At 42.6% G+C, this 144179-nt stretch overlaps 1 protein-coding gene across 2 annotated transcripts; it reads right to left on the bottom strand.

Annotated features, from left to right (window-relative positions):
- Positions 1-57182: 57182 nt before the first annotated feature.
- Positions 57183-127423, bottom strand: FER1L6 (fer-1 like family member 6). Of its 2 annotated transcripts, none has more exons than XM_009989592.2 (40): positions 127345-127423; positions 124055-124181; positions 123399-123453; positions 123172-123303; positions 122990-123052; positions 118469-118547; positions 116235-116391; positions 114996-115182; positions 113212-113404; positions 111844-112193; positions 108534-108642; positions 106571-106751; positions 102533-102653; positions 101128-101228; positions 100382-100472; positions 99491-99610; positions 97983-98135; positions 96584-96770; positions 95902-96026; positions 93874-94008; positions 93170-93319; positions 89280-89390; positions 86934-87095; positions 85614-85797; positions 85227-85411; positions 83808-83930; positions 83644-83683; positions 81638-81753; positions 79821-79952; positions 78659-78784; positions 77499-77626; positions 75487-75657; positions 74138-74298; positions 71148-71290; positions 70498-70586; positions 68409-68507; positions 64899-65140; positions 64400-64563; positions 61621-61721; positions 57183-57363 (listed from the first exon to the last, which is right to left on the bottom strand). In XM_009989592.2, the coding sequence occupies exons 1-40, from the start codon at positions 127406-127408 to the stop codon at positions 57183-57185; spliced, it is 5538 nt and encodes a 1845-aa protein (XP_009987894.2). In that variant the 5' UTR covers positions 127409-127423. The 2 variants fall into 2 exon arrangements, with proteins under 2 accessions (XP_009987894.2, XP_086465683.1); XM_086609557.1 differs by having other exon boundaries at positions 85227-85423; positions 127345-127420.
- Positions 127424-144179: the final 16756 nt, after the last annotated feature.

Raw genomic sequence — 144179 nt, 5'->3', positions numbered from 1 at the left:
TGGCCAGCAAAGATGCTTGGATGTGTACTGGCTGGCAACAGCCTGTGAGGGCTTTATCCAGCTCAGGACTGACATACAGCTCTTGGCCACTGCCTCCAACTCACTGTACCTCCACGCGAGGGCTCCAGTGTGTGCTGGGATGTGGGTCACTTAAGCATCAGTAGTACACCAGTACAACCCAGCACACGCTCCCTTGTGCACAGGGTTGTTCACTCCCCCTACTTTATAATCCTAGTCAGATTGAAACTGCATTTGCAGGAAAGTGATGAAAAATGACACCTTGAAAGCAGTCTAAGACACCAGTCTTCGTTTTCAAAAATTGTTACAAGGAGAAAAAATGGTAGCATATCAATATAAACCTGTTGCTGACAATCACAGTGCTTTTGAGGATCCACGTTTGCAAAATGCCAGGATGAGATTAAGAGGGACATAGTTTCAAGTGTGTGCATGAATGTGTGCATGTGTGTGCACGCTTGTGTTCGTATTTCTGAAACAGCAGAAAATAAGAAAAACAGGGAAATAGTTGATGTGTTTTCAGATTGATAACATGACAAATGCAAATACATTTCTCCAATTCACATTTATGCTTCTCTTGTAACTCTAAAAAGACTTTTATTCATTTAAGCCATAGTAAAAGCCTACAATCCTACCAGCTAGATGAACCAGTGAGGAAAGCACATTTGCTGCCATTCCTCATCAAATCCCAGAGGCAGAATATGAAAGTAGATTGTGTTTCTTGCACCATAACAGTCCTTTCAAACAAACTCTTGCAGAAGGAAAGTATGACAGTATGTTACATTAAATTACTTCCAAGGTAGGAATAACAAGATGACAAACCGAAGTGAACAGCTAGACATAATAATGAATTTGGTGCTGTTGGATCACCTGACATCAACCATTATAATAACATACTGGCTCATCACCACTCCTCTTACTGGCCAGCCTGCAATTTAGACTTAGCTCTATCGTCCATAACATGCTTATACAAAAATAGATCACTTTAATTGCATTTTAATGTGTCTAAAATAATCAAGAGCTGAGCTGCAGAAGGGAGGCTCCAGTTCCCTTTCTCTGTGCTGGAGGTGATCAGATTTCTGTCTCTCTGTAGGTTTGCTTCCCACTATGGCCCTTCCTGATTTATGACAGCCTTCCCCAGTGCTGTAGTATTTCCCTGTCTGAAGCTTCACAAAAATTTTTTATTTTCAGCTGGTGTTTGGTTATCCTGACACTCACACAAGAAAGCAGCTGGAGAGGTGAGAAAAGCCCGAGATCTTTTGGGACTGAATTGTGACATGACAGATTTTGGTCACTTACACACAACTGCAGCATCTTGGTGTGGGTCTCAGCTTGATATGGCATGGAAAACAGGTTTCTCCTGGGGCTGCAGCATGGAAATAAAAGAAGAGATGGTTTCCATGTTGAGTTAGTGCTGAGCCAATATCCCTGCACTCAGCTGGAGAAAGCAGGTTCAATGAGTTTTCTCCAAAACTCAGTTTCCACTTGGAAAAGCAATGAACAGAAAAACTTCAGCCAGCCCTAAAGAGAAAATGCATCTTAATAATGCTACCAGCTGCTCCCTGTCCTCCCAGAGAGCCCACAGTGAAAAGTAACAGGCCTTTGTAACCATCACGTGTTGTGGTACAAGGAGCCCTGGCTGGCCTTGAGTCACCTCATTTTGGAGTTTTGAACTTTCCTGTGATCTGATTGACCAGATTAAACACAAGTGGGGACACATCAACTCCTGGTCTTGCTCTACTTACTCAACAAGCCCTGGCTGATGATCACAGAATCATACAACAATCCAGGTTGGAAGGAATTTTGAAGGGTCATCTGGTCCAACCTTTCATGGAAAAGCGAGCCTAGATGAGATTATCTAGCACCTTGCCTAATCACATGTTGAAAACCTCCAGTGATGGAGACTCCACTACGTCCCTTGGGAGGTTGTTCCAGTATATGATCATTCTCACTGTAAAAAAATGTTTTTCTTATATTGAGATGAAGCATCTCCTGGTGCAACTTGCTCCCTCTGGCCCTTGTCCTCTCCATGCAGCTCCTTTGGGAAGACAGAGTCCTCTTTGTAGCTTTCCTTTAAGTTCTGGAATAATGTGATGAGGTCCCCTAATGAGCCTTCTTTTCTCCAGGGTGAAAAGACTTAACTCCGAATTCATAGGGCAGGTTCTCCAGTTATTTGATCATCTTTGTGGCCCTCCTTTGGACCCTATCCAGTCTGTCCATGTCTTTTTTGAATTATGGGGACCAGAACTGGACACAGTAAATGATCACCAAGCACAGGTTCATCTTTAATTATTGTTCTTAATTTCATTGTTATCCCTGACATTATAATCCATATCCAGCTTTTCATACAAGGATCAGATAAGAACTACAAATGGAGGTGAGAATTTGAAAAGAGGTTCATTTGAAGGAGTTTGGAAAGTTTGCAGAGTCCAGGAAATTTCAGCAAGTAGTACATAATCCCTCAGAAAGTTTTGATGAACAATTATTATTCATAGTTGTGAAATGACACTTTAGAATTCTAGCTGTAATGGCCATAATTTTAATATTAATGTGTGGTATTAAAAGATGCACATAGACATTTGTTTATAATCAGCCTCATATAACTTCTGAAGTAGCTTCAAGGTGCTCTTGATAATGCTTGAAAATACACTTGTCTCCACTGTGAAGCAAGAAGGGTGAGTTAACTTGTGACAGAGCAGGAGAAAGCACACAAATGCATTTTGACCATTTCATATGGCTGAATTATAAACCTCTAGTCCATAAGAAATTAGGATTTGAAATATTCCTGAGAAACTGTTTTTAACTTGCATGTCTTGAATGTAATGACAAAGATCCTGTTTACTATAAAGGGGAAGAATCCTGTACTTTATGAAAATACACCAATTTGGAAAGCATAACTTCTCTGGTCTGTTGGTTCTGTATTTTTGCTGCTGCAGCATCTTAAAACACTTCAGTAAGGTTAAATAGCAGGTTTTCTGCTTGTCTTTTTCTCCAACACAGAATTTGGCGTTTCAGAGCTGAGACTTTCCCTAATTAAAAGTTATTTATGTGACATACAAACCTTGTTAACCAGATTTTATTTTCTAATAGATAAACAAATTCAGTCACTTGTAACTTCAGCATTCAGTTGTCACTCGAGATGATTCCTCAGACTTCAAATTCAACATTTTGCCTTCCAACTCTTCTGTGACTTTCCCTAGCTCATTTAATCTAACATCAGATGACACAGACAAGCTTTTTGTGCCTCTATCTCTTTCTTATTTCAGACCTTGAGTCTTTTTTACTCAGTATTCTCTTGAAATCCAATTTCAAAGTGCCATGGTGCTGCCAGAGTTATCAATGCAGCAAATAAATACTGAGTGAGGTTTTCTCCAAAAGGACAGACTGGTTAATGGTGCTTATCTTTAATACACCAGTATGTGGAATAGTGTATGTGGGTGAGGTCACTCTGTCTCCAGAAGGATACGGTACAACCTGAAACAGAACTGAGAAAGGCAACAAGGATGATCTCATTGCTTTAGTATGAGGAAAGATTTTAAAAGGGACTTCAGTCTGGAATGAAAACAACAGAGAAAGGATGTGACAGAGGTCTGTAAAATTATGAACATTGAGGAGAAGGAGGAAAGGAAAGAATATTCACTACTTTTCATAATATGTGCCACAGGTAGAACCCAATTAAATTACTAAGTAATAGGTTTAAGACAAAGAAAAGGACATACTGGTTAATAAAAAGTATAACTTCACATTTGGGCTTCTTAAAGGAGGTTGAAAGTACAAACAAGCTCCAAAAGGCAATAGATAAATTCACACAGTAATGGGCTATTAGTAGGTATTGGACACAGTTATCTGTCTGTTCTGTCTAAGAGATCATCAAAGCATTGTTTACAGACATTATAATTATTTCAGGGTGGTTAATTTGGACTAGCTCCACTCTGTCTCTGAGGACTGAACACCCATGAGCGGTGGGAGCTCTTGGGGTACTCCTGGACCACAACTCAGGTTTTATTTCAGTTGAAAGAAGTCCAGATCTGTCCAGAAACACTTGAGAACACAGACTGAATGAAGCATACTAAGTCAAGACGATTAAGAGATTTGTTTCTGACGTGCAATCTTGATGTGAACTGCAACACATGTGGAGGCTCACCATTATACAGTTATGGACAAAGCAAAGAAAGTGGATTCACTTTCTTTGGAAGGGAAAGGTGGGAGAAAGATTATCTCTTCCCATTAATATGCAGATGGGATAGAGGCATGAAATGCATTTAGTGCACCTGAATGTAGGAAATTCAGTAGGAAACAGACCCGGTAGGGGTCTGTTACAGGCCACCTGGCCAGGAGGACAGAGCAGATGAGGCGCTTTATAGCCAGATAGGAGCAGCCTCGCGGTCACAAGCCCTGGTCCTCATGGGGGACTTCAACCACCCTGACATCTGTTGGAGAGACAATACAGCAGGGCACAGGCAGTCCAGGAGGTTCCTGGAATGCGTGGATGACAACTTCCTCCTGCAGATGATAGAGGAGCCGACAAGGAGGGGTGCCATGCTCGACCTTGTGCTCACCAACAGGGAGGGACTGGTGGGTGAGGTGAAACTTAAGGACAGCCTTGGCTGCAGTGACCACGACACAGTGGAGTTCAAGATCCATGGGGCAGCAAGGAAACCATTCAGCAAGCTCTGTACCCTAGACTTCAAGAAGGCGGACTTCGGCCTCTTGAAGCACCTGATGGGCAAAGTGCCGTGGGAGGTGGCCCTGGAGGGACAAGGGGCCCAGGAAAGTTGGTCCACATTCAAGGAGCACCTTCTCCAAGCTCAGCAGAGGTGCATCCCGACGAAGAACAAGTCGGGCAAAAAGACCAGGAGGCCAGCGTGGATGAGCAAGGAGCTCCTGGACCAACTGAAAATGAAGAGTTAGCCTACAGAGGGTGGAAGCGGAGACAGATAGCCTGGGAGGAATACAGAGAAGCTGTAAGAGTGACCAGGGATCAAGTGAGGAAGGCTAAAGCCCTGAAGGAATTGAATTTGGCAAGGGATATAAAAAGCAACAAGAAATGCTTCTATAGGTATGTAGGGGACAAAAGGAAGTCCAAAGAGAATGTAGGCCCCCTCCGGAAGGATACTGGTGCTCTGGTTACCCGGGACATAGAGAAGGCTGAGGTACTTAATGAATTTTTTGCCTCAGTCTTCAATGGTAAAGCCTCTTGTCTTACCACCCAAGCTGTGGAAAGAACTAGCAGGGACTGTGAGGATGAACCACCGCCCACTGTACTTGAAGACCAGGTTCGAGAACATCTGAGGAACTTGAAGGTGCACAAGTCCATGGGACCTGATGAGATCCATCCGCGGGTCCTGAAGGAACTGGCGGATGAAGTTGCCAAGCCACTGGCTATTGTATTCGAGAAGTCGTGGCGGTCTGGCGAGGTCCCCGATGACTGGAAGAGAGGGAACATAACCCCCATTTTTAAAAAGGGGAACAAGGAGGACCCGGGCAACTACAGGCCGGTCAGCCTCACCTCTGTGCCTGGCAAGGTCATGGAGCAGATTCTCCTGGGAACCATGCTAAGGCACATGGAGAGCAAGGAGGTGGTGGGTGACAGCCAACATGGCTTCACCAAAGGCAGATCGTGCCTGACCAACTTGGTGGCCTTTTACGATGGGGTGACAGCATCGGTGGACAAGGGTCAACCAATGGATGTCATCTACCTGGACTTGTGCAAAGCTTTTGACACTGTCCCGCACGACATTCTTCTCTCTAAATTAGAGAGTCATGGGTTTGATGGATGGACCACTCGGTGGATAAGGAATTGGCTCAATGGCCGCACTCAGAGAGTAGTGGTCAACGGCTCAATGTCCAAGTGGAGACCGGTCACGAGTGGCGTCCCTCAGGGGTCCGTGTTGGGCCCGACCCTCTTCAACATCTTTGTCGGTGACGTGGACAGTGGCATGGAGTGCACCCTCAGCAAGTTCGCCGATGACACCAAGCTGTGTGGTGCTGTTGACACGCTGGAAGGGAGGGATGCCATCCAGAGGGACCTTGAGAGGCTGGAGAGGTGGGCCCGTACCAACCTCATGAAGTTTAACCAGGCCAAATGCAAGGTCCTACATCTGGGTCGTGGCAATCCCAGGCATAAATACAGACTGGGTGGTGATTGGATCGAGAGCAGCCCTGAGGAGAAGGACTTGGGAGTACTGGTGGACGAGAAGCTCAATATGAGCCGGCAATGTGCTCTTGCGGCCCAGAAGGCCAACCGCGTCCTGGGCTGCATCAAGAGGAGTGTGGCCAGCAGGTCGAGGGAGGTGATTCTCCCCCTCTACTCTGCCCTTGTGAGACCTCACTTGGAGTACTGCGTCCAGTTCTGGAGACCCCAACATAAGAAGGACATGGACCAGTTGGAGAGGGTCCAGAGGAGGGCCACGAAGATGATAAGAGGGCTGGAGCACCTTTCCTATGAGGACAGGCTGAAAGAGTTGGGGCTGTTCAGCCTGGAGAAGAGGAGGCTCCGGGGTGACCTTATAGCGGTCTTCCAGTACCTCAAGGGGGCCTACAGGAAAGATGGGGAGAGGCTGTTCAGGAGGGCCAGTTATGATAGGACAAGGGGTAATGGTTTTAAAATAGAGGGAGGTAGGTTCAGGTTGGATATTAGGAAAAAATTTTTACTATGAGAGTGGTAGAACACTGGAACAGGTTGCCCAGAGAGGTGGTGGATGCTCCATCCCTGGAGACGTTCAAGGCCAGGTTGGACAAGGCCCTGAGCAACCTGATCTAGTTGGAGATATCCCTGTTCCTTGCAGGGGGGTTGGACTAGATGACCTTTGAAGGTCCCTTCCAGCCCTAACCATTCTATGATTCTATAAATGGCCTAAACATATAGTAACAGCATGAAGCACCATAGAGGTGCTCATGGTGACCAAGTGGAAAATGGCCTTTGGGTGGAAAATGGGTTTGGCTTTCATGGTTGCCACCAAGTTTTCAAACGTTTTATCTGCAGGACCTGTTTTCACAGTATATACCCTCTCCTCCTGATGCAACCGCAGAAATCTTAAGGGTCATATATAAGTATTAATAGAATAGAATCCTAGAATGGTTAGGGTTGGAAGGGACCTCAAAGATCATCTAGTTGCAACCCCCCTGCCATGGACAGGGACACTCTCCACTACACCAGGTTGCTCAAAGCCTCATCCAACCTGGCCTTGAACACTTCCAGGGATGGAGCATCCACAACTTCTCTGGGCAACCTGTTCCAGTACCTCACCACCCTCAGAGTGAAGGATTTCTTCCTTATATCTGATCTAAATCTACCCTCTTTCAGTTTAAAGCCATTGCCCCTTGTCCTATCACTACACGCCCTTGTAAAAAGTCCCTCACTGATTTACACTTGACCAAGGATTAGATTCAGGCTTTGACATTCCCTTCTTTCAAAGCAATGCAGCACATAAAAGCTGCCTTGCTTTCATACACCAGAAAAGGAGAAATAAAACAGAGGAATGTGGAAATTCTGAAATTTGATCCTTTTTGATGTGAAGCTATTGCTGCTGTTCACAGTTGTTTTACCCTCATGTCCTAGAAATGTATTAAAAAAATGGTTTGAGTTTTTAAATTCAGAATATACGTAGGAAAAAGTGTTTTCCTCCACTAACCAGTTCTTAATGCCACAGTGACAGTGTAGAACAAAAGCTGGACATTTTTGCTTCCTTTTGAGTTCTGCTTTTCTGTTTTTCTTGCGGGCTGCAGTGATGTGTTAGATAATGAACATTTATTTCTTTTTGGCTATCACCCTCTTGTCTGGAAAGGATAAATTTCATGGTTTGAGATGTCAAGAATCTGTTGAGTATCATGGTGTTTATCCTGGTTTCCAGGTGGTATTATTTAGAAAATGTAATTTTTTGTATATTTATAATAATTTCACCCTTCTTTCTGTCTTTCTCTTCCATGACTGCACGACAAGTTGAAAACACAGGCAGAAGAAAATGTACAGGCTTAAGCAGCAGAAAGCAAAGAAATAGATGGTAAAATATTTATTTAAAGTCTTGAAAGGATCACATCAATGGCTGATTTTTTTTTGGCCTGGAGAAAGATTTTTTAAATGCAGCCATTCACTTCCACCTCACCTGGGAATGTGTTTGGCATCATGCACTTCTACGAAACATGAATTCTTACAAGAGTCCGATTGAATTTGCTCTTAATTTACTGATCACTTAACATGAAAATCACATACTAATAGCATGCTAGTATTATTCAGTTGATTACTAAGCATAATTTTACATTATGTTGATCATGTTCCTAGAGAAATGTTAGGAGGTGGGTACAATGTATGGACAACAGATTTGAAAAACTAAAACCAGTCCCTTAAGCTTCAGAATTATAATTTAAGCACCTAGTTTTGGGTAATGAAAAGGTAAATAAAAGCAAATGAGAAACAGAAACAGACCACAAGGCAGACTTGTAAGACTCTGATTTGCTTCTTAGTAAGCAATCAGTGAAAAAGCATATTAAAGATTGTTGATGAGATGTAATATTCAGAAGAATCACCGGCTTGCAAAAATGGTGATTTCATTTTTGTACTTTTGTCAAAACTAATCACAAATCTTATTGTAGTCAGGAGGAAAGGAGAGCATCAGCATTAATTTCACAGGGACAGAGGTATTCACATGCAGAGGTCATGCCAGTTCACTTCAGTCTCTGGAAGTCAGCAATGACTATTTAGTTTTTCCAGCTCTTTCCTAGAGACAGAACGATTCTAAGCTTAGCACATATCCTGACTGAATTCTGTAATAACTCCTTCTAAGCATCAGATACTTCTCAAGGTTCTTGTGAATTTGTTTTTGCAAGCCCCTACCAGGTTAAGAACTATCATTTGTGAAATCCTGTGTCTAAGCCAAGCAGAGTGATTCCACTGAAGAAGACAGAGGAATGAATCAAACCTGACCCATCTGGCCTCTGTACTGCCCCTCAGCTGCTCATCCTTTGTCCCTTCTCATCACATAATCATAGAAGTCTGGATGAGAAGAATGGTTACGAAAACCAGGATATGTTTCAAAGGCTCACTGAATGACTGATGGAACTGCTTCATATAAATGCTCCATTCAGAAGAGTGGGTTGTTTTCTGAATCATGATGTCTGCTGAGATATATAAAGAACTTCTAACTATTAATTACTAAAGAATCAACCAACTTGGTAATTGAAGCCCTCACAAGACAGACAACTAAAAGAAAATAGCAAGAGGAGCAGCATGTCCTCAGCTGGCACATGTGCTTGAAAGGAAGATGTGAATGGCTTTTCTGTTAAGACTAGTCAGAAATTTCAGTCTCTCCATTTCAGGTTTGATCAGAGGATTGCACCAGCTTTTGACAATTATATTCCTTTGTCAATTGTGTGAGTACATTCAGCCCTACAAGCATACAAAACTGAACCAAACAGCAGGAAACATAGAGTGTGACCTTGTTTTTCTACCATTTTGGCTTCATGTAGGAGAAGGCCTTTTTCCGACCTGTCGGCATGGTATTGTAATTCATTGTCTGAATAAATACATCCTCTGCTGGATATTCAACACTTCTAAGAAGGAGACAAAGAAACTCATTTTCTCATGGTTAAAGGATTCTGAGGTGTTATTGAACATCCACTCCCACAGTTACTGCACTGTCATGGTTTGATGTGTGGGGAGGTGGGGGTTCTGGTGGCAGGAGAGGGGCTTTGCTCCCTGCGACCTCCCTGGTTTTGGAACCGGGTTAGACTTGGTTCTGGCCACCAGATCGGACTGCCATCCCCCTCGGGGTTGAGCCAATCAGCGCCTCTGCGAATTGCCCTATTTAAGTCAGGACAAAGGAACCGGAAAAGGTGCTTTGCCCAGGATCGACCAGAGAAGGGAGGAGGGCACTGCCCCCGCTCCCTGGCTCCCGGCTGGGCGGCTGCCTGTGTCGGGCCGGCGCCACCCACGGAGAATGGCGGCGGCGGAGCTGGCTGGGGAACTCGGAGAGCACCCCACTCCCAGGGTGCCCACTGGGCTGAGTTCACCTGGAGAGGACTGAGATCTGAGAGAAACAGCCGCATCGGCACCAGGTCAGTGAGGATGGAGCGGGAGGAGGTGTGCCGGAGCCGAGTTTCCCCTACGGCTGATGGTGAGATGGCAGGCAGCATCCCTGCAACCAGGACGGCCTCAGTGGAGTAGAGACCCCCTCGCAGCCCGTGAGGAGAAGATGCCTGAGCCTGAGGATGGTCGTGTTGGGACGCACGACAAGGCAGAGAGGCATCTGGAGTCTGCGTGACGACCCACGCCGGAGCGAGTGGCTACAGCTCCCTAAGTACCCGAGACTGTGGTAAAGCCCACACCGGAGCAATCTGTGGGGAAGGATTGTTTCCAGTGGGCTGGACTCATGCTGGAGAAGTTTGTGGATTTTTCCTTGTGGGTAGGGGATCCATTGGAGCAGGGGAAAAGGGTGTAAGGACTCCTCCTCCTTTAAGAAGGAAGCAACAGTAACAGCACGGAATGAACTGACCTGCACTCCCCCAGTCCCTGCCCCCTGTGCTGCTGGGGGGAGGAGGTAGAGCCGGGAGGAAAAGGAAAGGGGGGGGGGGTGCGGGCAGAAGGAAGGTGTCGGTTTTAAGATCTGGCTTTGTTTCCTTTTATCCTCTCAAGTAACCAGTTTTGTTTCCCTTTGTCCTTTTAAGTAACCGTCAATAAATTGTTTTGCTTTTAAGAAAGCCGAGTCTGTTTTGCCTGGGACCATGGTTGGTGGGTGCTCCCTCTGTTCTTGTCTCAACCCTCAGTCCCTTTATTATATTTTTCTCCTTTCCACTTTACTGGAGAAGGAGAGACTGTGTGAGTTTTAGTTGCTGGATCGGCCTAAAACCACGACATGCACCAGTGCTGTAACTTGCCAGGAAGACTGTAAAGAAAGACTCAATGATTGTTGACTAACTCAAACAAAATTTTTTGAAGAGCCACAGTAGAAATATGGCTAATGGAATTAACTGTTTCCATGCCAAAAAGTGGCTGCAGAAACGATCAAAAACAATGCAACCGCATCCAATATTAAAAATCTGCACCTAGGGTATGTAATTCATCCATGTAAAACCATGCTAAGTGCCTCTGCCAATGAAACCTCCTTCTCCAACCCTACACCTCTAATCTGAAGTACAGACGTACATTTGACATTTGAGAAACATTTCTGTGTATCTGATTCTGAAATGCAGTTTTTAGAAACACTACGTGGATTAACTATGAAGGCTCCTGGGACAGTTTTATCTCTCTCAGTAAAGGTTTTTGAGAACTTTGATGCCTGTAACTCTCTCACTTTTGCTCATGTAGGATAGCTGGAGACTTAGTGTACCCGTCATAGGCCATTAATTTCATAAGTTACTCCTGAACAGAACCCAATACATTTTGTTTGAATAAGGTGATAACATCATTAAAACGTCATTCCATATGCCATTTCATAGCAGCCATAAAACACAGTGCTAAAGCTTAAAGATCTGATAATTTAGGACTTGTTTCGCATTTCTTGGGAAATGTAAATCATCACCTCCTAGGACGACAAAACTCTAATCATTGTCTTTGGTGGTTTGTGAGTTGCTATAAAACCTTTCATTTGCTGGTCAACAATTGGATGTTGCCATGATTTATGAAATAGGGGTAAAATGCAGGAAGAAGAGAACCTATATTAGCATATTTGAATTCCTTTAACTTTTGCTTTCACTCATATTATTTTTATCTGAGATGAATGATTTTTAATAGCCCCAAATGACATCATCACCCTGTTGATGTGAGTCCTGAACGGACAAATAATAACAAAGAGGCTGAAGACATTAGAAGAAGTCAAAGGGGAACTGTTTATCTACAGTGCTGCAAAATTTTCTGTTTATTATCCAGAAAGATGTCTGAAAAAAATTGACGATATCTGCCCCCGTCTTCTGGTGGCTATTTTCACATACCTCTAGTTCCTGACTTGGATGATCATATTTGACACAGTCTGAGCTCCCAGTTCCTTGTGCTTGCAGAAAAATTTGAAAAACACATTCTATGACTCAAATACCAGACAGAAAGCATATGAAAAGTGTTCTTGTTTTTTTGTCAGGCCTGTAGTTCCCAAGATCCTCCTTCCAGCTCTTCTTGCAGATGGCCATCACATTTGCCAGTCAACTGTGACCTCCCCACTTAGCCAGGACTGCTACCTGATAAATGATGGAAAGTGGCTTGGTGAGCACTTCTGCCACCTCCCTCAGTACCCTTGGGTACGGGAAATGGTTCAGCCGAGAGCTCTTTACCCAAAGACTGGTCTATCCAGTGCTTGTCAGTTCTGACAAATTTCTCATTCCATGGAGAATCCATCTTGCTGCCCAGAAAATACCAGAACCACAGATCACAGTTGCACAGCTGTGCTGGTAGCTCACCACCCGATCCTCATGAGAGGGATTGCATTCCCACCCTTGGGAAAGCTCTAGAGCTCTCCTGCAGACAGCCCCTTGGGCTGTTGAAGCTGCTCTGCAGTCCTGTCCATGATCCTGTGTGCTGCTGCATCCCACTTGAGGAGGACTCATAAACAGGGAGATGGTGGAGATGCATCAGGGCCTGGGGAGACACTTGTTCTATTTTTTTTAACTAAACTTTTGGCAAAGGAAGAGGTTTCTGTCAGCTTACAGCCTGGCTTGTTTCCACAGTGAAATCTAACCCCCTCCAAAGTGATGAAAACAGTTGCTTGCACAAAGGCTGGATAGGATATTTTTGTATAAGTGGTAACTTGTTAGTGAAATGAGGCAGAAACATCAGCAATAACAGGGGTTGCTTCCACGTGCAAAGCCCTGCATGGGTGGTGATTTGCTCCCGACACTGGCACGGCACACGTGAGCTCAGTGTTGTCCTTGGAGCAGCCTGTGAAGGGGCAAAGGTTTGTGGAAGAGCTTTCCTTGGGCAGCCTGGGGCAACACAACCAAGAGACATGTGTGGTCCGGGGGATCAAATGGAAATTCATCAAAATTACACACTCCCAGCCACACACAACTTAGAGGAAAAGATTTCAGCACCCAATAATCTGATCTACCAAATTGCTTGCTAGTGCAGGCATTGCTAATATGGGCCATGAAATGGCTACAAATGTCTTTATTTTTAAAATCACATCAGTTCCCAGCTATGTGAAAGACTGAATGACCATAGTGATGTTATATAATCTTGTAGTACCTTCTTCTCCCATCTGTAAACCCCAAATCAGTAACACTAAACCTAACAGCAGATGTTGTGAGGCTAAATGAACGTCTGAGGTCTGACTCTCATTAAAAGATACAGTTTAGGGCTGCTGCCTTTGGTAATGTTATGCTCATTCTCATCACTGGATCTATGCCACTGACTGTTTATCAGATTTCTTTGCATGTAGATGTTAGATATAAATAAATGGAAAAATATTTTCAGGCTGAAAAGCAAATCAGTATCCATTTTGTCAAATATTCCATAACCAGGAAAGTGATAAAACCCCACAAGATCAATTTAAAAAACAACAACATTAGCCAATGGATTTTTTTTTTTCATTTGCCATCTGGTTTTTATTATTTAAATGCATAAATATTAAAGCCAGAAAAAGCTATTAAATAATTTTTTGTGACATTCTGAATGGAGGGAGCTTAGACTTCCACCTTGGAACTCTTGGATGAAGCCTAACAGCATGTGTTTGAGTAAAACAAACCTTCCAGAAACACATCTGGTTCTATTAAGATTTCCAGAGAGGCAGAAGAATCTCAGCTCCACAGCAAGGAAATAGCTTAGAGAAAAACAGAGACATTTTCATTGCCAAATACGCCTTTACCACAGCATCAGGGGCTTTCAGAAAAATACATTGTAAAGCCACAAGAGCTGGCAGCTACAGAAATTTTAAATGACTGACACTCTCTTCTAGGTTTCTTGTGAACCATTAAGCAGATGTTTGCACCTCTAGTTTCATGAAGGCTTTCCGGTTTTGCTCCTGACTTTTCACATGCATGCTTTCTCTGACAGGGAACACACAACCCAGACACAGACCTGCGAGACAGCATGCTTGCAGTGACACCAGGAACTCATCCCTCACCACTTTCTAGCCCTGTTTAAAAGCAGGTTGGTTTTATTTTTCCCCTGCTTTATGAAAATAATACCTGTCCTTGACAAAGGATGCATATAAGAGAGAGTAAAAAAGGTTTTGGAAACGCAAATTAGTGCTGTATCCTAACAAGAATGATCAGTGTACCTGTAAATTTTCTAACTTGCCCTGTGATATGCTGGCACAGATGGAGAAGATAATGGGTCATTCATGACCCTTCTGCCTCGATTCCACCTCTGGTAAAGCCATAGTGTAAAGAGTAGTGGGACTATCTGGCATGCAAACAAGTGCTTTGCCACAGAACCTCCTGATTCAGAGGCACGTCATGCCTCCTGTTTCTAATTCTCAAATCTGGTCTATTTTTTTGAGCATTAACAAAGCATCATTTTCTGTTTACTCCAGCTGGTTGAACGTAGCTGTGTGAACAGGACATCTTGAACTATTGCATGGTTGGCTGTGCTCCAGCACTCGAGAGTGGAGAAGGTGAGACATACCTCTACATTTTCCTCCTCTGGACTGGCTGACTGCATGACTTAGGTGCCTAATTTTGGGTATGGACCAGAATGTCACTTGACAGACATTAGGTTCCATGCAAACAGAATTAAAAGACAGCGCTGTGTGGACGGTGTCTTGCAAATGCTGTCTTATTTTGCTTTTGGTGGGTCAGTGCTGCAGAGTGCAAACCTATCTACATGAGAAACACGCTTCAGACAGCACTGAAACCACATTTATTTGTTATCTTTGTATTTAGTGGTCTGGCTTAGACCACACACAGATTACAAAGTGTGTTATCCCACATGGCTGTTGCTGCTGATTGGTATTTGGTTTACCAATGCCGCAAAATCTCTTTCTAACCTCCTTCTGTGGATCTATAGCATGGAAGAACAAGTCAAAGGCATCCTTTCATTGGGAAATGAATTCTCATCTCATTATTCAAGTAGATTTTCAAGCTCCCAGTCCTATGCCTCCTCCACATCTTGCAAGGTCAGGAATGGCATGTTTTTTTCAAATATATGCATATGTTTCTGGCCAAGCCATCCCATTGGGCTCCATGAGGCAGTACAATCAATCAAAACCTGTGCTAGAAGTGGATTTTTAAATGGGTCTTTTATGTTAGGTTGTATAATTGATAATAGGCTTGCAATGATGAGTCAGAAAAAAAAGAAAAATGAGTGTAAGCCTCTTTAGAAATCCATATTCCTTGCAAACTTTGCTAATTTTCTGAGTGCAGAGTAAATAATTTCTGTCCATAGATATGGAAAAAAATTACTGCATGATCAAATGGTCGTTGCAGATGAAGGTTGAAACTCTTTGAAGCACTTTCTGGCTCAAACAATAACCAAACAACGGAGATGAAACAAGTCACTTCTGGTCTGCTGAACCGTAGTATCTGCCCAACTTACAACAATAAGAGACAATGCCCCAAAGAGGAGGTAGTAGCTCTAAGTTCAGTGAAAGACTGTACAGATCAACTTTAAGATTAGAAAAGTTTAAGTCACACTACTTTCTAACTGGGAAGAGCTAATAACTTGCCCATAGACAGTTGTTAATAGCTAAGTGTTATTAACGTTTGTTAAAATCGTTGAACTTTGTATGCCCACAGAACATGAAGAAGGGGACTTGTAGGGAGTGAGTCATCCTGCCTATTTTAAACACCATTGTAAAAAGAGACAAACTGCATACTAAATCAGTCTAGTGCACTCTGCTGACTCCAGCAGGTGTCTAGATGACACAGTTCAGGTGGAGACATGGGAAACATAGACGCCAATATTTACTCAGGTGAATCCTGGATGTACTACCCAGTTAAGGCACCTTTAGATCCTATATATATGAATCTTCGGTTGCTTAGGACCATCCGCTTCATTTTGGATCTGTGGATCTGCACAAATAAAAAAAGGTTGGGTGATGTTCAAAGACCAGAGAGTTGAACACAGGTGCACACCAGAACTCCCACACCCTCCAAAATGCTAGAGTTAATCCTGTAAAACTTACCACAAGTTCATGCTGATTTTCAGCAGTACTGTTTATTTGGTTAGAAGGTACCTAGAGGATAAAGGTAATTTAGTAGTAATCATGCTCTGAAACCAAATTCAATTACTGAAGGACTTTAAGAGCTTTTCTTTAAGTTGGTCTCTTCTTCCAGATTGTGTACATTAGTTTTACATTTGGAAAAGTGTGCACAACATAGCCCTGATTTAACTGCGCAGCCAATGCAGTCACATGCACAGGCCATAGATTTTCTTGTGGAAGTGAGAGGTGATTCACCTCACCTTTCAAGAGAGGTGATTCTCTCCCTCTACTCTGCCCTCGTGAGACCTCACCTGGAGTACTGCGTCCAGTTCTGGAGACCCCAACATATGAAGGACATGGACCAGTTGGAGAGGGTCCAGAGGAGGGCCACAAAGATGATAAGAGGGCTGGAGCACCTTCCCTATGAGGACAGGCTGAAAGAGTTGGGGCTGTTCTGCCTGGAGAAGAGGAGGCTCCGGGGTGACCTTATAGCAGCCTTCCAGTACCTCAAGGGGGCCTACAAGAAAGATGGGGAGAGGCTGTTCAGGAGGGCCAGTTGTGATAGGACAAGGGGTAATGGTTTTAAAATAGAGGGAGGTAGATTCAGATTGGATATTAGGAAAAAATTTTTTACCATGAGAGTTGTGGAACACTGGAACAGGTTGCCCAGAGAGGTGGTGGATGCTCCATCCCTGGAGACGTTCAAGGCCAGGTTGGACGAGGCCCTGAGCAACCTGATCTAGTTGGAGATATCCCTGTTCCTTGCAGGGGGGTTGGACTAGATGACCTTTGAAGGTCCCTTCCAGCCCTAATCATTCTATGATTTTATGATTCTATGAAGTGAGGCCTGATCTTGCAACCACTGAACGTGAATAAAAGGACCTGTTATCTCTGGTGGAGCAGGATCATGCTCACAGGTACCCATGAATGTGGCTTGTCATTTCTGCATTTCCCGCTCTCACTATCACCAAGCTCCTAAGACTTGCAGGATATATCTATACCATTCTTTTTTCCATTGCAAGAGTTCTAATCAGTTAGTGCCAAGTCTCACCTTATGGTTCAGGCCACCTGTCCTTTGGGTCTGTCCTCCTGTGCATTGCTAACCCCAAGGTATTTGATATTACTCATCACCAAACATGATCAATACTGTCCCACCCTTCTCTCTCCGGCCCCTGAATCAACAGCATCACTTTCTCTCTAATTCAGCCCAAGACCATCTTCTTTCCTTCATCTTGCGTTTTAACCTCCAGAGCTTTCTGAGGCATGAAAGATGTCACATTTTTAAAAAAAATCTTCCTCAACATGTGAATCAAATGTTGTCTTTGCTCTTTCTCTTGCTGTATCTTGTTACATCCTCCTCTTCCTGTAAGAGTTAGAGCCATTTCACTGTGGTTTTTTTAAACAACTGCTTCATGTGACCTCATCATTCATTAAAGAATGTAAAGTGGCAAGCAAACAGACTACATTGTGGGTTTTAGGTTTTATAATTATGTCAGGAGAGTTCATGCAGTCTGGATATGCAGGATAAATAATCATTGTCTCCGCTCTGTATAGAAGAGGCAGCTATTTAAAAGATTTGGGGAAGTCATTATCGTCAAATAATTTGATAGAGTGCCCCATCCTCCCTGCTACCAGGTCACACCACCTGGCATCAGGATCATTAGTCAGTAAACACAATCCCTTTCCTTGCTCAGGCAGTGCGTTTCGGAGAGGATCCTGATATTTGCAGGCTTGAGGAGGGTCCACCTGCTGTGGGAGAAAGGGACCTAAGAACCCCACATTGGTGTAGGACAGAGCACCACAGGCCTTTCTCAATGGTATTTGTGCCCCTCCTGCTGCTCCTACAGGATTTGGCCCCTCTGTTCCTCTCCATGCTGTGCAAGCGTCCTTGAGACGTCTCCCAACATATTGAGCCATCCTTGCGCTACTGCAAGCCAGGAGGGACATGACCTCTACACATCCTGGGAAGACATTTGATACTACCCATGTGCCTTCGCTGGCACAGTTCGCTCTGCCGACTTGCAGTCAAAGAGCACCTCGAGCCCTCTATCTGGGAGCAGTGCAGTGGGGTGGAGTGCCAAAAGAGATGTCCTTCTACACCCACCTTGGTGCAAACCCAAGGGAATGACACAGCTGATGTGTGGCAACCTGCAGAAAAGCCTCTGAGGAGGGAAAAGTCCCATCAGAGAGGCTGGGTGGTTTCTCTTGTTCATAAGCCCCTCCAGGCTAAGAAAACCCAAATCAAATGATTACACAGTAAATGCATGTGATCTACTCTGGGCTGCCCCAGTTGGAGCTATATCGACTCTGAGGCTGGGTTTGGTCTGCTGTGAAGATAAGGATGCCCAATGCCTTTGTGAAACCAAGACCTTTGTATATAAATTGGCTGTGTTATATCTTTTTCCAAGATGCATTGTATTTAATATGTGAAATGTAAACCATGTCTCAGACCATGGGATGGATTGAACAGCTGGTAAGGAAGTCCCCTCACAAGGACTATTAAAGCAGTAGCATTTAAATGGCATAAAGGTCATTGAGTAAAGGCCAAAAAAAAGCTTATGGATGAAGCCAAAAAAGCCTATGTGAGATTAAGATGCTCTTTACCATCCCCTGTTCATCTGCTGCCTAATTCTGCTGTATTTGTTGGCTTTCTGAGCCATGCTCCTGGACACTGAGCACTGCCCATGTGCTGAACACAGGGGACTTGGAGCCTCATTTTACTGTTGCAAAGTCTGAGTGATTTGGTGCTGAAATTACTGGTGTCGCAGGGTGTCTGTGGACGTACACTAGCAACTGGACCCTGCAGGAGGATGGGACCAGGCCATATGGATTCTGGGGATGTTGGTTGACTTTGAGACAGCAGTGTGCCCAGGTGGCCGAGAAGGCCAGTAGCATCCTGGCTTGTATCAGAAAGTGTGGCCAGCAGGACTAGGGAAGTGATCGTCCACCTGTATTCAGCACTGGTGAGGCTGCACCTCGAGTACTGTGTTCAGTTTTGGGCCTCTCACTACAAGAAAGACATTGAGGTGCTGGAGCGTGTCCAGAGAAAGGCAGTGAAGCTGGTGAAGGGTCTGGAGCACAAGTCTTATGAGGAGCGGCTGAGGGAACTGGGGTTGTTTAGCCTGGAGAAAAGAGGCTGAGGGGAGACCTTATTTCTCTCTACAACTACCTGAAAGGAGGTAGTAGTGAGGTGGGTGTTGGTGTCTTCTCCCAAGTAACAAGTGATAGGACAAGAAGAAATGTCCTCAAGTTGCGCCAGGGTAGGTTTAGATTGGATATTAGGAAAAATTTCCTCAACTAAAGGGTTGTCAAGCATTGGAACAGGCTGCCCAGGGAAGCGGTGGAGTCACCATTCCTGGAGGTATTTAAAAGAAGTGTAGATGTGGCACTTAGGGACATGGTTTAGTAGTGGACTTGGGAGTATTAGGTTTATGGTTGGACACAATAATCTAACCCAAATTATTCTGTGATTCTATATCTCAGTGTTGGATTGGAACAGAAAGTACTATTACCAATTAAATTCCTATCTGTATTTGTATTCTTGCTTTTTCACAGGGTGGTGGGCTTCTGTATCTAATGGTATGGAATTGTGCAGGACATTACTTTCATAATAAAGGATCCTTTTTTCCCTCATTACTGCCTGTTTAAAAGACTAAGCTATCAGCAGGATGGAGGAAAGTTAAGCAGGGAATGAGCAATAATGAGGGACTGAAAAGGATTTGTATGCTTTAGTGAACATTAACTTCCTTCTTCTGCTCTTTGTTACGGCTTATAGGTAGGCATGTAGTCAGACATAAGGATAAGGACAAAGAAACCACAGAGTTTGGGGAAATGAAGGATTAGGGCTCAACTTGATCTGAACTCATGTGAAAAATTTTCTTTCAACATTTATTACTTGTTTTAAACACTGGGATTAGGCTGTGCTAAGCACTGGACAAAAAAAAACTAAACAAAATCCCTGCCTGTACGAATTTACCCTCTGGAGACAAATGAGAGTGAGGATGAGCCACATGAGGCTCTCTCATGCCTCTGTTCAGAGCTGAGGTTTTGGTGCTGACCTATCTACACTCAGGTTTTGACCTGGATTTCCAAAACTATTGGCTCTCACCACGTTTAGTGGCAGGGGAGCCCAGTTCTGAAAACTGGGCCACAAATGTGCGGTTGTGGGAGATGCATTAGAAAGGAATTACATTAAAACCAGGCTTTAAATGTCTTGAACAAACAAAGGCAATAGCATTTCATGGGCAATATATACACTTGCAATGGGAAATTATACACAGCACTTCCAAACCTCATTAAGCTCCACGAGCTGTTTTGTGTGCTGCGTGATGCAGAACATGACTGAGGAGATCTGCACCAGAGCATGGTCCCATGTCCTGGGACCTATCCTGGCTGCTTGCTCCCCTCAGTCATTCAGAGGAAAAGTATATATTCGTGCATAGTAATTGCAAAAGAAAGGGTTTAAAAAATTTGGATCAGAAAGAATTCAATTGCTGACTTGTGCATACTCACATTTATTCATGATTAACATGTAGCACCGTGAGATCCGGGGTCATGCATGTGGCACACAGGGCCTATTGTCATGTAAAAGAATGAGTGATAGCACTCAAATTACCTTTCACCAGTGTATTAGGGAGTATTGCTTGAGGTATAAGTCGCTTCAAAAGCTACTAAAATTTGCATGCTAACACACTGAACAGCTGTGTTTTTTCTGCTATGAAGTCAAGGGCAATTAAAAACCACAGTAATCAAATATGAAGATCGTATTTAAAATAAGGACAGAGGTAAGAAGGGGAGCGGAGGGGAAGGCAATCAGCACAATTCCGTCTGCTGTGTAGCCTGGAGCCATGCAGAAAGGATTGGGACACATTTCTGCCTTTCAATCTATTATACCAGTCACTTCCACGCAGCATGTGTTGTGAAGGAAACGGAGAAAAACCCCATCAGAAGTCGTAAAATAGCAACAAGACCACGACATATGAGGAAACGTAAGCCAGAGACCAGAGCAGAGAAGGACTGGGGAGGGGGGGGTGACGGTGGCTGTGGTAATTCCTTACCGAGAGGAATTCAATCAGTTTAAAAATAGAAGCTGTCAGGCAAAACAGAAAGTCCTGGAGACAAGCAGGTGGCTGCAGAAGATTTTTGTTGGAAATGCTAAGGTGCAGGAAAATTAGCGTCTTCATCCAGCCTTTCTGTTTCTTGAGATTCAGAAGAAGCCAGGAAGGCACATGGAAACCTTTTGTCTTCCCACTGAGCATCCTCTTTCATGAGAAAATGAAGATAATGTGCAGCATGAACTCCTGCCTCTTCTCCAATTAGTGTGTTGATGTTCTCTTTACTCCCACAGTCTGAGAGGTTACTTAGAGGCCAGGTACTCTTACGTATGTAATTTGCTGCCTATGTCAAAGCAGGTTTTTTTGTTATTTTTTTTCAGTTTCTCCAGGGCTCTGAAACACTCATCTGCATCCCTAGTAATGCTTGCAGCCAGTTGAGTCTGGCAAGAAAGGAAGGAATCTGTTCCAAAAGTAACCAGATTATGTCAGAAATGGGAATAGGCAGAAGCAGACAAACAAGGACCAGAGCAATCTATCAGTTGTTCCCAAGGGGCTCTTAGCAAACAGCCTGGACGCACTCTGAGTACAGGAATTTACTGGCAGTGTAACCAAATAAAGTTCAATGCATTGCAAGAAGGCAAAGCAATTTCATTGATTAATTGCTACATGCAAACCAATAAACTAGTAATGAAAATTCATGCTTTGGCAGATAATTCATTTTAAACAGACTAGACATAGACTTTTGTATCAAAAATACCTCTGCTGTGGTTAGATAGGGAAAGATACATCATACCTAAGTTTGGATGGCTGTAGTGCACATACCTCCATCTAAGCTTCATGTGGTAAGCTCCTGCCACTGTCAATGGAAAGAAAAAGTAGGCAATTTTGAATGTGATTTATATACTGTATTTTAGGTATTGACTTTAGAGTGAGATAATGGACACTCTGACATGCCTGGTTGTAACCACTATTAAGTAAAGCCAAATGAATGCCTGACATACTGCTCTCTTGATCACAGGAATCTCACCAAAAGAGTAGTTCATCCTAACAGAACTTGGACTGTGCAGACTCCCAGTAATGCCCAGTAACTGTAACCCTCTGCGCCATCTAGGGGTGCTGGTTTGTCTTAATTTACAGCATTTGATAGTCATCTGGGACAATCTCACTGATCTGCTAGAGCTGGTAGTGTCTGATCTTTGTCTTAGTAGCCTCAGGCAAAGCAACACCTACTGAGAGGACTATCGCTAGGAACAGATCTAGGCCTTTGGGGCAGCACCCATCATCACTTCATCTGAAGCAGTTCTCCTTTCTGGACTCTTTGTTTTAGTATCTTTTAAATCCTGGGCTGTGTCAAAAGAAGAGTGGCCAGCAGGTCGAGGGAGGTGATTCTGCCCCTCTACTCCCCTCTGATGAGACCCTGCCTGGAGTACTGCATCCAGCTCTGGAGTCCTTGTCACAGGGAAGACATGGAGCTGTTGGAGTGAGTCCAGAGGAGGGCCACAAAAATTATCAGAGGGATGGAACACCTCTCCTATGAGGAAAGGTTGAAAGAGTTGGGGTTCTTCAGCATGGGGAAAAGAAGGCTCCAGGAAGACCTTGCAGCCTTTCAGTACTTAAAAGGGGCTGATAAGAAAGATGAGGAAAGAGTTTTTTTAATAGGAACTCTAGTGATAGGACAGGGGGTAATGGTTTTAAACTCAAAGAGAGTAGGTTCAGAGTAGAGATAAGGAAGACATTTTTTTATGATGAGGATGATGAAACACTGGAACAGATTGCCCAGAGAGGTGGTAGATGCCCCATCCCTGGAGACATTCAAGGACAGGTTGGACGGGGCTCTGAGCAACCTGATCTAGTTGAAGATGTCCCTGCTCATTGCAGCAGGGTTGGACTAGGTGACTTTTAAAGGTCCCCTCCAAGCCAAACTATTCTATGATTCTGTGATCTCCAGGGATGCCTGAGCACTACCCATTTCACTTCCTAACAGTGATAAGGACTGCAAGACCTGTACTTCACAGAGTACATTACAGCATGCTGTTAGGAGGACAGGCAGTCCGGTATTTTCTCACTGTGCTGAAACAGGTGTTGACAGTAGTGTATCAGCCTGTAAAGATCTGAGGCACAGATAAGGTCCTCCAAATCCTTTGATCTTCAGTAGCACACTCTGATATACTCTGGTATTTAGGTCATTTATTTGCATTTGACTTCTTCTGTAGATGTGTCCTGCTCTCCTAGTCTTTCTCCTGAAGCTTCTTGCCATTTCTTTGTTGTTTTTTTTCCTCACAGAATTTGTTCATTTTTCAGGTTTATATCTGTTCAAAGAGATCGGAAAGGCATGTGGTAGGCCTGAAATCAGAGTCTGGGGACTCTGATTTCAGAAATCTCAAACTTTATGCCAATACAGACATTTTCAGCTCTAGCTGTGTGACGAGGAATTAAGGAGGAAAGTTTTAATTCCACTAAACAAATATTTTTCAAAGGAAAGTTGCTAGTAAGGATATTTTCAGCCACAACTTAATGAAGTCCATCTCCTTATTCAGTTCTGACTTTCTTCACTAAATTCACTTGACAAGATACTGGCTTAAGAGAGATTATTTTGCCAGCATGCTGTTCTGTAATGTTTGCTAATTTTACTCAAATAGTTTTTCCCGAGATAGCCCATGGGTAGCTGGTATAAACAGTAGCATATATATTGTGACAATCTTTCCAATTTCAAAGCAAGTTTAAGTTTATTTGCCACTGTGATGCTTGTTTGGCAAATGGCTTCTTATTCTAAGCTATGCTGTAAAATATGGAATCACCTTCTGTGTTTGTGCAATTAAAAAGTAATTATCGATATTAAAATGTCGTGCAGTAATGCCAGCAACAACCTTATCTGCACACTCAAGTGGTGAGCATTTTCCCTGTATTTCTTTTGAAGCTAATGAAGCATCTTTGTTCTTGTTACTGCCTTTTCTGTGGCAAAAGTAGGAAATGCTAGGTACATCTCTGGTGTAAACCAATGCACCTAATAAGGGGATAGATTTCATTAAGTGAATTTGAAGAGCTTTTCTCCAGATCATAGAAAATACGGATATGAAGTGTCAGAAAGAGCACAATGGGATACAAAGGGATTTTGTTCTTTGCATATGCTAGAGAAAACAATATGAGTGCATATGTTTGTATGCTCAAGATACAAGAGGAAGAAGATATTTCATATTGTGGGCAATCAAACATGAACTTCTTCAGTACCTTCTGGGTCCCACCTAAAACCAGGGGAGCATTGTCAAGTAAGCCAGTCCCATGGGGACTGTGCAACCATCACCTCACTTCACTTCTGTCCTGGCCTTCTAATGTTTCCTCTGTGAGGAACAGCTGTATGTCAGGGTAAGCTCTGCTCAGGCCAAGGCTCGATTGGCATTCTCTTCCCACATTGCCCTGTAGAGGTATGTCACCGGCAAAACACCTTCAACCTCTCCTCCTCCTCCTCCCTTCCTTTCTTTCCCAGTCTGCTCTCTGCACCTTCAGTCCTCAGGGAAGAAAATTGTTGTCGTGACATCTGTAAGTGAAATGAATGTTTGTAATACCTTATATCTCATATCTTTCATGTTTCTCAAAACACTTCAACAATGTCTGTAAGTTGGCATCGCATTCTTCTGAGGCAGAGGTCTCTGAGGCAGAAGGGGAAAATCAGGACTGTAAGGCAGTATCTGTGTCAGTCTTAAACATCTAAAAGTCTGCATGTTTAGTTTTAACTCGTTGCACATGACTCCTCTATAGCTATGGGTCACCCAACACAACAATTCTTAACAATGACTGGAATAGGAATCATTTCACCCAACCTTAGACATCTCCATTTGAACTAGTCACCCTAAAATTCCTTTCCAGTCAACAGAAAGAACTAGACTATCAGTCATCCTGTCTACGATAGGATGAGATGAACTGCACCTATTCCTCTCCATGGATCATAAAGGTAATTTAGTGATGATTAGCTTAGCAACCGATGTTTATGTTTTGGAAGCTGAAGATCAGTGAGTCGCATTTCATCCATTGTGATAAAGGTCAGTGTTCTCTCAGATTACCTTTGATACACCATCAAGACTACCTGCTGCTATGTCATGTACATCATGTTCAGACTCAGCTCCAAGATAGAAATGAGACTGTTTGATGTTGCTTGGTCTTGGGTGTTACTTGTAGTTCTTATCTCATGGATTTAACAAACTTCGTGACTAAGAAGTTCTACAAAGCAGTTGACTACAAAGGCCATTTATCAGCCAGAATTTGTGTAAGAGGGTGAGAAAACAAGATGAAAGGACTATTTTTGTGGTTGTAATGTTAGTCAGCATTATAGAGAGTTTTAGAACCAATTAGCTTTGACTAAGAAGGATAAACAACAGGAAAAAAGAACAACTGGACAAGAAATGGCTTTGCAGACTGTTGTGACTACTGAAAGTCATGTCACTACATTCTGGTGTACATGTCTGACTCAGGTTTTTCCAAGCTCGGGCCATTGCCAGTCCCAGGTAAGAAATGTCCCGTTCTGAATTGCCAGATTATAAAATTTACTCAGTGTTAGCTGCTTCACTAGAACCTGCCTTCAGTCCTACCAGCTGTTTTGAAAAACGGCATTTGTAGGACTGGCACTATGCAAAGCCAAGATCTCTAGGTAGTATGAACATGTCATATTCTTTTTCTCTTTATTTTCAATTTTACTATCTTGTACGATATACTTAAAATGAAGTACTTTTCACTTATTATATCTTCCAAGATAGACCTAAATCATATCTCCTGATTAAGAAGTGTGGAAAATGTCTCATAACTCTCGGAGATGCCTCATCTCAGCACAGACAGTAATCTTTGACTGGGACGAATTACAGCTGTTCCATCTTCACCTATACAGCCTCTGGGATACACATCTTCTTGAGGCAGTTATTCTCAAATCCCATTTGAGTCTCTCCTGAGAGTCTTAGTACTGCAGGAACCATTTAACCATGCCTCAAAGGGTCATTTTGATTTAATAGAAGACACAGGGAGGTAAAATATTAAAATTTCTTCCTGATTTAAAAAAAAAAAAGACATCTCAGACATAATTTTGATGGAGTGGGAGGATGGGTATGTTTAAAGAATCATATCCATTTGGCTGAATTAATTATTGAGATAAAAAGTTCTGATATGATCAACCAGGAAAGATGAAATCATATTGAGAAGCAACTACTGTATTGAAAAATAAAGACATTCACTTACATATATGCCACAAGAAAAAGATGAAGGACAGATAGCTTCATGATGATCATTTTAGTTTTCACCTGTGTCCTTCAAATAATAAGGACTCCACTTCTTCTGGGTTAAGTCTTACACAGACATCACCTTTGCAGGCCAGGCCAGCAAAAATAAAACAGTAAATTGAAATGTAAAGGAGGAATATGTTTTGGTTTTACAGTATTCTTCTGACTGTCTGTGCAGGGTAGAATCTGGTCTACCTGAATCATGCTGGGCTTGAAATCATGTCCATTTCCAGAACTTTTGTATAAGCACATTTTCTGGTTATTCCAATGTCATTGTCTCTTTTTTAAAGTTGAGAATTCATAGCTGAACAAGAAAACAAACAAATAAACAAACAAAAATGGTGAGAGGAAGTAAAAAGCCCAGAATAAAAGAATTTTTAAGTCCTCTGTTCAGCCAAGTCTGAAAATCATGTGATGAGTGTCCTAATGAACTAACATTTCCTTACAAATCACATATACCTTGTTTAGCAGGAGTAGCTCAAAACTGACCCCCTACCTGCTCTCTCATCTCACCGTGCTCATTAGCTGACATAGCTGTCCTAGTGCAGGATCATGTTTCTCTACATAAAAGCACAAGCAGAACAAGCAATTTCAGATTTCGAGTTATGCTTATTGCCTAAATGTCAGCTAGCTGGTTGATTGAATGTATTCCTTCGTTATCCACAGAGACAACTGCTCAAGACCTTACCTGCTGACCAAAGTCATGGACCTTGAGTCTGAAAGTAGCTGATATACCTGTATTGGCTATTTTCAGGAACAGGCTGCTGAAAAGATGGACATACCTTCAAGTCCCTGGTACTCAATACAGTCTCACTGAGGAGTCCTTGGGGAGACATATATTGGCTTCAGCAGCAGCTGAATATGAGCAGAAAGGAGGGGTGGAAGGGGAACACTGAGTGTCAAAGAAAGGATGTGGGATACCTAAGTAAGTGAGCTGAAGGGAAACAGGGCATAAAGTCCTGGTTGGGACGTGGCTGGGACCCTTCAGTCAGCTGTATTCATAAATCCCCCTCGCACTAAGGAAAGATTTAGATTCAAGGCTAAAACTTTCTAGCAGATGATCAGGAGAGCAAAGCTGAGCATGATCACATTTAAATACCTTTGAAGAGTTGGTGTCCTGTGATTTTTATGTACCCTCCTGCTAGACTGCCTCTGACCTAACAATGGAGCAACCAGGTCACTGTTGCACTGTTGCTGACGCTTGCAATTTTCCACGTGCCAATTAATGGAGGGAGCTTTTTCCCTGTGGGTTGCAGATGTCAGATCACTGAGATGCTTTAACAGAACTTCAGACACTAATTAAGTACTTCAAGCTAAGAAAAAAAAAATTGAAAAAAAGAGATTTTGAAGTGAGGTGAAAATTTCAGAGGTGACAAGCCCCCAGGGAAGTACAAGTGGTGTCAGGATGAGACTCCATGAAGTACCAGAAGCATTTGCAAGTCAGTGGGGAAGATTTATACTGGGGACTCTCCGCTGCTCTTAGGTCTATCGGAACATATTGCAATGTCAATCCTGATATGCTTGTTCTCAGAGCCTATGATTTAGAGGAAGGCTGTGTTGGTCATTGGGCTTGCTCTGGCAAGGCACTGCAACCAAGGATGAGAAGTAAGTAAAAGAAAATAGTGAGTATTCAGCAGGAGGTTACTGAGAGAGAAATTACCTTTACATGCTCAGAACTGGAATCTAAGTAAGACCTGAAAAAGTGCTGTGCTGTGCTGACTTGGGGAAGTTGCAGAGATTCCTTGGCATATTTCAGTGTTGTTGAAGAATTTATTTCTAGGGCTGCCTTTGCAGTTTTGCAGGAGGTTCCTGATGGCAGAAGTAATTGGTGAGAAAATATTGGAGTCTGGGAGACTCTTGGCTACCTTCTGTTCCTTAGTGTATAATCTTGGTCCTCTGCATCTGAGAATAAGTCCAATGCCATGTTCCCTGGGCACATGAGATCACAAAGCAACTCTAGCAGTGGGGTCTGATCCTTCTCCAGCAGTGAACACCGAATAGCAGCTCTAGTCCTTTTGCTAGTTGCCAAGGGTTCACAACACTGCTCTGTGAAGTGATCAGCCCAGTGAGTGAAGTGATGGCTTCTTCACACTAGGAATGAGCCTTCAAAGTCAGTGTTGCAGTTCAGTGATGGATAGGTAGGTGGAAATCACAGCTGCGTGATTAACCGTGGAATGACCCTTGACCAATATGTGAAGGAGAACAATTTCCAGGGATGGAAAGCTACTCCCTTTCCTGGAGACCAGGTGTTCACCTTGTTCTGAATGAAAGACCTGGGAAAAGCCTTAGTAATATCTCCTTACCACGCCTTTCAGAGGAACAGTGTGCAGGTGCAAACCCACCCAGGCTACAGGATGACCTGACTTCTCTTATTATTAAAATAGTTCTCATCACTGAGTCTGTAGCAATTACATTCAATTCCACATTGTAATTTTTGGAGTTGCCCTCGGGCAGATGTAATACCCTAAATCAAGTTAATTATGATCCCTCTCCTAGAGACAGACCATCTCTTTTAATAAGAAAGACCTGTATAATTTTTATACAGCAACCAATTCTTGGCCACCTTGACAAAAGCAGCTTAAACAGACTGCCACCATCACAGTCCTTGGCAGAGACAGCCAGAGGCAATGGTCTTGGCACTGGGTTATGGCAACCAGAGATACTTGAGATCTGGTACCTGATTCCTGAAATACAGCTGTATGGAGATGTCTTTCTCCCCTGTCTGAAGAAGAACACTTTATAGAAATGTTTTCAGGTTATGGCTTTGATATTCAATAAAAGCAAACCCAACAATATTGGATTCCATGACATCAAGTGAGATTACAAATCCACTTAAACCTTACTTAAGACCGTCATTTCTATAAATACAACAATCATTACCTAAATACCCTTTTCATCTGACAAAAACCACTCTGATTCCCAGAGGAATGTTCATATTCCTAGATACCATGTATGTCATCTCTCAATTCTCAGTTGAAAGAGTTTATCTTTTACATATGTAAATAATTACTTAATCTGTTACATCATTGTTTTAATTGGACAGGCAAAGATAACAAAGAAAAATCTAGAACCTTATAATGCAGGTTACATTAATTCATTGCCAGATTAGGTAAAGCAGAATAACAAAAAAAAATGTCTTATATGTAGGGACATTCCTTCTTGCTCAGGACCTCACTGGCTAAACCTCCAGCCACAGGATGAGGGTAATTCCTGTAACATGCTTGATAGTTCTTCGATCTTCGGATCCCAGCCTCTCTTTTTACTGTGTTTTCCTTTCAATTTAAAATATTGTTAACATTCAGTTGGTTATATTTAAATGCCTTGATATAGAGGAATCATAAATAAAGTGATTTCTGTCTACCATTTAGGTCCTTTACTGAGAAATTTTGCATCTGTGATGCTTTGTCACTTGTTATTTGCAGCATTACATGTTTTATTTTTGCCTCGTGTCGCACTTTCTTGCTTACAGCATCTCAGCAACAGCAATTAGGGGTCTGACTGAATTTACATCATTTTCTATTCGCACAGGGAGAGCAAAAATGTCAGTGAGATAAGGTAATACGTCGCCTGCTCATTTAAGCAATGTGGAGTCTGCATGCGAAAAATTATATTATTCTGGTTATATTCAGCCCACAGAAGTGTCTTTCTTTTATGAACCAAACAAGAGGTTGCTTTGTGAGTGAGAAATTGGGCAAAAGGAAAAACTCAGATTTGATCTTCAACTGCAGAAAAGAAGGAAACAAGATTTATACCTCAGCCATGTCCAGATGAAGTGTTGCTGTCACGGAGTTATTGCTCCATTTAGTGAGTGATGGGACATGAGAAACATCTTCCACCATTTTCCATGAGAAAGCGTAGTCCTGACTGAAGCATTAATTCTGGGGAAAGTTTCATAGAGAAAGGTACATTTAACTTGTCTCCTCCTCCCTGTCACATGCCCTGCCGTGGCTTAGGGACTGCACCATGATTTACCCCTGTGACATTTGTGTAACGTGCGTCATGCATCTCATGGAGAGTTTAGGTGTTGAGTTCAGGACTAGGTCTTCAAAGATGGGACGAGTGGCTTGAGTCCTGGTGCTGGGATGCTGTGTGCTGCCGGTTCTCTTCAACGACCTCACTCACTCATCTTTAAGACTCTTCCATGGTGGGTCACTCCCAGGGCTTGCTTGATGCACTATCCCATTTTTTTTCCTTAAAAATCCTTTGTGTCTAACCTTTTAAACCTGAATCAATATCTAGCTATATTCTTTTAATATCCACTCTAAATTTCCTTCTAGAAAACATAACATCCATTTTATGACCAGTAAATTCATTTCTTCCACTAGTAGAAACCAGATTCTCTTACGCATTTCTTCTCTTCCAACCTCTGGAATATTTTCATGCTGCATTGACACAGATAAAGAAACTGCAGTACTCTGTAGAAAACATCAAAAAATATTAATCTTATCAAACAAAAGAATATATTAAAATAGAAATAGACTGTTCGAAAAAGCTTCACTAGCTACGGTTACTAGAGGTATGACCTCACACAGTGGAATGCTGGTGTAGTTCTACTGGCTTTATAGCTGATTTACTTTGGATGGAGTTATGTTACAGAAATAAAATAACTGAGTGAAATTGTAAATGAATTCAACAATCTTTCATGGACCAATATCTGATCTAGAATTACTCTTAACTAAGTCCTTTATTTCTTTTCATTCAAGGCTCTTTGGGTAGCTGAATTACTGCCTTTTATTGCACCAGAAAAGGGATCATGAAATAATTTATAACAATAATCAATCTTCTGCCTAGCCTGTCAGAAGTAATCTACTATTAACAGAAGTGAGAGGCTGAGTTTGCATTGGAGACAGACTTTGGGGGATACTGTTATGTGGTACATTTTGTGTCTGATTTACAAAGTTTACTTAATAATTGTGATCTAATCTGAGGTCGAGAAAAGACATAGAATTTAGCTGACATGCAAATAAGCCCCATGTCTGCCCTTTACTCGGTTTTTGAAGTGTCCATGTTCTCTCTGAATCTTTACAGGAGCTTTTTTCTTTCTATCTCTTCTGCTCAGATTCTGCACATAGTAGTCCTTAATGTCACTCTGCATATAACAATACATTGGAATAAAAAAGATTCAGAAGTGCTGTGATACAATAAAGCATTTTCCACAATTCAGTGTGTTTTGCACATCTGTCCTTATGCTCTTACGCTCCCCAAGCACCTTTCAACTGAAAAGTTTTAAGAACAGCTTTATAGATCCCCTGAGATTAATGATGGGGAAAATAAACGGGGTTTTTTGACCATTTTCTACCTCCTCCTGGGTAGCTGCAGTACCTGCCTACGAAAAAAGGACAACAAAGTGACTGGACCTGAGTAACTCCCCCACCTTTCCCCAAGCTATACAGCTCAGCAGGTCACACCAGGCTAATTATTAAGGTGACTTTTGAAATTAGCCTACAAGGCCCCCAGGGTTTCCCTGCTACCCTGTTCAGTATGGATGAGGTCTCAGCTGGAGCGCTTGGGTTCATTCAAAGGCAGTGATGCAGAAGCATCAAAGGCCCCTACAAGGGAGAAAGGAGTCATCCATATTTCCATCCCATAATAGGCAGGATAAGAAGTAATCGAAGAAACATGGAAGAAGGTACAGATTGAAGAGCAGAAAACACTTTCTGTGAGATCAACAGATGAGGAATGACCTACTTGCCTGCTCTGAAGGCAGGATTCTTCCAATCTTACAATTTGCCTTATAAGCATGTCTCCCATCACTTGTAATTTTCCTGAATTGTAACTGTGAGTTGAAATTTCCCAGGAAATCTCCCTGGCCCTGAGGTTTAGCCAAGCTTTCAGCCTAAATGGCGACAAGGTTTCCGTTCCCACCACTTCTCTTGGCTCCGTTGATGACTGGAACTGGAAGGATTTGATTTGGGAAAACTGGTGTCTTTGCTGTTCTCAATCATCCAGTTCAAACTGGAGGGGCTACTTTAAAAAGCCTGAATCCTCTGTTTGTACGTACCCAACAGAGACATTCGTATTTTGTGGTAATCAAACAGAAAGACTCTGTGTTCAGGGAATTGAGCTCAGCCCCTAATGGCTCTTGAAATAAGTGATGTTTGGTCAGATATTGGAGAAATTCCTTCTATTGTTACTTTTCACAGTATGTGGAAGTCTCACAAGATGCCTTTAATGTCTCACATTCAGCTTTTTTTCCCCTATAAACTAAATGAAAACCTTATGCAAGTGTGGCTACCTCTCCAAGAACTAGTGTAAGATCTATCTCAGTCCCTTATTTCTGCGAACTTAAAACACTCTCCTTCCATTTGGAAACTGAGATGAAGCACGAGCCTTTGCCATCTATTTGATGTCAGTCTGCCAGGGTCACTGGATCACCTGCTTTTGTTGCTGTAGTGCTGTACAAAGTTCCTGAACCTTTCTCTGCATCCTGCTGGTAATTTCAGGGGGAGAGAGTCATTCAGACCCTGTTAGCCTTTCTGAACAGGATTTACTCCTTGCTGCCATGCATGGAACCAATATCCAGCTTCTAGGCTGGTTTCATGATGAAATGGGCTTTTTTCAATCAAGCACCTATTTGCAGCACAGTTTAATTTCTCAGCTAGTTAGCTTTAATAATAGCAATTGGCAAATTGGAAGAGCACACTTGAAGTCTCTGCAATGATTTTCCTGATGATTACTTCAAGAACAGCAATGCCCTAAACCCCAGACAGGAGTGCAAGAAATGTCTGTATCAGAACAGTTCTGAAAATGTGACAATAATATCATGATTTGAAGAAAAATAAACATATCTCATATTATCCAAAAGAGATTGATGGCTAAATGTCATGATGATAGCAGGATAATGGTATTTTCCCTTGGTCAAATACGGAGATGAGATAGTTTCTCCTTTCTTCACGGTTATCTCAGGTAGGGTCATGCCTCAGCATTGGCTGAGATGAGGCAATGCAGTCCGTGTGAGGAGACAGAGATACCTGCTGGGGCAGTCATGATAGGCCTGGGCTACAACTTCAGTGGGATCAAAACACAGAAAAACTCTGAGGCAGGAAAGACTCCCATTTTTTGGAGACTGTCTTGCAGAAAACTTTCCATTCTCTCAAAATTGAGGTATCTGACAGAAGCAGAAGGCAGACGGGCATCTGGAGCTGGAAGCTGTCCTTCAGCTGCTGGAGAGGGACTTCTGGCTGGGAGCTGGCACCAGGGAAAAACAGCTTATGAATCGTCTTTAAAGCTCTGCAAGAGGTGTGCCATCACTCGTCCTGGGTGGCAGGTCCCAGTAGTGCTGTCTGTGTGCAGCTGTTATCCTCCTTGTTACTGCCGAAGAGTCTTCTCACTTCCTCTAGACTTCTAACACCGGGCAAGGCAGGGATGGCAACATGACAGCTTTACTTCAGCCAAGCCAAAGGATAGGTAGCTGCACTTCAAGTAGATGAAAAGATTACAGAAGAGAAAGGCAGAATAAAGGAACTCAGCCTCAGATCCTACCTGTGCATAAACATTCCTCCCTGGTAGTCACTGAGATGCCTGAAGCCTTTTCTCAGCTGCTGAAGATCAGAAAGGAGTTCAGGCATCACCACTCACCTCCCTGCATGATGCTATTCAGTGCTGAATCCCTAAAGAGATTCAACCCTTGAGGTGTTATCCCCGATCAAACACCTTCCCCATCCCTCCCAATGTAGCTATGGCTGAGCTCTCTTTCTCCTTTTATCTGTGATGGACCTCCTTTCCCAGCTGTATTTATTTGAATGTTACTCGCTGGTTCTTCCCTGTAGTAGGAACGCAGCCTTGGTGGCTCAGACTGTTGTTATATGGGATCATCTGTGCTCTATCTAACACCTTCCTCTGTCATGTCTTTTGGAGACAGGCTTGGAGGTATAACAAGCAAATGTAAAGGAGCTCCCTTGTCCTCCTGGATGGCCCCTCAGTTCTACAGTCTTCTTTGGCTGGAACCTTCTGTCTGCTGTAATGAATCACACGTTGTAAGATGCATATATCGAACACATGCTGTAGGCAACCCACAGTCCTACTGAGCTTTATCTCTCCACAGGGACTGAGAGCTACATCATTAATGCAGAGGAGTTGGAGTTGTCCAGACTGTTCACTCCCACGCCTGCCCACAAACCTGTCACAGAGGGCTCGCTGGGAAGCCAGTATTTATTTATTTATTGTGCCACGGGGTTTTTTGTTACTTTGGTCACTACCTGAGAGCAAAACATTTTCCTTGATTTAAATAACTATGAAGGGCTCTGTTGACACGCTTTCTGGGCGCCTCAAAGTTTTTTAAAGAGTTTTATCACCTCCCTGATACAATGTCAGGTTTTACAGATGGAAACAGAAGTTGTAAGTGTAAGTAATATGAAGGCCAACAGCATCCTGAGCTGCATTGGAGGAGCATTGCCAAGGAGAGGGAGGTGATCCTTCCCCTCTGCTCTGCACTGGTGAGACATGTCTGGGTCCTGTAGCCAGGGCTAGGCTCCCAGTACAAGAGAGACATGGACATAGTGGAGTAAGTCCAGTAAAGATTAAGATGATTAAGGGACTGGAGCATCTCTCTGGAGCTGGGACTGTCCAGCTTGGAGAAGACAAGACTTTGAGGATCTTATTGATGTGTATAAATACCTGATGGAGAGAGAACAAAGATGACAGAGTTGGGATCTTTTCACTGGCACCAGTGACAGGACAAGATGCAAAAGTCACAAATTGAAATATAGGAAACATATTTCCATTTTACAAGGTGTCCCAATTCCATGAACAGCACAAAGACTATTTAATTCTGCATCCCCACATGAATAAATATGTTGAAAAAGACAACTCAAAGTTAGGGTCATGTATCTGCTCAGAAAACTCAAGATAAAGAAAAGCCTCAGTGTGACCTTCTGAGGTCTCAAGAAGGGAGAGAATCACAGTTTGAAGTCTGCTTTGAAGGAATCACAAACAGCTGCTTAATGAGGGCACATAGAGCCCACTGAGCACAGTGAGAGATGTGAGCAGGAGGACATTGAGGTCGCTCCGCACTTGGCCGTTCCTCCTGTGCCTGGGAGCAACCTTTCCCTGTGCAGCAATTGGAGAATGCCCCTTCTCAAAAAAACCCTGTGTTCCACCAGCAATTTTCTCATTTTCTTCAAAAATTAGTTCACAAAAAGTGAATTTCTATACAAGTATGCTGCCTGAAATTACTGACTGCTCCATCCCCTATGCCGGCCTCAGGCAGGCAGCTCACTGGGAATAGACTTTCCCAACCTTACAAATTCTCAGCCCTTAAACCATCTTGCAGGTACAAGTGTAACCATGCTTTATATATTTTTTAATCTGGTTCCACCAAGGTTAAAGCAGCCACTTCCATTCCCAGTAGCCACACAGGAGCATTGAGAGCAACCCACCATCCTAGCTAAGTCCTCTTCAGCTCTTCAGAGTGGACGTAAGTCTTCTCTGAAGAGAATATGATGGGTTATGGGAAGACGTTATTTGAATATACATGATATTCAAGCAGTAGCAAAGTATACTGCATTCATACACACATACAAACATTGCTGCTAATATATACTGTTACATAAAGACTTTAAAAAAACTTCCTAAATTGCAAACTCTTTCTAGTTGTTCTCTTAAAAAATGAATTTAGGAAACTTACAAAACTTCTGCCAAATACGAGCCCAGGAATTAAAATTCATATCTTACTGCATACCAAAAATCAGTGGCTTTGTAGCAACATTGCTTTTACTCTTCTCCCTGATAACCTCTCTCTGCGCCACGTTTTCTATACTATCTTGCCTTCTTTGTCCTCAGATGATATCTACCTCAGCTCCTTTCTCTCCATCCTATTACTGTCTTTCCACTTGAGAGATACCAACCATGTTTCCTTCAGAGATGGTCTGACACACAGCTCATCGAACTGTGATAACTTTTCTCTGCCATTATGTGCCTGTGAAGCTTCCTGCTTCTATTGCAGGTCTGAACAAGCTCTTGTGTGCCCAAAATTTGTCTGATTTTCCCTTTTGCACTGGTTGGTCTAAAAAGAGATGGTGTGTTAACTAACATACTTTGTCTTGAATTAATAATTTTTAAATTCTTTATTTTTAAAAGTAATGTTTACATAAGGATTTGCTTTAGGATGCCAGAATGACTGAGCTTGGTGCTGCAGCTTGTCCGCAGTGTAGGAAGTGATGCATTTGCATCACCAACATCCTCATTAGGCCAGGTGGGTTTAGAGGTCCCTGCAGCATGGTAACTGCAGTGGCATGACAGCTTTTCTGCTAAAGGAGTTACTCAAAAAATATCACTGCTTATAACTATGAATTACTTATTCTACAAACAGGAAATGAGGAAAAAGGAACAGCTGGTAATATTCTGGGTAGGTGACTGATTTTGCCCTTTGATGAAACCAGTCACTCTTAATTGGCTTTACCAATTGGGTCATGGCAAGCCAATAGAAAAACTTTCAGGGAGTTATGATGAGTGAGAGATTTCTAGCATGAGTCTGCACTACTTCAGTCATCAATAAGAGGTCATCAATGAAAGCACAGCACAGATTATGGATAAAAATTGACATCCGAATAAAAATGTAGTGAAAACAGCAGAAATGGTTGAAAATCACAAATGAAGTGCTAGAATCTTCTCTGTCTGGTTCATTTGGTCATATTCTCCATTTTTACTCATTTTCAGACTGAAATGTTACTCGTTCTCATTCTTTTGCCACTGCTGAGACATGATATACTTAGAATTTCCATCTACTCCTTCTCAGCTTTTGCAGTAAAACTACTGTTGCAGTAAAACTACTGAAATCAGTGAAATAGGAAGGCAGTAGGTTCATCTACTGGCCCAGCCTTGCTCTGCTGAACTCTCTGGTTATTAACCCAGCACCAACTCATAGCCATGATGGTTTGATTGCTAGGTCTATTGAAACAGCCTACTCTGAGTCCTGCTGCAAAGCAACTGGAACTCAGGAGATAGCTCTCCACAGTCACTCCAAATCACCCTAGTGTGTGCTGTATGCCCCTTTGTTCCAGCATTGGAGTGCTCTTGACTGAGAGGGTTCAATTCTGCAGCCACTGACCACTAAGAATACTTCTTGGCCTCACTCGTCCCATCTCGATGTCTCTTAAGGCATTATTTGCAGCAACAGCTCTTACTGAGGCTCAAAGCAGCTCTTGTAGATGCCCTGATGAGGATGGGCTATTGAAATCCTCACATCAGATGCTGCAATGGGGGTGGTGGGGTGAGCACAAGCAACTGACTGTTCTGCTTCTGGTCAGCCCCACAGCACCTGTGTCACCATAGCAGTGCAAATGGGCATCTGTATTGGTCCTGCCTCAACGTCTCCCAGGGCCACTGACTGCTCCAGAGCTGCATCTGGTGATCCTGGTTAAGAGAAATTGATCTCCAGGGCTGAAATGAAACCACAGGAGTTTAGAGAGGCTTTTTTTATTTAAAGAGAGTTGTTGCTGTTTTTTTTCCGAGTCCTTTTGAGTGCTGCACAACAAAAGTCTGAAAAAAGCTACTCAGAGCTTTTTTATAACGGAGCATTTGATAACAGCAGCTCTTTCCTTACTGTGTGTTCCGTTTCCTCCAACATAGAAAACTATCAGAAGCACGTATATTTGACGAGAGGCAACAGAGTGTTTTTTTGAAAGCCTTCAGAAGTTACTCACTCTCAATCTGTTGACTGTTTGAAGTCTAGAGATCTCAGGCCCCGCACAGATCAGAAATGAAACTCCCACCGTGTCCAGCGGGAGCAGAATTGCCTCTCCGTGCGATGCTTTGCTACACCAGGGGCTGAACGCTGGCAGAGAGTCATTTCAGATTAATGTTTAACCTGTGCCGGGGATAATTGACCGCACAAACCATATTGTCTGTTCGGTAATTAGTTGAGCACGAGTGCTCTGGCGTACCAATGTGTCAGGAGCTCTGCTCCGATGGCAGGCGTCACGGTGGGAGCTTTGCGAGGTGCGAGCAGGACGCGCACCGGCAGCACGCAGCTCAGCAGGTGATTCACATCTGCACACACGGCGTTCAGAGCCGCACTCAGTTTGCTTCCCTTTCAGCGAGGTGTGTGGCAGCAAGTAAAACCAACCCAAAAGTATTCCTGTGTAAAAGACCTTATGACCCAGGGATGAAAGGTATTTTGATGGATTAAAAAAAGAGAGATCACAGTCATGCATATTCATAAGTCAAGAGCCTGGTGAAAGCTCTGAGATAATGTAATCATAAGCAGTGCAATCAAAGAGCTCTCACGTATGAAGTACTTGAAGCTGCCCTGGGTTGAAATAACATTTTTCACTGACAAAATCGACTTGCTCCCTCAAAAGCACTGACAAAACAGTACTGCCTGTTTTTTTTTTTTTGAGACAGGGATCATCATTAATTTAACTCGGTTCCAAGAGAAACTGCTAGTGGTTTTGAATCGACCATAGCCTGAGAGAAACTTGCATAAAAACCTGCAAAAAGCACTGAAATGCCATCAGACCACAGAGATGAGCTGAGACCAGGTTGTGCAGGGTGGGCTGGAGCTGTCAAAGGCTGATCCTGGTCAGTGCTGAGGAGCCTCGGCAGCATCAGAGCTGGTTACGCATCCTGTGGGGCACCTCAGTCCAGCTGGAAAGTCTGCTCCTGCCATACTCAAGCTGCTCTGAAACCTGGAGGCAGCAGGACCAGCTGTGAAATTTGGAGCTGGCTCCTCCTCTGTGCTCCTGCTGTGGGTTGGGATGTGCAGGAGGTGGGTTCTAGGTCTGGGTCTGATTTGTGCTGCCAAACCTTGTTGTAAAATGCACTTTCTGTAGCTCATTTTCATTTGTTTTCAAGCAGGCTGCATGTTTCTCTCTCCCAATGACTGCAGAGATGTGATCCACCTGCTTTTGTCCTTTAATTTGCAGCCAATAGCTGAGGAAAGTCAATAATACAGGCTCAGTAAATAACATACTGTGGGTGCTTTGCACCATGCAAGGCAGCAAGGAGCCTGGCTAAACCAGGTGTGTGTCTACTTTTCGTTGCTGGTGGAAGATGAGCTTGCTGCATTGGTATTTAAAATGAAAGAAGAACCCATGAGGTTGCCGTCCTCCAAAGAGGGAATTACTTATCTGCTCTTGCAGTACTGGGAATGGGTGGCACAGGGAAAAAGAAACAGGGGTTTTAGAGGATCACTTGGTAATGGTGAATGTTTAATTTTAGCCAGAGTGAAAACTGATTTAGAAACCTTGTTGTCTTGCAATCAGAGACTACGGAGAAAGCCTTGTGCCCTTGAAGCACGCAGAGGAGAGGTCTGAAAGCAAGGAGTGACCCAAAGTTAATTAACAGGTAGGATTCGTATTGCACACACTGTTCATCCTTCAGCCACAGCAGATGGGATCAATTAACAAAGCAAGGCATAATCAGCAGGGTTTGTTAAATATTACAGTTTTTCCAAGACCAGGCTCAAATAGTGAACTGATATTTCTCTCCCCAGGTGTCAGTCCCCCAGTCTGTCTGGGAGGTCCTCAGGATGCTCACAGTGACTCACGAGCAACTCCCTTGCAGGGGGAGCCAAATAAATGGGAGCAAATTCAGAGTTAAACCTGTCGCTTTTTGTCAAGCTACTCAAATGTAAGTGACGGCAGCAGTCAGCGTTCAGTTTTGTGTGCAGCAAGATAATTTTGTTGCCATGAATAGATTAGCATATTTGAATACTAATCAAGTGGAGCAACTTTTCAGGCAGATGTCAGACCTTTCTTTTTCCTGTTCCTAAAAATGGTTTTGTCTCTGGCATAAGCAGTTGAATGTCTGGGGACGGCCCACATGCCTGGGGTGCCACAAGGAATGCAGTCAGCACTCCAGTGGCTACAGGTGCAGGTGATTTACAGGTGCAAATTCCTTTTCTGGGCCCAATGGGAAGAGCACCTTGAATAACACCTGCTGGGAAATAACTTCCCTGATGCAATAAGAAACAGCTTCAGCAAGGGGGCATTCAGTGGAGCAAGATCTCACAGTTTGGAGAGTGCTTGTGATACAGGCCCCCAAGGATTGCTGCAAGAGCTTAGCCTGGACTGTGCTCCTCATATTGCTCTGTGTACAGCTCTGCTACTGTCCCTGCCAGCTGCTACAGGGGTGGACAGCCGACTTCGATGGCTCATGGTCTGACCTGGCACAGCAGCCCTGAGTTCCGTCCCTAAGTCCAGCTTACTTCTCTAACCACTGAATAGGAATGGAAACACTAAAATAAATCTATACAATTTAAGCCCCAAAAGCAGAGGTGATTTTGGCCAAAGCCCATGGAGTCAGTGAAAAAGATTCAGTCTTTCCACCTTTCTTCTCCCCATCACAAATATTACAGGGGGAAAAAAAAAAAGCTGCCAAAGCATCCCAGTTTCAGTTTTCAGGCTGAAAAACCTTTCATGTCCAAAACATCAAACACTGGAGGAGCTAATAAATTCCTATTTCTTAGGCACAGGTATTGACCTCACATTCCAAAGATCTGTCCTGGTGGGCAGTGAGCATCACCAGTGAGAGATGTTGACCCAGGATCACATGGGCAGCACTTGAGAAGGCAGATATTCAGCTCTGTTGAGGGTGTACCATGCTCCTGAGAGGGGAAATCGCAGTGCCTGGCTTTGAAGCCCAGCCTCCACATTGTCATGTTTTACACACCTAGCCCATAAGTGCTCCTCACAAACAGCTACTCCAGCTCTTTGTGCCAAGAACAGGGAGACCTGGCCCAGGTACACCAAAATCCACCTATGGTCCCAGAGCTGTGAGCGAGCCCTCCTCGTGCTAACAGCTGCTGACGAGGTGTCTGCATGAGCTGCACCCCATCAGGAATCAATCAAAACAGAGCCTGGGACATGTAAACCATTTCCAAATAAAGATGTTGGAGGAGGAGAAATGCATGAACTGAGCAGAACGAGATGACTCTCACTAATCCTCTGATTAACGGGTTGCTCTTACTATTACTGTTTGCTTAATATGTTGCCTTTACTGTGTGATATCCACTGCAGTTGTGTTTCAAGGCTCTAAAATAGCCTTTGGATCTTCTGTAGTGCAGCACTTTCACACAAGATGTGTGCATCCATCTGTACTGTGGGTACCAGCTCTGGAAAGCTGTCAGTCGAAGGCAGAGCAGCTCTTTTGGGTGGAGATAATCACACACCAAGAGCCAAGAACATAATGATGTCATCAACAGGCCACAGGCTTTTGAAAAGTGCTTTGTTTAGTGTTTTGGTGAGGTTTTATTGCAACGGCTAATTAAAAGGTCATGACATGCATCAGATGCAGGCAGCATCCTGTACAGTCGTATTGACAGGCCAATGCTTTGTCAGTATATTAGAATTGTGTGTTTCTGAAGTGGATTAACTATTGCTTACCTGTCAGAAAAAAAAAGAAACATCACTAACAAATAAGTAAACAAAGAAATAAGTCCTTGTCTCTCACGACATGCCAAGAGGTTTTAGAGTTGTTTTTGCACTTGGCTCTTTTTTTAAATATTTTTCTGAATTCTGGCGTGTAAGTTGCAATGCAGAGCTAAACAGTGTGGCCCAGCCTGCTCTGGCCACAACAAACCTATCTATCTGGATTTCCTTGTGCCTGAAATCTGTCCCTATGAGCCCAGTGGAGGCTGGCAGCTGGAACTGCTTCTGCATGGGCATGAGGTGCTCTGATGAAGGATGAAGGTTTGAGAGGCAGCTGGACCAGCTGTAGCCTCTTAGGCTGCAGGTAGAAAAACTGGGTGAAGACTCCTTCTGAGGTCTAATGCCCCAAGGTGGTCAACTGCTCTGGTTCGGGAAGTAAGGGCAAAAGAGACCTTTTGAGAGCTTTCATGAGGGCTTAAATGAAAGTAAGTTGCAGAGAATAACAAAGAAGTAGAGCAAAGAAAACCACTGGAGGAAGGTGACAGCAGTGAAACTATATTGTTCAACCATCCCACCTAGCAATGCAGACGTCTGAAGAGTTCCTGTATTTATGAAGTGTGTATATATATATGTGAAGTATTTTTAATATATTTTTTCATATTGCAGTATTTCCCAATCCCCCATGATTCTCAATTTTGCCCACTAATGGATGCCAAATTTCTGTACACATCCTTCTTAAAAGACATTTAGGGGAGAAGTCTTAACACCTGCAGATGCCACCTACAAGTCTGCCATGTTTGCAGTGCCTGAAAGTCAAGGGAAAATGCAGGCTGGGGCTTGACATGGAAAGGGGAGACTGTTTCCTTCCCCTCTGCCAGCCTCCCCTTCTCTCGAGCTTCTGAGCCATCAGTTGCGTGCAGTGGACTTGCCGCTTTTCCCCTTGCTCGCTGGCAGGAGCCAGCTGCTTGCAGGAAGAGCACCAGGCACCGGTGCAGGGAAAGGGGGGACACTGCTGGTAGTGACATCCTCCTGCATTGGCAGGTCAGACACAGCGCTTCTGAGGAGATGAGATTTGAAAAATGTTTTGTGCTGTGATGAAAAGGTAACTCTGAAAGAGCAGGATGCTGGAATTAACCTGTTAATTAGCTGTCAATGTCATCAGAGAGAGTTCAAGTAGGGCCACTCTTCTGTTGGCGGGAGAGAGGGAACAGTCAGAGACATTTCCAGCTTGCTCTTAATGAAGATGGCCTCTGTTACTGCTGTGGAGACCTGGAGCCATGGCAGAGGCATCCAGGAAGCCAATGCATAGACTCTGCTAATTGATGTAGCTCTGATTGGTCTCTGTGCTTGCTTGCAGAAGTGACTAAAAGAGATGGAATCTGGAAGATTTTTATAAAACATCCTTTCTCCACCAGAAAGATGAGAAAAGTTATCTGTTTGCTTTTGAGATGGGGATTTAATTAGAAAGTGGAAGGCAGAGGTGGTTGTCACATACCAAATATCTGGAAGCCTGAAACCAGATCTTGGGTCGAGCTTCTCCCCAGTCACAAATAGGTGATAGAAAATGTATAAATTAGTTTGAAAGGAGACAGCACGCTGCACTTCGGGGCTGAAGGCAAACAGGCTATTCAGCCAAGCTCATAAATGTCCCTTTCGGAGCTCACAGCCAGCACACAGTGCAATGAGGAGCTCTTCCTGGCAATCAAAAGCCATTTCTGTGACTAACGTGTGGAGGAAACAAATTCTTGTATCACCTAATCAGGGAATTTGTTTCTTCCAAATGTAAAAATCATTTTAACGTAGTCATTAGTCACTACCAGACCAATCTGCCGGTTGCAGCGCAGTTTAAGGGCTGGGAGGAAGGCACGGAATATTCTGCAGAAAGCAGGGCAGGGCAGAACCCTTCCAGACCCTGCCTGACTCCCCTGGCTTTGCGACACCGACCAAACCACCTTCCCAGCAAACACCTCAGAAGCAGCAGCAGCTGCAATGTTACAATATATTTCAGTGCTTTGTGAAACAATTTGATATGCTGAGATGGAGATTTGATTTTATAATACTCCATGTAGGATGGACACAGCCGTCTCTTATCCATACAGACAGCAGCGTGGTAATAGTTAAACATGAAAGGCTTCAGGGTACATTCAGGTGAGGAATAAGATTCAAAGGTCTGGATAATACCTTCCTTTTTCGGATATATCCTTACTATATCCTGGGCGGTGGCAGCCACCTTTCTTTGTGTTGAAATCAGAGTGGAGGTGGAGGACATATTGCACTTACTGCAAGGACTGGCTTGAGATGGCAGTGTAAAAAGGGAGACGTCCTGGGATTAGGTGTAATGGTATGGAGACCCCCAGGTGCTGAACCTTCAGATAAACTAACCTCTGGAGCTGTGATCAAATGAACATCAACCATAGTGCCTTCAAACCTTTTCTGAGTAGGAAAGAAATCTCTTTACAAGTAAAATCTCTTCAAGTTGTGCAGAATCTTAACTTTGAAGAAAGTTTAGGCAAAAAAAACCACAAACCAAACAATGAAACAACCGCCAACCTAAACAAAAATACCCACCCCCACCCCATATCCAGGATATCCAGACTATTTCACATTGGTCTTAAAAAACACAAAGAATTGAGTCTGCCAAAAGGCACAGAACTGTTGAATTTGTTGTCTCAGAAGAATGATAACTGCAGGATAAAGATGTATACAGTCTGTTTTGGAGCTTAGCTTCCCCCCCTTCCTTTGCTTTGTGGGATAAATTGTTCTGCCAGTCCACAAATTCGATATTCAGTACAACATTAATGCAGTCTAGCTATGAACGGCCACTCTCAGTATGCTAATCCCGCCAAAACTACTTGAGTATGCTATCCACAATTTCTGTCTGTCACATTGCTATCTTCCCTTTTTAAAATGTTTGCAAGACGCTAAAAAAATAAAAAGACTAGGCTTTCAAAAAAAGTCATCCCTTCCTTACAGACTGAAAATCGAAGGATACGTTTTCGAAAGCTGTTCTTTCACTTTTATGACAATTTAGTCGATAGCTGGGTGTGTCTACATGGGACCTACCATAGTGTCGTGGGTTATGTTGAACCGCCCCACACACAGCCGGTCACTCCCCCTCCCCCACCCCCAGGAATGAGGGAGAGAATTAAAGGATAAACGTGAAACCCGTGGGTTGAGATAAGAGTGATTTAATACAGATGATTTAATACAATGTAGGTGCTCACCACCCCCTCGTATGCGAAGCCCGTCTCGTCCCGAAAACTGCAAATCCCGGACGAACGCGAGGCCCCGAAATAGAGAGGGGCAGAGAGGGAGAGAAAGAGAGAGAGAGAGAAAGAAAAAAAAACAGCAGAGCAACAGCGCAGCAAGCGCAAAAGAGCAAAAGTGCAAAAAGAGCAAAAGCGCAAAAGCCCCTCTTCCCGGCTGACCCTCGCTTTTATACTGGGCATGACGCTGCATGATATGGAATACTAATTGGCCAGTTTGGCCCTCAGTCTTAAGTTCCACACAAATGACAAGGGGAATCGTGTCCCCCTTGTCCCAGCTATGCTCCCCCCTTATCCTGCCGTGTTTCTGTACTCCGCACACTGAAAAGTCCTTGGAGTTTCACTTCCAACCACAAACATCAGCTTGCTATCAACATTCTTCTCAGAGTGAGCCTCTGAGTGAAACCAAAACAGGGAGCTCTTCTGGCTGTTAAAAAAAAACTCTGTCCCAGCTAAAACTGGGACAGTATCCACCCCTTATTCCATACCATGCATGTCATGCTCAAACCTTACATATATACTATTCCCTTAGCCATGGGTCATCCCTCCAAAATGTGTCTTCATCTGTTACAGCAGTCTCTCAGGGCAGGAAAGATGATGTGGAATTCGCTCAGTCGGTAGAACGGATGACATGTAGTCTTTGTTGCGTGTGGCGCCTGGAGCTCGTAGTTGGTGTATCCGGCCGCTGTCTGCAGGTTGAAGATGTTGATCTTGAAGAAGTTGCTGGTTGTTTGGAATCAGTTCTGATTCTGACGAAGTTCATTCTTCATTAACCTGGATGATTCTTAATATAATGACATTAGTACAATGTGACAACCATAGTGATGATGGTATGCAGGGACAGGGTTATTCAGCAATTAATATCACACAATTCAATTCATTTTATCATCTATTTTCACCCAACATCAAATCCCCTTGAGGTACACATCGGACTTCCCCGTCCTTCTGCATCACCCACCAAGTACACCCAGGTCCCTGAGCAAAAGCAATCCCACGAATGGGTTTACCTTTACCCGAGGCAGGAATAACCCAAACTGTCTTCCCGAGTATATTCCGCATGTGCACTACAGGGACTTTGTCTCCTTCTACAGTACGTAGAAGTTCTGATTGCGCAGGACCAGCTCGATTGGCAGATCCTCTAGTGTTAACTAACCAGGTGGCTTTTGCTAAATGCGTATCCCAATGTTTGAAGGTTCCACCACCCATTGCTTTCAGTGTGGTTTTTAGCAATCCATTATATCGTTCAATCTTCCCAGAAGCTGGTGCATGATAAGGGATGTGATATACCCACTCGATGCCATGCTCTTTGGCCCAGGTGTCTATAAGATTGTTACGGAAATGAGTCCCGTTGTCCGACTCAATTCTTTCTGGGGTGCCATGCCGCCACAAGACTTGCTTTTCAAGGCCCAAGATCGTGTTCCGGGCGGTGGCATGGGGCACAGCATAGGTTTCCAGCCATCCAGTGGTCGCTTCCACCATTGTAAGCACATAACGCTTGCCACTGCGAGTTTGTGGAAGTGTGACATAGTCAATTTGCCAAGCCTCTCCATATTGATATTTCGACCAACGCCCTCCATACCAAAGAGGTTTCAACCGCTTGGCTTGCTTGATTGCAGCACACGTTTCACATTCATGGATCACCTCTGCAATGGTGTCCATAGTTAGGTCCACCCCTCGATCACGAGCCCATTTGTATGTGGCGTCCCTTCCTTGATGGCCTGAGGCATCATGGGCCCAACGAGCTAGAAATTTTTCACCTTTATGTTGCCAGTCCAGATCCACCTGAGCCACTTTAATCTTGGCGGCCTGATCCACCTGTTGATTGTTTTCATGTTCTTCTGTGGCCCGACTCTTGGGTACATGGGCATCTACATGTCGTACTTTCACAATCAGCTTCTCTACTCGAGCAGCAATGTCGTTCCACAACGGGGCAGCCCAGATGGGTTTACCTCTGCGTTGCCAGCTGCTCTGCTTCCATTGCCGTAGCCATCCCCACAGGGCATTTGCTACCATCCAAGAGTCGGTATAGAGATAGAGCATTGGCCACTTTTCTCGTTCAGCGATGTCTAAAGCCAGTTGGATGGCTTTCACCTCTGCGAACTGGCTTGATTCGCCTTCTCCTTCGGTAGCTTCTGCGACCTGTCGAGTAGGACTCCATACAGCAGCTTTCCATTTTCGATGTTTTCCTATAAGGCGACAGGACCCGTCGGTAAACAGAGCGTATTTCTTCTCATTGTCTGATAGTTCATTATAAGGTGGAGCCTCCTCAGCACGTGTCACCTCCTCCTCCTCTGGTGACATTCCAAAGTCTTTACCTTCAGCCCAGTTAGTGATCACTTCCAAAATTCCTGGGCGATTGAGGTTTCCTATCCGAGCTCTTTGTGTGATCAGCGCGATCCACTTGCTCCATGTGGCATCAGTTGCGTGGTGTGTAGACGGGACGCTCCCTTTGAACATCCAGCCGAGCACTGGCAATCGGGGTGCCAGGAGCAACTGTGCTTCTGTACCAATCACTTCAGAAGCAGCTCGGACTCCTTCATATGCTGCCAATATCTCTTTTTCAGTTGGAGTATAGTTGGTTTCGGATCCTTTGTATCCTCGACTCCAAAACCCAAGAGGTCGACCTCGCGTCTCCCCTGGCGCTTTTTGCCAGAGACTCCAGGTGGGACCATTCTCCCCGGCTGCGGTGTAGAGCACGTTTTGACATCTTGTCCTGTCCGGACTGGTCCCAGGGCTACCGCATGGACTATTTCTTGTTTAATTTGTTCAAAGGCTTGTTTTTGCTCTGGGCCCCATTCAAAATTATTCCTCTTTCGGGTTATTTGGTAGAGGGGTTTTACAATCTGGCTGTAGTCAGGAATATGCATTCGCCAGAAACCCACAATGCCTAAGAAAGCTTGTGCTTCCTTTTTGTTGGTTGGTGGGGACATAGCTGTTATTTTATTAATCACGTCCATCGGAATCTGACGACGCCCATCTTGCCATTTTATTCCCAAAAACTGAATCTCCTGGGCAGGTCCCTTGACTTTACTCTGTTTTATGGCAAAGCCTGCTTTCAGAAGGATTTGGATTATCTTTTCACCTTTCTCAAAAACTTCTTCTGCTGTGTTGCCCCATACAATGATGTCATCAATGTATTGCAGATGTTCTGGGGCATCACCCTGTTCCAGTGTGGTCTGGATCAGTCCATGGCAAATAGTGGGGCTGTGTTTCCACCCCTGAGGCAGTCGATTCCAGGTATACTGGATGCCCCTCCAAGTGAAAGCAAACTGTGGCCTGCATTCCGGTGCCAAAGGAATTGAGAAAAACGCATTAGCGATATCAATTGTAGCGTACCACCTGGCTGCCTTTGACTCCAGTTCATACTGAAGTTCCAGCATATCTGGCACGGCAGCACTCAATGGTGGTGTAACTTCATTCAAGCCACGATAGTCTACCGTCAGCCTCCACTCGCCATTGGACTTACGCACAGGCCATATAGGGCTGTTAAAAGGGGAGCGGGTCTTTGTGATGACTCCTTGACTCTCCAGTTGACGAATCAACTTATGGATAGGAATTAGAGAGTCTCGGTTGGTACGATATTGCCGTCGGTGCACTGTTGTATTAGCAATTGGCACCTGCTGTTCTTCGACCCTCAGTAACCCCACAGCAGAAGGGTCCGTTGAGAGACCAGGCAAAGTAGACAGCTGCCTGCCTTCTTCTGTCTCTACTGCAGCTATGCCAAAAGCCCACCGATACCCTTTTGGGTCTTTGAAATACCCTCTCTTAAGATCATCTATGCCCAGGATGCACGGGGCTTCTGGGCCAGTTACAATAGGGTGTTTTTGCCACTGCTGTCCAGTTAGGCTCACTTCAGCCTCTAACACAGTCAGTTGTTGACACCCCCCTGTCACTCCAGAAATAGAGATGGATTCTGCCCCTCTGAAGTTCGATGGTATCAAAGTGCATTGGGCACCAGTATCCACTAAAGCCTTATACTTTCTAGGGTATGATGTGCCAGGCCACCGAATCCACACAGTCCAGTACACTCGATTATCCCTCTCCTCCACCTGGCTGGAGGCAGGGCCCCTCTAATGCCTGTTATCATATTCATCAGAGGAATCAGCAGGATTGGAGTCAGGATGGCTAGGAGGATCAGCCCTCCCATTTTGACTAGTGGACTGCTCACTGTAGACTGGGGCAACAGCTGTCCTGGAGGAATTGGAGAAAGTTCTATTCCTGTTGGTTCTTCCTCCCAACTGGCGTACCCTGGCCTCTAAAGCGGAGGTGGGTTTTCCATCCCACCTTCTCATGTCTTCTCCATGATCACGGAGGTAGAACCATAGCTCACCCCGTGATCTGTACCGTCTCTCTTGTCTCTCTCGAGGAGGGTAACGCCTGGTTCTGACAGCTGAAATTCTAGAACGTTCGGGTGGTGGGAAATCTACTTTTTCTCTTAATTCTCGGACCTCTTCAGACAGCTTTTCCACAGCCGCAACACAGGTTCGTATAGAAGTGTCATCATCATATCGTCGGAGGTAGGTGACCAGATTACCTACGGATAGTGGTGCTTCATCGTCCCCGAAGTCCATTATTGCCAATGAGGTGGAATATGCGGCTGGCGCACTACGTATAATCTTCTGCCACATTGGTCGTGTGCACCGGACGTCATCTGGATCTTCGAGTCTTGGTCCGCTTCTCGAGTCAAGATAAATCAACTCTCGCACAGCCAGTTCTCTCAGATACTGAATAGCTTTTTCTATGTTGGTCCACTTGCTTACATTACATGGCACCTCGTCCTTGTAGGGGTACCTTTCCTTTATGGCTGCCAGGAGTCGTCTCCAGAGGCTGCGGACTTGTGTCTGCCTTCCAATTGCTTTATCAATGCCTCCATCCATGGCAAGGGCTCCCAGCTGCCTAGCTTCACTACCATCTAACTCCAGACTATTGGCTCCCATGTCCCAGCATCTGAGCAACCAAGAGACAATGGGCTCACCTTTAAGGCGGCCATAATCTTTTCGAATATCTCGCAGCTCGCTCATTTTTAGAGATCTGGTGGTTATCCTCTCATCTATGATGTCACTCCTCCTCCATTGAGATTTCCTCTGGGGCGAAACAGAACGCTCCCGCTTCATTTCTCGTGATGGCCCTGGTCGCTCTTCATCATCATCATCATCCTCTCCTCTGCGTTCTGACTTTCGCAGACATTTCCTTGGTTTCTCTTCCTCCAATCGTTGTGATGGCCCCGGTTGTTCTTCTTTGTCTGGTTGCTCTGATGGTCCTGGTTGCTCTTCCTCATTTGGTTGTTGTGATGGCCCTGATTCCTCTTCTTTGTCGTCTAACTTTTGTATACATTTTCTTTTCCTTACAGGGGCAACTGATAACGTTGTAGTCTGAGTAGCTATAGTGCTTGTCATGGGAGTTGAGATGGCAAGCACAATAACCCGAGAAATAAATTGATATACACCCCTAAATGGCCGATTGATTTTGAATATATAGATAATTAAACATATATTCAGGAGACCTTGCAGGACAATCAAACCGGTTAAATTATTCCAATGATGTTCGGCATTATCAAAATCAGCGTAAGCTTTTGTGAATGAAAAGTCACCGGTATAATTGGCGATGATATCCGCCAGGTGACGCTCAAAATTAATAAACGAGTTCCACATCACCATCCCCCTCTGCACCGCCGAATACAAAGACTGAGCCGGTCCCAGCACCGATGATCTTATCAGAGTTACACCGTACAGTATAGCAAACCCCTTAATTACCGATAACATACTTTTCATGCCGGTCCAACACCCAGAGCCAGAAAACCGCATAAACATTCCGCCTAACATCATATAGGGTAGATAAGACAATAAATTATGAATGTCTGGTAACATGTACGCAAGCATAACAAACAGCATTCCGGCCAGCCACATCGTTATCTCAACCCCTTCGTGCCCCACGTTGGGCGCCAATTAAGACTGTCGTGGGTTATGTTGAACCGCCCCACACACAGCCGGTCACTCCCCCTCCCCCACCCCCAGGAATGAGGGAGAGAATTAAAGGATAAACGTGAAACCCGTGGGTTGAGATAAGAGTGATTTAATACAGATGATTTAATACAATGTAGGTGCTCACCACCCCTCGTATGCGAAGCCCGTCTCGTCCCGAAAACTGCAAATCCCGGACGAACGCGAGGCCCCGAAATAGAGAGGGGCAGAGAGGGAGAGAAAGAGAGAGAGAGAGAAAGAAAAAAAAACAGCAGAGCAACAGTGCAGCAAGCGCAAAAGAGCAAAAGTGCAAAAAGAGCAAAAGCGCAAAAGCCCTTCTTCCCGGCTGACCCTCGCTTTTATACTGGGCATGACGCTGCATGATATGGAATACTAATTGGCCAGTTTGGCCCTCAGTCTTAAGTTCCACACAAATGACAAGGGGAATCGTGTCCCCCTTGTCCCAGCTATGCTCCCCCCTTATCCTGCCGTGTTTCTGTACTCCGCACACTGAAAAGTCCTTGGAGTTTCACTTCCAACCACAAACATCAGCTTGCTATCAACATTCTTCTCAGAGTGAGCCTCTGAGTGAAACCAAAACAGGGAGCTCTTCTGGCTGTTAAAAAAAAACTCTGTCCCAGCTAAAACTGGGACACATAGAATCATAGAATGGTTAGGGTTGGAAGGGACCTCAAAGTTCCAATCCCCCTGCCATGGGCAGGGAAACCCTTCGCTACACCAGGTTGCCCAAAGCCTCATCCAACCTGGCCTTGAACACTTCCAGGGATAGGGCATCTACAACTTCTCTGGGAAACCTGTTCCAGTTCCTCACCACCCTCTGAGTGAAAAATTTCTTCCTTATATCTTTATCTTCCTTTATCTTTATCTTACATCTTCCTTTTACAGATTTAAGCATTGCTTGGTGTTTTTAATGGTTTGCATGAAAACCTGATTTTGTGTGCTCTCAAAAGGCAAACAGGTGCCCATGGCAGAGCCAAGAAATGGTGTCAGGTCACTCTATTTGTGGTGCTTTTCTACACAGAGGATACAAATACCAGCACCTGGCCTGACGTGGTTATGTCCTTGTGTAGAAAAGGACTGCTCTGCCTTTTAGGTGAAGTCTGGTTTATCCTGAAAGCTTTAGTCTCCCTGAAACATTTCAGGGATACAGGCTGATAGAGTAGTTTGTTTTCAATCAGTCACGATTCCTTTGGATTGACCAGCTGAGCCATCCGTTTTGTGATATTTCTGGCATTTTGGAGCAGGTATGGAGGTGCCAGCTGCTATGAGGCAACCGTGGCTCTGCAACCACAACTGTGCAACCATGGCTGTGCAACCACAGCCCTACAACCTTGGCTGTGCTACCACAACTGTTCTACCATAGCTGCTGACTGATGCATTTGAGAGAGCTGTGGTTCAGCATGAGCAGCCGGGGGTCCAGCAGCAAATTAGATGTTACTTGTTGCAATCGAGTGGCTAAAGGGCTGGGGCAGTCAGCAAAAACATGTATTTCCATTGCTCTCTCGAAAAAAGAAGGAACTGTCTAAATGATAGTCAAAAAATCTTCCTTCTGGAGATGAGAAAATCTCTGATAAGAAGTGCAGTGTGTAAGTTGCTGGAGTTGCTCCCATTTGTGAAAAGGATCTTGTGATGTCCCTGCTCCCATGCATGTTCTGCTCTTCCACAGCCCAAGCAATGCAAGGCCAAGGCATCAGGCTGGCCTGGAGTGGCTCCTCAGAGCCTGCCAGCACCTCTCATGGTAGCTGCAGAGACTCTCCCGAGTCCCCTGGCTTGTAGTGGTGTAGGGGGAGAGGCGAGCACACTGTGCTCAGAGCGTGATGGCTCTCAGCACAGGACCTGAAAACATTTGTCCATCATCTAGGTTGTCAGAAGAGCCCCGTCGCCAAAGTCCGTTTCTTTTGGGAGGGAGGCAGACACGGTGCCTCATTGACAGCAGAAGAAAAATTAGCCCTTTGCCAAGATCCCGCTGAGTGGGACAAACTTGCTGCCGAGGGGTCAATGCCAGCACCAAAGGGCCGCATGACAAGGAAGGGAATACAGATCTCCAGAGAAGGTCTCTGGAGAGAGTGCCAAGCTGCAGATGATAGTGTAGCCCATCTGGACAACCCATGTACCAGCCTGCACGTGGCCGGAACACTACCTGTCCAGATGAAATGCAGACTGACTGCACAACACACAGAAACTGGCAGGGACCTGGTGAGTTTTGCAGAAATGACTTTGCAGATGACGGTAAGCATGTCCTGGCTGGTCTAACATGAGCCTGGGCTTGAAACCTCATCCTCCAGCACAGCCTCAGGACTGCACTTTGCCAGGGTCAGGGCTGCTTGGGATGATGCGGTTGTCCTGGCCCTTTTGGGTGGCCCAGCATCAATGGGGGCTTGATGGGATCTTGACTAGCAGGGAAATCAAGCGCTGCTTTTCTTTGGCTCACTCAATGGGCGGGGAGGGGGAATAAGAAATTAAAATATTCCCCTATTCTTTTTTATTCTGTGGTAGTTTAAGCTCCTGAGTTGTGGTGGCAGCGGTGGGAAGCCTATGCTTGAGTTTTCCTGAGGGTTTTGTGGTGGGCTGGGATGTTATAGGTGGGAAATAGCTGGAAATGGGTGCTGTAGGTGGCCCCATCCTTAACTCCCAGTGAGTCTGGTGATCATTTCACACTACGGTGTTTTCCAGACTAGCACACATAAACAGCTAGTCTTCAGTGGCTGGGCTGAGGTAGCTTTTGCTTACACAGGTAAATGTTCCTTGTTGCAGACTTCTGTAGCAAAAGTCAGGAACAGTAAGTGTACTCTTTTGGAGCTTGTACACTGTGAAGTGTGAAATTTAGGATTTTTTTTTTGTTCTAATTAGCTGTATGGGAATGCAAAATTGTCAAAAGGGGTTAATATCCATAAGACATCTTTTACCATCACCAACCTGGCCATCATATAACCAAATTGGTGATAACAGCTCTTCCCTGTTCTTACAGTAGGAAATCAGGCAAGACTGCAGCAAACCCCACTATGGGGGTACTGGTTACTGCTAATTGTCTGCTTATACTGGCCAAGCTCAAAACTTCTGCCATTTCTTAAGCATTTCATGTTCTTGCTTGCCTGTTGTATTACCGTGTCACTGTATGTTCCCAGACTGAGCCAATAGAAATGACAAAGGTATAAATGGATAGATATTTTGCTCAAGGACTCAGTAATCTGTTGGTGGGTTTTCCCAGCATTGTTCCCTTTTATGGAAGGCCTTGACAGCAAAGATCTGATAGCAATTTTCTACTGCTTTCTTCCTGCTCTGTTAGAGTGAGTGGTTCCACATCTCTGCTCTTCAATGGCAGTAATGCTTATTCCTTCTGACTCATGTAAAAACAATGTTTTATAAAGATTTCGTTTTAGTGCCTGTGAATGTGCCTGGAGCTAAGCTTTTTTTCTGTATAGAACCATTCCTCTTCTAGTGCATTGTATCTTGGTTAGGTTCTGCCTTGGTTTTCCTCCTTAAAAGTAGACTTGTCATTTCCTTTCCTTGGATATTCTTCAGCTGTATCACCAGAACAAGGCAGAGGTCCATGTGCCTGTTGTCCCATCTCCACCGCTGTGCCGTTGGATATCTGCTGGTAGCATTTATAAACCTGTACAATTTCTTTGGATGCAAAGTTTTGCGTAGTGATCAAAAATGCAGCACATCCACCTACAATGGCCACATGCGTGAGTGACACCAGGACAATACTTGCTCTGTGTCCTCATGTGTCCTGTTGAAAGCAGCAAAACTTTGGCACCGATACATGTTTACAGGCCAGAGCTGGCTTCAATCTGGTCAGGACAACCCTCTGACGTGTATGTCCCCGGTCTCCCACCTCGGTGTGCCCATAGATCGAATCAGCTACAACTGGAGCCTGCAGCAGGAAGAACCCATCGATGCACGACTTGCTCCACAACACTAAATCATGGGACCCTGTTCCCACTCTGCTCCTTAAATGCCAGCAGAAGGTGAGTTTGTGTCTAAAAATCTGACCCAAGGTACCTGAAATTGCACACCCAGAAATTATGGCACCCCAAACTTGAATCTGTCTTCAACAGTTCAGGCATAGATGTCTCCATCTTTCAGGTTTTCCCCCCACAATGATAACATCTGCTCCCACCTGAGAAGATTTTTGGATGCAAAAAGCAGTGTTTATTGTTGCAAGCAAAATGTCTTAAAGCAGGACATGCCTTTTTAGATCAGCAGTGCTAGGCTATTATTTCCAAACATTTTTGGGATTCCTGGCTTAGCCTTGTTCCAAGAATGTAGTCTTATATCCACAGATCTTGTGTTTACCAGTGGTAGCATTCAGCTATTTAATGAGCTATTTGTGGTCAGAAGCCAGTTGATAAAATTCCAAGTTGTGTCAGCAGGTCTCCAAATTGAGCCAGCACAACTGCAGACCAATGTTGACATAACTGCTTAGGATAACTATCTTTTCTTTTTCTGTGAAATAGATAGAAGCCCTTGACAATAACAACAATCCTTGGTATAAACCTCCCTCCTTATTAACCACAAAGTTCAAGTCACCATAAACTCACTTGAGATGCAAACCTGTAACATCTGGCATCCGTATGAGTAGTCCAGCATTGAGTGCTGCTATCTTTTGTCTCTTTAATACCTACCGACAGCCACCTGGAAGATCATGAAACGGTGTTTGATTTATCTTTGTCCCATGAGACAACACTATCCAGCTCAGCCTACGTGTGTTGAGTGTACTGATAGGCAGTTTAAGAGTTGTGGAGGAGTTAGCTTGCTTGCTTTCTGGCTCTGTGATGCCCTTTTTAGCCCAGACTGCAGGGAAAAGGGGACCTTGGCGTTTGGCAATACAAGGGACTCGGGAATGGCCATGCTGCAGGGGATTGAAGACCTCAGGGGCAGCAGGGGTAAAGGAGATGGCTATTTGCATAGGGATGCAAGAGACGAAGCGGGATAGGGTCTTTGAGAGGTCCCTCCTCATCCAGACTCAGACCAGGACTTGGAGGGGGATGTCATTTCATCCGTTTCATCCTAACAGTGCTGCCATTGTGTGCTTGCTGCTGGAGTCCAAAGCCAGGGCTTGGTCCTGGAGCCCTGCAGGAGGACCCTCCAGCAAGGGCAGGGTGCTCAAGCCACAGTCCAGTGCTTCACACAGTCCATGGCAGCAAAGGCAAACAAGCAGAAGATTTCTATAGCTACTTCAAATTCATATTCACTCATTTTAAGGCCAGGTAGGGTCATTAAGTTATCAAGCCTTGCTTTGTGTATGACACAGACTGCAGCGTTTTCTGTATTCCTATGTAGGATGAGGATTTTCGCATTGCTATAGCACAAGGTTTTATTCCTTGTTTTCTTTAGTCCTCCATGATTTGTTTCACTCTGCAGCTTTTCTCTTTTCTATTCCTCTTTCTATCTGCTCATCAAACAGCAGAATTCTCCCTGTTCCCTCTCCTGTACAAGGATCATATTGTACTGCAGTGCCTGTGGCTGAGTTTTCATCTTCCTGATCCCTCTCCTCCAGCGACCTCCAGCACTTTCAAACTGCAGCTGAAAAAAGTTATTTCCATCTCTGCTTCTACCCCCACCCCCCGTGACCAACACTTACCTCATTTGTAAGTATGTGAACGTCTTTATAGAGCACAGAGCTCCCACTGAGAGGTGCAGGATGAATTCTGTACATGACACCAAATGACACAATTTAACCTTAGAGTTTTTTAATAAACCTTTTATCTCGAAATATTCACACCGTTATAAGCTCATTGAAAAACAGTTCAAATAATTAATTACAAAACTATGCAAACACTGTGCTATACATTCATCTTTGTGTACAGATTTTGCTCTTAATATTTAATCACTTGCTGTAATAATAAATACTTGACTGAAAAATCAGTTTCTGCATAGCATTAAGGAATTTACTTTCAATCCCAGTTTTAGGTGCAGAATCAAAATTTCAGTCTCTAAAGCTGCAGCCGTATGTTAATGATAATGTACATTAAGGGTGGCTCTGAATGAGCAGCCAAAAAAGTAAGATGTTAAAATATTCTCAGAGCTCCAGTTTCTGATACGAATATTTATGGGTTTAAATATTTTTACGTTTTTTATTTAATATTTATATTTATGAATATTATGGGGGTTTTATTTATGTTTTCTTCTTAAAAGGAATGACGTGGTTTAGGTTCATTCATTCTTTATGCCTGACTTTTTTTTTAACTAAGTATATGATTGGTTACAATGACAACCATAACCTACATTCAACCTACAACTATCCTTTCACTGATTGCACCTGGCAGTGTGTAGATGAAGAGCACCAAGAAGACAATGAGAATAAGTAGTATTATGCCAATGATGATGTACTTCTTGTAATTTCTCCAGATCAGGTGATACAAACACTTGAAAGGATTTACAAACCAAGAGAAGGATGTGTCTGGTCGGCTAAAGGGGAAGAAAGAAAAAGAGAAAAACTTTTTTAAAGGCAGATCCAGCTATTTTCAAAGGTACCTCATGGCAAAATATGTATTTGAGTCTAAAAAGGGTCTTTAACTCCTGAGAACTGACTAAAGAATTTAGAGGGAACTTCCATGAGTTTCAGGTACTATGGGGTCACTCTTCTTCCATCCATCCCTGAGCCCAAGCTCCCCACACTGTTGGGAATGAAAGTCCAGTTCACACTTCATAACTACTCCAATGTAAAACAGAATATGGAGTTCAAAATTACAGACAAGATAAATCCAAAAGAAGAAATGCAGGCATCTTGAGCTTGAATACAAAAGCTTTCTAATAATTGCACGGAATTTAGCATTGCAAAAGGAGTAATGAACCGCTCACTCAGTGATAGTCATGGTGCCATAACAGGTAAAGACAGCTCAGACCTGGCATACTGCCCCAAATGGCTTATTTTCAGAAGGAATTTGAAAACACGCCTCCTGAAAACAGGAGATGAGATGAATCCCAAAATCTAGGTAGTTTGCCTGGGTACATAAAGGGAAGAAGAACCACATTCTCCAGCTGGCAACTATCTGCACTTCACAGTCATAACTTTTTTCCAAATGTTGCCCTGTGTCATAATCTCTGCCATATTCTCTGCATAACCGGGAGTTTTTTCACACTGTATGACAAAGCTGGCTGCATACAGAGAGGAAAACAATGTTCTCCTTAGGAAAAATGTTGGCGTAGCCTCTCCTCTGGCATGTCACCCAGCTTGGGAGGTCACTATGCCTCTGAGTTCAACAGCCCTACCCCTGCCATGAGCTGAGGCAACATCCATTGGCTTGGTATGATGGATGACCAGCAGAGTTTGGTGGTGTGGAGCAACACTAACACCAGCAAAATTGGGTACAGGTTGTTTTTGTTAGCCAATATCACTGTAATTGTGCAGAAGATATAGCAGAAAGGAGAATGAAATTACAACTGAGGGTCACAAAAATCAACGACCATTTCTCACTCTAGAAAGCCGTTTAAGGAATTTAAGCAATGTCTTAGTCATCTGGAGAATTCAGCATTCAGCATGTGGAAGTGAATGCCAATGTGACAGAAAATCTGTAAATCTAAAAGGCCAACTGAAAATCTTTTAATTAAAGACTGTGTTTTATACTGAGTTGGAAATGACTCAGAAATAAATCAACAAGTCCTTCAGGTCAAAAGGGATTACTAAAAAAGGGATACTCTAAAGAGTAAAACTTACTTAATCACAGCTTGAGTAACAAAAACATTAGTCTGAGCGTTCCAACTACTTAAAGGCTTTTATAACCTTTAAAGATAGGGGAAAAAAAAGCCAGACTGTTGCTCATTTTATTTGTTTTCTTTGCAACTTAGGCAATAGAATTCAGTACCAGTTATAGCAGTCTATTGGTTATAACAGAGTGCATCCGAAAAAAGCATCATTTCTTGATCACCAGAGATGAAGAGATGAATAACCTCATGGTGCTTTGGCCAGCAGGAAATTACACTCATTGCACCCTATTTCTCGTTTGCATGTTTCTCTTTAATTCCCAGACATTTAATCTTTGTCCACCTTTGCTCTGGCACATTAAAGAGTCTGCTACTGTCTAGTAGCTCCTAGAAGATAATTTTGGGTTTGAAATTATTTTGTTTCTTAATTTAAAAACCTAATTACACAAAATGGTCTGAAAATTTCTCTGCCTCTCTGTGTGAGCCTACACAACTAGCAACAAAAATGTGAATCTACAGTCCTGGCATAGAGTTATGGAGGTCCTGACACAAAGCTCCTTGAGATCCACTTCTTCCTGAAGAGAACTCATTTGAAGTGCAGAAACAGTTATCTGTTATCTCTCAGTTGATTTTGACTACTTGGCATGTATGAACCACATAGTGCCTCACTTGGTGGCACTCGGTGGCACCAAACTTTATTGCCAGCTTTATGGAACTGAAGCATGCAATGCCTTCAGCTATGAGTTTATTTTCTTTCCAGTGAGTCTCTAGATAAAATAGTACTTACTATCCACATGCTGATATTGCTTTATTAACTTTAGGGTTTATCTTGCCTAACTTTAAAACTTAGGTGCCCAGCCTGGTCAGTCATGCAGGCTGCCTGTATGTGGAGAGGAAGGACTTCCTGGAGGACAATTCGTCTCTTTCCCCAGCTCCTATCTTACGATATATGTGTTAGGACTCCCTCACCTGTACATCAGCAGCTACAAAAGGGGCCTGAATGGCTTGCTTCTGAGATAGGTAATGTCAAGTGAGACTAGCCCCATCCTAATTTTAATTTAATTGAGGCATACATCTCAATTAAGAGTAGAACTGTGTTGAGCCATGTGTTGGCTGTGTATTTCATCATAAAAACCTAGATGTGGAGCCTCTCTGATTACTTTGTGAAACGTCTGGAGGAAGACTCTGGTTTTGTGGCTTCTGAGTCAAAACACCTCCAGGCTGGCTGTGTGGCAGAGAAGGGGTCACCAGGACAGTGACAACCTTTTGGCCCAACAGAACATTTGTGGACAAAACACCCTTGAGGTGAAAACACATGGAGCCCTGGAGTGCCAGGCTGCCTGGGATACATGGGCTGGGCCTGAAAAATTGAGAGGATAAAGAAACAGTGCCTTTGCGCATCCTGTTGACAACCTTCAGGACATGTAATCCTTCTGTTACACAGTACAGTCTCTCTTAAAACTGCCTAGGCTGGTTGCTTCCCACTACACGGATTTCAGAGCCATCCCAGTCCTCTCTCCTCTGCAAGATAGTGCTTTAGTTTCCATTAGTGGGAATCTTTCAGGCAGACATCTGTTAAGCACAGATCATCCTGCCTTTGGATAAAGATGTTGGGTGAAAGTATCAATTAAAGTCTTTCCAAGGCTAATCTTCAACAAGTCTCCGAAACTTCTAATTTTCAGGCTAAATCTATACGCTTTGTAGAGGTATTGACAATTCCACTTTTATGCTCTTTTGTCCTTTTTCATGTTTATCCTGAGAAATACATCAAACCAACAAAATTAAACAAAATGTGCAATGATTACTATTGTGATTAACAATTGATTTTTAGAAGCTTTGGTAGTGGGAAATATAACATCAATTTCTCTTTTTTTTTTTTTTTCCTCTTTTTTAAATTTAGGTCATTACTTTAGTAGAACAAAGTACTTGAGCCATAATAGATTAGAAGTACATCTTTTCCGAGTGCAGAAATCTCAGCTAATAATATTTTTTTAATGTGACAAATATTGAAAGATAAAATGCTTCTTCTATATCGTCTGCCTTTGTTAAACCACTTAAAATGTCCTCATTAAAAAGTCTAATGATGAAAAATAAGCATCTTCATTCTTTGATTATGAAGTACAAAAAAATTAGAGCTAGATTTGTTAAAGTTGTATCATTCCTATATGACCTGTTTTTCATGTTTTATATGCCTTTATCTGCAAGTGATAGATTTATGCAAAAATAGCTAGGTGTATGCAGAGGTCAGTTTTCCACTGATATGTAGTAACTGAGACACCTTTAAATGTGTGTAGACAATTCTTAGAATCACAGAATCATTTGGATTGGAAAAGACCCTTAAGATCGAGTCCAACCATAAACCTAACACTGCCAAGTCCACCACTAAACCATGTCCCTAAGCGCCAAGTCTACGCACCTTCTAAATAACCCCAGGGATAGTGACTCAACCATTCCCTGGGCAGCCTGTTCCAATGCTTGATGATTCTTCCAGTGAAAAATTTTTTACTAATATTCAAAATTCTTATTTCCTAATACTAAACTCTGTCTGCTAATGGTCATATTAAAAACACTTGGACATAGGAAATATTTCATACAGTCATTTTAAAGCACTTAAACATTAATGGTTTCTAGTTATCCTCTTAATATAATAAATATAATCCATCTGATCTTTAAAGATGACCAAACTGAGGTGTTGGGTATACGCATAAGTTATGACGGTTTAAGAGGTTATCACTTGTCAGGTCAGCTATGGAACAAGCTCGCGGTGAACTCTAGCTGAGGACAAACGTGCAGCAATGCAATTTATTTGGGCTTCCAGAGGAAGACATTTCAGCTAACCTGGAAGGTGCTGCCAGCTATGAGTGCCCACAGCCAGGCGATGCACAAGTTGGACAAATGGCTTGCTCAAGGTAACAACAGGAAAGAGGAGAAAAGCCAGGAGAGGACCAAGGAGACCCGCTCTTCCCTGTCTCCTTCTGAACTCCCTGCCCCAGCTTCTATAATGAGTATGCTCTTACTCACTTGGGTTTTTCCAAGGGCTCGGGCTCCTTTCGAGCTTTGCCTACTGGATTCTTCTCGGATTCTTCTGCTGTGACTAAGTGAAACTCAGCTTCCACCTTGCCCTGGATCAGAAAGATCATACATAAGCATCCAATCCTGTGTTATTATCATTAAATCACAGCAGGACTCAGCTTGTGGAGAAATTATGGAGCCTGCTGAGGGTGAAGGAAATTGATTAAAGAAAATAAGATAAAGTCTCTGCAGTTAAAGAGAAAGCAAAAAGGAAAATCCAGGCACCAAATTCCTGACTTATGACCGTGAGGAAAGAGAGGTGGAATGTTTACTTCCAGACCCACAAAAGTATTTTCTGCTGCTTAAATTAGAATGTGTTTCATCTGAGAAGACCTATTTTCTATCACACATCCTGGCAGAGCTGAATGGCCAAACTGGATGCTGTGCTGCTGACGTGGAAGAGGTGTAGTCCACCAAACGGGAGAAATTCAGCCAGTCACCAGTGCTGGAGCAGTTGAGCTGTGGGATCTCAGCTCACAAAAGGAAGATGGTTCCTTGTGAGATCTGTGTACAGAACAAATGCGGTCCTGGAGCTCTGTTCAGGCTAAAGAACAGCAGTCTGGCAGCTGGATTCAGAGTCAATTTTTTGATGGATGGCCAGAGTGTGATACTGTGTGATACTGTGGCAGAAGGACAACTTTGTTCAGCACTGACTTACTGATAATTTCTAGAATTCAGAAAAGTCATAACCGCTGTTTTACTGCTTGTTTTCATTGTGACAAGCCATTAAAACTCGTTGAGTGACCAATAAAATACTAGCACGCACTTATGAAAGATCATGCCTGCTACGCCTTGCAGTAGAAACATGTCATCTGAGTTTAGACTCTTAGTATCAATAGTAACTTCTGCTATGGAAGTTACTGCTTCCTAAAGAGAGTTTAAATCTTTGTTTTCCCCTGCCCTCGCAGCAATAAATCTGTTGATAATTCTGTCTGTGTTCAGTTACAGAGATGTTCTCTCTTTTCCCTGTTCATCCAAATACATTCTTTAGTACTATCTCCATTACAGATTTATTGAGACCAAAGGAAAAAAAAAAAAAAAAGATTATTTCAGAGATTTAAAGATTCTAATAACTTTTAAGAGTGGGTAAATCAAATCAGCTTCATAAAATCTGTGATGGAGGAAAAGCAGACAAATGGCTTTTAATGTATTTGTTATTTTCCTACCCCATAACTTTGTTTATATCAAAAACTAAAGTGTTAATCTATGGCCAGTGTCTGGGATTCTGCACAGAACTGGGTTGAAAGAAGAATGCAGATAAAAGAGATTAATGTGGAAGATAAGAGGATCAAGATATGAAAGTAGGCTGGAAGATAATTAATTGTATGAGAGTTGAGGAAATGGAGGTAAAACAGGGATTTGCAAGTGGAGTCCATCCACTAATCCCATGGAAAACAGGAAGTCACCTTCAATCTGAAGAAGGCAATGAACTTGAAGATGGCACTTTTTATTAAAACATTCTTGCTGGAAGAGTCAGAAATATGAAGGAAAGGTGAGGTTTAGGAAAACACTTGGAGAGTCAGTGAAAGTCTAGAAAGCGAGGGAGATTCCCTAAAAAAAGACCGAAGCAGGTGAATTTGTAGAAGGCTATACTACAGAAAGGTAGATTGTAGCTTTTGGTCTGTGTCCCTACACAGATCTGGATGAACCTAAATAACTCCAGCTGCACTAATCCCAGAACTGGGCTGCTGGGATGCACAGGTTTGAGCCCAAGATCCCAAAGTGCTCTGTGGCCATGTGAGCACATCAGCTCGGGTTTTCCTTCAGTAGCTCATGCAGCTCTGCTTCATGCTCTCTTTCATGTAGGCATGCCTCAAAGACTATGTGCAGAGTTAACTATCAGAACATATTTCTTGCCTAGGTACATGCACTCCATCTAGGAGACAGAGCAGACCTGTCTCATTTATGCTGCCTGTGCTGCTTGAACAGTACAAAGGAGCTTTTAAGAGAGGGACAATACAGAAGTTGTGTTAAACACTGAGAATTTCACTGTAGCTCCAGACTATACACAGAAAGCACTACAATATTATAAAGAGACACTGCAGCAGAAAACCCTGAGATAAATGGCTAGATACACGCTGAGTGAGATTTACACCTTGCTGACAAGTCATGTTATGCTGGAGGCTTCAGGTAAATGGAAATTTGTGTGGCAGCACTCATATTCTTCTTAGGAGAATATTTCTAATATAACAAGCCTTGTAGAAGGCTTTACATTCCTTTATACCAAGCGTATAACTAGTACTGCCACTAAAACAAAAAAAAAATATTAGCTTAGTGAGCATGCTTCAACAGGAAGAGAGGACTGTGCTCTTTCTATTCCAGATGTGTCATTAGTGAGAAGAATGATGGTAGGTTCCAAAATCAGTTCCTTTGCCCTGGTTGAAGTGAGAAATAAATAGAAAATAAATAAGCAGATGAGATTCCTCACAAGATTTCTTCAGCTGATATAAAGTTGTCTGGAAACACCTGATTTTCCACTACCCATCCAGTGTGCTGAGAGATGAACAGTGGAAGAAAGTAAAGAAAAATTACAAAGTACTCTGGTTGCCTGGGATTATCTGATCCAAATCTATTGGTGACCGATGAAGCATTTGGAGGAGTTCTATGCATTGCCAGTGGTGGTTGTTCTTCAGATGTCATTTCTAAAATCAGTACCTGTTTGGCTCAGGATATCAGCAGAACATATCAGCCCCAGAGAAAAGCTGTTCATCTGTAGCGAACTGCCTACCGTGAGCTCCCCAGCCTTGATGAAAGGCCACCAGCCTCTGACACGCTTCTGCTGAAATATGGAGATCTTGTTTTCTTCATTTGCTGCCACAACCATGCCTAGGTCGCAGCTCTTGGCTGTCTTTGCTGCTCGAGGGAACCCATTCAGGTTCAATTCCAGAGTGCCTGGAGGGAGAAGTAATGTGACAGCACTCAAGAGACCAGAATGCATTCAAACAGCAGCTTCCAAGTAAGATACATGGAGCAATGCAGCAGTTTGGGCCAAAGCTTCATAGATGGGGATCTCTCTGTACCATAAGCCATTAATTTGTATTGCCCTGGCATCATCTCATCTGAGTTCCTAATTATTCCCTCTCCAAGAAACGTGTATGTTCGCAATGTGATACTTCAGAGAAAGATAAGCAAAAGTTGGGTCTCAAACACCTCTTTGTACAACCTCTGTAAAATACAGGTCTGGCAAGACCTCATGTGAAGTTCAGGCAGATCCATTGCATACTCACCCAAGAAATCATCTGAAGAGAGTCTTTCAAAGTCCCACACCTGAAGCACCAGCTCAGCAGGTATTTTGCGCTCTGTCTTTTCCAAGGAAAATATGTTTTCTCTTTTACTAACCACCATTTGTTTCTCTGCTGGGAGATAGTAGAATGGGAACACAAACCGCCAGTTGAAGTTGCCTTCTCCTGTCAAAGAGTTGTAATGTACGTCTGTCTCCTGCTTGTCCTCTTCCAGGCCCTTTATCCACCTATGGCAAGCACATAGCAGGATACACTACTGTCATCGGAAGAGCTGGACTTGTGGTTGTCATTTTGTTACAAGCATGACAATTTACTAATTCCTCCCTAACCATTCAAGACGGTGACACACAGTGACAGCCCTGGCTCGGGATCCCAGCTACCTCTGAGCCAAGGCACAGGCTGCAGGAATGGCCAGTGATGATCAAAATTTGAGAGTGAGAATGGGATTTTTATTTAGATCAGACCCCAAAATACCAGTTGGCTGTTTACTATTGGCTAAGGCATCTGTCTTGTTTGGAACTGGCAAAGACAGCATCATTCATTTGTCCCCTACTAATCACCCTGTATTCATGTTGTGCCACACTAATAAATTCTGTGTCAATGTCCCAGGACTGATTTAAGGGCTCAGTATTACAGCCTAAACAGTTTGCAGTTGTGGTTTTGGGTGGTACAAATATGCCATAAATAAATAAACAAACAAACAAACCAGTTTCCCTGTTTTTTCTTGTGACTTCCTCTTGGTTTCTGCTATTGTGTGCGTATCTGATGTGCAATGCTATGTTACAAAAGGACAATGCTTTCCTAAATGTAATCTTCTCTTCTGAAGACCTCCACTGAGATAATGATCCAGCTAGGTATATTTTAGTTCTGAAGATCGTTTATCACAGCTTGAGTAAAGATTAGCATTTTTGTGCTACATACAAAGGGTAGCTTTTCCTCTGCAAGCCCGATTATTTCAAAAAGAAATTGGCAAAAACGGTAACAATCCCAAGCAAAGCACTGCCCCAGTGCAAATCCATGTCTGGTGGCAGATCCAGTGCAACATGCCTTGTCTGAGCATAACGAGATTTGTGTCTTCATCGTTAAGGCTCAGAAGCAAAAAGTTATCGACCCCTGGTTTTCCCTGCCAGACCGCACTGGCATTGCTAGCGATGTCCTCGTGTTATCGCACAGCTCAGCTCAAAGGCTGCCTCCCTATTTATTTCCTCAATTTTGCACTCTCAGAGGTACTCTGCTACCGTTTTGAAGGTGTTAGTTTTTTGCCAAGTTGGATCTATCTGTGTGAACACCAGTGATTTCAGAGCAGCTCCTCTCAGGGAACTGCACAGGGAGGTTTGCTCAGCGATAGGTGCAATAACTGCCCTTGCTACACGCTGGGGGCCGTACGGTTGTGTTAGTGCATGTTTCACTCCAAAGGAGCAGTACCACTCCTGATGCCCCACACAGCTTGGTCAGGGCTAACACAAGTATCCTTGGTAAAATGCATCTAGATATACCCTAAGATAGAAGTGAAAGCTGCTATCAGAGTGCTCTGTCCTTATGTTTACTTTGGATTTCTTATTAGGTTCCCACAATCTTCAGTATTGCAAGGTGGAAAACATCCTCCCTTCCCCTTTCCATCAGTCTCAGTGGTCCCTTCTCCAGCTCTTTGCATTTGGTCATTGGTAATACAGCAACAGGACTTTTAAGGAAATTCATTTTTCCATGTGCCTAGTGCTCTACAAAATCAGATTTTTCCAGGACTCCACAATGACACAATTCATATTGGCATACTAAGCTCACTCTCTAGCAGTGGAAACATAGCAAGAAATCTAAGACCAGTCTCTCACCTGAGGTTTCCAATACTTCCTACTGCCACTTGTGCCATAGTTTCCCCTCAGCCCTGTCTGGTACCTGCATTCAAATTGTGCTCAGAAGCAGCAAATGCAAAGCAGTACTCCAAAACAGGCAAGTAATTTTACAAAATGTCTTGCTACAATCTCAGGAAAGAGCTGGTTTGAGTGTCAAGCTCCTCTTTCACTCTCCCTCTTTTCATTTTATGTGAAATCCTTCCCATTTACTGACTATCCCAGTGACATCTCTGAAGCTGTGACAAGCATTTTGTCTGCAGCAGGAAGAAGATGGAGAGCAGAAAGTGCCCACATGTCATTCTCCCCAGCATGGTCATGGTCATTCACCCAAAACGCTCCCCACATAAGATTAAAAAATATTTCCCATAGAAATAGCCTGGAATAAGCTGGCTTTCTGTTTTCTAATGTCATCATAATTCCTTTTTCTCTGATTATTTCATACCTCTCTGCATCTGTGTATGCCCTTAGAGTTCAAATTCTGTAAGTGTTTGATCTGTTTGCTAAACCATGGCTTGATTCTCTTCTTGTGCTATCTCTGCCTGAGCAGGAAGTAAGGCTAGTGCCATTTTACAGTTACTTGATTTTAAGAGGGGAAAAAAAAAAAAAAAAAGAAACAGCATACAATATAGATGAGTAATTTGGACAGGCTTTTAGAGCAAAGTGCCAAGGTCACAGAAATAGCTTATCAGATATTCTCACAACATAATTTTTTCGCCTGATTTTTGAATGAAATACTACATGTTCTTTTAAAAACAAGTCCTGAAGAATTGTCCTGGTTTCAGCTGGGATACAGTTTGTTTTCTTCTTAGTAGCTAGAATAACACTGTGCTTTGGTTTTATTATGAGATTTGGTATGAGAAGAAGGTTGATAACACACTGATGTTTTTCGATGTTGCTAAGATATCAAGGAATTTTCAACTTCCTATGCTTTGCCAGTGTGCAGGTGCACAAAAATCTGGGGGGGAGCATAGCCAGACCAACTGATACAAATTGGCTAATGGGATATTCCATACCATGCGGTGTCACAAGGGTGGTGAGGCACTGGAACAGGTTGCCCAGAGAAGCTGTGGATGCCCCATCCCTGGAAGTGTTCAAGGCCAGGTTGGATGAGGCTTTGAGCAACCTGACCTAGGGGAAGGTGTCCCTGCCCATGGCAAGGGGGTTGGAACTAAATGATCTTTAAAGTCCTTTCCAAACCAAACTGTTCTATGATTCTAAGATAATGTATAAATGAGAGTTGGGCAGGAAGTTGTCTCTCTCTTCTGGGACTGCAGTTTCAGGATTTCTCTCCTCCGGGATTGTTAGCTGGGGACGGGCTGGGTGTAGGTCAGTGGGTGGTGAGCAACTGCCCTGTGTCTCACTCGTTTGTATATTATTATTATTATTATTATTATTATTATTATTATTATTATTATTATTATTATCATCATCATCATCATCATCATCATCATCATCATCATCATCATCATCATCATCCTTCTGTATTTCAATTATTAAATTTCTCTTATCTCAATCCATGAGTTTCCTTGCCTTCACCCTTCTGAATCTCTCCTCCATCCCCTGGGGGATGGGGACCAGGGGAGGGTGAGCGAGTGGCTGTGCGTGTTTGGTTGCTGTCCAGGTTAAAATCACAACAAGAACTTACCCTTTTACATAGATATCACTTGATTTTTGACCCGTAAAGATATTTTCATCTTCTAGAATTACATCCTGTGTATTCCAGATTATTACCCTCAGTTCATAGCTGAAAAAGAAAAGAAAGTAGGCCTGTGTGTACTCAAGCTCTGGTCAGACACTAATGTAAACATCTATCAAATCATGCTTTTATAAAGTGAGAAACATATTTGTGCAAAACTCTTAAAATAGCATCAGCTTTAGGGCTCTTCTGTTTACAAGAGTCTAGTGATAGAGTGGGGATGGTGGCTCCTCTCAGCTCTTGGAGCATGCTAGAAGGCAGCCGGGTCACTGCCAGCTTCGGAGGGATGGAAAATTCCTTGCTTTTTATGTGCCTGTTCTTTTGCAATTATTTTCACAAAAATGCTGCAGTGAAACAACGCAAAGTTGATCTGAATATCATCATCAGAGCAGTCTCCAAAACAATGAGCAGCTTGCAAATAAAAAATAGAGCTCCCTGGGAGACGCTTTTTAAAAGAAATGCCTACCCAGTGCACAAAAAGGGAGGAGAAGCACTGTTTAGAGAGATTTTCATTTAAGCAAGTGCAATCATCTTTAGAAGCAACAGTAAAAGGGATTAAAGCTTTCCCATCCTTTCCACACGCTATATACAGATATTTATGGTGGCTATCCAAAGCTCTAGAAGCTTAAACTGAAATACAGATATTGCAGGTGATATAAAAAATTGATATTCAAAAATTTAGGTATGCCTTGAGTCATTGTGTGAACTGCGAGAAAAACCCAAACTTACGTTTGAGAACACCAACATACGATTTTTCTTATATGACGTGTTGTTTTGGAAATAGCCTCAATCTCAGGTGTGAAACTGTTTGCCCCAAAAGTTACCAGAAACACTAGGTCATGGAGCTCTTAAGGAGATGTTGACCATGAAAACCAAACCTCTGCACTAGCCAAAGAAACTTTCATCTGCAATGCTCCATTAGGTCCTTGCCAAGTTGAAGATCATCAACAAGAAATGTTTTCACAAAGTGTTTGAAGTCTTAGGGAGCCTGGAGCCTGTTTTGCTGCAGTAAATATGCATTTCTTGGCAAAATGTGTAACTTGCGTTTGCATGTTTACTTTCTTTCTCATAATTAATGGTTTGACAGTATTTTCCCCTGCTTTTGCAGACTACAAAAATGGCAGCAACAATTTGGTTTTGTAGGTATAATTAGTGTTAAATCTTTTGGGATTGGAAAATGCTTGCTGTTAAGGAGCTTTATAGAAAGTTCGGGTCTGAAGAAAGTAATTGTTACATAGATTTATTTTTGTCAAATCCTGGCCTTTGTAAAAGGAAAGGAAAAGAAACAAGTTCTTATCACATTGTTTCTCATTCAAACATAAATAATACAGGAATAGTACCTGATGCTGCTTCAGATACAAAATTCTGAGGAAAGGCCTTGCTAAAATATTAGAATAAAGCTGATACAGGATGGGCTGAGAACTCTATCGCTCATTTTTGTGTTTCATTTACAAAGATTCAATTACCTTGAAGAACTACGTGTAGTGCTGCATATAAAGCAGTGTTAAGTATCTGTGTGAAATTGAGGACAAGGTTATTCCAAATGTCTCTCTTCTGTCTGTTACTGCTTTATGTGTTTCTTGATCTTAGCGTTGAACAAAGTGCTGGAAATCCTATAGGTGTAGTACTATTGCATGAGATTAAAGATCTCAATCAGGGTCAAGTAAGTTGTCTAGCTGAAAGAGGTGAAAGCAGAATTACTTCTTTCAGCTCAACAAGTGGACAATAACATCAGAATTATTAAGGGACCCTTTCCTCTAGCCACCTGCAATCTCTCTGTGAAAACGAATCTCTTTCTAAAAAAGGTGTGTTATAGCTCTTGATAAAAAATAACCAACAGTTCTCTGAGTTATTTAATAGAGGAGACCAAACCAGATGCTCTCTTTTAACTTGAAGTCATGTGAACCTAAGAAAACTATTCTCAGGATCACAGAAATTTGTCGTGATAATTCTTTTTACAGTTCTTTCCAGACACTTTAGAAAGATTCACTCTTTGAAGACTTATGCCACTGTGCTGGGAGGAAAGCATAGAGTTTACCCTTTAGGTTTTCTTGGTGAAATGTCCACTGGGGGTCCTGGCAGAGGCATATCTTTAGGAAACATGTCGACCCACATCTGTACGCGACCCTTGAAAACAAAGAGATAAACATCTCTGTAACCCTATTTTAGAGATACTTTAAAAGGCTTTAAATGCAGTTCTGATGTCCAAAACCACCGCTTCCTCTATAAGCACCAACCAGCTCATTATCCTGTAACTGTGATTTCATCTATAAACTTACTATACAATATACTTTTTTCATACACATGTTCTATCAATCTCTCAGGAATTTGGTGAAGTTGGAATTGAGCAACTTCAAGGTAAAATCCATATAAAAATAGTACATGATGAAAGGAAGAAAAAGAACCAAAGGCTAAATACAAGCAGCTTGTGTTAACTTAATAAACTAAAGCATTTAAAAGAATGAAAATATGTAGTCACACCTCGTGTGATTCCTGTGTATTTACGTAACTGGCTGTATACATACATGTGTGACAATTTCCAGGTTGATAGTGTACAAAGTCTCATGTATGGTACAACATTTGGGTGCTGTCGCTGTAAATTTGCAGATACAAATAGAAATCACAGTAATTGGAGGAAAGGAAAACTGCTCCTGGGTCCACCTCATCACCACCTCTGAGCTGCTCTACCTGTTCCATGCCTGGCTTATCCTTATGGTAGAGAGGCCGAGTCTCAATGTGCTCTGGGACCAGTTTGTAACCAGCTCCAGGGATTTCTTCCCAAGCGCGTAAAACCTTTAAGGAGAGATGTTCATAGGATTCAACTGGCTCCTCTACAGGAAAGAGTAAAACAAAAAGAACAAAGAGAGCTGAGTTATAATGTTGAACCCCTTGGTAATATGTTCTCTGAATTATTAAAGATGGATGTTAAAAATCTGCTTGAGTTAAAAGGAAGGTTTTATGTATCCCAGCTAAGTAAAGAGATGCATTTAATTCCTGTAAATAAGTGTACCCACCGGGGTAACAAGAAGATGAGCATTTAGGCAGCTGTTTATCTGTATAACACAGTGAATCATTTCACTATTACAGCAGCAGTTTCTAACAGGACGATGGAGGAAACCTGTGAACTACTCTTTCTATAGAAAATGGCAAATATGAGGCTTTTTTACACCTCATGAAAGACAAGGAGCTGACAGTAAATAGGCACTAGTAGTTATACCTGCACCTCATTTTGCCTTGTGATGGCAACAGCAAAGACCCTCTTGGAGCGCAGAATCACACCTCAAGGGAAGAGGGTTGAAGTCCATGGGCAAGAACATGTCACCTCCTGACCAGCTCAGCTTGGCCACTGGAGGAAGGGAGACCCCAGAGAATGGCACCTCAAGGAAGGACCAGTGCTAATATTGAAAGGAGGGTGGATATTGGAAAGCAGAGAAAGTCTTTTGAGTTCTTGAGCTTCCCTTTCCTCCCTCTTTGTGTGGGTTCCACACAAAAGAAACTCAGGCTTTTGAAGAGGGTTGTATCCTAGATTAGGATAGAAGTACCCAAGTGACAAGAAAGTTAAGACTAGCTATCTCTGGGTTGCTGTTAGGTGACAAAAGGTTTGTTTGGAATTTAAACAATAGGTATTAAACCCTTACTAATGCCTTAGAGAGTGAGGAAGGATGACCCTGTGATTATGAGTCCTGGTTCCCTCTTGTGCCAGAACATATGTTTGACATGTGATGTATTGAATCCAATTTTAGCCAGCTAAAAGCAAGGTCTTTAGCCTTTGCTACTTAGTAGGTATCCTCAATAGCAAGGACGTAGATTGTCCCATGATAAACTGTATTGTCTCTAAGACACCTTTCTAAAGATTTTTTTCACCCTCTGAAGATGCCTATTTCTTCCCATTGGCTACAGGTAGTCCTAGACTACCTGGGAGTAGTGGTCAGGCGTTTGGACTAGATGATTGTTGTAGGTCCCTTCCAACAGAACTATTGTATCATATCGTATGGTATTGTATTGTGTTGTATTCTATTCTGTTCTGTTGTGTTCTATCTAACTTCTATGCTCCTAGAGCAAAGTTAAATTATTCTTTCTTTCATAATTTAACGCTAGATGTAAGGCCCATAAGTATCATTTTCTCCACCTGTGAAGTGGAAATGGTACTGCTTCTCTTTTTCAGTACTCCTCTAGAACTCTAATCTGTGGTCTTTGTTAGTTTTACAGATCAAAATGATGACCAACACAGAAACTCAGCAGGAAATAAAGACCCAGATGCATTTGTCAAAACAGCAATCAGGATAAGAATTAAGCAGGAAACTGTAAACTATTTCTTTATTACATGTTGAAAAACTTGTGTACATAAGTACTTTGGACTTTGCCATCTGTTTCTGTATTTCCTTGCTTCTGGTTTCCATCATCTTGTCTAATGTTGGTTTGTCTGAAGTTCATTTTAGTGAACCAGAATTTTGATTGAGAGATCCCATTGCTGGTATCACACGCAGTTATCTGCTAGTGAGGAAAACAAACAGCAATACTGGAGTCATAAATCTCTCTCAGGTCAAGAAACCAAAAATGGATCAACACTTTTCCTTCAACAGTGCTACCTTAGCAGCCTTCACCTTGAGGTGTGAGCTATATTTTGTAGCTGCCAAGGGGAACTTGCTTAAAGATGAATAAACACAGATACGGGAGTAGGGGTTTGCCTACACTGCCATGGTGTCCACTACTGTCTCCAAGACTAGCTCCTTTTGTTTCCCCTTGAAAGTCTCTATCCTCACCACACCTCTTTTCCTTACCCTAAGTATAAAACTGAATCATAGAAAGGTTTTGGTTAGAAAGGATCTTCAAAAATCATCTTGTCCAACCCCCCTGCCATGGGCAGGGACATCTTTTGCTGATAGCTCTGTCCCAGTTCACCTCTATGTGATATGGACCCTCAACTTCCTCGTAGTTTTGACCTCTTTTTTAATCTAGGAGCTCTGAAAGCAAGTTCTTGTCCTGCCCCCTGGATTCACGGACCCCACAGATACCTGGATTTATGCAGTCCTGTGTTAGTGCTTCAGAAGAGAAGACAGAGTGACTAATAATCAAGAGGAGTAAAAAAAAACAAGAGAGGAAAGCAAAGGAGGCAAAGTAGGACTGGCAGGTAAGTGGCCTGAAATCTAATTGGTCAAACAGAGACTTGTCTGACCTTGAGTAACTTCACATCTATATTTCCCTTCCAACTTCTTCTCACTTCTTGGGTCTGTCTACACTAGTATTTGAGTTTAGGCAGGGATTGTATTTTTGAAAAGACTCTCCCTGACTTCCCATGCTTTGATTTGCTGTGTTGAAGGATCTCAGAGCATGCAAGCTGCACTCTTTTCAGATGAAACTAAGCTAGAAGACATGTTCCAAGACTGTCCCCTGCACTCCAACCAATCCTGGGCATCCTGTCCTTTGGTTAAGACAGAAGCTAGTCCAAAGTATCCCCCAATACCTACCATGGGGATATCAGGTCATCAGCAATAACTGTCTCAATACCTAATACAGGCACAACCTTCATCACCACAATTATATGAGTATTCCAAAGCAGAGAGAGGTTCCAGCAATCTGACTCCAGAGTGCATAGCACAACGGGGCCCTAGCTACAGCTTGGGCAAGCTCTTGGTACCGCTACAATGCAGTTGAAGAATGATGAACTGCTTCATTACCGTTCTCATCTTCTGTGAAGACTGTCTGTCCCTTAAAGATTTTTGTCCCTACTTGTATCTCCCCTGGGCGCATGAAGGGTCCACTTATTCTGTAGTCCTTACACAGCTTAGTGAGGATCTCGCTTGGCTTGGTTGCATCTCGCCACGCATTGTACCCTTCTCTGCAAGGAAGGAACAGAGAATGAAGAGAAATGGGTGAGGTTTTCCTTCAGCAAAATGCACTGACAAATCATGAGTTTGCATGCAGAAATTTACTTCATGGTGAGTGGCCCTGACATCTGCTCAGCCAAACTTTTCATTTGAATTGTCCAGCACTACTTCTTACTTGAGACACACCCTCTGCCTGCTCAGGTCCAGGGGCCATCCACTCTTTTCTCTTAAAACACAGGAAAAGTTGAGGCAGCCTTATCCACAGCTTAGATTAAGCAGCCCAGGCATTGGCATGCTCCCCAAGAGGAAAAGGACCAGAGCTCGTTCCCTGTTCTACCTAAAGGACTGAAGTCTACATATTCTACCTTCATTTAAGGAGAAGTGTTCTGTGGGTCCCACACGCAGAGGAGAAGTCAAGATTATCTGGACCTGGAACAAGCACATAAAGGAACCTCACACTGGAGACTGACCTGGCAAGGGGAATCTTGGGGTTTGGTCTGTGCTCCTGGGTTGCTTTTTTACATTGTCTACCCTTTGTTTGTAGATAAAATAGAGAAACAATCATAGGAGAAGAACACCAAACCTGCATCTCCCAAGTTAGTGCCCCACTCCAGGGCAACGGAGTTATCTTAGTTTGACTTTCTCTGCATTAATCTTTGTGCACATGTCTTTGAGATTGCAGCTGTATGTCAGGGACCAGGAGCTCAACACCACCGCCCCGTGACTCATCACTGTTACAGGGGCCACACCAGCAGCCCCACTCTGCTCCCACCCTCCCCCAGACCCACGCCGGTCCCGCTGTTCTTGCTGCAGTCACTCCAGCTGCAGCTGAATGATGGAGAGCAGAATATTCAAGGCTGAATAATACAGCCCTGCCATAACTTCTCTGGCAGATGTTTTTCCATTTGCCCTTTATGCCTGTCCAAAGGCAGTTTGTCATGCAGGGATGTTATACATAGGCTGCTTACTATCTAAAATACTTGGTGAACAAACAGTGTTGTTAATTTTAAAACATCCCCTTCCTGCTGAGGCTGGCAGCTACCCAGAGCCACTGCTAGGCTCTTTGGTGAATTTTAATTAAAATACCTCCTGTGACACTTTTGTGCTGGAGAAAGCATAATATTTAGCCACATCTGGAATTTCTCCTTCAAGTGAAGTCATTCACAGTGTGCTCTGTTGCTGTCTGAAGAGGTACTTACATTTCATATTGACTTTGTAACCCACAGGTAGCTCGATGCCTGCTGTAGAAACGATTTTCCAAATCGATTTTAGTCTCTCCTATGAGATCATCTGTTCCCACGAAGTCATGGTCATAGATCAGGACTGTGAGCAAGGAATCTTTGGGGAATGTAGCTTGGATTTCAAATGATCTACAGCAAAAATTGAGACCTATGTGCAGTCAAATCAGTTTTTAAGCCTAAAAGACTAAGTTAATGAATACTATGCAAACAACACATGGACAGTGTATTTTCTAAAAAGCAGTGGGATTTTTTTGGTAGTGGTTTTTGTTTCAATGAAATACCTGAATATATGAGAAACACACAGTGCAAAAGTATTTTCTTTCTCCTGCTTTTCTACCACTCCTTACACACTTTTAAGATTATTCCTACCTACAGTAGGCAGAGCACTGGGATGGAGATGGTCAGCTGCAATGATTTATCCTGAATCCAATAAAGGTGGAAGTACGGAAATTACGAGGTTAACAAAGCTGTTTGTAAGAGTTCTCACATGCTTTTCAGAACTCTCAAAAGGGACATCTGAGTCTTTTTTGTTTTATTCCAAAAGCTTCAGATTAAATATTGAATACAGGAGTCTGGGGACACCCAACAAAACAATCAGGCAAAAGCTTTAAACAACTCTCAAAAAAACAAAGACCAGAACTCCCTTTCCCTCAGTTTTTCAAGGATAAGAATCATTGTCATTGAGATGTTGCAGGAAGCTGAAAATATAAAAGTGATTTTAAAAGGGATTTGAGAAATTTGTGAAAGATAGGACATCCTCATCATCACAATGCTGGCTCCAAATTTCTCCAAAGCACAGGCAAAACTGAGTTTTGTCTCCTGAGGAACAAGTTTTGTCCTTTTTCTCAAAGTAGCCAAAGTGAGTTTTGTAGCAGTAGCAGAGCAGTTTTTGGAGGAGAGAGAGGTTTGGGAATGGTCTGGGATTGCTAGAGGTTGCTGGTGCCATGCTGACCACGGCTTTCAGGATGACGAGATGTTGTTTACAATGACTGATGCTACTGCTGTGAAGGAGTTGCTGGTCCAGTCACCCGTGTTGCCACTGGCAGCAGCAGCAAGGACGATCCGAATGAGCAGCCCATTCCTAACCTTGTCTACAACAAACAAAGTGGTGATTTCCCATTCCATCTATATGCATCTATAATAGCTGCGCTTTACAGTTTGTCATAATGATGGGTCAGTTGCAACCTCTACTAAGGAAGACCTTAAATCACAGAAACTGAGATGGCATGCTATGGAGGGACCACTCTGTTCTTGCCTTTTTTCGTTACACTTTTTTCTTTAAGTCTCTGCGTTTGCAGGCAGGACCTTGGCCTAGGGGGCTTCCAGTCCAATGTAGTATAGTTTCTCTGTCTTAGTGTTCTCACAGAATAGCTCTATCTCAACCCAAAACATTTTCAACCTTCTTAAAACAGGGAAACTTACTGGCAAAAAGTCACAGCTATTAACATTAACAATATAAATGAGTATAAGGCATTGAGAATAAAAAATTGATGTTTACTGACAGTTTGGCCCTGGTTGCCCATTCAGAAGGCTGCGTGGGTTCAAAAATCAGCCTTTTTTGTCCTAGTCCTAAAATTATGAGGTTTATTTGGCACTCTATTCAACCTGAAATAGCAACAAAGATTGTGAAATCACACTTTACTGTGGTGATATTTATTTCACTTTAAACTTAACAATTGCATTAATTTGCATAGAGAAGATCATTTGTTGCCTCATTTCCTCTCATGTAACATTTTGCTAAATCTCTCACAGATTGCATTCTGTGATGTGTTTTGACTGGTACGAAAATGAAACCATTTATAATCATACAGGGTGACACCAATTCTCAACATTTTAAGCAGTAGAATTACAAAACATACAAACAGGCAGAAATCAGCATACAACAAATGGTTTGTAATAGTAACAGCAATGTCAGTGGCAAGTGATAAAGCAGAAATCACCCCTGAATAACAAAATAAGCCATCACTGACCTTCCAAATACTGGGTTTAGCTGCTTGGGGATGTAGTTTTCCCTGTCTTTAATTTCTGTGCTGCCCAGTCTTAGCACAATGTAGGGATCTGACTTGCCATCTGGATCAGCTGGGCTGAGGTTAAACGCCTGTTGGGAAGAAAGACAGTGTCCTCAAGAAGCTTCCTTAAATGCAGCACAGTCATGACACAGGACCATGGGTTTCCTGCCCAGTCCTGGGTGTTCTGGAAGTGCAGAGGCTTCGCTTGCCTCGTGTAATATAAAATTCTACAATTAGCTTTGCAGGCTACAGGGAAAAGATGATCTGGAGAAGACAGTTTGCAAAGGTGAAGCAGGTATAAGAGCTGTCCCATCACTAAGATGGAAAGAGATGAGCAGGAGATGCAACACTGGGGAAGAAGCTGGCTGCATCAATGCATGTAGGATTCAGGAAAGGTTTCCCAAAAATATTGGTCCAGATCCTTAAACACAGCAAAGTAACTCTTCAGACTGTGTTTACGAGATGGCTTGGAAGTCTTTATATTCAGGAAATAAAGCAATCTCTTCCTGTTCTTCTCTTCAGTTTTGTTTGCCATTGTCTCTTTGCATGCGATTCTTCCCCTCTTGATCACCTGCAACTCTTATTTCTCTGAAATACCAGCTCCTTCTACCCCTTCTACTTACCACATCACATGTTCTCATCATGTTGTCCACTATATTTCAACCTCTTTCTCCATCCTGTCACTTATTCACAACATCTACCACTTTGATTGCATGCAATTCGTAGCCCTCAAAAAAAAAAAAAAAAGCTCCCATTTCTCCCTTGCTGAGGTTTTGTTTAAATGTGTGTCATTTTTAAACAACTCTACTGATTAAAACTGGCTACATTTGCACTATGTGGCTGGAACAGGTTGTCCATACTATGTTAGTCATGCCTCTAGCCCTTTCAGTTTGAACAAGTGATTCTCCAATCTTGTGATTTATCATGAGGAATATGCAATGTTTTCTACTTTGAACAACCATTTCTACGACATGAAACATTGTCTGAAATATGACCCCCAAAAAATTCTACCACATGCGTAAGGATTTTCAGAAGCTTCATTGCAAGGACACTGGAGATAAACTGAGTTGAAAAGAAATGGCCACATTATTTCAAGGTTAAAAGAACATCTGTCCACTTACCGCCACAATATAAACCCTGATGAGGACTTGGACAGAGTGGTTTGGTGGTATCCCTTGCAGGATGCGGGGCTGCCCTCCGTCCAGCAAGCTGCCATCCTCAGGACGTGGGTATATGCAGAAGGAGCCCTAGTAATACATTCTCTTTTATCCTCCTCGAAAACAGATCAAGTGCAATACAAAAACAACCCGTTGAATGCAAACAAAACATTATTCATGCAGCCTGTGCTGCAGCATGTACATACACACAACATATTTTGTGGTACCACTTAAAGGGAGCACAGGCTTTAGTGCACTTAACATCATATTTTAAAATGTCTTTGCTCTGTAATGTGGTACTATCATCACAGCTAGATTGCTGCAAGAAGTACTCACATGCTCTTAGCTCTCTATTATTTAAAGTACTAACACCTGCAGGTGTTCTAGATCTAGTTTTCTTAGTATTAATATTATAAAAATAATGCTTTACTCTTAACTGTATGTTTGCAAATTGATAATTCCACTGGGTTAGTTTCACAATAGTGTGACTGGAATTCAGCTGTATTTTTGCAGCCACCCTACAACTCGTATAAATCAATATTGACTCATGCTGCTCAGTAGCTCATACTGCCTGAAAGCAGCTAGCAAGTCATTTGAACAGAAATTTGCATTGCAAACTAATTGAGGTATCAATAAGTTTAATCTGTTCCTTTAAACTACAAAGTCTTTGAAGTCCTACTAACATTATTCATGCTATGAACTATGTTTTTAGATTGCCTAATGGTGCCCTGGATCAGACTGTGCAATTGTTTCCAGCAGGAGTAGCTGTAAAGGCCTCCATTTAAATGACTGAAAATTACGTATAAGGTGCTGTAACTGACAGTGCAGTAATAAAGTTGCATGAGTGGAATCTGGACTACATAATATATTTCTTCTTCCCTCCTGTGATTTAAAACTTTTTTGTAATTCCTTGTTTCAAAACAACGGTGAACACCTGGTGCTGGATGCTGCTTTCATCTATCAGATAATGGGAAAGGTAAAATACGACTCTAGACTCAATAAAAGTGATAATTCTATTTACAACAGACTGTCAATGTCTTTTTCTTTCATCTTTGGTATACCTGAAATATGCATGGAAACATAAAGTCACTAAATTATTACCTGTTTAATCAACATTAAATCTCACCTTAAATTTTCCTATTATTCTGTCTTCAGAGTCAGCATTAACTTCATCATTAGATTTTCCTCTTAAGAGCTGGAAAGTTTTCACCCAGTCCTCAAAGTTATTAAATTCACTCTCCAAGTCTCCTTCATAAATCTTTGAAAATAGGAGAATGCTTATTTTTTGTGGTGCAGTGAATATAGTTATAGCAACTTTTTTATTACAGGATGACTAGAAATCTATTTTGACTCAAAATACAGATTTTAATAAAACCAAGGTTCTGCAAAAGTCCTTGGGGAAAAAAAGTTAATTCCTCACTTAAAAAAGGAGCAATTTTGTCCTTAACCAAAGTCCTTCCCAATTGCTGGAATAGCATGTTAATGCAGCAGGTAGAAGTGTCTCTGTCATGGCCAGCAGGTCAAGGGAGGGGATTCTGCCCCTCTACTCTGCTCTCATCAGACCCCACCTGGAATACTGCATTCAGTTCCAGAGTCCCCAACACAAGGACGTGGAGCTGCAGAAGCGAGTCCAGAGGAGGGCCACGAAAATGATCCGAGGGCTGGAGCACCTCTCCTATGAAGACAGGCTGAGCGAGTTGGGGCTGTTCAGCCTGGAGAAGAGAGGGCTCTGGGGAGACCTTCTAACCTGAAGGGGGCCTACAAGAAAGCTGGAGAGGGACTTTTTGCAAGGGCGTGTAGTGATAGGACAAGAGGCAATGGATTTAAATTGAAAGAGGGTAGATTTAGATTAGATCTAAGGAAGAAATTCTTCCCTCTGAGGGTGGGAGGCACTGGAAGAGGTTGCCCAAAGAAGTTGTGGATGTCCCATCCCTGGAAATGTTCAAGGCCAGGTTGGATGGGGCTTTGAGCAACGTCATGTAGTGGAAGGTGTCCCTGCCTGTGTCAGGGGGATTGGAACTAGGTGACCTTTAAGGTCCCTCTCAACCCAAACCATGTTATGATTCTATAGAAGGGCCAGAATGAACAGGTGTGTGGATGAAAAACCATGTGGATGTGCTGCTCTTTGCTTCTGTTTCCTCTCTGCAATGTGCCTTTGATGTACTGACCCATTCTGTTATGTTAATGCGTCAGAACATGAAAGCAAAGCAGACAATAATAAAGTGCTGTGAGGACAGATGTTTAGGATAGGTAAAAAGACCAAATCTTTTTTTAAAAGGAAAGTGGTTTTTTCAGCACTTTCCCCCTGTACTTTATGAAGTGTTATTCACTGTGAAATAGAAGGGCCTGGACTAGTGCCATCTCTTAAAAAACGGAAAGAGCTGTTTCAAATTCACCTTTATTCACCTACAATCTAATCCAAGCAGTGCTAATCTTTTCAAACCTCCTCATCTCTCCAGTCATTTTGCATGGCCCATGTAGTTTTCTTTGAATTCCTCCCATCGTTATCCAGCCGAATCTAAAGCACGCTGAATATCACCTCCCCATCAGGGAGGATATACTAGTGATTGCAGAGATGTTTTCCACATTCTTTTTTAAAGTCATTCTTAATAAGATGTAATATTTCCAACATGAAATTTCTAATTTCCAAATTCAGTGTTTTAGAACGAACAACAAAATTGAACTTTCACTTAAGTCTCTCCGGGTGTGTCTATACTGGTAAGTTCAAAGTCCAAGGCCAAGCGGACCACGTCCACCCTATGAGACCCTGGTTTTCTCTGGGCCCCATGTGCTGATGTGCATTATCACCATCATTTTGTGTGTTCTATTTATTTTAAAGCGTCAAATAAATGTAAGGTGGGTTTGCTAAACTCAGCTGCTGATGTCAAGCTTTGGGGAGGCAGTGAATAACAGCCTTACTTCTCAGCCTTACTTCTCTCTTACCTGCAGTGTTGCTAGGTTTGGAGATTCTTTCTCTTTCCTTTTCAATGTCTTTTCTTTCTTCTTTTTGTCTGGCTCCTCTTCTATGATCAATGCAATGTGGTCAGAAGTCTGCTTATCTGCAGAGAGTTCATGACATCATGTAAGTTTAATGAGCAAAGCATATTAAATGCTTCAGATAAGGATGTAAAATACATTTTAATGAGTCGCCCTCGCTCCTTCTCCGTTCATTCTTCTACTGCCAAGCCCAGGGTCGTCTCTTTTTCCATCACTCCTCCCAAGCAGAGAGGTGGCATTTTATCGTCTCCGTGGCTGACAGTCTTCCTTATGTTCTTGCTGGACCAAGTGTGATGGTGTCCTGTATCACTCCTTTTCTGCAGGCCACCTCCTGGAATGCTCTTTCCTTCCTCTCTAACTCCTCTGAGATGCAAACTAACAGATATTAACAGCTTTCACATAATATTTACGGCTTATTTAAAACTGGAAGCTGCTATTTAGGCTGCCTGGTACTTCAGATATCAGATGATCCAAGTCCTTCTCTGCTCAAGGGTATCACAAAATAGAGTGTATCTCATCTTGGAAAAGCTCAGAAGTATGAAAAATAGGAGGAGGTATCTGACCAGCCTCAAGCCAGACTCAGAACACTGAGAGGGGACTTTCCAACAAATAGAGGGTGAGCCCTCAAAAATGACACTGAGACAGTTCAGTTCTTTGGCTGAAATCTGGATTTTGAGTTCATTTCACTTTCATTTTTTGAGTAGTTCATCTGTGTCTGATATCACTAAATATTTAGAAATATGCATATATTATATCAGTGCTGCTCTGTATGTATAATGCTTTTCATCACAGGTGAAAATCTGAAACAAAAAGCTATCAGAAGAGAATTTTCAAGATATGAAGCCATCAGTCAAAACCAATATGCCACAATTGCCTGAATAGCATGTGGGTGGATGTCACAGTGTCAAGTAAATTTCTAATTGTAAGTGAACATCACGCCTTCGTAGAACATTTTCTATCTAAATGTTTCCTCCGTGTGGACAAATGAGTTTCATTCAGAAACTGATCTCCACCTCATCTCTCAGCAGTCCTGATGATCACTGAAACACCATCAGCTGCTACTTCCAGAATGATACCATCTAACATTTAGGTTGTCTCTTCCATCCAAAGCAATCTCAACGTCTCCTTTAAAATAGAAATCACCTCAATCACTGGTGAAGTGCAGTCACCTCTGGCATGGGAAGATGCTATGGTTTTATTCTGAATAGCAGCTCTGTGTAAACACTAAACATTTGTTTTCTCTCGCAGTCTGCTCAAGCAGTCACATTTGTCAAAAAAAAAAAAAAATTCTAGATATCTGTTTGGTTGTGGGAGGCTCTGTTAAGCCCCAGAATATACATGTATGGAAACATATATATGTACAGAATCATAGAATCATAGCATGGTTTGGGTTGGAAGGGACCTCAACTAGTTCCAACCCCCCTGCCATGGGCAGGGAAACCCTCCACTATACCAGGTTGCCCAAAGCCTCATCCAACATACACAGAGCTCATTTCTGGCCGATTCTTTTAGGTTCTTGAACAAAAATTTTCCACTAGAATCTGAGCTAGACACAAAGCTTTTCAGTTATGGAAGTTAAACATATGACTACTGAGTCTCCTCAGTAGAAGCTGTTCCTACATCATTGATCCTGAATTGGATTCACATTTGAGAAGCTTATTTTTTTGAACCTGTTACAAATGCAACCTAAGATTAGGATAATCTTCACCATCATTTAGGATTTTGACTTTGTAAATCTTTGTGTATGAGATTTGCATGACAGGAAACTCATGTTAACCCAACACTGCCTGGGGAGTTTTAACCTACCCACTTTCTGATCAGCAGTAGGGGAAAGAATAATCCCTTATACTAGCATTACTCTGCTACCAGACATTAATTGCTGATGGCAAAATAGTAGAGAAGCAAAGTATTAGTAGTACAAAATAATAGAAAAATGCAAATAATTTACTTACTGTCTTCAGGTTTTCCCTCACTGGTAAAAATTCCTTTTGCCTTTCAAAAGAAAAAAATGATGGACAAACTTCTCATTATGAATGTAACATCGAAAAGGACACATTCAGCAGTAAATCTAAAACATTGCTCTTTCATAAGAGTTTGGGCATGCTGTGTGACTTACCTTTTGCATTTTGAGCACAGAAGCATAGTATTTTGACCACCAGTCAATAACATTTTCAGCTGATTCATCTGCAATTGTTCTTTTTCTCCTCTTTGTTGATCGTCGGGTGGATTTTTTCATACCCTACCAAAGCATGGGAAAAACACTATTAACTCTAGAACTGATTAAAAGTAGTCACCTGACTCATGACATCAAGCATGAACAGATGTATGCAAAGAAAATTTCAACCTCCAAAAGCTAAATAAAATGCAGTATGAATTAGCGTCTCTGTCTTTCATTCTAAGACACTTCATCAGGATCATCATATTATTAAAGCTATCTCTATATTACCTACCAATAATTCCAAAACTTTGAACATTTGAGACATTGCCACAGGAGCAACCCAGGCAATAGGCTTGTCCTGGTTTTGGCTGGGACAGAGTTAGTTCTTCTTTTTAGCGGCTAGACCTCTCTGTTTTGGTTTCAGTCTGGGACTTGTTTATGAGAAGAAAGTTGATAACACACTGATGCTTATAGTTGGCACTGAGACCTTGAGAACTTTTCAGCTTGCCATGTTCTCACCAGTGTGCAGGAGCACAACAGACTGAGGGGACCATGGCCGGGTCAAAGGGTCCACAATTCCCCTTGTGATTCGAACTTAGACTTAAGATTCAGGGCTAAATTGGTCATTGAAGAATTCCATATCATGCAACGTCATGCTCAGTATATAGATGGGGGTTGACCATGAAGAAGGGCCTTTGCTCTTCCCAGGGCTCTCACTCTCAGATTCTCGGAGTGTTCTCTCTCTCTCTCACTCTCTTCTCAGGCCTCACATTTGTCCGGGATTGCAGTGTTGAGACTTATCTGTTTTGGGATCACTAGTCGGGATGGGACAGGTGTTGGTCAGTGGGTGGTGAGTGATTGTACTGTGCATCACTTTTTTATATGCATTATTATCATTATACATATGTACATATTAATATATTATTATTACTAAATTGTTCATATCTCAACCCATGAGTCTCTTTCCCTTTTCCCCTTTAATCGTCTTCCCCATCTCCTGGCGGTGGGGGAGGGTGAGCAAGTGGTGGTGTTTAGTTGCCGGCCAGGATAAACACAACGAGGCTACATAGAGAAATAGATAATCTACATAGAGAAATAGCTATCGATGTTTTAAGGGATCAGAACATTCAGATACAAGTTGTTTTTTTCTGCTTAAGTCTGCAAGTATGGGATGAACATCCACACAGAAGGAGAGAAAGACAGTAACTATTAACAGAAGTAATGAAATTACGTAGGGTCAAAGCAGCATTGCTAACCAGTTCTCCCAAGGGCCAGCAAGATAGCATGAGTTAAGTAAGAGATTACCGTTTTATAAGGAAGGACTAAAGTCTATAAGACTGCAACAGAAAGTTAGCTAGCAGGTTTAGTTATATCCACCTTCTGTTTTCTCTCTTTCCCTGGTTCAGAGGCAGAGTGCTCAGGTTCAGTGGCAGGAAGTGTTGTGAGACATGGGTCTGGTTCTATCACCGTACATTTACCCTGCTCCACCTCGGCATAGATGTGATCAGCTAAAACTGGTTCTTCTCGGGATAACTCAGCAGGCTGGGATGACTCAGATGAAGCTGAAATTGAAACTTGGAGAGTTAGGCAACATTTTTCCAGAAATGGCTATTATCACATCTTGTGATCATCAAATGATCAAATCATTAAGGGTTTGACTCTACACTCAATGCAGTAAAGCATATCTTCCAAGTACATGCCTATTGTTAAGCCTCCAAGCAGGTCCTTTATCTTTTTATTCAGTGTTGGGATTTAGACATTTACCTTTCTCAGTTTCTGCAGTGTCTAGTCTGTTTGGTGTAGCCTGAGGACCCAACTGGGTCTTACATAGGAACTGCTTAAGGCAATTGATGGTGTGCGTTCCAACAAGAGTACTCCTCCCAAATGCTCTCCAGTCAACCACACAGATGCTTAGTGGTGGATGCAAGAGTTCATTTTCAGGCAGCTCCTAGTGAAGAAGTACAGATAGCAGCATGAGAATTACTAGAGGATATAAAGCATGTATAGAATGTTTGTCATGCACAGCAGTGAGACTGTCACTCTTCCCTCCCTCCTTCTCCCCTTACTCAAAACACAAAATGCATATGGCATAGGCAATATAGGTGCGCTCACAGTTTTCTGCAAAGTCTGGAGAAAGCCTTGTCCTTAAGAATACAAAGTGAACCATATGGACTGTGCTACTGAGTTGAGTCCCATGCCAACAGATACAGGCATCTCTTGTTAGAACAAACCAGGAGAATCAGGAATGTTCAGAAGGAATTAATGCATGTTGAAAGTTGTGTGTCTTAATGCTATTGCTGCTTTGTTGCTACCTATCTGCCTCAGTTTGCCCAACCATGACATGTGGACACTCGGTGGTTACATGCTTTGCGGGATGTATAACAGAAGGGAAAACAGCTCTTTGGACATGTGACGTACAATGGAAGCTAAAAATACTGTAGTAATTGTACTTTGGTATCCGAGTTAGTGTTTTGTTATCCTTTTGTCTTATAAACTAACTTCTTCTCTCCTGATGCTAGCAACTAGAGAAAATCTAACAGATGATTTTTTTCTGATGCTGACCTTTGTCCACTAAAAGTACCAGCTCTTATAACCCAGCCAACAGGAGATAATTAAATTTCCAGTCCATAACAGCAAGTGTTACAATATGAAAAAGTCCAGAGCTCATGAGCCAGAAATGATCAATCTCCTTAATAGCCCAGTAACACACAAAGGAAAATTAAAAGAATTGAAAGAAAATAAAGGAGACTGAGCACTACCCTGCAAAACGGGAAAGGAGGAGGAAAAAGTACCAAAAATATCCCTGTTGTCAGCCAACAAGTTTCAACCTATCCGTAAAAATCTGACTGTAACATATTTCTTTGCCTACTTGGGACATAGCATGAGGAACATCATCTTCTTTTATCATACCTTTGCAGTAGAAGTCCTTTAAAGCATCTTCAAATCAGTAGCTTTTGATAAGAACTGATATCCCTTAGTATTTAATCAAGACACAGAGGAATTTATTTGACAAGAAATGAAGGAAATTAGTAATTAACACCTAACCAGAGAACAGGCAGGGAAGAAGCAGCAAGTTGTACGCACCACTTCAAACCAGTCTGCAAGGCCACTGAAATTGGGATTTTTCTTGTAGCTCTGGATGACAGAGGATTTCACTCCTTTCCCTGCGCATTCAATGAAAACCTGGGGGCGATCTACAGAGAGGAGCTGGACTTTCTTCAGCTCTCGAACGCCCCAAAACAGGACCTGTGGTGGGCAAAGAGAAACGTCAGTAGCCTGCAGAGACCCCTCAGCCTGGGGGAAGCCACTGCTAGGATCCCATCCCTTTGGGAATGCAGGACTACCAAAAAAACCCAAACAACTTAAATCCGATATTCAATAACCATTCAGGATTATGGTGGAAGTTAAAGCAATTAATAACATCCAACCGTTATCGAGGAGTTATTGCCATAATAATCACGTTTGCAAAAGTTGTCTTTTCAGCAGGCAAGGGGACTATTCATCTGAACAGCAGGGGCTCAGTTTGTCTAAAGTGTCAGAGCTGCTGAAGATCCAAACAAATCCCAGGTGAGCAGAGGTGATTAACAGAGGTTTGCCAGCTGAGCTAGCCCTCAGGTCTGTAATGGATGGCGAGAGGTCTCCAAGCAGCTTTCCTTCAAAGGACTGTGCTCCTGGTCTGGAGGACAAGAAGGAGATTGGGACTGTAAAATAGGTGTCTGCAGGAAAAATGGGACTTAATACAGCACATGCTGGGGGGGCCCTGAAGGAGAGAGCTGGGACAGTGAGGGATGGTTACGTTATGGTTGATGAGAGAAGCTGTGAGTCTCATGAAGCTGAAATGAAGACTGGAACCAAAAGGGAGCACTGGAGGCTTTGTGGACCACTAGAACGCTGGCAGGACTGAGGATTTGTGTGAGTCAAGGAGTGGCAAGGGGCACTGGAGGGGTGTGAGGACCAGTGAGATCTTGCTCTGTTGCAGGAGGTTGCCAGTTAAAATTGGGCCACAATTCTGTAGTTACAATGGCTCCATGGCCTTTTCCACCTGTATGAGATATTGTTTATATCATCTTAACAAAAATAGTTGTGTTACATTCATTCTGTGTTATTTCTTTGCTGGGTACCCTCTAGAGTTCATATTTCACCATATATATATATATATGCACTTCAACTATAAACTTGTTCTTGTTACAATTTAACTGTCTGGATCTGGTTGCAATTTCCCTGATTTTAAGATGTCCAAGGTATAAGACTGGGGAGTGGAGTTGTCCTGGGCTCCCTCCGGAACCAAGGGAGACAGAGACGCACTTCCAAAACGTAATTTAATCTGTTTAAGATTTGAATCACTCTTGGAGGGCAGCTACTCTGCTCTGCTGTCTAAACTAGAAGCGTACAGTGAAGATGCTTCTAAGCTTGGTGCCTTAGAGCCAGTTGGGATGAATGTCACAGCAGTGTAAAAAAAGAAAACGTACAAGCAGCACAAAGCAATCATACTGCAGAAACAGTGGGAAGGCCTTCACAGTACAATACTTAGAGGAACACCTAAATTTAAGGATTTAAGTTGTCCCTCTAGCATCAGCAGTGTAGTTAATGGACTTATTTGCCTTGCAGGGTTTGGTGTTAAAAAAAAATACTGCTAAGAAAAACTCTTCCCTATGTACAGAGAACAAGAGTTTAACTAAATGATACAGCAGAGCTAACAATTGTTCTCAACTTCTTGATCTTTGCAGGCAAAGCTGGAACTGCTTCTGGGCTCCTGAATGAGTATTTCTGGGCAAGGGCCTTCAGGTCATGCAAGCAGGGTCTGATGTGGCACAGCAAAATGGGCAAATAAGCAGCTGGTATGAAGGCTGCAGAATGAGTGACGGAGTGGTGGGGCCGGGCAGCATCCAGGCGTTACACTGACATGAAAAGCTGCCACATTTCCCTGCTTTCTAACATGCTGGGACTTTGGGCCCAGATGGGAGCTGACTGCTCACAGGTGCAAGAGAGGACAGGAGAGAAGGTGCAAACACCTGCACGAAGGCACGTCACATCGCTTGGCTGAAGTTTGGGACCCAGAATAAGCCTGCGAGGTGACCAATGTAGAACTTCATCTTCAGTGAGGTCAGCTGCAAGGGGAAGCTCTCCATCTCCTGAGGACACTTCCCTAGGCTGCACAAAGTGCAGGTCCACCTTAACCACGCTCTGCCATGGAGCAGTCCCTTCCCAGCAGGTCAGAACTGAGACATAGCCTTCGCTGGCCTCAGATGGAAGCACTGTCTCTGAGAATCATTCTGATCTGAGCTTATCATGTGTATTTTGGTATCCATATGCTATTTTTACATGATTCTATTGATTAGGATTTTAAAATCATCATCCCTTACTGTTACAGTTCAGTAAGAGACTAAAAGGAGATGAGGTTTGGAAACAGAAATATTCTAAGTAACTCACCTCCACTCTGTATTTGCTTAAAACAGGTCGGATGTTAGCTGGGACTGGGTAAATCTGGCCAACATCTGGTGGATCCAGTGGGGGAAGTCTGGCTGGATCTGACTCAGGAATCTGAAAAATTAAGCAGTCATAACTTAAGCTGATTTTTTTAAGAGTAAAACCAGTATCAGAAGTATCAATTTCATGAAGCTTTACAAGACCTATTGCAGAGCAGGCAGGTTGTGCTGTGAGAGCAATGTGACCTGGATTGCTATCTGTCATGCTGTGATGCCAAAACACTTGGCAGGAAGAGTATTCCATAGATAGGGTTTATGCACATTTCTGAAAAGAAAAGTCTCCTTTGTCCTAGCAGGACATAGTCTGCCCTAAAGACACGCGTGTACTGAAGCATGGTAATTCTATTTATTAAAAATGGAAAGCATGGTAACTCTATTTAACAAAAATCCAGTGTAAAACTGTTTAGAAGATTTTCACAGGAAAATTCTGGATCTGATTTTACTTTAAAAAGGCTAATGAACAGACAGTACACACCAGCTAAACCCCACGTTTGACAGACAGACATAATGCTCTTCAGCCACTACAAAGCAGAAGCCCTGCGTTGTTGCGTGTTGTCAGCATTAGAGAACTTGCAAATCTCATCTCCAGGGTTAGGGCTGGGTCTTCTCTATGTAACTACCAAACTCTTGTGGCAGGAGGCACTTACGTTCTTTATGTGTGACTGCACATACGCCTGCCTCACGTTTGGGAGCTTATTTGGGTGTGCGTGACTGCCCTGCGCCAGCTGGGTGGGAGGAGAGCCCACTCCACCACAGTTCTGAGGGTTGGCCATCTCTCTGCCTCTCCGTGCTCTGCTGCCTGTTTGGTTCACCTTCTGTGGGAAAGCTCCCTGGCTTCGTTTCCCAACCCCTTCCTAATTTTCAACAGTGTATTTATGACTGTCTCAGTCCGTGCAGGGCAAATCTGAAGCCTGGCCTGATTTAGCAAGCTTCTACATAAAAGAGTCAAAGCCAGTACCTGATGATCACTCCTACCAGAAGCTCAGGCTGTGGTAGCAGACCCAGTGCGAACACAGGTTTCACAGGTGAGATAACAACCCACAGACAGAGCTCGCCTCTGTTTCACATGAAGTACGGTCCCTAAAGCATACTGTATGTATGGCTTCTGGGAAAAAAGAAGCACAACTTCTGGGGTGCTTTGGCGTTCCTAAGTGACTTGTCACTGTTGAAAGGTGAAGCAGGTGAGATACAGCTCTCAAAGGAACTGTAAAGTTGAAGTCTTCTGCTTCTTTTAACTAGGCCATCTGTTTGTTGTCTGCAGCTATGTGCAGTTGTGTGGGAGTTTAGTTAGCATAAGGGAGAAAGGATGTATTCCTTAGTACCTGTTAGGTGAAGGAGGAGATGGGTGGAAAACGTATCTTCTAGCATAGCACCTGCACCATATGTGAGTATTCACATAATTAACAGCAACAATTCACATGCACATGTTTACGGACTTTCATCAGTAAAAAATCAATGCAATTAATTTAACAGATTTTGTGGAACTTGAGGCCAGAGATCTAGGTCTACTTTTGTTGTTCCCTGATGTATCTGGTTTCTATCAGCCACCTCTGTGGTGCTATTTAAAAAGCCAAACAGAAACATACAATTTTGTGAACAACACTTGCCTGTCTAGAAATCCACCTGTTTAGCTTTAACAATATTCAGAGATTCCAACTCTGTATTAACTGACTTTAAACGCTCCAAAAATTTACCCCATAATAGATTAACTGGTACTTTAACCAAAAAAAGAGGCAAAGACCATCTGAACCAGAACACGTACCAGATGTCATGTCCTTGCACAGGTCCACATCTCAGGGTACCCACTTTTATTGCATTATCTGACTTGGGTACCGATGACAGGTGATCAAGAAAAATACATTAGTCTGCATGATACAATGAGTTATGCATATGTAATTTCTAAACTGCACTATTTGTTTGTTTGTTTGAGAATATACATAGCTGTTTGTGTCTCCTCTTACAGCTGTGAGAAAGAATGAGTTCCAAAGGACATGGCTTAGGAGAGGAAGGCTGACAAGATCTCACATCTGACGACAGAACTGCCTCATAAGGAGTTTTATTAAACTGCACTCCAGGACTGCAAATCCTAAGACTGATATCAAATCAAGACTCCCTGGATCTTTACTTTCATTCTTTTTAAGTATTACAGTTAACTGAACAGTTCTCCAGTATATTGTTAGGCGCCCAGTTTTCCAAAATCTAACAACCACTAGTGGAGTTGAGAGTGTTTCTGTACTACACAGTGAATCTCTGTTAATTTGAGTGAAATTAGCTTGGTATAACTCAGAAAGGACTTCGCTTCACAGCCACAGTGAGACTGCACAGAATAAGAGGTGAAGAATGATATAGCTCTCAAATGACAGTAGAGGAAAATACCACAAGGTGTGTTTACAAGGGGATTTTGCTCTTTTACTTAAAAAAAATAAATCAGTAAATCCTGAGCCCACTTTGAGCAATATCAAGACTCATAGCATTTTTTTAGTCTACTATTTTTCTAAATGCCAGGATGCTTTGTTATAAGAATAATTCTATCCCTCAGCAAGTCCCAGCATAATAGCATTCATTTTGAGAAAGGAGCATTCACTTCTTACACAACACTTCTTCAGCTGAACCGAACGGTACCTGCAGAGCATGATATGTCATGGGAAAGGTGATGGGCTCAGAATAGGAATAAATTAGTGATGACAGATTTTTGTTCCCATCCTCACACAGATCATTATCAGGAAGTCCCTGATGTTGGAAGGAGCCACCGGCACATCAGCTCTGGGAGTGCTTTGAAGCCTGGCAGATGTTTATGTACATTTTTTCCTGAAAATTTCTTTAATGCCCATATTGCTATTATCTGCAATGCAAGAGGCTCTAGAGTGTTGTCATTGAGAAGAATAATACAGAACATGGAAATAAGGACTGCAGGGTCTTTACATACAGTTCTTGTCAGCTCTCTAGAGATATCTTAGGGGTATATCTGGATATACCTCAGAAGCAGTGCTCTTTCTTTTGTCCCAAAAGATGGCAAAATAAAATACGACTCTCTCTTCGTTCACCAAAAAATGGAGTTCAAGGAAGAAGCAGGAAAAATATGGCTAAGGTGTTAGGCTCTATCCCTAGGTACCCACCATAATGAGAAAATGTTCCACATGGTGTCATATTTTAGGCTTTCATCAAGAACATAACTAGCCCATCACGCTTAAAAGCCTGTTTTATCTTGGGAATATCTCCAAAATGTGTCATGGAGTTCCACATTTTTCCCATTTCAGATTTCAGAATAAACAGCTATAGGTTTTCAGCAGAGAGAAGTTTCCTCTAACTGGTGGCTCTACAAATTCCACTGAAATTCCCTGAAATCCCCGGCACAATGCACCCCACTGACACATCCGTTGGGCTAGCCCCAGAGGCACACTGAATTTGCCTTTTGTCTCACAGTTGGAAACCAGCATAACATTTCTCTTGCTATGTTAGGGGCATCTGAAAACTCAGTCTCCCTATTCCAATCCTGATTATTCACCGCTCCCTCTTCCTAAGAGAGAAAGTAGTCCTGAGAGCTTTGAGGTTGCTGCAGTCAGTGCCCTGACCAAAGAGCAGGTCATTGCAATGTCAGAGGGATTGTCACAGCTGTCTCTCAGGCCAGAGCCCAACTTGGGGCAGGGCAAGTAAGGGACAGATGAGGCTCAGAGCATGGGAGTGACAGAGATTTCAGAGGGACCATGAGGTCCAACAGCACAATGATCCTGCACCTGTTGCAATTCCCAATTCAAGAGGGTGGTGGTCCTCAATACCATGGCTGCTTTGTGAACCCAGGGTATAGAAGTCTAATGGTCCAGAAAGCTAGTTTACCTCCAGAAGCTCAAATGCAGCAAGAAGATCTCCTCCAGAAAGATTTCCACAATACACTGGGTGGTAAGCAAGTTTAGGTGGTTCATAGTTTTGATCAGCAAGTCTCACCACAGGGACAGCCACTGTAGACCCAATATATTCTGCTTTACCCTTAATAAAGGAGAAAACAGGTGTCAAATGCATTTGAATTTCATAGCTGTCATAGGAGCCAAGAAGATACAGAGTTTAGCATTGTGAAAAAATAAACTTCTCCTGAAGTGAACAGTAAGGTAAAATTCAAGGTAGCTATGAAATGGAGGAGCTGAGTACTTACTACCTCTTCAGAGCATCCAAAGTTCCTGAGCTCTATACTCAACCAGTGAGACTGTGTCAGTTTACATGATCGGAGACAAATCCGTGTCTCTCCAGACTTAGATACAATATTTACAGTGTGTGCAAGGGAGGTGGGGGCAAGATGCTTCTGATTTCTCTAAGGCAGTCTTTTGGAGCAAGATTCACTTGGGAAAACACAAGGCCACGGCTTTGCAAGGATATAAAGTGAATCTCAGGGCAGTTTTCAGATGTTAAACTGCAAACCACAGTAACACAGAGCTCCATTCAGCAAGGTCATCTATTTAATGCCTATTCAGTGACATGTTTTGTTTTCACACTGGCAGTAAGATGTAAGAGTTCAGGTTTTTTACTAAGAAGGATTTTGAGTTTACCACTGCATCGTCATCGTACAGCTCAATGACAATCTCTGGTGGGAACTGAGCGATCTCCTCTCTGTCGCCATGAAGCACAATGCTGTTGAAAAGCAGCATCTGGTTCCAGGTGGGGGATAATGTCTGAGAAATGATCTAATGGGAGAGAGGAAACATTTAATGAGCTATGAACTGCTTGGTTGGGAGTCCTCCCGCAGGACGTGCTGACATGCTGGTGACGTCCTTTCCCACAACCTGAGCAACAGACGCTGCGTTTTCCAGCTGCTATTCCCACCCAGAAGCATATGATTCTTTCGCCTTGAGGCCAGTACCTCCAGTTTCTCCATTTCCCTGTTTGCCTCACAGACCCCTCATGGGCATATCAATAAATAACCACCAATCTGTGTAGACAAAATTCAGTACTAAATTTAGAGGAAAGCTGTTGGTTTAGGAAAGCAGATGCATGTCCAATATTATTTAAATAAAGCCTTTGCCCTAAATCTAGGCCAGTTTTCACTTCTCCAGGGTACACTTTTTCAATCTTGTTTTTACTTAAGTGCAATGACACATATACTTCATTAAAAAGAAAAAAAAATATATTTTAATGAATCATTTATAATAAATCAATAGTTTTTAATTTGTAATTCAGTTTATGTGGATAATTACAGCATTTTATCATAGACAACGTTTTAACTGTCTTAGCAGGAAATATATTTTAAAAGATAATGTTTAAAGAGGAAAAATATGCCAACTGCAAAATGACTCATAACCTGCTATCGTTCTTTTGAATGGAAATAAGGCCCTTGACTACAGTTTATTGGCACTTGGCTGACAGTCTTCTAAAAACATGCAAGTTATTGGCTGCAATATTTTAGTCACGCAGTGAATAAACTTAACACTTCTGTGCCTATAAAATCCTATTTTTCCTGGGCCAAATTCTACTCTCCTGAATCTGGTGTATCTAGACACTAACTTCATTGGCTTCATCCACCAACTTCTATTAGAAGTTAAAATCACATTACAGGAAAAAATCAATTCATATCCTTGACACAAAAAAAACAGCACAAACAGGCACCTACAACTTAGAGCAGAGAAAAGTTTTTGCTTCTCGTTCCCTTTGGCAAATGTTACCGAACTCGCTTCCTAAGAGAAGAAGGTAGGAAAGGAATTTTAGCATGAATTAAATTGTAACAGTCTTCTGTGGAGTTTTTTTGGGAAGGGGCTGGATAGGGGGTTTAAATACTTTTTCTGAAGCAAGAACATATTTGGCCCAGAATACCTTGCTTCTGGCATGGGTTTCAGAACTCCTGGTCCCATCTTAACTCCAGGGTAGTTGTAGAGGGCTCATAACCTCTGAAAGTCAGTCTTCATGTTCTGTGGGGGACCATCCTCCTGCTCGTTTTCCAGGGCTGTACTTCAACCCTTTGTGGTGGAGGTCTGTAGAAGTTCCTCCTTCTCTCTAGAGGCTCCATCAGATGTCCACAGGAGACCATTTTCCCCCTGGAGATGCCTGAGGGAGATGTGAGACCACTGCCTACAGGCTTATTTTTGCAGCATTTAAGTGGTGCAGAAAGCCTTGCACCTCTTCTTTCAACTTAGCCAGTCTGAAACCCCCAGCGTGCTTTGCCAAATTCCATTGCAAAGAGCCATGCTGGCTCACATGGCTACAGAAGCCTTATTCTTTGCTCAATCATTGCACGCATAGACTACAGGAGAAGAGAACTGTGGGGGTTCATTATCATATCAAGCAATGACAACTTAAAACATATAGAAAAATATGTAGAGAAAGGTAATTCAGTTCCTACGAAGTGCCAGTGGTCTCAGAGAATCTGATATTTGAGCTAAAATAAACTAGTACTACTGCATCTCATGTTAGAGTAGCAGATTACACCTAAACTTTTGCCTTGCTTGCAGTGGACTGTCAGGAGTTGCCCTTTAGCAGCAGGAATCTAACTTTTCCTCCTTGCAAAACAAGATTTTTCCTTTTCATTGCTTAACTGGAAAAAAGAAAAAGTGTTTTCATGTACAGAAAGAGACTTTAGAACTTACCTTCGTGGTTTGGCAGTGTGATGTGAAAGTAACTTTTGCAAAAGGATCAGAAAGTCCAGTGCTGTCGGCTGCAATGAGCCCCCTTGCCTGATACATATGGGCTCTCAGCTGGAAGAGGTGTGGGGCTACGTCATTGCAAAGAAAACAGTAATGTCAGCTTCATGGAAATGATGCAGCACATAGGTAGGAGGGGAAAATTCCCCACCTGCTGTCCAACTGGGATCTGACAAGGGGAACTGTTGCTAGCACTGTCTCACTGAAGAAACACCTGAGACACTCAGAAGCTGTATAAGATTTCTGTATTCACTAAAAACCAATGTCTGGTGTCTTTACTGCAAGTTTGTTAACAGTCAGTTTTTATCTCCCATCACTGTTTTATCTACTAGGTGTTCAACACGATAACTTCGTCAGGAGAACCGAAGGATGCTTTCTCATTACAAGGAGACAAACTCATGGGGCAGGAACAGAAATTGCAAGCATACAGGTCCTTCTTTCCCTGACATCTGCAAAGTGTTGCAGGACTGATGACTTGGCAATGAAACCAGACTTTTCTCATGAAAAATTGCTAAGCTGCCATCATCCTAGGACAGTTACATCAAACAGAGGTTGTGCTGCCCTTTGAATTAGACCTTTTGATGCCATATGTCTCAAGTGATAATAAGGAGAAGAAATAATGCCTTACTTTTATACAGCAGGCAGGCAGGTGAGGGCACCACACTGTGCCCTGGGCTGGTATTAGATGGTAATTCAGTCTCATACCCTACAGGCAAATTCTCCATGATGTTGTGGGCATAGCTGGCAGGTCCAAGCCATAGGTAGATGTCCACCTTTGCCTGTACAGTCCAGCCCAGTGGGCGCTTACCTGGTAACTGATGAAAAAACCCAACCATCATCAACAAGTTCAAGAGAAAGAGATGGCTGGATACTGAGTCCTACCCAGCCAAGAGTAAAATAAAGGAGCATTCACTGAGTTGATATACTGATAAATGGCATTTCTCCACAGTGAGAGGCCCCAAGACTCATTTAACATATGGAACTTCTGTGATTCTTAGAGAAGAAATGAGTAGTTTGCTAGGTTGAAAGTCTATGTAAATAGCATATTGCCTAATATGGAAAGGTTTGTGAAGGCTGTCTAATAATTGCAAGCATATCCGTGTTAACTGATACTCTACTTTTCCCAGATTTCAGCCCACTTTCAATTTCATGCAGTTTTGCTGGTCTCCAATAGTTAGTCTCATGCATTACTAAAAATATTATTCCATTGAGCAGGTCCTAAGATAATTCTTGATATTGAATGGGGCTAGAAAGTTAACTATGGTATTTTGTTCATGCAGGCAGGTAGCACTGTGCTTAACAAGTACCTATAGCAACTACCAGGAACTTAGATATTTCTATCTGCTCTTTAGCCGTGCTTTATGGCAGTGCTCCCAGCAGCTCCAGGTGAAAAAACACTAAAAAGTCATTATACGAAGTTACTGTTATCTCTTGTGTTTGCGCTTTTCCCGCTGGCCATAGTAACAATTACATTGCATAATATTCCACTGCTGGGTACTACTGATCACACTGCCTTTGTAGGAGTACATCCACTGAGACTTTCCTTCAAGATTAATAATCCCATGACGATATTTTGGACATATATTGCACTAACCTAGGCACATTTTAAATAGGAAGCATAAATAATTGCTGTACTACCACCAAATACTTAGGTGTCCTTGCTAGTTGCGTGCATGCTGATCTCTTACCAGTCTCCTCCTGGATTTTCATGTGCTGCAGTCTGACGTCTTTGCCAGCAAAGAGGCTGTACCTCTTCTATCTGTTTATGTATACAGCTATAGATAAACAACGCTATAAACTTGTCATAACAAGTAGTCAGAGAATTAATTACTCAGACAACAAAAGTCTGGCAATGATACAGTGCTTAAAGAAGGGTAAGCATAAACATAGGAAATAAACATTAATAGATGGCAGATATAAATGTGTACATTACAAAGACAAGCCTGTAAAATACGATTCCAGGAAGAAATTTGAATATCAACTGCTCCCCAGGTACTACCTGTATTTGCAAAGTGCCCCAGACTTACTTTCAGAAAATAGGTTTTTATCTTCCCGCAGTCCTTGCCTCTCTGCTCTTTCACTGGGGAATAGAGTATGTTTTTTGCTGGGACTCTTGCATATGCAACTCTCTTGTTGCTGCTGAGCATCCAGATGAATACATCAGGCACTGTATTCTGTGGCTGTTAAAGGATGAGGAATATTGAACAAAACCAGAAGTATTTCTATGAGCCATCACCATTATTTTTTTTTTAAAACACTCTCTACCAAGAGCTGATTCCCTCACAGCTCCTGTGGAGTGGCAGATGTGCACCAGAATAAAAGAGGCTATTACTTCATGCTTTGCAGTCCAAACCTCCACTCCTAAGCGCAGTTGAAGGTGAAGAACTTTGTAGAGCGACTAAGGAGCACCTGCTCTGTAAATCAATTCAGGAGAAACTAAAACTAAAAATCTGGATATGACTCTGTCTCAGGAAATAACTTACCCACAGACTGTATAAGCTGAAAGTATCTACCATGGAAATACCATCAACTTAATCCATACCAGCAAACCAAAAAAGACCAGGGTCAAACTCAAATACTGACATACGATCATCTATTCTGCTTGTGAGGAATCTCCATGGCATGGCCTTGCCCTGCGACAAGTAGCATCACCCCACACAAAGCCTGAACATAGCTCAGATTGGATATTAGGAAAAAATTTTTTACCATGAGAGTTGTAGAACACTGGAACAGGTTGCCCAGAGAGGTGGTGGATGCTCCATCCCTGGAGACGTTCAAGGCCAGGTTGGACGAGGCCCTGAGCAACCTGATCTAGTTGGAGATATCCCTGTTCCTTGCAGGGGGGTTGGACTAGATGACCTTTGAAGGTCCCTTCCAGCCCTAACCATTCTATGATTCTATGATTCTATGAAGCAAAGAATAGCCCAGGGGCTGCTCCCAGTAGGCACTGTGAGCAAGGTCACTCTGTTTTGGGAAGGAAGATAAAATTGATTGTAGGATGCAAAACAGGCTGTGTCACTTGCTCTCTGTGCCGAGGAATAGCCATGTCCCTGTTAGTTGCTCTCAGAGAGACAGAACTCAACTGGCTGGATTTTGACCTGACTAAATACATCAGTTCTTCTGTTATTCTCAGGCTTAACAGTATGTCTAAGCAGTGTCTGCACAGTGAGGTATAGTATAGAGACCGCTGAGCTCATAGTAGTCCAAATTACGATGTCTATACAAGGGGAGACATGAATTCAGATCAGAAAGCAGGCTGTCTCTAAACCACCAGGGCACGTATGAGGTGACCTTATTTAAAGAACAAAAAAAAAAAGAAGAAAAATGTTACTCTACCACATCTTCTGTATGTCACACAGCTCAGTGTTCCCTACCCCAGCCTGATAACACCTCCATTTAATGTAAAACAGGATTGGGCCCAGATATACAAAGGAAAACTTTTTGGATCATCAGGCCAGAACTTATTCACATGGGATTATGAAAAACAAATTCAAGCTTTGGATTTTAAATTTATCTGATTCTCTCTGTGGATTACCTCATCGACCAAGAATCGAATTTTATCTATAAAGCTCTGAGTCTCACGCATCATTTCATCTAGTGGAATCTTCTTTTTTTGCTGCTGAATAATTCCCTTGGCATCACTGGACATTGCTTCCTGCAGTCAGGAAAGAAAATATGATTTTTAATGTATTACCAAGTAGTTTGAACTGGACACAGAAGGAAAAAACAGCCTTAGATTCAAGTTGAAAAGAGAAGATGGAGACACTTGGTTGAAGGTAACCGTTACCTTCTTTGTCACAACAGAAAGTGATCAAATCTTTGGAGCTGAATAACACAAAATGTGAATGTTCCCCGTTTTCTCTTTGTCTCTATGTAGACCACATGTATGAAAGTCCCAAAAGATACATGATTACCATCCAGAATTATTCAGCCTCAGTCCTGACAGAAGTCAGAACCAACTTCTGTGCTACAAACAGTAAATAAAACTACTAAACATTCAGATGACCTCCACTCACTTTAGTTTCTTGTCACAAATCCCCTGGACGAGGTGACTAGGTCCAGGAATACCAAATGCCAGACTATACTAGTCCTGAAGTTCAGGTCCATCACAGTAATTAAATGCCTAACAGCAATGTTAATGTGGTGTTTTTCCACTGAGCTCAGCATCATCACTTTTTAAGACGCACGGCAAAGAAAACTCAGCTCATTATTATAACATCTTATTTGTATTTAAAAACAACGTGTTCTGAATTATTTTAGGGTATCTTACAATTCTTTATTAAGCACAGCGGGGTTTATTATAAAAATGCTCTCGTATACTATATTCACGTGGTACAGTGAAATTAAATAGAAATGAATATGAATACAACCAGCATGCTTTCAGTTAACATCATTACATCAATGCTTAAAGAAAAAACACACATACCAGCTCTTGCTTGAACAGCATGAGTCTCTTTTTGTCCAAAGCAGTGTAGTTCAACCCTTTGGGATTCTTTTCAGCAATGGTAATGAAGGCCCTAGGACACAAGAATGACAGGTCCTTTAGATGTGTTATTTTTCTAATGTGAGCTGCTAAAATACATTGGAATGAAATGTTCTCTGCTGCAGGACACGAATCAGAAGACAGAGATGCTGAAATTCTCTAAAATAAATATTGAGCACCTGTAAGATTTGAAGTACAGAGTCCAAAAACTGCATCACATTTCACAGAAAAAGAGTTAATTAATATCTAGAAATCAGAGTTGATGTCTATTTTGAGCCAAATCATGTCATCTGACACAGAGCCCACTGGGTGATTTATCCCAGCATGTGGAATCCTTTGTTTTTATCTTAACATTGTCCTTTTTTACAGTATGTCTATCACACACTTTATTAAATCCTGCTTATTCCATATATGTTCTATCATTAGAGTCCAGAAAGCCAAAATAATACAATGATTGGCAGTAGTCTACTGTCAATATTGAATATTAAAAGTAAGAATAAAATATTTTCTCTACTTAAATAGAAACTGCAATTTGGAAAGGCCTTTGCTTTTATAGCAGAATAAACAAAATATGTATCTCAGTAAGTTTACTGTACTTTTTTTTCTGATCGTCAATTTCCTTATCTAGCCTCAAATTTGTAGTCAAAATATAAACTTATTTTCTGTGTGTCTCTAGTAAATATAGTTACCTGCTTTGATTAATAAAATCGTTTAGAGTCGTCCTCATTTTCTCCTCAGATGCAATCTCTGAAACCTTGATCAAATCCTTTACTTGCTCTAATGATTCTTCCTATGGAAAACACAGGAAAAAGCCGTTATGTAAAGGAGGACACGTTGTCATTCTGCCAGTGTTATAACACCATTTTTCACTGCATGACTCGCAAGAATGAGGGAAGTGACTTTGTAACCTGACAGAACAGGACCTTTGATATAGCATTACGCTTGAAGGACGCAGAGAGAAGACTCCAGCAGCATGATTTATTTTGACCTTTCCCCAGTCTCTCCAACTACTAGTCCAAGCTACTACTGCTTGAAGCAGCTTTGTCTTCTCACTTCTTTGGTGAATATCAGTCAGTGGGAAACATTCTCTAATAGGTAGAAGGAAAAACAGTAGTTCTCCTTGGTTCTGTTTCCAGCCTGCTGCTTAAATTTATCAAGTTGCTGGAGTTAACTTCTCAAAGTTTAGAGAGCACCTGAATCCATATGCAAGGTCTACCACAATACCTACTGTTATAATTCAGAAATTGAGTCTGTCCTCACAAACTAAAACAAATGGCTGGGTTTCCAGGAAGTCCTCTGGGTGTTCAGGTACACTGACAAACATATATTTCCATATATGTATCCACATGCTTAATTTTCAAATTCCTGGGTTCAAAACTGTTGGCCTATCAGCCACTGCCTTCTCATGACACAACCTTGCGTCAGCATGACTTCAGTGTTGCTGCTCATGAGGTATGCGAGCACAAACAAATGAAGGGTGAATTAGACTCTTAATCTGAGTGACTCAAATGGAAATACTCAACATCACAAGTCATTAAAAAAAATTATTAATTTCTTGAGACTGATGATATTGTCAGGTTTAAACAAGTGTAGAAAAAATATCATTATGGGAAAACACTGATTAGGGCATCACAGTGAGTGCCCATGAGATGATATGCCATTTTGTCCCTATCAATGTTTTTGGGAAAACTAAAATCAAAAAGTGTTCTTTAAAGAGTCTCCAGCATAAACACAAGTTGAACTGTGATGGCTGTCAAGAAGATGTTAGAGGAGGAGCCATAAGAGATGGAATTACTCTACATCCCATATTTTTTTTGACTGTTCTTATAAAGAATAAAATGTTTCTGAGGAAAGAGCACAGCCCTATGGCCAAAACAAAATAATAAATTGTGGACAGGAATACTTGACTAACTCTAACAGATCAAAGCAATTTGGGGAAAAAAAAAAGAGAAGGGGCTGATATCAGCTGCTCTCACAAAATGAACAGCAAGGAATGCAGTTGGGGGAAATTTCGAAGGCCTGTTTTGAGGAACATGACCTCTCTCTGCCATACTCTGCTGAATACATGAGACTGGAAGGTTGGTTGTCACTTACCAGGTGATCTGCCATTTTCTCAAGAATGTTAGAAGAGTACAGACGAAAGGTCTGGTTGCCCCAGTAGCTCTTGACACAGATACAGGGCTTCCGCTCACCATATGGCAGGTACTGGTAGTTCCTTTGAAAACGAAGTATGGAGAAGATCATAAAAGTGAGAGAGGAGATCAGGGAGAGGTGTGGGTGCTTTCTCACTGCACAGAAACCAAAGACATGACAGGATGCGTTCACATGTGCTAACCAGTAGGTACTGGGAAGAAAAAACACAAGCATCACTTATGCTACCTATGAGATCCCTGAAGAGAGATCTGCTGCTCTCTCTTCTCTGGAGCAAAGGCTTTAAACTGAAAGAGGGGAGATTTAGATTAGATATAAGGAAGAAATTCTTCACTCTGAGGGTGGTGAGGCACTGGAACAGGTTGCCCAGAGAAGTTGTGTTTGCCCCATCCCTGGAAGTGTTCAAGGCCAGGCTGGATGAGGCTTTGAGCAACTTGGTGTAGTGGAGGGTGTCCCTGCTCGTGGCAGGGGGGTTGGAACTAGATGATCTTTGAGGTCCCTTCCAACCCAAACCATTTTATGATTCTATGATTCTATGACTTTTTCTCTTAGGTCCAAGTTGCCGTACTGACTCTTGTTGTAATGTTGCTTTCTTTGGGTGTTCAGCTGTATGAGTGTCTTGTACTGAAAAAAATGAGCTAGATGCCAGCATAACCAGAGGCTCTGCTGACTTTGATGCACACCTGCCACAAAGCCTGATGTTTTGATCAGAGCTGCAGTAAGCACTATGTAAAAAACCATGTACCTGACAAGCACGTCGTCCTCCTTTTACATAAACACTATAGCCCTATGAAATACCATGCTCAACCACACTGGATTTAACACTAGAGGTCTCATCATTTTCCTTACTAATGGTGGGACAGTGGAAAGCTTCTTAATGGATATGAAGCTCTATAAACTGCTTTATGTTCTGGGAATGGCTCTAACCTAACACCGCTGATACGTGCTCTGCAGCTGAGAAGAGGATGTACTGTAGAGCTATTTTCTGTTGTATATTTGTGATGTGGTTTAACCTCAGCTGGCAACTAAGCCCCATGCAGCCATTCTATCACTCCCCTCACAGTGAGATGGGGAAGAGAATCAGAAGAGTAAAAGTGAGAAAACGTGTGGATTGAGAGAAAAACAGTTTAACAGGTAAAGCAAAAGCTGTGGACTCAAGCAAAGCACAACAAGGAATTCATTCACTCCTTCCCACCAGCAGGTGGGTGTTCAGCCATCTCCAGGAAAGCAGGGCTCCATCACACATAATGGTTACTTGGGAAGACAAACACCATCATTTCGAACGTCCTCTCCTTCCTTATTCTTCACCCACCATTTTATTGCTGAGCATGATATATGGTATGAAATATCCCTTTGATCAGTTGGGGTCAGCTGTCCCAGCTGTGTCCCCTCCCAACTTCTTGTTGCCAGCTGGTTGGTGGGGTGGGGTGAAAAGCCGAAAAGGTCTTGACTCTTTGTAAGCACTGTAAGCATCCCTGTACTATCAACACTGTTTTCAGCACAAATCCAAAACATAATCCCATACAAACTGCTATGGAAAAAATTAACTCCATCCCAGTCAAAACCAGCACAACTTGCCTTGTGACCCTTCAGCATTTCTCCACAGAAAATGAGTCCCTAAATAATAAAGAATAAAACTACCTGAACCTCCTGCTCTTCATGTTGTTCAACAACTGGTAGGGAAAATAGTTGCATTTTCCTTCTCCACTCCTCTGGGAGAGGCTGTGGTAGCCAAGAAAGGAGAGTGCACTTGGTATGGAGAGAAGACTTGACTTCTTCCGTTTCAAGGTCTCTCTATCTGAGCACAGCCAAATGTTTAGAAACTCCTGCTCATCTGCTCCCGAAATCCAGAGTTGCAATAGGCTGAGTTGCCTAAACATGGGCATCCACCTGTGGGCCTAGAAGGGACTGGGTCTCTTGTGTTTGTTTGCAAAGATGTATCAGATTCGCAAAGTCATTTCAGATAGAGCTGGGCACAGGTGTTAAATGCTAAGCCAAGCCACAGAAACCAAATTACTTGTCACTCTTGAGCATCCTCTCCATAACTTCTAACTTCCACACATCCCTAATAGGTTTTATGGAAGAATTTTTCTGTTTAAAAAGATGAAGATCTTCTCTGCAACTTCATTTTACTGCCCTATGGGGTATCAAAAGAGACACAGAATTTCCCATTTACTTTCTCCTCAATAACCTACAGCAAGGTGAGCATTACCCATTAAATTTGGTGCATAGCAGAGCTACACAGGTCTTGGACAATCATTAATCTTGGTGGTTTTGTGAGAGAGAAACACAATCCATCTCCTAATGCCATAACATCTTAACATGAAATTCATAGAGCTTATGAGTCTTTTCACGGGATTTACTAAGAAAATTATATAGCCATAAAATAACTCACAAGGAAGACTGAACTTTCATGTCTATTACTCCCTCTATGAGAATTTGGGGGAACTACTTTTTCAGTGTTGACTTATCCTTGCTATACATTTTGACATAAATGTGGAAAATTTCTGGCAATTTCATGGTGTCTGCTTTTTAAGTCTTATTGCTTTGCCTGCTTCTTTAGTTAGCTGGTGGTTTTAATCTCCAAAATGGACTGGTGTTATTCTTTTCTGTTGTTTATTTATGATTCTAAAATGCAGAGTTTATCTAAACTAGTGAATATCCCATTAAGTACTGATTAATACTAAAAATATCCAGAGATGAGAGCAGTAAGATGCCAATATGAGATGACAGTCATAAAGTTGTTAGTTGGTATCTGTGGCTGGCCAAACTGGTTTAGATAGCACAACAGGAAAAACAGATGTGGCATTTTATATAAACTTGAGGAAAAGGGATCCTTACTGAGAGAAAGCTTTGTTAATATTGGAGTGAGCCAAGAGGCAAATAGTGGATTTGAAGAATGATTCGTTCTTTTACAATGGTTCTTTAAATTCTTGTTAAGGGAAAAACTAAAAATCCCACAGTCTCTCAGGGAGGATAGTAACCCAGCATGTATCCAAATCTGTAGTCCTGTTAATAAGGAGAGGGAACCATCTTTCTGTCAAACATTGGTTTTTTCTCCCCTCCTCTCTTTATTTGCTGCAGAAACAAAAATGTCTATCATGGTATTTTTATTCTTGTTTTCTTCCACTAGCTCTTATTTAATCTGACTGAGCCATTCATTGCAAAAAGGATCAAAGTACTTTTTAACTTCAGGGCGGTCCAGAAGCCAAACAGATCCAGGTTGATGTTTCCCACCGGGTCCTTATACCTGTAAACTGCTTAGCAGTGCCTGGCCTTCTAAAGAAAGAGGTATCATCTAGACTTGGAATTCTGCAATATTGAGGATTGTTCTACCTACCAAAGTAACATGGAAAACATTTCTTTTTATTAGTTTCTTTGAAACTAATTAAACCTTTACATTTCTGTTTATAAACAAGGTCATTTAGAAGAACTGTTCTGCATGTTTTCATCCATTGCTTCGTTCTTTTTCTTAAGGACTATTTCCTCCTACTTCTTTTACTACTTGCTATTTAGTTCTACATCTATAATTATTAGCTCTGGAAAATGTTCTGGGAAGCTGACTTTGTCTTGACTAGATTTTAATATTTTTCATGTGTTATTCTGCTTCTGGAACTGGTCACTGGGTGGATGTTACTTGTGATCAGAGTATGGGACCCTAAATCAGGGTCAGCACCAAAGAAGTTGCACTTTCCTATAGCTTTCCAATGTATAGTTGGTATAATGCAGCCCTTTTAGAAACACCAGAAGTTCAAAACCCCATGAGGCCAAGATTGGAACACAAGCGTAAAATGGCTCAGAGCCCATTCATTTCAGTGGAGCCTGGAAAATCTATTGTCATGAAAGATGTAATTGAGCATTTGAAAGCCTCAATTCCACATAACCTGTACAATGCTGCCAGGGTTCATTAATGAGTCCTGCAGGACTATAAAATAGGAACCAGAGTCCTGCATAATAAGGTTTTGAAACACAGATCCTCACCTGTTCCCATCTGTGATCAGTGGCTTCTCAGGGGGTGTGGTGGATATCAGGGGTACTCTAAAGTCATGAGAAATTTCATCCTCCTTCTCATGCAGCAGACTTTCTTCTTCTTCTCCATCACGTGTCTTCTTTTTCCCTCCAGCTCCTGCTGACATTCCATCAGTAATATTTCCAAAGTTACCTAGAGACACAGGGTTACAAGTGAGGAGATGACTAGCTTGGAGGTAGTAAACCTGAACGAGGTTTAAAAAAAGAGAAAGACCAGTCATACCAGTGGAAGATCTCTCTTCCCTCCTGTTCATTAGCTGTTCTGGCCATGTCACAGTTTATAAAGGTCCTGACAGGGTATGTCGGTCCCAATGACTTTTCAGACTCCAGGACAGTGCTTCCTTACCTATCCTATGTGATATATACCTAGTATACTACTCTCCCATAACTAAGAGATGTGATCCTTTGCTTGCTGGCCCCCATGACCTTCTGCTTTTGCTAAAGAAATTCAGAAGTGAAAACAATACTGCTGTTGATATCTCTAGACCCAGGAGCTCTGATATGTGTTTGATTTACATAGCAAATATATGTCTTCTTTACAACGTATGGGTGATCATTTCAAAGTCTGATCTCAGAAGTGCTAAAGCTCATTTTCAGACAAGCAAATTTTGCATAGTAGGGTTGCAGAGTGAGTAATAACAATGCTTTGAGGCCCCAGCTTCCAGCCTAATGTCAGAAAACTCTGCTAATGATAGAGCCATCTTCTCTGATAGGATTTTGCCTTAAAGGGCAATTATCAGCACTGGGAAAGAGGTGCATCCATAAGACTGGTAATTACAGATTTTATTAGAGACAGGCAGAAAACATTCCCCGAAGGAGAAGGATGTGTTGAGTCACCCCATATAACATCCTGATCTGGAGCTTTGATTCAGCCTTTTATATAAATAACGGCCATTTGCCAAATTTGGATCCAAATTTCAACTGCACAGGTAGCTGGTAGATGTTCAGGTACAGAATCCAGAGCCAGATTCATCTTTAGTATGAATTCTGACAAGAATCAGTATCATTTCTTGCCCAACTATACAAATGACTTTCCTGCTATTCTCAGCTCTGCTTCCTGCCAAGTTTCAGCAGGAATCAATATCATTCATTGATTGCCCTGTTTGTCACAGACATCTCTCCCTGCACACACAGCCTTACAGTCGAGCACACTCAGGTACACAAGCACAAAGGTAAGTGCCAGGGAGCTGCTGTGCACTTGGACTCTAAGTGGGGTTAGTACAGAGATAAGCAAATCCCTGCAAGCGAAGCGAGACTGATTCAAACTTCTCTCTTCAGGGAAATTCCTTCTGCTTTGAAAATATCTGCACAATATTCATGAAAATGTCTTCATTGTCTCTTTAGTCTGCTCCCGGGGACAATTCAGCTCCATCGTGAGGAGGCCCTTCATGCAATACAGTCCTGCTTTACTCAGAAAGAGGACAGGACTTACCAGGAGGATCTTAGAGGACAAGCTGGTGCACACATTTAGAGACTTGGCTGTACACCTCCCCACACCACACTCACAGACCCACAAGTAGCTCAACAGAGTTGGCCAAGAGAGTCCACATGGGTCCTCCCTGCAAAGGGGCTCCCTCACAGCCAGGGACTGATTGCAATGGGCATCACAGAATGAACTATGCCTTGAGGTAAATTATCTAGGGTCTCCCAAGAGATTAGGAGGCTAAATATTGGGTGAGTTGCTGTATATATTGGGTGAGAGGATTTGTATTAATACAGGGCATCTGGTAGTAGAGACAGCTAGGTGTCAGTATGCTCAGCTTAACTGCTACTCAGAGAAATGGTGATCAGAGTTTAATTCAAATATGTAAGTCCTGCTCTGAAGCTGACTCCTGAGCCCTGTCAATGACACATAAGATCCCTTTGCTCCTGAGACCACCCCCCTCTGCTTTGGAGAAGAGCTTAACACACTTACCAACAGAAATCTCAAAGGTTATTGGCTTGTCCCCAACCTTCCTATCAATCATTGTGGCTTCAAAAAATGTCCCAAAAAGGAGGAATTCCTCAAATTTCTCTTCATAGATCTATTGGAGAAGAAGGAGGCAGGAAAAAGACATTTATTTTACCTTCTACTCTTTTTTACAGCACAGGGGAGACTTTATAAGTCTCCAGCAGTTGTGTTAACTGTTGTAGATCTATTGATCTGGGATGATCAGGGAGGCACAATTTGTAGAAATAAGTAATACCTCTTCTCTGAGAAATTGATATGATTGGAATAAGAGATAAACTTGTGTGACTTTGGTCTTGTCAATATTGTCCAGTTACATCACAACTGATTACATAAAAGTTGTCACCCCTTACTTCATACTCTGCCTCACCAGTAGTTGCTGTTAAATGGTTTCAATTTCTTCGCATACTTATACCATCATTCAAACTATACATTTTGGCGGTTCAAGGGCCTGTTTAGTGCAACAGGAAAAAAATATTTCCATCCTGATAGAAGTCATTTAGCAGTGAACACAGCAGTAGTCTTCCTTTGCATTGCAATAGTAAATGCTGCCATCCTAACGCAGCCAGGCACGGTAGTGCTTGCCCAGCTCCGTTTTCCCCAGAGGTGACTTTAACCCATCACCCATGTGTTTGTACTATCAAGACTTTGACCTCGCTCAAGGACACTCAGCTCTCAGTGACGCCAGCAAGACTTAAAAATTTCTGACATCCACATTTTATTAGACGGCAGCCCTGTGCAAAAACCTATTGAAACCAACTGTCCTTCATTGTTTTTTTATCCTGCTGTGCTTTAAACTACAGACCCAAGGTTGGTCTCAGTGCAGGAGGGTGCAGTCCTCCGTTCTTCGTCTTCTCTGCTTATCACAGCACAGAAACCAGTAACCCTGTTTGCAGCTTTTCACAGAATTTGGAAGCACAGGGACCAAAGGGTCTTGGTGCAGCAGCACACCCTGAAAAGTGTAACGACGTTTTGTGGAGTTTTAAGGCAATGTTTGGCTCTGTTTAAACCTACGGGACCCCCAGCATCTGCTTGTCCTTGGCACACACTCTCACTCACGGAAGGCTAACTTACACCTCTAGCGCTCTTGGATCATTAACAAAACAAGCTATAAGCCCCAAACCAAGACTAAGCTCAAAGGAGGTAAATGTTGTGGTTTGAGTTCTCCCCAGATTTACACCTCGACTGCCACAATTGCTCCAGCGCAAACTCGACTGATTTCACAGCATGGACACCAGCATACTGAAGCCCATTACACAAGATCACTGCTAGCTTCTTTGGCAACAGAGTGAGGCAATGAATAAAACATGAGCTGCACATGAATATTTGTTTCCCTGACTTTTGCAAAGCAGAAACAGCTTTTGACACAGACCATGATCTCTTCATGTTGAGAAACCTCTGCTCTACACAGTAAAAGGACATAGGTCTTCAGTGAAAGGATTAGCAGCATCACATATCAAAGCTAACGCCACAAAGAGATTGTAGCTCCAGAGTGGCTTTAGCTTCTCTGCATCTTGATAATTTTCATCATGAATCCAGAGCATAGGGTGCTTAATAAAGCTGAGGCTCAGAGACTACGACACACGCATCTATCTCCCACTATAAAGAAAGCAAATTGCAAGTGTTTAATGTCTTCTTGTGGCTGGAATAGGTCAATAAAGTTGTGCTGTGGGGCTGGGTAATTTGCCTCTGTTGTCTCAGAAGCTCTATGAGACATTTTTCGCCTTATTTGTAATGTCCCCAGTTCCTGATTTTCCTTTCAGAGTTGTAATACAATTACTGTGTTTGCTGTAGCACGAAATATTGCTGAAAGTCAAAACCAAAAGAATATAAAGCATCACTGTATCATGTGGTTGCCTTTTACTCATTCTGTGTTTGAAACTGAGGCACAGTAGCCAGAAATAAATCCTTATTACTACTATTAATATTTGTTGGTGTTACAGCAGGGTTTGTTCCTCTACCTGGAGTATTTAGCTAGCACCTAAGACCATAGTGTTTGAGCCGCTCACAAAAATGGATTTCTTCCATATAAAGGAAAATCTATATGGAAATAAGTTTATTCTCATGTCACTTCTCTATTCAGAGAAGAACTGAGGGACAGAGACAATCTACAACTATATGAGTATATAAAGCAAGATCAGTGCACTGATTCACACAACTGGCTTGCAATTTCCCATGCCATTTCTCTGCTTACACTCTCCTTGACCTGCTCCAGCTAGCACTCATGCTGGCAATGCCAGGGCACAGGCCAAGGAAGAGCACTCGTCAAGGATATGCCTCAAGACCAAAGGACAATTTTTCCTCTCCTATTTACTTACAGACATGGGGTTGAAAGACCAAAAATCAGATCTAGTAAAGGACATGAGTGCCTTAAGCACTAAGCTGAGGCTTCCACTACAAAAGCCAAAATTTTGGTCAGTGGCATACTGAGTGGGAAGAAAACTGGTTATAAGAGTATTTTTCTTCCTATTTATTGGGTAAAAAAAAACAGAGCTTGCATGTGCACCAACGTGCTGTTGCTCCCAGACAGTGATGTGATGAAGCAGAGAATCAAAGCTCAAGTATTGGCTCAGCACCTGAGCCCACATGCCCTGCCACAACTCCACCACCTTCTTAAAGCATCATAGCACAGATCTTCTTCTACAACACTGATGATGTAACTCAGTACAACAAGTGGAGTTAGGAAAGTAACATCAGTTAACAGCAGTTGAGGCTGAGCATACGATTTTCAACACCTCTCCTAAAGAGATCAGCAATCTAAAACCACATTGACAATGCAGGGTTAGAGGAGGAGAGGAAAACAGGCTCAGCTGTATCCCTCTGCAATTGAACAAAACTCTGCATAAGAGTTTCCCTCCTGACTTCAATTAACAACTACTAATTTTTTTCAAATGAATGCAGGAAATCAGACTTTCTAGTTACCAGCTGCCCTCATCGCCTCTCTATAATTTATCAGATATTACACCATATAAGTTTCTAGTAGCACACATAGATGCAGCTGGTGCACAAGGAGCAATATGACAGGAGACTCAGTTTTATAGAAACAAAGTCCTACTTATGATTTTTTGAGTTACAGGTACATACTAATGCTCCATTTGTGCTGCATTATCATGGGAAGGTCCCAAGACTATGGAGGCATGGAGAAGCTGTAGGGAGCACATAAAAGCAGTATTACATGGCCTGAACTGAAATACACACATTAGCACCATCCTTGGAGGTTTAGGGACACATGTCAATCAAACTCACATGTCAATCAATCTCTTAATATCATACCGACCTCTGAAACCACATCGAATGACTCGACTTCCACTTCAGTGGAGTTCATCTTATCTGAAGGAGAAACTGACTTCCGATCCTCTCCTGCTTTCTCAGTTTTATCTTTTCCTTTGGTTGTTTTAAGGTCTTTATCTTTAGAGGGCAATTTGATATCCTTGATAAAACTTGAAAACTTCGACTCACGGGCTCCTCCTGAAAGTATCTCCACAGCAATCTCAATGAAGAGACGTCCCCTGAAGGAGACCCCTTCTCCAAAACCTTCATTAAGCTCCTGGTGGTCATCCATGAGGATGTGACTCCTGGGTGAGCCATAGAGATTGATCCAGGCAGGCCCAAATGTTGGCAAAAACCCTGGAGATAAAGCGCATTTTAAGACATTTCCATTAGGTGTTAGCACACTTCTCGCTGTCTGCTCCAAGAAATCTCACCTCTTGCACATCAAAAGCCAAACCCATTTCTATGCAGGTGAGGACCACCTCATACAGGGCACTGTTTTGCAGGGCAATTCTTAGGCACCAAGGAGTCTCTGCCAACACTCAGCCAGGGACTCTTTCTCAGAAGGAATTCCTACCACACATGCTGTGACATGACACCTATTGCACCTCTTGGAAAAAAAAGAGCTTGCTCCCACTGACTGAAAGCTGGGACATGGTGGGAGAGGAACAGAGGCCTTCTCACCTTGTCCAAACTGTTGTCCAAGCCCATGCCACTACTCACCCTACATGATTTATCTTTTGTTTTCCGATTAAGGACTCAGATCCACATTTGAACTGCCAAGTTTAAGAAGTTACTGTGTCTTTGCTGAGCTGTGATAACTAAACGTGTTCCACACATGAATCACACTGCATAAATAAAGCTATACCATGTAGGCTCAAACATTAGTGAAGAGACTCCAGATAGTGAACTTTACCTCACATATGTGAGGACAAACACACCAGTTGATGGTACCTCCCATCCAGTTGAGCTCTACCTAGAAACTTTATTCTTACTGGGTAGATCAAAACCACAAGCCTGCTCTGCCTGTGATTTGAACTTTGTGTTTTCATTGCCAGACAGAAACTGGCCCAAACTATAAACTTACATCAGCCATCCCTAATGGACGAGAACAGACTACTGCCATAGTCACGAAGAAGGGACCAAATTATGTAGCAACCTGGTCACAAGAAAGGCAGCGACAGACCACCATACACCAAACACAAAGTAATATAACTTCAAATTAAGCAAGAGAAGGTCTCTCAGAACCAGCAAAAACTATGGATATTCGCTTGAGCTCTGGGCATTCCTAAAATGGGACTAGTCAGTGCCCAGATCTCAAGCAAGTATATTTTACCCTAAGGGCATATTCTAGAACAGACATTTTCCCCTTTACCTTTGTCACCATCTTGTTCATTTGATATTTTCTTCAAGTCAATGAAGTGAGTGGCTAAGGCCACATCATTCATGCTGCCTTCATCCCAGATCTGGATTTTGACTCTTCGGCAGAGTGGAGGGAACATTTCCTTGAAGATAATCTGTTCGTGCCATACAGGGTCTGCACAGTTCTTTTGCACTGTTGTCCGACCCTGAAATGAAAGTCCAGCAAATTTAACCCCAGACTGGAGACTGGAAATGAGTATAGCACAAATTGTACTTAGCAACATCTCTCCAGCTATTTTCAAAGCACAAATATCCTGTCTCGGAAGTACTTCAGCTTTTCTGTTACCCTGTTTATTTTCGTGTTTATATCCAATAAAAGATCACATTATGGCTAAAGAATTCTGCCTCGCACACAGCAAAGCCTGGAAAAAGATCTAATTCTTCAGGGCCTTTGTGTCCAAAACATATCTGTGAAGCCAGACTGTGGCATTTCTTCTATAAACTGCACATCTTCAAATGGCTTTTGAAATATCAGGGTAGTAGTAATGCAGCACAGTTTGTCTCATAAAAGAAGAAATTCATTACAGCTGCCAGGCTGCATGTACCAATGGAATTATCTTAAATGAGGCAATTTATCTAGCATAAAATATGATTACTGTGGATCATGTCCTGGGCGTATGCATGCTTGCTAGGGATGTGGAGACTGGAGCTATTCCTCCGAGCCTGAAGGAGACAGCAGGACCGTATCACAGTCTGTGCAGCCGCAGGCTGTGGCAGCCCTTCTACTGTCACATTTGGTGGGGAGAATTGAGTCAGGAAACCCACCAACGATACCTCTAAATCCGTATTTTACACATCAGCATGCAAACTTATAACAGTGACCCATTCTCATGTCTTCTTCAGCTGTTTATTAAACCTGAAGTAGCTGCATGCATCTGACCTTTTTAACCCATACTGGTTTGAGATGTGATACTTTGCAATTTGGATCCACAACAAAGCACGAAATCAGCACCAAGGGCCTCATTCTCATGCCTGAAACATCTGTAAAGGACTAACTGAAGTTCTCCCTAAGGCTTCCTTGCACACAGGAAGCATTGCTGGCTTAAAATAATTTCCAGTTTCTTTCCTTATTTATACCTATAATCAATAAACCTGACATGGTGTTTCATGGGTGTACTCCAAAGGAACCAGGCCCCTGGCCCTCCTCTGTGCTCCACTTCCACTAAAGTCAGAAATTCCCCCTCAACAGCTCTCTATAGCACCATACTTTATGCTGAAGGACCTCCTGGAACAATGAAGCCAGGCAACACAGAGACAGAGTCTACTCAAATGCTTCCTCTTCTGCTACCCACAGAAAAGCTGTGAGGGTCTTGAATTACAGCAGAGTAATTCAGAAGTCAATACACAGCCCTAAAATCCAGATTGAAACATCTTTACAGATTTCAGCTGTTTCACTCTAGGGAGACTAGAACAGCACTTACCTAATACCACACTGTGTAATTCACTGTCTTGTAACTTAATGTTTTAGTAACAGATCTACAGAATTCCCTTTCCTTTCCCGCTGTCTGACTCTAACCTACTGCTGTGAGGCTGATATTAGATCTGCTGGCATTAAGTGTTTCCATCACTTTGTTCCTGCATAATTTAAGAACTGAAGATTTCCTTTCTGATGACAGAAATGTGAGTTTTACTTAATTTTTGTAACTACAAGTTAAAGGACATCAGCATAATCACCTGCCTGTAGCACAGCTAATAGGAAAGAAGGCCTACATTTGTGATCAAGAGGATCCCAATTACCATTTGACCTGCAAACATGACCACCACATAGGGATCCACAAGGTCCTTACTGTCGCCTATGAATGCTTTGGTGACATTGGCCATGATGCTGGAGTTCATCTTCGGCAGTCCTTCTGCTTTGTAAATTCTCACATAAAATCTGGCCCATGGTCTTTCAGATGGAAAGCCTTTGGGGATCAAGAGGTTCCTGAAAGAAAAAAAAATCCATCTCCTTAAATTTGAAAACACAGACAATAAAGTGATATTTTTTCAAAAAAACATGTCATCTCCAGTTAGCTTGCATCCTGAGAAGATACAAAAAGGTGTATGAACTTGCTTCTGCGTTTAAACAAAAACATTTTCTGACTACTTTCTCTGATGCGGAAATGATACAGCATTACTCAGTAAACTTGTCTATGTGATATAGAACCTGTACAGTTGCTCAGGACCTTGTCCAGTAAATTCTGAATATCTCCAAGGATGGAGATTCCTCACTCTCTTTGGATCCCTGTTACATTTGACCACCTTCATGGTAGAGAAAAATTCTTGTACCTGTTCTCAAATACCCTGGTTCTAACCTGTATCTAAAGCCTCTCATTCTACTGTATTCCGCTGAAAAGTGTCTGGCTCTGCCCTCTTAACGTAGGATTGCCCTTAACCTGTAAGGCTCAAGAAACCAACCTCCCACACGCACACTTCCCTTTCCCCGTAGATCAGGTGTCCAGCCCTCCATCACCTTGACTTTCCATGGACTTGGTCCAGTATGTCAGTACCGACCAGAAACTTTGCTCCTGTAAAATTTAAAGTATGCTGGCACCATACTTTACTACCTCGAACTTCCGTATTTTACAGGGAGAATGCTAATATGCTTCAGTTTATCTAAGGTTATGGAAAATATCCATGCACACACATCTGACAGAGGAGAAGGAATAGCTTTTCTTCTAATTTTTTCTTCATACTTCATTGCTTTTTAGAAATATTTAACTGGTTTCAGATCAATAAACCTTCTGTCAGGGATAATCTGGCACTTAGCCACAGGGAACGGTCAACTCTACCAGCTGCAGAGAAGTGACCCTAAGATGTCCTTTGATTTAGTTGAGACAATTGTAAAAACTCTCTCTGAGCACATCCGAACAGCCAGGTGTATGATGCTATCCTGCTACTAACCCTGAGTTAGCAAGGAAAGGACTGAAAGGGGGCAGAGGTCTCCTGAGGAACTTAGTAAAGAAGAAACCAGTAGAAAAGAAACTATTGCAGTACTTTTCAATCTGCTCCTCAGCATCAGCTGTTTTCTGCGTAGCTTGTATTGCATCACCTTTCCCAGTGACACTGATGTCACACTTCAGGTATCCCTTTGCTCCCGTCCTAATGTCAGCAGGGTCTGTGAGAAGCGCCCACTTGTCACAAAATTGATGACCTATAAGACAAACAAACTTAAACACCCAAATAAAGGATGTAAAAAATGCAAATATTTCTCCTCTCCACTCCCAGAAAGGGCACTGCAAACAACATTTGTGCTTTCAGAAGGATTATGCTGAAGTACACTTGCTTACCAGGCACATCTAGAGGGTCAAAAATGTTGTGTGATCAGAAAGGCAAACAAAGGATTGATCCAGAGCTCGTCAGGAACAAGATCGTTTTCATCAATGGTTACTGAGATCAGTGACTAAAGACCAGTGGAAGATTGGGCGAGATTTCAGCAGCTGAATTAGGGATCAGGCTTTACGAGGAAAGGCCGAATTTTTGATGAGAACTGTCTGAAGATCTCAGAACTGTTCAGCAGTAAAACCCTTGCTGGGAGGTGGGTTGGCCAGCAAGGTGGCCAGGTGTAACACCAGCAGCCAGCTGAGGAAGGGAGGAAGGAGGGTCGACAGCCGTCAGAGGAATAAGAAGTCAGAAACAGGTTCAGCTCCATCTTTCCTGTGGGAAAGTGCACAAGATGATTCACCCACAACAGCCTTTGCTGCAGCCCTGCTCGAGAAACCTTCTTCAAGCAAGCTTCTAAAACCTTATGTTAAGTCCTTGGCCATCACCTTGGGTGTGTAAAGGAGTGGGAGGGAGAGACCAGAGTGTATCAGGGAGACGAGATCAAGCTCAGCCCTCAGACATCCCTCTCCTGTAAAAGTGTGACCAGGAAGTACAGGGCAGAATTCAGGGACTAACGCTATCTCTGAGCATGGACATGGACTCCTCACTTCACTCAGGCCATTTCTCTCTGGTGACTCTTGCAGGACCCCTGGAGAGAGGGTGGCCGGAATGACACTACATTTTTGCCATAACTGGGTGACATCTGTAGCAAGTTGCCTATATACATTCCTTCCCAAAGACTGAGAAGAGATTAGGTCCTTGACTACTTACAGAAGAGAGAAAGATACGTTTTTTGTGGATGGCTTTAAAAACAGGCCAAAAAGGGATAGGTGATATATTCTTAGCTTCAAATTTCAGAAAGCACTGGACAGCTCTGAAGATGGTAGGTCAAGTGGACCCATGGTAACTTCTTTGTCATCTCCTTCTCTCTCCCGTTATGATCTGCTTCTCCTCTCATCTCTTGCTCTCCTCACTGTTCCTTCCATGTTTCATCCACCCCTTCTTCTCTAACACACATGGCAGAGCTTTGAATAGAATACTAGAATAGTTTGGTTTGAAAGGAGCCTTTAAAGGTCATCTAGTCCAACCCCTCCTGCAGTAAGCAGGAACATCTTCAACTAGATCAGGTTGCTCAAAGCCCTGTCCAACCTGCCCTTGAATGTTTCCAGGGATGGATGCTCTGTAACAAGTGAGTGGAGCTGGGTTTTGTAGACCATTCAGCTGCCCACTCTGACCCCCCTGCAGAAAAGCCATCCTTGATAAGTGCTTCTCACCAATGGGCAGATTGTCAAGGTGTTTTCAGTGTTGAACTTTTTTCCAAATATTTGGCTGGTGCTCTGGTACCCAAATAGGAAAACAACCCTTCCAAAAACCTTGTTAAGTTTATCCCTACACATAAACCACAAGCATTTGGTGGTGGCTGAGAGAGTTGGGGCTGTTCAGCCTGGAGAAGAGAAGGCTCCAGGGAGATCTTATTGCAGCCTCCCAGTACTTAAAGGGGGCCTACAGGAAAGCTGGAGAGGGACTTTTTACAAGGGCATGTAGTGATAGGACAAGGAGCAATGGCTTTAAACTGAAAGAGGGGAGATTTAGATTAGATATAAGGAAGAAATTTTTCACTCAGAGGGTGGTGAGGCACTGGAACAGATTGCCCAGAGAAGTTGTGGATGCCCCATCCCTGGAAGTGTTCAAGGCCAGGTTGGATGAGACTTTGGGCAACTTGCTGTAGTGGAGGGTTTCCATGCCCATAGGGGAGTTGGAACTAGATGATCTTCGAGGTACCTTCCAACTCTAACCGTTCTATGATTCTATGATTTAAGAGGAAAAGCAGCACAACTCCCTCCCCTCTCCTTCCCTGCCTCGTATCTCATTTAACAGACTAGAAGGGCAGAAAATGCACCGCTTACCTGGTTCACCATACACTGTCCCCAGATCTACTTTAAAGGAGCCAATCAGCACACTCCCGATCAGTTTATTGTGCATAACCTGTTAGAAAACGGCAGGTTAAAGAATGTCACTGTCTCTCTTCCCAGTCAGCATAAGAAAGAGCCATCTAAACAAAGACCACATTTGGTTCACAGGTAATAAGTAGCGACCACGCAAATCTAGACGTATATAGCTGCAGATACAGCAAGCGTCTGAAACCTGTTCTTCACCCAATCTTGTGCCAATTTAGAAACCAAAACAGTTGCATCCATGTGGAATCACCCAGATTCGTCCCAGTTCCCAGGATTAAATAGAGTGGGAATCAGATGGGTGTGTCTTCAGAGCACATGCAGTTGTATTACTTATCCTGCAGTTTTAAATAAATCATAACAAATATAAACACATGGGGCATAACTGTTTTCGCACTAGGCTGCAGAAAACATACGACTTTCTGTGCAATAGCTGAATTGTCATTAAGAACTGAGTACACCCAGAGGAGAGAGAATTAAAGTGTTTCTTTGTAACATTTCAATGTGCACACAAACCAAGAACTCAATTCTGATTTATGCTCCACAATATTAATGAAATCAGAGAAGTGATATAGATGTAAATGAGATGGCAAGCAGGCCCCAGTGAGTCTACCTCTTTATCCTTCCTGACAAGTAATTAATTTAATTTCATTTAACTCAGATTTAATTCAGATTTTATTTATAATTTTCTTTTGTCATGACTCCTGAATCTATGTACTTCTGTGTCTGGTTTTCAAATACATGCATGTGCTTCAACTTACAGACAAGGCAGAGGCTAGCAACATGTTCTGAGGGAAGATGGGCTCTAGAATTGTATTTCTCAAAAAATATGTATCTCACCTGGTTTCAGAATAGCTCAAAAAGTTGAAACCCGCTCACTGGTTGTGGAAAAGCTTCTGAAAAGCAGGATGAATTGTCTAGAAAACCTTGGCCAAATTGCAAATATAAACCAAGGCTCTGGGATTTAAGTCCACAGAAGCTAAATCTAAATGTTGGAGCTAGACAATCAGGCCTCTGAGATCATTTTAGGAATCTGGAAAACACCATACTCTGGCTCTGGACCTACACATCCTAGATAGAGGTAAAAGACTTCTGTGATTTTGCATTGGACTTGTCATGTGATTTTATTTTGTGCCTTTTTCTTCAAGACCAGGAGAAATATGTTCCAAAGTAAAGATCACTGACACCTTCATCAAGATCTACCAGAAAATTCAGGAGGTTCCTTGTTGCAACAAAATGTCCTTCCTCATTAAAGGGCCACAGTGCTCCTGTGATTTAGGGGTCACACTCAGTTGTCCATACTAATTCCTTACTTCAACATGGAAGGAGTTTCTAGGGCTGAAAAATCAAGAGTGGACAAAGGAGCAGGTTTATTTTACTCTACTATTAAATCTTATAAATTAAGCAACCTGCACATGGGAGAGGAGCCAGTGTGAAGCCAACATTTCAGGCACTGGTGCTGCTTTTCCTCAACCCCTGATGCTGCCCGGTCCCATGGTAGCACCGGGCCCTTGCTCCTATGAAGTGGGACCAGGGCAGGGGAGTAGGGAAGAAGTCATGAAAACCAGTGGGTTTCATCCTGAAGCCAGGCAAAATTACAGCTTTGGAGGAACTACATGAAAATAGGAGCTTGACCAAACCAGCTGATCCAACACGGGATGGATTGAAGAGGGAAGACGCTGTAGCTTTTCTGTAGCCAAAAAAAAAAAATAAGGAGCTTCTTTAAGATCCAGAAACAACATGAGGATACATGGTGAGTCCAAAGTGATATTGTCTCATTGCTCTTTGCATTTTCTCTCCTGGGAATGACAGCGTGTTCAGAGAGCGTTAGATGCGTAAACCTCACTTCTCCATCCTTGAGGAGATTTGCTGTGTGAAATGTGGTGCCCTTGGGTAAACGCCCCCTGTTCCTACTGAGATGATGGAATTTCCCACTCCCTGTAGTACACATGGTGCTTTTAAATGCTGAGGAAACAACCCACTGCTTCTGTTAGACGATCTGCATCTTTCCTGGAACTTTTTTTCAAACATTTTTTTTTCCAATGTAACAAAGCAGGTGAGCATGAAGCTTAAAGCAAACTCCTCTTGTCTTCTCTCAGAGGGAGCATCACATCTGCTTCGTACCTAATTAGAGGTTTACATCTTTCCACACTTGATTGACTCTGTAGGTGACTGAACAATTCTCTTCAGATTCTGAATGAGGACAAGCAGTGTTAAGCTGGGGAGTATTTCAGTACTGAAGATGTACTTTCAAGTTTAGCTTGAAAGGAGCATCTCAGTTTTATTACGGATTTACTACAAGGTTGCTGGAATGCACTGAAAGATGTTCATGAAGAAAAAAATCTATTCATTAACAGGTGCTGAGAAATGGAAAACCTCATTTTCCTCTTAAATGCAAGGTTCGAATACAGCTAGACTACCTGCTGAACTGACAGACAATGGCACTGTTCTTTTTTGCTTTCTTCCAGGCTTCCATATGCAGATGAGTTTTTTGTCACAGATTAAGCAAATTCCGTGCATGAATGATTGCTAGTAATGGAGGCTGCCAATCTTTTTTTCACCTTAAGTGAGATTCATGCTAAGCAAGTGCTATGCACTTTTCCATCCCCCAGGTTTTCTTTTGCTCCCAGCACACATATTTCCTCTATTTGTTTCTATTTCCCTGATATATTGCATTCTCCAAAACTATGTTGCAAGGTAATGAATCTCTGTTTTCAGTAGCATACATGAGCATTGCCCTGGGTTAGGTTTTTTTTGTTGTTGTTGTTTTTAGGTGGGTGGTTTTTTTTTTTTTTTTTTGCTTGTTTTGGTTTGGTTTGGTTTTTGGTTTTTTGAATAGTGACTTTTATCTAGAAGAAATTTAATTTCTTAGTGTTGTACCTTCACCAGCTATAAATCAAGTAAGTCTGCTGAGCCTGATGGAACAGCAGATAATGGTGACACACTTCCCCACATCCCCAACGCACTCAGAAAACTGGCGCTCTCCTCTCCACCACTGGATGTATAGAATCCTTGTCAAAAGAATATGAGGCTGGAAACACTGGCTGTATCTTGGAGAAAAATAACTATACATCCCCAACGAGGAGTAGCTCACAAGAGTTGATGCCTCGGTTCCGCATTGATACTAACCATGTCAGAAACACATATGGGGCCATACACTGTGATATACGTCATAACAGTGAGACGATACCTACTCCCATGCAAAAGATGGGCAATTGTCAGCCTGTAGTAAACTCTGTCCTTAGGAATAAGTGAAGGTCAGATCTGCAGTAAGTGAGAGTCAGATCTGCAGATACCTTATATAGGTATGAATGTCAAATACTTGAGCTGTGCATGTGATTTGGTGGAATTCACCCAGAGTTTAGGATTCAGACTGTCAATTTACCACCAGCATCGAAAACCTAGTTGTCCAGCTGGCCATGTGCAAATGAATACTTTTTATTTCTGTAGCTGAGAAAAGTCACTTTATTACAGCTCAGCAAAGCAGATACACAGGGAACATTTCTAAGAGATTTTGCACAGATATTTCCTTACCTCCTGACCACTGTCTGTCTCTGTCAAGCACAACCAGTACAGATCCTTTCCTGGTGTACTTTTTGAAATGGACAAAGCACTTCAGGAAAACAGAACCTTTCCTGGGACAACAACTCACTGCTTATTCTCAGGCCAAGTGGTGGGACTTTTGGCAGTAGAAATGCAAAAAACAGCTCATGAAGGGCACAGCTTGTGGTATGTCTAAGTTATAAAAATACAGCACTGTTCAGAGTCTCATAAGATCTCCCTTAATTCCTTAGCAGCTTTGCTAAATGCAGTGATGAACCTCAGGAGCCTCATGTAAGATAACGAGCATGGCTCCATAGACTTGGCCTTTCCAACTGCAACTCGTTATCTAACGCCTCAAGCCCACGAGCACGTGTGTCTTCCATCAGGGCTGTTCTGAGACATCACATAGCTCCACCAGGACTTTACTTGCAGCAAGCAGTGGGAGCAGCACTGAATGCCTGGAGCCCATTCCCATGCTAGTGGCAACTGACACTCCTGCACTGCCTGAGAGCCACTGCTGAGGACAAGATACCTTGACAGCTTAGTTAGAAACAGTTGTATGTGAGGAGCTGGGATAAGCCAGAAGTTTCAACTCAGACATTTGAACCAAGTGGCAGCTCGAAAATTATAGGGATGAAGACAGTGCTGACAAGAGTTAAACACCTCACAGATTGCCAAGCCATCAATGAGCATCCCTGAAAGCGCACACTTAATCTTCCTCTAGGGTTCCTTCAAATCATTGCCAGCTGCCTTTCCTCTTTTCCCTCTCTCTTATCCTTTCTCTCTCCTGTACTTCGTGTTGACTTTATAGCATTCTTGGCACCTAAAATTATTTCTCTTTTTAATTACATTAAGAAGAATCATTTGGAGCTGAAGTGACATAAACAACAATGACCTTTGCTTAACGTGCTAAGCTTTCCTAGTACTTACGGAGATGTTGATTATTTTGTCAAACAGGAACAGCTGCGGTCCAATGAAATCAAACACAAAGTACTGTGGGAAAAGGGGACAGCAGATCAGAATTGTCCTTCTGCTGGTCATAGAATCATAGAATGTTTAGGGTTGGAAGGGAGCCATTGAAGAAAGTGCCTTCTTTAAGAAAAATCACCTACCTCATTGTAGAAAGGGGCGTTTGTGCCTTCCTTTACTGTCGTTTGCTTCTTCTCATCGCCTATCTCGATGATCACCACAGGGTCTATGTTCTCACCCACCAGCTGCCTGGCCTCAATGATGGTGATGGCAATCTGTGGGGCATAAGGACACCACGTGCATTCCCAGGCTCAGGTCCAGCCTGCCTGGGGATTTCACAGGTGTGTAAGGGACATCACCACCTGCTCACCTGGTAGTTCTGAGATTTCATCTCCTCTTCCTGGATTCTGGTCACCAGCTTCGCTCTGTTTAAATAACAAAACAGGTCATCAGGCATCTCTAGGCAAGAGCTGGTGCTTGGATACATTCTGGAAAGACTTCTCATCACTAAGCAAGCATTGTTTAGGGTAGGCAGCTTTGTTGTGAACTGTTAGACTTGATTTCATCAGCAGAGAGCATCTCTCTCCTTCTCATATACCTGGTAATAGGGAAGTGTTTTGCATCCACACAGACCAGTGCAGCTACCTGCCATGCATGGGAATGATTTCACGTATTAATCCCATCAAACCTGACTCTCTTCCTTCCCTGTATGAAAAAAAAAAAACAAACAACTACACAAGCTCTTGGCTATAGAGATTGCTGTCTCCTTTGGCTCATTTTCATTAGCAGCACAGTTGAGGCACACTCAGCTTCTATTTCAATCTCTCCCTGTAACAGTCTTGAGCTGATAATATTTTGCTGATAGGTACATGCCAGTCTATCATGTGGGACAGCAAGAGTGAAGGGATCGCTGCTGTCAGCAAATGGATTTTCTGTCAGCAGATATATTGTCTAGGGCAATGCCATTCCCAAGAAGGATGGAAAAGGTGTTTTAGGGGATGTTAGATAAGGCATGCCAATGAGCACCTTTTCCTCTCTGGGCTTAAGGATCCGAAAACATTGGACAGTGCATCACTGTTCGTTCGATCTTCCTCTCCCTCTTCTTGTCTTCTGGGAGTGTCATGGTGAAGATTTGCACTTTCATCATGATCACCTGATGAAGAAGACAATCAAGAAAGTAAAACCCACATTTGATTTCTATTAGCAAAAAGCTAACCTGGAGCAGAGCAGTGAATTTGTCAGCATGAACTGAATATTTTATTTATTTGGGTATCACAATTAGAGATACAGTAGTGGTTTGTATTGAGCAGCATTGCTTGCAGCAGCAACTCCCCTCCTGTGCAAAATCATATACCATATAAATTGTGGCTGTAGACGATCTCTTCACCCCATGTGCATCCACAACAGGCACAGGCGCACTAGTCACATCTGACTGCCCCGTCTCTCATCTGCTAGAAAGACAGTGGGACAGATTACTGCTGGGTTTTGCACATATTACTTTGCAGCAGTGAGTCTGCCGTCCATGGTTTGTCATAACAGTCTGACACACTCCAGTCCCTTCCAAGTGACCAAAGCAGACCCTAGCTTAGAAATGATTTCTCACCTTTCCTCTTTGCAGAGATGATGAACTGGAAGATCGAGGACAGAAAAAGATTGTTGAAGAGCATGATTCATGGAACGTCTTATAGAGAGTTATACTCAGATGAGATAAATTGCTTCCAGACTGCTTATTTTTCTTCCTGACCATTAAGAGAATCTCAGCAACTACCTCGGATGTATACATCTACATTTAGCCAGACAAACCCTTCCCACACTGCTCTGCTTTGTCTTCCTGGTCTCACAGAAGTCGTCCCAGCATCTTAGCCACTTGCTGAGCACGTCTATGTTGAACACCTGCCTTGAGAAGGGAGCAGTGTGTTTTAGGTGAAAGTTAAAAATTTGAATGTCTGTAGCTCATTTCAATAGTTACATTTCTAAGCAAGAAATGTTCAGTCACTCTGAATGTGAGTTATTTCTGGTCTAGAAGCTGTCAAGTGATACCTGCAACAGTAAAGATGACTTGCCCAGCAATTCCCAGGGGCTTAGGTGTCCTTAAGGAGACATCACTGCATCAAATGAAAGGAAACACATCTAAGTGCATTTTCTTCAACTGCTCTACAGCTCTATGCTCCCACTACAAAACTAGACAAAGGATTGTAATAGTGCTTCTTTGTCTCTTTGCAAAGGGATGGTCGCTTGAGAGTTGTTTAGAAACTGGTGATGGTAGTAAAGGACCATCCATTGTACAGCAAAACTCTCTTGAATAGCTCTTATTGGTTCAAAATGTTCCTTTTTTGGCTGGCTTCCACAAGCTACTCTCCACCCTACTCTGCGGCAAACCAACAGACAGGTATAGACCAACACAACTTTTGCTTGTGTTGCAAGGCAGTCAGGCATGATCCAGCTCAGTGGAAGTTCCTCCACTAACAATCTCATATAACACAAGCTTAATGAAGGTTTACTCCTCTAGAAATCTCATGTAACATATATGATCCTCGATTGACCCTTTCACTCTTGTCCAGTCTCCCCAGAACACGGTGAGGGTGAACTTGTCTCTGTATGCATGTAGGCGTAACCTGATTTTCAGCCCTTGAGGCAAAGGCACCTGTCCATAGTTTTGCATCTGTAGCACCAAGTTCCCATGACTACCCTCCATATCCTATTTACTCTAGAGTGTGCTGTTTGATTATGGGCTTGTAGTACTCTGTATTGTTTGCTCTGAGGCTAAAGCAGATAAAACTTACTCTGGCTGGGGGACAGGTGTGTCAGCGTGACACCCTGCCTGGACCACTTTTTGTGAGTTCCGTGTTGTTTCTATTGAGATGTACACTCTTTGCAATGCTTCTTTCTTTTTACAGATTCATTTTCCTGAAATTTTAACATCTGAATTGCTATCCTTTTTTCCCCTCAATAACCATATGCATGTTGCACATAAACAGCCAGCAGGAATTATTCCCCTGTATGGATCCAGTGACAGAAAATGCAAATTGTTCAGTGAGTGACTATGTTTCCCCACTGCACATTTCCCCAGTAGGTCTCCTAAACCCAAATCCCAATGAAGATAAGAGAGAATCAGTGATTGCTGTATCTTTGCTAGTTCAGACTCTTCAGCAACAAAGATGCTAATGAAATAGATGAAGATGCAACATAAGGACCTCAATCTACCCAATGATTCAAATACAATCATTTAAAATAAACATATTTGAATGCTCACATGAAAGACTGAAGCAAACTACAGTATAACGTGTCTTATAGAGCATGGTATATTTCATGGACCATAAGATAAATAAACTCCAACATATCTATAATTAGTAGGAAATTTAATGGTCTTTAGTTTTCTCTGCTCCAAAAGCCCAAACCCCTTGCTGTAAGGACCAGAGGAGAATCTTTTTAACAGTTCTGCCCTTTAGCTAAATAATGCTCATGGCACAAAATATTTATTCCTGTTTCTGCCCAAGAGTGAGTCAAGGCACTCATGGCTGGTTTATTACAACACTGCAATTCAAGGGCTGCATTAAACACAAAGTAGTCCATGTATTTAAGATTCCATGGAATGTGAGGCACAAGACTGTAAAATGAAACTACTGAAGGTGAAGTCTTTGTTGTGTCTGAACTACAGGTTTTGGTGAATGGGAAGAATGCGGTGATAGGAGAAAAATGACAGTGGTAGGATGTGCAGAGGAATGTCTCCTTAGCTTCAAAACTAATGGTGTGTTAAGGGAAAGAAATTGGAGACTGTATGTCTTATGGATGTACCTACACCTGTTAAAAATACAAAAAAAAATTAAAAATAAAAAAAAAATAAACCAAAAGAACTGCTGTACATTCAAGAGGAGAACTGCTACTAAGTAAAGCTCACAGCTTTATCGAGCCAGCCCATCCAGCCATCAGAGCCTTCTCAGGTTGTGTTCTTATGGTTTCTAGAAGAAGCAGATCTTCTGGAGGAATTGCACACCTGTAATGAATTATCTATCTCTAGAGTAGAAAAAAAACTTTAAAAAATGTGTCGTCTCTCTACGGCAAGAGTCAGGCTGACCTTTTTGTTTTACTGTACCAGATACAACACCCTGAACTCACAGAACCTGAAGGTGGACTTAATGAAACAGTTAAAGCAAAATGAATTAGTTCTCTGTTTACTCAGGAGCGATAAGGAGTTTACTGCTGTTTTATAAATACTAAGGTCTAAGATGCAATTAAGATGAATTCACATTAAATTAGATATAACCCAATTCTCCACCTGCTCTTCGTAGCTGCAATATTGATTTATAAGGCCTTACCCAGTGCGTCTTTGTTTGCAATAGTCAACCCTTTCTCGCCTTTTTTCTTCTTCTTCAGCTTCATGCCAGCAAACAGCCCCTTTCTGAAAAAGTAAAGAAAAGTGACCAGTGTAATATCTTCAAGCCTTTTTCTGTGCTGGACTCTAATTTAACTCAAGGAGCTGTTAGAGGGAGTTTTGATTTCCAGGCAAGATCAATATATTCTGATTTTCTTTTTATTGAAAGATAACAAGAGAAAGCTCTGGGTTTAGGCTTCATCTAATTTTGTTTATTTTTAAAATTTGGACATGTACAGGCAAACATACTGAGAGAAGAGCCAAAACTTCTTTTTAAACCAAGACAACAAGAGGCAAAGGAATGAAATCCAAGATAAGTTTCCAGTCTACTGACTTCCCACACGTGTAATTCTTATGCCTGTGACAAGATCAGGGATAAAAGCTTCTCACAAATTACAGGTTCCAGATCAAAACCAGTTTTCCAATTAATTAAGATAAACATAAAAGCATTTTTGCAAGTTCCCTTGGTGAGGACACCCACTGTATCAGTGGCATATACATCACAACAGCTTTTGCTGTCTATTTAGTTAGCTCTCACTCCCTTCCAGCAGCAAAGCCATGAACAGGACTGGACAAGGACTCTGCTCCAGCTGTGTTACAGAGATGTTTCAGCCCAGCATCAATCCCAGCTGCCACTGTGTAGGGCTTTTCTGCCTCTCATTTCTTCCTATACTGGATTAGGTAATTAATCCAGTTTAAAACAAACCCAGCTAAAGCTTGGTGAGGTCATTTTTCAAATCATGCCTAGCTAAAGTGGTTCTATGGCCTCTGTAGGGTTTCCTGATTCCTTGAATTCAACTCAGTTTTAGCTACAACTCCTTGTCAGGAGCCTAACATAATCATCCAGGAACGCGGTGGTTTGTGGGGTGAGATACAGGCAGGGAAGCACGGCCACAGTCTGATTGCCATCACAGATAAAACAGGTCAAGGCATTCAGCAAGGATCTATGGTGCAGTCCCAGATCTTCGGACACTGACAGCAAAACTCCATGTGGCCCCGAGGCAGGAGGTGGTATGGTTGAGGAGCTAAGATAAAACACCTCTCCCAGTGACAGTGCAGACCCCGGTTGGCTGTTCAGAGGTCTGTGTCAATTGTCCTTTCCCATTTTACTCTTCCATTTCTCCTCCAGCTCTTCAGTGAGTAGAGAGAGTAGAGAGAAAAATCAGTTGTGTTTTGTAGAGTTGGTTTTAAAGAGAGAGGGGAAAGGATATCATCGAATCATAGAATGGTTTGAGTTGGAAGGGACCCTAAAGATCATCTAGTTTCAACATCCCTGCCATGGGCAGGGACACCTGTCAAAGAAATGAAATCCAAATGAAAAAAACAGGTTGCTTTGACCAGGTTGCTCAAAGCCCCATCCAATCTGGTCTTGAACACTTCCAGGGATGGGACAGCCACAATTTCTCTTGGCAACCTGTTCCAGTGCCTCACCACCCTCTGAGGGAAGAATTTCTTCCTTAGATCTAGTTGAAATCTACCCTGTTCCAGTTTAAAGCCATTGCCCTTTGTCCTATCACTACATGCCCTTGTAAAAAGTCCCTCTCCAGCTTTCCTGTAGACCCCCTTTAAGTACTGGAAGGCTGCTGGATGGTCTCCCTAGAGCCTTCTCTTCTCCAGGCTGAACAACCCCAACTCCGTCAGCCTGTCTACATAAAAGAGGTGCTCCAGCCCACGTAGAAATATCTCTGCAAATGTCATACAGTGTTTTCGTCCCAATCAAGTGTCTCCTTTTTCCTCCTATATTCACCAGCCCCTTCTTAGTTGCCAGCCAGCTTCATCCCACCAAACTCTTTGTTTGTCCTACGTTTAGGTCCGGGAGCACCAGTCCTGCAATGAGACGCTGATGCTGTTCTGACATTTTGCAAGCACAAAACAAAGTACCACTGCAAGACTAATAACTTTGTTTCCAGTTCACATCTGACCTACTGCTCCAACTCCTGCTCTGCCATACCCTAGAGCTGAGGCAGCAGCTGAGACATTGCAGACGAGGAAAACTGTAGGAAGAAGATGGAACTTTTCCCCCGTGGCCCTGAGCAGGGCTCAGCACAGCATACATTCTCAGCAATGTGGAAGAGAAACACCATTTTCTGCATCAAACCTGTGCCCAGAAAGTCCCTTTCAACCCAAGATTTGGAGAAGGGGTGGGAAGCAGCCAGCCATCCGGCAACTGCCTGCCTGGGAGATTAAAGTGGAGAATTTAACTCAGCTATCCTTACATTTTGGGAAAGAACTGGCTGTTTTTTGTTTATCTTCATGATTTTTTTATCGTATCTTTCTTTAAACAAAGTGTTTGTTTTTAAGCTGCATGATTCATCACTCAAAATGGGGTTGGACTGGGGAATGGAAATCAAATCTCTGAGCACTGGTGTATGTGGTTTAATTTTTCCAGATTTCTGAAGGTTTCTGGAGGCTTGAACCAGTGTTTAATAGTAATGACCTTTAGAGTCTGCTCTTGCCTTGTCTTGCTGCCAATCAAGGTCTGGTAAAACAGTCACAATAACACAGAAAACATACGCAAAAGTTCTTCCTTAATGGTTAACTGGACAGTGCTTGGAATAGGGGTGGGTAATAATGGACTCTTGGCTTTGAATGCCTGAACTGAAATACAAAAGAAAAAATGGGAAAGGAAATCAGTAGAATCAAACCAAGCTTGAGAGGCTATTTTCATGAAAAAGAAGCCTGTGGACTTATAATTTTGAATTAACCAGACCAATGTGACATATTCATAAATTTAAAGCCATTGCAAAAAATTCACTTGGCTTTCTTTGATGGTGGAAATGTAAATCCCATTGTTGCAGATCTTACCTGCTTGCCGAAATCAACACAGTTCAGATGTCATACTATATAGCACTGAAATATGTGGTTCTGTTTGAAGGCAATTTGGTCCTTTTCAATTGGAAAAGTCAAGAAAAAACATTTAAGTATATTTGAAACATTTCATTTTGAAATGTTGAAATTACATGTTTTTGTATTTTGAAAACATACTTTTTTACACCTCATTTTGAGAGCTGAAACATTCACTAAATCCCATGCAAATTTTTGAGCAGTGGTGGATTTCAACCCACCTAGAACTTCACTTTTATTAATATATTGCTCTGTACTATTTTCCCAAATATTGGTCACACTGGTTCAAGAAGAGCTCTCTGTGGGCATGATTTCTTACTATAGTTTTTCCAAGGAGACAAATACGCCACATATTTCAGAGGGAGAAAAACCTATTGTGCTATTAACTCTACTGACAAACAAGCCAGGTAGTGGAAACACAAAGGATTTAGTATAATGGCAACATTTTTCAGGTTCTCTGTTGGCCACAAGCATGCAGTGATAAACATTCAGCACATTTTTTTTTTCCCCCTTATCATCAGAGGACTTGTTTGCTCAAATTGCTGTAGGAGTAAAAACTTACCCGGGGAAGCACACAGCCCAAACAAGCAGGCACCTACGAGCTGAGCAAATCTGATAGCAATCCATGCTCAAACATCTGAAATCACCTGCAAACTCGAGGTGTGTTTAGCTACAGAGCAAAAGTTACTGCAAACTGGAAAGGGAAGCTGATAACTTTTAAATGTTGTATTCAGAGCAAGCAAATTAAGTTTACTGGCCAGGCTCAAGAGGAATGGCAGGAACACTGGGCACAATTGCAGAAAATGCACAACTTTAATGTGCCAAGGAACACCAAAACCTGATCAATATGACCAGAAATACAGTACCAAGATAAAAAATGGCTCAAGCAAAGCAGGAGTCAGAGGGCAACTGGAGGCAATGGCCATTAATAAAACTTGATGTGGAAACTGGGACATCTTCCGTGATTTTTGATTTTACATAACACCAAAACTCTTTAAAGAGAGAACTGCAGAAGGTGCCACAGAGTAACAGCAAGAGAAACAGCCAAGCTTGAGAGAGGTCCACTGGTGCCAAGAACAAAATTTATCTTCAAAGCAAACCAGATTTCAATCTCAGCTTTTCAGTCTGCCAGAGTCTCAGGCACAGAGACATCAGGGTGCACTTTGCTCTCCTGTACCCCTGGCCCAACTGGTTATCTCAGCCAAGGACAGCTGTGACCACGCAGAGAAATGTCCCCTCAAAAGCACCAGAGAGGCAGCAAGTACAAGTTGCTTGCAAGGCTCAGCTATGGGAGAGGAGAAGAGCATGGGGCTATTTGCTAAGACGGTAGGGCAGCCTTTGTTACACATGGGATTTGCTAGAGAAAATCTTCTCTGTAAAGGTCTAAGCTAAGTAAATTAAGTTTTCAGGGAATTGAAGGTATCAATCCCTCACAACGGAGAGGCCCCATCACTTTCAAATGTAAACTGCTTGTCATCCAGTGACAGTGTAATTGCTCCAAATATTGTGCACATGGGTAACAGGCACAACGCTTAATAAAACGATTTAGGCATCTTAAAAATGTTCTGTGGATACTCTTTTTGTGATAGAAAATTTGTTCTCTTGGAAAGAAAAGAAAAAAAAAGTCAGTCTTTTTCACATTTCCATAAAGAATGTTTCTTTTCACTGCAGCTTCAAGACATAAATTCAATCATCTGCTGAAAACTGGAAAATTACTCCTTCCCCTCTCCCCAAGCTTGTGAAAACATTCACAGGAAAACGTTGCCAAGAAGAGAAAGTTCCAGGCTTCCATGCAGTTTCACCAGATTATGCCCCCAAAGTTATTCACATCCATCTCTTGTCCCCAGGACAGGCAGAAAACTGTGTGCTACCTCGAAATAGACCCTTAAGATGTTGTAAGGAAATGTCTCCCATGTTCCCCACAGGATGTCCTGGCTGTCAGCAAGGCACAAACACAGCACTGCAAGAACCTGGGAAATCAGGAGAGACTTGGGGTGCAGAAAAATTATTTTGTCTGTCTTTGACCCGTGGTGAGGTTGGAGGTTGTTAGCATTGTGGTAGTACAGGCAACTTCAGTGAGGATTTAGCCCCCATGTGCTATGTAATACACAAATACAGCTAAGGATTTTGTTCCTTCTTGGAGACAATGAGCTAATTTAAGATACAATAAAACAAATTCATGTCCGAAGAGAAGATGGAGGAAAGAGCTCCTACAGGCTACCAACGTGCTTAGCTTGGAGGTGCCTAGATTAGAAACCATTAAAAATCAACCATCTCAGCTAATTAAGAACTTTGCTTAGTTTAAAGAGGACTGACACTCCCAGCTCCTTCACATGGGATTGTAAAAACATCTGGAGTAAGGACAATATTTTTCTTCTGCATAGGTAAAGCGACAATGTGGGTCCTAGTTTATGACTGATTCATTGAGGTTTCACTTATATAAATAATAAATAAGAGCAGGACACCAACCATACCACAGCATTTGACTGCACTCAGTTCGGGTCAGATTTGCATCAGAAATCTGTAAATACAAGGGTTCATTTCCCATTATCAATGCCCTAGGTCCATTGGATCTCTGAATTTATTTTCACACTCTCTGAAAAAGTCTCAAACTGTATTCTACTCTCATCAAGATTTACCTATGACAGCTTCCAGCATTCCAGCTTTGTTAGCTTTCCAAAAAATCCTTTTGTGCCTTTTTTATTTAAGCTGTCCCATCATCACAGAGGCTTCTTGATCACTTCTTGCACTGCATAATGTTCTCTCAGATATCAGATAATTGCAATTTGTATTCTAATTTAAAGGAAAGCTGGCAAAAAAAAGCATTTCAGAGTTGTCAGCAAGAGAGTACAAGTGACCTTACTAAATACTGAATCTCCTTGGAGTTTTTTGACATTGTTAAAACTTACTTTCTTCTTCCAGCAAAATCCTTCCAGAAGTCATAAAATCATACAATGGTTTGGGTTGGAAGGGACCTCAAAGTTCATCTAGTTCCAACCCCCCTGCCATGGACAGGGACACCCTCCACTACACCAATAGTCCCTGTGCTCAGAGAAGTGACACATGAGGAGAATAGCTTCTTGCTGTGGGAACGGTCACACAACATCCAGAGACAACCAGGCACTTCAAGGGTGCAAGTTATCTGATTCATTCTAGACATTTACTGTGGCACAACAGAACCCATTTACTTCTCCATTGGTTATAAAGTCAGAACAACCTGAGCCATCTAATTTCAGGGATGCACAGCTTGAGGAGGGACCTTCTGTCCACTCCATAAGGCTCCCTCTCTGTGCAGCTTTTTACCTCCTTGTCCTGGTTTCAGCTGGGACAGAGTCAGTTCTTCATTTTAGCAGCTAGAAGAGCTTTGTGTTTTGGTTTCAGTCTGGAATTCTTTATGAGAAGAATGTTGATAGCGCACTGGTGTTTATAGTTGGTGCTGAGACCTCAAGGACTTTTCAGCTTCCCATGTTCTTGCCAGTGTACAGAAGTGCAACAGGATAGGGGGGAGCACAGCTGGGACAAAGGGTCCACAGCTCCCCTTATGATTTGAATTTAGACTTAGGATTGAGGACTACATTGGCCAGCAAAGTATTCTATCTGACGCAACGTCATGCCCAGTATATAGATGAGGGCTGATCAGAAAGAAGGGGTTTGCTTTTCCAGGGGCTCTCACTCTCAAACTCTTGGAGTACTCTCTCTCACTCTCTTTTTGGGCTCATCACTCATCCGGGATTGTGGTGTCAAGATTTATCTGTTTTGAGATCTTTAGTCCAGGACGGGACAGGTGTTGGTCACTGGGTGGTGAGCAATTACACTGGGCATCACTTGTTTGTATATATTATTATCATTATACTTATATATATTGACATATTATTATTAAATTGTTCTTATCTCAACCCACAGATCTCTTTCCCTTCTCCCCGTAAATTCCCTTCCCATTTCATGGGAAATGGAGAAGGGGGAGTGTGAGCAAGTGGCTGTGTGGTGTTTAGTTGCCGGCCAGCCTAAACCACGACACTGCTGTTCAGGCACAACCCAGTCTTGGGCTTAACCTGCATTAGACTGAGGCTTGTTAAGGCCATTTTTGTAGCCATGAGCCTTGGAATGCCCTTCCCTGGTGCTGGTGTGTGAACTGCTCCTGGTGCACACAGAGGAACCAAACAAGGGAGGTGGGATCCTTGGAAACATGGAAGGCAACACAGAAACAAGCCCTGTTTCATCCAGTACATCTCCTGAGACCATCCAGAAGTCCTCATGGGAATAGGACGAATGAGCTGCCAGTGTGCTCCTGGCAGCAGAAAACCCTTACTGGAGCAGCTGCCCTGTTTTTCTCCCCCGAGTCTCTTCCTCCCTGGAAGAAGCAGTCTCAGCAAACTTTTTGACACCATCAAAATGGTTTAGTTCAAGGATGATCAAAGATTTGACCAGCTCAGATCTGAGCCAGCTCAGCTTCCAGTGCCTGAGGACTGTAAAGCTATGGGTACAGCGACTGCCTGCACTGAGAAAGCATTAGAAACAGAAGAAAGAGAAAAACAGCCTTCAGTCTTCTCACACATGAATGTAAAATTTGTTAGGTGGGTCTATATCTTTGCATCTTGTTATTTGCATTTTGTAAGGTGGTTTGTATTTTTTTCTGCAGCTCCTTAACATTCTGTTTCTTTCAACATAACTTCAGTTTCTAAAGAGTTTCACAGTAGATCAAACAGTATTCCACTAGGTGAATAACTATCTCTACATTATTAGTTCTGATTTTCATCAGACACAAGCAAAGAATAATCTAATTCTCTAGGTCATAAAAATGTTTTCTCTTCCCTTTTTAAATGCAAAAACATAAGACAGACTCTTGCCTCATTTTATCACTTTATCAGTGAGGGAAATTGAAAGGAAAAGTGAATTAACTCATAATTTAAACCACTCATTTCAAAGAGTAAAACATAATTACAATACAAAGATGTGACTTCAAAATGAAAAGCCTAATCAATCTAAAACTATAATGTGAGCTTAATTGGTTAATTCAGAAACATTTTTTATTAAGCTAGTATGTCATTTGTGATAATAAATGAAGTCCCAGGGAAGAAATTTATTGCATTACATTTAACTGTCAAAGAGGGCTGAATAAAATACCTTCTATGTACCTATGGAAAGCAAAAAACATCTTAATGAATAGTTAATGATGTGCTCGTTTCATGTCTTCATTTCTCAGGATTACAGAACTTAAGGGAAGATTTTGCCTGTTTATTGATTTATTTCCTTTGCCAGTGCAGGGTTTCTTTGTACAGAATATTGTCAGAGACTCTACCCTGATTCAGTAATGAGACTCCCTTTATCCCCAAATCCATTATTTCTGCTGTGGTTCTTTCACAGCCTGGAGCTCTCACCAGCTGTCTTAACTTGTTTCCATTTTTCCTGATTTCCCACTGGTTCCGCTGTTTTGACAGGTCCAACGATTTGCAATGGAAAAGCTTTAGCTCCTCAAGAAGGTGAATACACAATCCTGTATGACAAGCTGCTATTTAAAAACCAGATGTGGCACACACACACACACAGGTGTCAGTTCTGAAGCTTCGGGGTTTTCACATCTATGTGCCACTGTGACACTATGTCTTGTCTCAACTATTAACATCTCAGCAATAAGAAAACAAAATCATAAGGTGACAACATGGTGATCAATATTAGTTACACACTAATTCTGTACATTCAAGAACAGGCTCTAAATTAATTATTACAACTGGGAAAGAAATTCATAGATTTATAGATTTCTAGGTTGGAAAAGACCTTAGAGATCATCGAGTCCAACCATCCCTAATCCCCATTAAACCATATCCTCAAGTAGATCATCCACCCTATTCTTAAACACATCCAGGGATGGGGACTCAACCACCTCCCTGGGCAGCCTATTCCAGTGGCTGACAACCCTTCTTCTGTCTTTGTGGATAATTATCTGTAAAACTTCAGTTCATTGCACTGCAGCAGTCAAAAACTGAAATCAGCCATTAGGAAGTGTAAGAAATGAGATAAAATAGTGATAGGGAACATCATACACCACAAAATTACTGCATTTTGACTACTGCTTGCTGCTCCAACTGGCTTCTCTTGAAAAGAGCACAAAACTCAGCAGTGTGCAGAAAACACTGGTAAGTGTGATCAGAGGAGGGTAATGGCTCCTGGCAGAGCCTATTCAGCCTGGAAAAGAGATGATAGGCTGTGTTTTTAAGGTGGTGCACTAAGGTAAAAATAATTCAGCAATTCTCAGCATGCCCGAGAATTGCTGAACTCAGAACTGGCAATCAAACTTAAGGAGATGGTCCTGGAGTCATCACTGGTGGTCTCTGAAATCAGCAGCTCAGTGTGCAGCATCAGTCAAAAAAAACAATGCAGTGCTAGGTACCACCAGGATGGCTATTGGGAAGAAGCTGGTGGGTGCCATTTTGCCTCTAAAGCGTTAGCGAACCCACACAGGATCATAAGACAGGATAACAGAATAATTCAGGTTGACGTCTCAAATAGTGTGTGAACTCTGGCCTTCACATCTCAAGAAAGATAATGAGGTTAGAGGGGGGCACAGAAAAGGATGGGAGAAACCACCTGATAAGACACTGAAACAACTTGGACTCTTCATTTGGAGATGGGATGACCAAATCGGAATAGGATGAAAGTTTACAAATTTCAGCTCCTGAATAAGTTGAAAGTGGAGCTGCTTGTTACTCAGCAAACTCCACAACACTAGAATGAAGAGGTACTTGATGAAACAGGTCTAAAAATACTAAAAGGGCCAGACAAAGATGTATCTGTTAACACTCACGATAAAAATGTTCTGGCTGCTGGGGGGAATGGACCACAGAAAAGTTCTCTCTCTGAATATCACCTCCTTTTGTCTCTGCTGGAGACAGAGCACCATATCAGATAGATACTGGATCTGGCCTCATATGGTATTTCTCATGTTCTGGTGGTTCTCTGACCATAAATACCAGATCTGGGCATGGCTGGGTCACCTGGCAGTCATGCTGGATTTTAATCAGGTATGGGTTCATTATCAAATTTCTGTCAGAATGACCAAAGCACACAACACAAGCTACTGCCACAATTATACCTAATCCAGCATAAAGTCTGACAGTGAAAAAACTAATCTGTTCTTGGAACATACTTGAACAGAAAGCTGAGTTCATCCCCGCTTAGCACAGTCTCATGTGATCATCATGTTCTTGAGAGGTACCTGGATTTACTGTATTGTCTAACTGCAGCTGAAGAGGTGCTTGGAAACGAGCTATAAAATAACAAGTGACATGGAGAGATTAATAGAGAAGGATTTTCTCAGTTTCAGTCTCCAGGCCACAAAACAGGAGCACTCAATGACATTATCAGGCAACAAGTTCAAAACAAATGAGCATAAGTGTTCTTCAGCGAGACACATAAATCATAAGACATGTTGCAAGGAAGCTTGTTGAGACCAAAAAATTGGAAGAGATTTCAGGTAAATTTATGGAGTTTGTGGCCAGAGGGTGCGATAGCCATTCAGATCATAAACTTCCTAAATGCGTGAAACTGTGATGGTAAGATTGCTTGCTCATAACTGTTTCACAGACTCTTTTCCCAAGTATCCACCCTTGGCCCCTCTTGGGAGACAGAAACTGGAGTGAAGAAGACCTTAAGGTTTGACCCAGTTGCTTCCACATTTTTAGCATTTCAATTAAAAAATATTGTTTCCCTAGATGCTGTTATATGCAGAAAGACTAAAAGATAATATAGAAGAAATACCAGGTATATTCAAACACACTATGAAGAACCTATAATAATTCAAACTTTTGAATTGTGCACAGTTCTGCCACAAGTGAACTGAAATTCCAAAGCTCTGAGAAGGCTTCAGAGACAGCAGTGCCGCAGCACAAGACCTCTGCAAACACCAGCCATTTAACCAGACACATACAGCCTTGGTTCCTTCAAATCCCATCACTTCTGCAGAAAAGCAATAACTTTCTATTGGCACATTTAGCATCCTTATACATCATGAGTCATGACAACAAAGAAGGCACATCCTGAACAGGTGCAAATTAGTCGTCATATTCAATGACTTTTCTTGTGTCAAGGCACAAGAGCTGGGTAACAGATCTACTGAATACATGCATATGCCTAAAAAATAAAGAATGTACTTATTACACACAGGGGTTTCTTTCCTCCTGTTCCTGCACGTCTTACAGTCCCTTGGTCCCTCCACAGAGGGTTTGAGCCATCACCTGGTGGTCTCAGAAAGTTTTCCCTTGACTTTGTGCAAGTAGAAATGGTTAAAGAAAGCACAAGGCAGTATGGAATAGATAAATACCAGCAATAATAGTCAAGTCTGCCAAGAGAAGTTAAACAAGCATTAGAGGATTTGTTTAATTTCTTTTTCTTAGCTGAATTTAAGTCAAACCTTGGAAGAATTCCCTGAGGGTATTAGACATACCTGTGAGCCTGAGGTGCCACTGCTGAGGGCTCCATCCTGCTGTTTTTCTTCCAGTTGCTACCTTTACATCGTGAACAGGCTCTCCAAGCTCATATTTGCATTTAAGACTGCATTTAACTTTGCTGCTTGCTGGTAGCAAATGTGGTGCCTGGTTAGTCAAGTTGGTAAACACTGAACAAGAGCAAAGCCTTATCCCTGGGAAAACATTAACTCCTCTTGCTCTGCAGGGACCTGCAACAAGCTCGTGAGCCACATGCTGCCCTCAAGCAACAGCCCTCAGCTAAAAGGACACCAAAATTATCCCACCCACCAAGACACCTTGAAAAGGTTTAGATTTCAGACAGACTGAGCAACCACTCTCTGGAAAAACAGGCTTACTTAAATATTCATGTATTTACTCTCAGTTATTATTTAATAAGAACATTGTTTCTTCTTCTCTGTTTTCTCATTTTTTCCACCTGTAACTTGCCTGACTCCTTTCTGTTGCAGCCCAAAGTCCAGGGCCCTGGATTGTGGTTCACTCTTCTTCTCCTCCCACTTCCCCAGTTAAAAGGCTTCATATATGTTATTTTTAATCAGTAAACCTCCAAATTATTCACAACTCTTGCCTCCAGTCTTGAACTAGTAGCTACTTCCTTGACATTTCCTCTTGGACGGACTCCAGTCCTTGCTGAGAATAGGTTACAGAGGCACAAGACCTCCTTTGTTCTGCACTTCCCATAAGACCGTTTTCACACTGTTCTTAACCTTGTCCAATAGGAATTGACCCATAGAGAGGATAGTCTATTGCCATGAGGCCATAGACTCTTTAAGGACACCTTTGGAATTAAGTATTTGAACCCCAGCAGAGAGGAGAGACTCATTCTTCCCAAGATACATAATTAAGTTCACTGCTGCGATGAAGCGCGTGTGAGACATCAGTAGTTTTAGTGGAGTGAGAAATGCAGCAGAGAATTGAAATGACATTAGGCAGCTCAGCATAAGTGACCAACCAGGTTCCAAGTTCTGCATCCTTTCATTTCTTTTGGGAGACAGCTACCACCACAGGTCTGGCTTATTTGCTGTGCCCCGGTTCAACAAGGTACAAGCTTCCAGCCCAGCTCTCCAGAAGCTGCCCTGCCCTTCACCAGCACCGATCATACTCTTGTTTGACTTGAACAGTTGGGCAAAGCTCTGCTAGGAGGGAAAATGGTAATTACATCAGATATCTCGTACAATTTCATGCCTTTAAAAAGTGTGTGCAAAATCCCCTTTTCTCTACTGGAGCAGAAAATGAAACACTTTTTTTTTTTTTTTATTCACCCTTCTTAAGTTCACAGTTAGCCCCAAGTTGTTATTCTGGCTCTTTCTGGGAGTGCTTTTCTTCAATTTCTTTTCTTACTTTCTCTCATCTTTCTAACACAAACAAGCCAGAATAAAAAATAGTAAGAGTAACAGAAATCACCAGCAGTACATGCCTTATGTTTGGGTGATGATGTGCCTATGCGCCAGGCAGTTACTGTTGCTTTAGCTAATTTCTTTGAAACACTTAATAACTTTTTCAGTGACAAGCACAAGCTATACCAAGGAAGGGTGTAGCAACATGTATAATAGCATACAATAGCACATATAGTCCAGGCAGACTTAGCTGACAGCAGAACAGCGTGGTCCCTTGGGACACGTCCTACAACACTGCCACTTCAAAGCACATCCACCAAAGCCAGGTTTTAAAGCACGCTGTTTCTAGACAAAATCCTTAACATCATGAGCAGCCAGCAAGCCCTCTCAGTAGAGAAGTGCTCACAGTCTGGTAATATAAAAAAAAAAAACCACACACACCCCCCAAAAAAAACCCAATGAACTTTTAATTTCATGACTTCCAGTCTCATCTCTCTTGCAGGGCTGAATTCAGAAATTATTCATTACCAGCACAGCACGGTTTCACTACCTTCCCCTAAAATTTGCAACTGAATAGGACGAACTGATGGCTCTGCAGGAAAAAGGCTGCGGGGGAGAGACAGCCCTGGGTACCCACCAGTGGCTCGTCAGTTTTGCTCACCAGCATCTTGGCAGACAACCAAACTCTCCTTGCAAAGGCTGAGAGCTTCCTTCCAGGCTGCCATCCACCTACACTATCTGGATCCCAAAAAGCTTCTTTCCTAACTGCACAAAGCTTCCTGTAAGTCCTGAAACAAGCCAGCAAGCACCTCCCTTGCTCAGTTGCAAACAGGAGCTCTACACTGACCTCCCAATTAGTACTTGATTAGCAAAAGCTGAGGTGACCTTTCAACAACTGCTCTTTCCTTCATTCTTTATTTCCTTCTTTCTCTTTCCTTCTATCTTTCTTTAGAAAATGTTTTCAAACTTAACAGACTTCAACAGTTAAGGTTCAAAGTACAAAGAAGTGTAAATCAGCCCCCAGGCCACATGGGATGTCTGCCTTGAGCTGCTTATAGGGCTTTTTTAAGAGGAGGTTTAATGCTGAAAGATGTAGATGTAAACACGTATCCTGCTCCTCAGTCTATGTGCCTCCAAACTGGCAAGACTTGGCACAGAGGAGAAGTCCCACTGACTGTTTTATAATTAAATGCTATAACAGCAACGAAAGGCTGTGAGGGTGATATCTCCTGTTCTTTTTGCTGGGAAAGATCTTGCTCCAGCTGCAACTTCTGCTTTTTTCCCGAAGTTTATATTTCCAGAGCTGCTGTGCAACAAGTAGGGCAGAAGCAGACTCCTTATATGTGCCTATACATGAACTGAAATCACTCCATGTTTGCAGAGCACCTGGTACAATGGAGAGTCCCATGCCAGGAACTACCCTTTCCATTTATTATTAATCACTAAAAAAGTCATGACTGCTATATAGAAGATACATGCTGAATTATTGAAATCAGTCTATGTGATGTTTCCCATGTGTGCGACCGTTGTACTGATAATTCCATTCCCCTCACCCTTGGACGCTCTTTGCTGATGAAACTAAAAGCTCTTCAAGACAGTCTGTCTAGACACATGTCCTGGCCTCCACCTGCCATCGTACCAAGGGCAATGAAAAATGTCACCAGAATAATTCTGGCTGTTGCCGTGGTACACGGTCACTGCTGGCTGAGGGACGTGGTGTCCAGGGTTGGGATAACAGGCTTAAAGGAGGTGGTAACCAAAACTGAAGCTGTCTTCAGCAGGTGGTTAACAGCATCATATTGAAATCAGTGTAAAATAAAAGGAGCTGGTTCTAACTGTGGTGTTAACACAGGAAAGGGGCAGCAAACAGTCCCGCGGGCACCCTACCTTCACCAACCGTCCATCATGGATCACAGAACACTCACATCACATATCGCTGCCTGGGGGAGATGCTTCCCTGAGCCTTGCATCTTTTCTCCCCTCTCATAGCGAAACCATCCCTTTAATGTTTGTTGAACTGATTTTTTCCTGCTGTGCTCAAAGGCCAACCACATTCTGCATCTCCCATTGCCATCCGGGAGAAACTCCCACCGCACCAGGCTGTGACCGTCACCCGCCAGCCACAGTGCCGACGCCTTCGTGCCCGCTGTGCAAGGTGGCACGGGGCAGTAATCCCTCTGCCTGACAAATTGCTCTGTGCCACAGCAACAGGTGAATAGAACGTGCTGGGGTTTCATCTTACGAATCTGAGGCTGAACAGAAACTCCCTTGTATTTACAAAGGAGGCGTTTCTCTGAGCCGCCTGATAAACCAAGGTGGGGGCTCTGCCCAGCACCAAGTCATAGGATGTTTAGGAGTGTAAAGGAATAGAAAGCTTACTTAAGGGGAGGTTTACAACAGTCAATATGTTCAAAAAGTGACTCAGCCCCTCCCCTCATAAAAAAGCAGACCAGTTCTGGGCTAAGCTACATCTCCAATGGAAGAGAAGGGATAAAAAGAAAGTCAAGATATCGAGTCTGTTTGCAGGTTCACTCCTACCACATCAATAAAGTTATGTAGCTTTGGGTGGCCTATTCAGATGATGGATTTAAAACATTTACCTGTCCCATAGGAAGAGTTTTGGGAGGCTTCAGTGTTGAGAAGTGCTCTGATTGAAATCTCAGTATTTATAGAGATGGGCCAGTGCATCTAAGGAAAGACTCCCTTGAACAAAGTGGTTCCTCGCAAATACTACAAGCACTTGGTGATCCACATGTTTTGTTTTGGGTTTCTCTATTGGATACAGAATATTGTTCTCAATCACCTTTGAAACCCTGAGGGACCTGGTGCCTTTTGCTCTGTGGGATCTGGACTGAGCCAAATGGTCCCAAACTGGGCACGTTGCTGTCAAATGCAAGAAGTTACAAATAGGAGTTAATTCTTCTTATTGCATTTCCGAGAACGTGAACCACAAATCGTCTGCTGCTGGGGAGTCCTCAAAGCATTGGAACAATGTTAATTGAGAGAAAGAGATACTGGATCAGAAAAATTGAGACACTTAAATAGTCTGCTTCCTCAGCAGGTATGAATTGGCGTGCTATCTCAGTGACTGGGTGGCCCTAGAAATGGGATTACTGTATTTTTTCGGGGAAGAATCCATATGTTAAAAACCAGGTGGAGGCATCCTGCTAATGATCCAGCTGAAAAGAAGTAAAGATGTTTGATGGACTCTAGTATAAAAAGCAGGATTTGACTTTTGTAAGTGATGCTGCAAGCTGATTGTGGGCCAAGGGAAATGCAGACATGGAAGCACCTGTATGGGACCATAGCAGGAGCATTTTCCTGATTATTCCTGCAGCTTCAGTGAGTGTGTTGCAGGGCGACCAGCCAGGGATGGAGACCCAGAACCAGCTGACTGTGGCAAGTCCTGGCTGTTGCGGGGCAACACTGTCGGGTTACCCTTAGTGAGTGCATTTCTTACTGAATATTGACCTGATGGATGCTTTGATGTAAAGGAAAAGATTTCAAATTTGAAAAATGAAACAAGTGCTTTGTGGAAGTGAAGTATTACATTCAGTGCCCTACCCAGGGAGATCTTGACTTTGTGATATCACCTCTAACTCAATCTTTTTGCACTTAGAATCATAGAATGGTTAGGGCTGGAAGGGTCCTTCAAAGGTCATCTAGTCCAACCCCCCTGCAAGGAACAGGGATATCTCCAACTAGATCAGGTTGCTCAGGGCCTCGTCCAACCTGGCCTTGAACGTCTCCAGGGATGAAGCATCCACCACCTCTCTGGACTTGCTTTACTATGTTTATTTTAGAAAGAGAAAAACATATACTGAAGTGCAGAGAGGGTGGTACCTGGAAGCCCTGAATTGAAATCTCAACTTTGCCTCAAGGCAGCTGAGCGGCTGCTAGCAGGTCCCCACATCCCTGCTTGCCCTCCCACCCACCCGGCTGTACAGCAAGTGCTGCAGTGTGGCTCAGGGAGCTCAAAGTGGCTCAGAACCTTGCTAATGCCTTTGGTTCCACTTTGCAATGTCATACAAACCTACTGTATCTACAGGAGTAATGAAGCATCACTGACATTCTTGGGTCTGTACTGGTCTGCAAAAGAAACCCCGCTCGCCAAGGCA

This window comes from Tauraco erythrolophus, chromosome 3, assembly GCF_009769465.1.
Source record: "Tauraco erythrolophus isolate bTauEry1 chromosome 3, bTauEry1.pri, whole genome shotgun sequence".
Taxonomy (NCBI): Eukaryota; Metazoa; Chordata; class Aves; order Musophagiformes; family Musophagidae; genus Tauraco; species Tauraco erythrolophus.
This window is presented reverse-complemented; position numbering and strand designations above follow the sequence as displayed.

What these genes read in the sequence shown, in the direction of transcription:
- FER1L6 (XM_086609557.1), bottom strand. Translation starts at nt 127,408, where the DNA reads ATGAAGCTGAAGAAGAAGAAAAAAGGCGAGAAAGGGTTGACTATTGCA. An exon ending in TGCAAACAAAGACGCACTGG is followed by an intron (nt 124,182 to 127,344) that starts GTAAGGCCTTAT and finishes CTTCTTCATCAG; the next exon opens with GTGATCATGATGAAAGTGCA. An exon ending in CTGTGCTCAAAATGCAAAAG is followed by an intron (nt 83,684 to 83,807) that starts GTAAGTCACACA and finishes TTCTTTTGAAAG; the next exon opens with GCAAAAGGAATTTTTACCAG.